The sequence below is a fragment of the Phocoena phocoena genome, chromosome 7 (assembly GCF_963924675.1).
Source record: "Phocoena phocoena chromosome 7, mPhoPho1.1, whole genome shotgun sequence".
Taxonomy (NCBI): Eukaryota; Metazoa; Chordata; class Mammalia; order Artiodactyla; family Phocoenidae; genus Phocoena; species Phocoena phocoena.
Window position 1 is genome coordinate 49,218,920 of NC_089225.1, and position 144,179 is coordinate 49,363,098.

A 144,179-nucleotide genomic window follows, 5' to 3' on the forward strand; every position below is an offset into this window, starting at 1 on the left:
GCTGTAAAGTGGGACTAATACCTCAGAAAGCTGTTAAGAAGATTAGAATTACCATATGACCCAGCAATCCCACTACTGGGCATATACCCTGAGAAAACCAAAATTCAAAAAGAGTCATGTACCAAAATGTTCATTGCAGCTCTATTTACAATAGCCCGGAGATGGAAACAACCTAAGCGCCCATCGTCGGATGAATGGATAAAGAAGATGTGGCACATATATACAATGGAATATTACTCAGCCTTAAAAAGAAATGAAATTGAGCTATTTGTAATGAGATGGATAGACCTAGAGTCTGTCATTCAGAGTGAAGTAAGTCAGAAAGAAAAAGACAAATACCGTATGCTAACACATATATATGGAATTTAAGGGAAAAAAATGTCATGAAGAACCTAGGGGTAAGACAGGAATAAAGACGCAGACCTACTGGAGAACGGACTTGAGGATATGGGGAGGGGGAAGGGTGAGCTGTGACAGGGCGAGAGAGAGTCATGGACATATACACACTAACAAACGTAGTAAGGTAGATAGCTGGGGGGAAGCAGCCGCAAGGCACAGGGATATTAGCTCGGTGCTTTGTGACAGCCTGGAGGGGTGGGATGGGGAGAGTGGGAGGGAGGGAGACGCAAGAGGGAAGACATATAGGAACATATGTATATGTATAACTGATTCATTTTGTTATAAAGCAGAAACTAACACACCATTGTAAAACAATTATACCCCAATAAAGATGTTTTAAAAAAAAAAAAAAGAAGATTAAATGAGTCACTGTGTTCATTTAATGAACACAGCAGTGTTAGATATATGGTAGGCATTGAATAACTTTAACCTATAATTATTTGTACTCCCAACTACTCTGAACACAGAGCACAGTATTGATTCCATCAGCATTTAGTAAATCTTATAGGACTGTTGAAGCCCTTCAGTTGTGCCTCTGTTTGGCTTTCTTCCCCCCAATTCTTACACCGATTCACTTGTATATATATTATTTTATCATTTATTCGAGAAGTTAAAAGAAACCCTTAAGAAAAATAGGTGGCTCTGGTGAACACAAAAGTAAAAGTAAGTACACAGAAAATAAAACAGAGATAAATCTATGACCTCATTAAATTTGAGAGCTGGGAAGAACTTTAGAAACGATTGTCCAGTCTCTTTATTTTACAAATGAAGCTCAAAGATATGAAATAATCTACCCAAGGTCTCACAGTTTTCTACTCCCAATCTAGCCTTCAAAGCAGTTATGAATAATAAAGAGATGAGGTGTTTGTCTTTTCTTCTTAAGGCTATTTTACTATAAAGTTGAAGCAGTAAATGAGAGTAAATATGTATGAAATCCAAATAAATTGGCACAGAGTTTAGTCTCACAGGTGATACCATGGAAAAGTTAGAAGTTAACTGAAGTCAAAATTGCTGAATCTAAGTTAAGGCTCTATCCCTTAATAACTTTGCAACTTTGGGCAAAGTTGTTAACTTTTCTCTGCTTTAGTTTATACATTTACAGTGGGCAGTTGGGACTAGGATTGTAATATTTGTTTTGTTAGTGTATAGACTAAATGAGATTATGTGAAAATATTTCAAAAATTGAAAACCACCTCATAAAAGTTCATACCACAGTTATAGGAAAGCTTCTTACCTAAATGAGCTGACTATGGGGCAAGACATCTTACCTCCCTGACATTATCATCCAGCCTTCCATATGCTATCTAGTGCTCTTTTCTTCTCCAAATAGCACAGCACAAACGTACCATTCTTTTGAATTGTGCATGAAGCATGGTGTCTGCTGATGCAAAAAATAAAATGGTTGTCATAACTCATCCCTTTAAAATTCTCCAATTTTATTCATTTAAGTAAATTAGGGAGACGATGATAATGGTCAGTCACTTACCTTTCACATTTTTTTTTTGCTAAATGATACTATGGAGAAAGTTGAGGAAGTGATCAGGGTTCTAACCATGTGTTACTTAATCATTCATTTAGTCACCAAACGTTTAATGAGTGCTGATGGTAGAGAATAAAATTCTTGTCTTCTCCTCCCAGAATTTAAAGTCTAGTAAAAGGAGACAGACATTGAAGAGATATTCACAAAAGGAAATGAATAAATGACAAGTAGTGACAGCTTTAATAGCTGTTTTAGTAAGTGTAATAAACAGACTAAACTGTGTGGCCTTTGCCCAGTTTTAAGGAGTAATATATCAATAATGAAGTGAAACTCACATTAACTTGTTGCAGTCCAGGGAATCCTTCCACTCAATTCCTACAATTAACGTCTTTTAGACCTCCGAATGATACTTTGTTTTTCTTTAAAAATACCTGAACAGCTCAGGTATCTGATGGCTAAGAACTTCTGATAACAGGAAATTTGCTTTTTGCTTACCTGAACTAGCAGATGTAACAAATGTTTCTACTTAAACACCATGACAGAGACTTACCAGGAGTTATTTTTTTCTTGATGTTCTTGACTATATCTTGACATTTCATCTATGCAAAAGTAGGAGACAGAAAACACAGAAAAATAGATTTCAAAAAGAGTCTGGTATTTTGAAATGGAAACAATGAATTATTTAAATGTTTACAACTGTGATATACTGAATATCTTGTCAAGATGCCATCTGTCTTTCCTTCTACTCCTTTAAAGAATCTTTTTCTGGTCGATAGAGTAAGAACAAAGAATAATGATCACTCCCCCTCTGCCTGGTGTGACATTGAGGTAGACAGTATATTGCTTTAGATTTTACTCACTTAGGTCCAAGCTCACATCTGAAAAATCTTCCCTGACATCAAATTCACACTGCACATCTTCCTAGACACTGTTATTTCTGGATGTGAGATAACCAGAGCTCTGTTCTAATTTTTATCTTAAGGTTGAGAAGAATCAGGCCTTAGCTTTCTAGGTGTCTGATTCTGGAAACTTGGTTTATGGCAGTGCTTCCAAGCAGTCACAACGTTCCTTGGAGTCAATACACGCTAATGACAAGTGCTCAGTCTGTTAAAAGAAAGGAACCAACAGCGACTTCGCGCCTGCCCGGGAGGCTCGGTTGCGCTGGATGTTATGCTCTATAGCAGGATCTTCTTTGGGTACCTCAAATGCAATTCTTCTCACTCATCTTCCTTTCTCTCCTTTTTCCCTTCGTCTCTCCCCTCCCTGCATCCGTTTCAGCATCTCTGTGTTAACAGCCGCTGTGTAGATGCCTCTACTCCACCAGGTTGCCTCTTCCTAGCTTCTGGTTCCGACTTGCTTGCCCTAAATACCTCTCACTCCGCCAGCCTGACTTCTTTTTTTTTGCGGTACGCGGGCCTCTCACTGTTGTGGCCTCTTCCGTTGCGGAGCACAGGCTCCGGACGCGCAGGCTCAGTGGCCATGGCTAACGGGCCCAGCCGTTCCGCGTCATGTGGGATCTTCCCGGACCGGGGCACGAACCCGTGTCCCTTGCATCGGCAGGTGGACTCTCAACCACTGCGCCACCAGGGAAGCCCAGCCTGGCTTATCTGTAACAAATTAGGCCAGAAGCTCACCAGAGCACCACCCCACACTGACTCACTGACGGCCTCTCCACCCAGAAGGCACCGCCTCCGTCTCGCTTGGGAAGAGAAGCCTCCCATTCGGAGGAGAGCCTGGAGCTTCTGCTTCGGCTGAGATTTTCTTGTTGTTCTCACGTCAAAGTACCCAGGTTTTCTCCGTCTTCACATCCATCTCCTGATTTCTCAGGCACTGGGCCCTCCTCATCAGTCCTACCACTTGTCTGAATCGGCTGAATTAAAAACAGCTGGAGCTCATCCCTTAAGATCCCTGCACATAATCCATTTGTAACTGGGCTTTACAAACGGGCTTTTACGGCAGGATATTTTTTTCCATAAATTTTTATTTTGAGAATTTTCAAACATGCAGCAAATTTGAACAGCGCAACGAACACCCCTCTTACTCACCACCAGAGAACTTTCTTGAGATGCTGTATCGTATTGCTCTCCATATTTTCCATTGTCCAGATTCATGAGGATGGCTAGGCCATTAGTATTTTTGCCGCAGGGTGGAAGCAAAAGCCTTTAGAAAGGTGGCGCTAGCCACATGAGGCTGTTTACATTACGGTTAATTAAAATTAAAAATTAGATACATCAGTTGCAATAGCCACATTTCAAATGCTCAGGGGCCACCGTGGCTAGTGGTTCCTGGATTGGACAGGACAGATGACATTTGCATCATTTCAGGAAATTCTATTTTAAAGCAGTTTAAGCTTTGGGGTCTTTTGTAAAGGACTAAGTTTACTAAAGAAATGAGTTGGTTTCTTGGCCGGTAGAAGGAGTCAGAGAAGTGCCTCTGAGGAGGAGCCCTTTTCAGAAACTGAGACAGGGACCAAGTGCAATAGGATCCTGTGATTTCTAGGGCTCCACCCCCTAATCTGTGACAGTGCACCCAGAAGGAGACAAAACTTCAGGAAAATGGTTGCAGGGTGTGCCCAGCAGAGCTGAATCTGGAATCCTGGCCTCAGGGATCCACAGTAGTTTGGAAAATGAGGATGCCATCAGAGGCTATGATGGACTTCCTATTTTCTGAACACCACATAAGCCTCTTGGGTTCTGGTTGAGTCCTGGGAGAGAAGGTTGTAATACTGAGTGAGATTTAATTTCCTGGCAATCCAGTGAGACTTGTGCTCAGTTTTGGATTTTATTAGATTTAAAAGAAGAAGAGGTAGAAATGTGTTGCATATGTGAATTTTGGGATTGAGTTCCAAGCCCACTTAAAAAAGAGCGAAAATTGTGAAAAAATATAGTATATGTATTACATATAGTATATATATATATATATATACATATATACACAAAATATATATATAATTTTTAAGAAATAGTGTATATGTTTTTGGCCACTGGGGAACATTGTTGCCCTATGCATAAGACAAGGAATGCTTTGGAGCAGTGGTTCTTGAACTTGAGCACATGTCAGAATCACCCGGGGGACTTGTTAAAGCACAGATTCCTAGGCTGCCACCTGCAGAGGTTCGAGTTCAATAAGGACGGGGAGGCAAAAATATGAATTTCCAACACATTCCCAAGTGATACTGATGCTGTTGGTCTGGGGACCATGCTTTGAAAACCACTGCTTTAATAACAATTTTAAAATATGATATTAAAACTGTTTATTGACCAAACTTCCTTCATCATTAGGATATTATAATGGACACAGAGAAAAATCTGCATGCTGTACTAATAGTTGGCCTTAGTCTAGCATAGAAAAAGGTTATATGTGATTTTAAGGTGTCAATAGTAACAGCACTTCAGAAAGTCATAGTTTCTATTTAGTTGACGTTCATCCTTCTATATATATATGGCGGAAGGGGATCAGCAATGAAGTTTAAGACCAAAAAACTAAATGGCTTCTGAGACACAGCTTAGGTCCAGGCAGAGCTTGACCCCTAAACTATTGATTTAGGAGATGCTCTCAAAAACTGTACCTGGCTATAAAAGGACCTAAAATTCAGTAATTCATTTCCAAATTGTAGTTCAGGTAATACCAAGGAGACTAGATTTGTCGGGGTAATTCAGAGTTAGGTTTTATTTTAGAGTTGCGTTACAGGCTGGGACGTGGGCTGCCGGATGAAATACAGCCTCACAGAGCAGAAAGAAAATCATCTTCCACAGATTCCTAAGAACCAGGTGACCTTCTGTAATGTGGACATGTTTTCTCCCAGACAGTTGTTATACCAAAATCAATGTGTAGACAGCAGCTATCCCTCCTTATGAGAAATCCTCTGTATATTGTCTTAAAAGCCTAGAAAACTAATGTGAGGTTTACTAGATTCACCATGTTAATTATGATAGTTTATTGTTTTATGCCACCAGAAATTGGTTTTATTCTCAGAAAAATAGTGTTTTGATACTAGAATGAAATTCATGTCTTGAAAATTCATGAAAATTTGAAAATTCATGTCTTCCAAACACTCCATTATGTCAATAAGAATCCAGTGTTCAGGAAAGTTAAACACTGAGCTTCAGGTATTATAGTTTTTATAACAATAGTATTTCTGGTCTTCTGGAAGATCAATTAAGAAACAGCAGCTTAGGAAGTTTGAAAGGTTAAGTAAATGTTTTTGCTCTAATGTTACATGTAGTAATAACTCATGAAAAAATATAAATCAAGTTTTAGCAACAGTTGTCTTTGGACTTCTTATTTTCTACTGTGTAAATTTTGTAGTCTTGACTTTATTAGGATAACCATGTTTTGCTACTGTAATAAAAAATGTAGATCATTCCTATCTTAGAAATAAATGTTCCAGTCTCCTTCAGTATTTTCAAATAAAAACTTTATTGCTGAATGAGATAGTTTCTTTTAAGTATAATTGTTCAAAGATAATTTAAATTACATTCTTTATTTCTCATTCATAGGATGCGTATCAGTTGAACACCATCAGATGTGCTGATAGTATTTGCTATACCTCCTCATTTTCATTCTCCAGTAGTCATTGTTTTTGAATACTAATATGATGCCATGCAGCTCCCACCATTTGAAATATGACATTGCTGTACATACTGATTGTGTTGGGATCACTGCAAAAAAAAAAAAAAAAAAAAAGCATTATTGGCTTTATGTGGTTGGTCCTAAATTTCAGGATATTGTGAAGGATGTTTTCAGTGCAGTTTGCAATCTCTCTTCAAGTTGGTAGGTTATTCATTTATTCAACTTTTTAAAAAGTGCAATGCAGGCTCTGTTCTATACCATGCAGGATGGTCGTGGTTCCTCTCCTTACAGTTGTTATGGTTGTAGAATTATTTGGCCTAGAAGATATGTTGGGAGATGAAAAATTAAAGAGGATCGTATGATGGCCCCTACTTCAAGGAGAAGCACCTACACTTAATCCAGCTGTCTAAAATAAACGTGGAAAATGTAAATACTTTAAACCTAGAAAATCCAGTTTCAAGAATTTATCCAACAGAAATATTCATAGATTTCACAAAAATACTGGAAGAAAGATATTCATTACAGCCTTGCTAGCTATAGAGCAAAACTAGAAAAATCTAAGTGTCCATCAATAAGTGTTTAATAAATCTATAGAATGGAATGCTACACATTATTTTCAAAGAATGAAGTAGATTTATATGTGCCAAATGGAAATATATCTAAGCTATATTAATTGTAAGGTCAAGTGTAGAATGATGTAAAAACATTTCATTATTTATAATAACAAACAATATGTTTGCATATGTATAAAACAATGCCTGGAAACTTCCCTGGTGGTGCAGTAGTTAAGAATCCACCTGCCAATTCAAGGGACAAGGTTCAAGCCCTGGTCTGGAAAGATCCCACATGACGCAGAGCAACTAAGCCCGTGTGCCACAACTACTGAGCCTGTGCTCTAGAGCCGGCAAGCCACAACCACTGAGCCTGCGCGCCACAACTACTGAAGCCCGCACACCTAGAGCCCATACTCCGCAACAAGAGAAGCCACCACAATGAGAAGCCTGCACACCACAAGGGAGAGTAGTCCCCACTCTCCGCAACTAGAGAAAGCTCTCGCGCAGCAGTGAAGACCCAACGCAGCCATAAATAAATAAATAAACAATAAATTTTTAAAAACAGAAGCAAAAGAAACAATGCCTGGACAGTTATTCAGGAAATTGTTCTGAGAGGAGAGTGGGATAATAGTATTTTATACCTTTCTGTACTATGTTAGTTTTTTCTCCTTAAATAATAGGTAATATTTTTACAGTCTAACCAAAAAGCAACAGCAAACTTCAATGAAGTTTGCAAAGACCTATGAGTACTTGTCCCATTCCCTATCATAACTTCTTAATCCTCATGTGAATCATAATATGCCATTGGGGTGGATAAAAGCATTCCACAGCCTTGAACTATTAGAATGGCTTTTGGCCTAGAAGTTAATCTTTTCCTCTGTGATCTCTCTTGGTGTTGGTAGTTTAGATCAATAATGACAACCAGTTGTTCAGGTTGTTCTGCACAAAAGTGCCAATTGAAATCCATTTACTGTATCCTTGGTCCCAGCACAGAGCTGTTTTCCCCAGAGGAGAAAAGGGGACTTTTCCCTAATTTTTACAAAGGTCTATATGAGCTAATTAAGTCCCTGATGTTAGAACTCGTTTTCTTTTAGTATATCTAAATCACGTAGGCTGAAGGATAAGCTGTTTTATTCTCTTTATTCAGCCCATATTGCTGGGAAGTCTTTGGTTACATAACAGTATCATACTGAATCAAACTCTGTAACTCAGGGATGATACTTCGTGATGTGTCCATTCTGACTTTTGAGTATTTTATTAATTATTATAATCAACTAATGATTAGTTCCTGAAGGCCTTGAACCTTACCAGGCTACCAACCACTAAGCCAGGCTTTCCCAGACTTGCTGATCATAAGACCCTCCTAGGGAGCTTGCTATAACTTTCTTCTACCTCATTCTAACAATACAACTCATTAGACATTTTAGGTCCTTTTATGGTGATTCTGATTTAATTTGAGATGAGACTTGGAACTGTATTTATAACTATTGCCCTTGTAGGCTTTTAGAATTAGATGAATTTTTGTGATCGCTGTTGTTTTGTTTTTAATGCTCTAAGATTGGAAGGTAAGAGAGGTTATCTAATAAGCCCAGAGACTTGGAGCTCACCACATTGAAGTTATCTTTGGTTTGAGTTGGACATTTAAGGCATAGTCCAGAGAGAATGCCATGGAAATGCCAAGATTTTGGGGTGGGGAAAGAGGAATGGTATCATAAAATTCTCATAAAATTCTAAGACATACCTGGCTAGTTTCAGACTAAATTTCATGCAGTTAACTGCCTGATGAGTTTTATTTTAGCAAATCATATTACAAATTGGAAACCTCTGCTGCATTTGAATGAAGTCCTTCCTCCTATCCTTGTCTCTGAAAGAAACATGTCTACATACTTCAACCATTCTCCATAAATCCTATTATCCACCTCCTTGCATATTTATAAGATCACAATCTTATAGTTACTATATTTTGCTCTAGTGTTGCACCTACTGACAATATCCGTCAGCATAACTCAATAGACATTTTTCCTGAGGTAGGGAGAATGGCTGCACTTATGACTAAAGTTGACCAAAGGCACAATCTGTTTGCCTTTAGAAATGTGTGTTTTCTGTGACTGCAAGAAATACTGCTGAACAAAACGTTTCTTTACCAACCTTGATGAACGATGGACATTAATAATGCAGATGAGAATCAGGCCAAGTGATATTGAAGAGGAAACAAGGTCCAGAATCCCTAATTCCTTTCAGAGGAATAAATTTTAAATGGCAAGCTCAGTAGTTCCATCACAGCAAAGAACGAGGTGAGTATTATATAATCTTCAAGTTCTAAAGAGTCAAAAATCTATTTATGGACCTTATACCTTGGAAATATTTATGTATATACATAATTATACATATACCCACACTTATATCTATGTCTCTTTATAGGTAACAGAGAGGTAGTATGTTTGCTCTTATGGATGTAATATATGTCCATTTAAATATTTATTACATATATCCAATATTACTATAATAAACCAAGGTCAATTTTCATTTGTAACTTTTCTGATGTTTTATTCTTTTATATATCTTGCATATAATGACAGCCCTCTGTTAGAGTATATAAGCAAAGGGCAAAATATCTTAGAGGGATAAATGACTCTTAAAAATAGAACTATTTAGAGCAATGCTAAAAATTAACTAATTTGACCTTTTACTAAGTACCTAGAAAACACTTTCTCTGTACAAAGTACTATAGAGGATACAGAAGTATTTAAGGCCAGTTTCTGCCAATCATACACTTTCTGGTGTGTGTGTTCTTGTGGCAAAAACTGGAGGAGGAGGGTGATGAGAGGAAGAAAACTGTATTTTAAACCACTGCTTCATGGCTAAGTGCCATACAAATGGAATACAGTGGTGATCCTATGCCCTGCTTTGCCTAGGAGAGTCCTCATTTATGCCTATTGCTTTATTATAATTATTAATAGTCTCCTCCTTCACTCTCAAAACTGTCTGGGTGTGAACATATACATCAAAGTCCCATAGAGGTTCACAGGAGAGAAAATTCTCTTCCAGTAATAAGACGTAAGAAAAATGTCACTGAATCCTGAAGGATGGGTTTGATTTCAGAGGTAGAAAGATAGATGAGGAAGTAGTCAAGGCTTATGTCTCATCATTGCTTGCCTGTATTCTTCCAGTAACTTCTCAAATTATGACCCTGCTTTCTGTTTCCTTTTCCTTAAAGTCAGAATCTACTCTAGCATCTTCACTTCTACCTTTACTTCTTTTACAAATGTCTTAATGGTTCTTCGTCACCATTACGTTGTTATGTCATATGTTAAAGCCAAAGCGCCAACATGCACTTAGGGCCCTTTATTATCTGGCCCCTGCTTGCCTCTCCGTCAGTATCAATACCCATTTTTCACTGTAGCCATACTGAACTATTGTGAATGCTCTAAACATGCCATCCTGTTTCTGATTTTCATGTGTGTCTTTGGTCTTAATCATCAGCAGGGCAAATACTTATATAGTAATTACCATAGGCTTGGAACTGTTGATCTAAAAGCTCTACTTGTATTAACTCATTTAATCCTCATACAAATTATTATTACCATTTTACAGATGACAAAATTGAGGCAAAGAGGGCTAAGAAACTTTTCAAACTTTCAAAGTTGTTCAGCTAGTAAGCAGTATAGTTGATGTTTGAATCCAGGCAATCTGGCTGCAGAATCTATACTTTTGACCACTTCTCTGTAATACTTCTGCTGTTTGGACTGCCCTATCCCTCTCATTCTTCAAACCCGGATCAGAGTTTACAGTTATAATTGTCCCTGAATCCGCCTGTAGAGTTACTCATTCGTTCCTCTATATATTCTGTAATTTGTACTTACTTTTTTGCTGAGAAAGTCAACCTGGAGGAGCATGAAAAGTGGTTCTGGAGGAGCAAACAAAATACCCGACTCACACATTGCAACTTTTACTATTTTAATGCAGTTCTGAGGGATTCTCTTTGTACCTCAAGTGGCCATCCACCATAGCTCTGGTTCCCATATCCTTCTTTTCCTTCTGAAGCCACCAGCTTATGCTCTAGCTTCAGTCCTTTCTCCTAACAGAGACCACATCCTACTGCTTGTAGCCCCTGGTACGTCACTTCCCCCAGCCCCATTCCTACCCCAGGTTTCCTTGCTGTCAGCCCGGGTATACCTGTGTGTGTGTGTGTGTGTGTGTGTGTGTGTGTGTTTAGCTCCCCTTCTCCCCCAATTTGTACAATAAAAACATCTTCATCTTGTTACACAACACCGTTAACTAAAAGTAACTGGGCAAACAATGAAATAAAAAATGTAATCTTTATTCGTTTTGCACATTTTTAATGTTGGTTAGCATCACTTAGGGTAATAGTAGCATTTTCCAGCATGCAGTTCACGAATACAGTTTAAGTAGTTTTAAGAAAAAGTGCCTATAGTTTGCTTCTGTAAGAAACACAAAATGTCCTGACATAACTGACTACGTAAGTTCACTACTCTCTGTTCTTCCAGGAAAAGAAAAAGTTGTGAAACCCGCATTATATTTAGAGCAATCTAGAGCGGCATGACTCCAAAGAAATGAAAACATAAACAGAAGTTAGAAAAAAAGGACAAAAATGAAAAATAAGCACTATCTTCAATCAGTTAGTGTAGGAACTACCAAAAATGTAAGTAAAAATTTATACCTTTTTCCAATTGCAAAGCATAATTTGGATGTGAGTTGTGAACCTATTTTTGCCCTTTAAAATTATGAACTAATCTAAAAGTAGCAAATGTAATAAAAAAGCAGAAATCTACAACTACCCCGTCTTGTTTTCATCTCTTATTTAGCAAATTTCTTCCCTGAAAAAGTACGGTGGACAGAAAGTAAGAAAGTGATTGTGATATCAACCTTAAGATAATTTCCTCTTCATATTTATGTACATAATGCTGAAAAATAAAATAAAATGACTTTTTACAGTACTTATATTTGCTTATAAAACTCTAAACACATTTTAACAGGTTAAGCAGTGCTTTTTTTTTAAAACATGTCTGTACAGTCAGGCTATACAACATATGGGATCCACTTAAAATTTAAAAATAACCAAAAAGCTGTTAAAGTGCTGCAAACTATTGCTTAATGACTTAAAGAAATGAGATCTGTTGAGCAATTTCTTTGACTTTACCAGTGACATATGGTTTCTCATAAATGAGATTCTGAGCAGTGCGAGAAACCAGATACAGCAGCATGGTAATTAGAAACATGCATTCATAGCATCCAAGCTATCTATAATGGTACAGAATACATTATGTTACCTGTGTAAAGCTTGCACTCTACATTTCTTGTGGTACATATTTGATGCAATAAATACTGTGCTTAGGTCATTATTTCTTTGCTCAAACGTGCACCACCGGGTAAAATGACTATTTACATAATAAATAGCATTTCATTAACATATACATTGTCAACCTTGCTGCGCTGAAGATGGCTAAACAAAGTGCAGGATTAAGCAGAAATTTATAAAGCGTTCTTTTTGTCAATTCCGTCTTCAGGGGGGAAGCAATACTTATTCAGGTTTTTAAATACAAGAAACAGAAACGTAACACTTATGACTCCAGACATTTGAGTGAAGTTTTCACCTGCTTAGATTTCATGGTCTATCCCCCGCAAAATGATATAGTTGGTCTAGGGGCTGGATTTGACAAGGTCAGCAAAGCACCTCCAATTTTCACCTAATTACCCCTCCCAGAAACATGGATGGAATTTAAGAACTCATTGTTTTCCTCGTGACTTTTTTCATGCATGATCTCTGAGTGTAGCATGCCCTCATGCAAACCACATCTCTGTGCAGATGGGAGGCCATGCAATTACCATAACCCCTGGTGGCATACCTGTTAGAGAGGTCCTTTAGTCTATTTCCCAACAGAAACCCCGTTTACAAAAATAGTCACATATAATAAACAACATATGGACTAAAAAAAAGATGAATCCACTAACAGATTTTGTAAAAATGTGACAAATGTGGCAGTCGAAATGCAAAGAGTGGATACAATTACTACACTAAAGTGTTTCATGTTAAACAACCCCCGAATTATAGGTTTGCACCCCTTTGAACTGGTCCCTACAGTCTGAGTAGCCATTTTGTCTCTTGTCTTCAGCAGTGTCAGCTGGTAGTGAGAACAGTAACCTCCTGTCGAGGTCATCTTCCCTTTTCAGAGTCACAGTTTTCCGACAAGGGGTCACTGTCTGATTGTAGGCACTGACCTTAAGTAGATTTGTGTAAAAACAGTCAGTTTGGCATTGACCTCCTAAAGGAGTCCTGTTGACCAGAATACATCACCTTCACAGGCTGTAAACAATTTGTCACCCAGTGATTTTGATTTATTTTTGTTTATTTCCCTTTGGCTTTCTCATCTTTGCCTTCTTGCTCGTGTTTTTCCACGATTGGCTTTGTTACCCGATCGTAGGAGGGTGGACAAGCTGCTGTGGACATGGTCAGATCAGTCTTTTCTGTAATTGAGTTTTCATTTATTCTGTCAATTACCATGTCTTCTTTTATAAGATTAGCCCCACCTTTGATTTTATTTTTGTTATATGTAAATGAAGCTTGCTTTACAGTTCGCTTTAAAAGGTGGCGCCTGTATGCACGCTGAATAATAACAGCAGACACCTCCTCTTGTTTTCGTCTTAAAGTTGTAGTTATTGGCTGATAGGAGACCTTTGATGGGTTGGAAGCCATGAATCGCTCTTCCATCTGTATTCGGAGAGCATCCATCTCTCCACTCTCCCCCAGAACCCGCTTTGTAAAAGCAAATAAGATGTCAAGACAGTGGATCCGGTCCCCACTGACCATGGGCAGATCCATGGCAATGAGCTGGACTTTGTTCGGTTGTGGCAAATTGAGTGGAGGTTCAAGAGCAGCTGCAAACTGAGAGAGTTTTTCAAATTCCATGAACTGGGTGGCATTGGGATCAAACTTCTCCCAAACCTCGTAGAACATCTCAAAGTCATCCTCGCTCAGGGGCTCTGCACTTTCTTCAGTAGCAACACTGAAGTTCTCCAGGATGACAGCGATGTACATGTTCACCACGACCAGAAATGATATGATGATGTAACTGACAAAAAAGAAGATCCCCACAGATGGGTTCCCACAATCTCCCTTAACTGAGCTGCCAGGGTTAACTTTATTAGGGTCACAATCGGGTGGTTTACTGTTGAGAATAGGTGCTAGCAATCCATCCCAGCCAGCAGAGGTGGTAATCTGGAACAGGCAGATCATGCTGTTGCCAAAGGTCTCGAAGTTGAACATGTCATCAATTCCAACCTCCCTCTTAACATAGGCGAAGTTGGACATCCCAAAGATGGCATAGATGAACATGACCAGGAAGAGCAGGAGGCCGATGTTAAACAACGCAGGAAGGGACATCATCAAAGCAAAGAGCAGCGTGCGGATCCCCTTGGCCCCTTTGATCAGACGCAGGATTCGGCCAATCCTGGCAAGACGGATCACTCGGAACAGGGTAGGCGACACAAAATATTTCTCTATCAGCTCAGCCAGAAACATACCTACGGATAAAAGATCAGAGTATCAACCAGTGAAGAAGTTATCCAGTAAAATAATACTTAAATTTCTGTTAAGGCTCCCAGGTAAAGTTCAGAGTACTGAAATTCAGTTACTTAATCTTCAATGTTATATACAGACAATACATACATATATTATAGATAAACCTTAATTTCGGCATTCAGCATTAAATTCAACTCAGTATTTGCTGTGGACTAAATTCTCTCCACCCCCGCCCCCCACCCACCCTACCACCAAATTCATACATTACAGCCTTAACTCCCCAAGGTGGTAGTATTTGGAGATAGGGCCTTTGGGAGATAATTAAATTTAGATGAGGTCATGAGGTTGGAGCCCTCATGATAGGATTAGTGCCCTTATGAGAAAAGACAATAGAGAGCTTGCTCTCTCTTTCTCCCTGCCACCTGAGGACACAGTGAGAAGACAGCCATCTACCAACCTAGAAGAGAGCTCTCACCAGAAACCCATCATGTTGGCACCTTGACTTGGACTTCTGGCCTCCAGAACTCTGAGAAAATAAGTTTCTCTTGTTTAAGCCACCCAGTCTGTGGTAATTATTATGGCAGTCCAAGGTGACTATGACAATATTCAATTCATTAAGGATTTTATAGTACCTTTTGTCTTTGAGGGATATCTATAGACTAGTTTTAGCTTATACAAAATCCCAAGACTGAATCTAAAAAAACAAATTAAAAATTCTTAAGTCCATCTTAAGAGCAGTAGCCAACAGTATACATACACGTGTATAAAAATTCAATGAAAAATGCCAAATCATATATACCCTCTATTCAGTCTTTCCCCATCTAAAAGTATCTGCAGTTTTTAATGCTGTTTTCATCTCTCCATGAACTTGATGCTTCCCTAAGCTTCTACTATAATATTCAAATATATATACATATATATATATATATATATATATATATATATATATATATATATAAAATACATATATATGTATATATATGGTCTGGTGCATTTCTAAAAGGGTTTAAGCTGATGCTCTTTCTGGTTTCCTGTGTCTGACACTGGTCTCTCAGCTCTTTTCCTTAAAGCTTCTTTCTCCATTTGCCTTTAAAATAATGAAATAGTGATTGAGCTGAAAAGGATCTCAAGAAATTAAGTACCTTTGAGTTACACTACCTCACTCTGTAAAGAGTAAGTAAGCATGTGTGTGTGTGTGTGTGTGTGTGTGTGTGTGAGACAGAGAGAAAGAGAGAGAGAAAGAGAGGTGAATACAACTAAGTACCCTATCCACAATTAATTACACCACAGATTACTGTGGGAATCAAAGGCTACATACAACATATGAGTTGGATAGAAAATCAACTTCTTCAGAGGGGGGAATGGCATAAAAATCTGCCTAACGGAGGCACCCCCTATTGGATGGTAAAATATTGACCCAATCATATTATTATCTGGTTTAGGAAAGAATGAATACTTCAGGCCCACAGGCAGACTTCTTCACTTCACTGGAGCTAGAGTTGTATCTTGAATGAGATGAGCTATGGGTCACGTGATCTGTTTAACATTCCAGGCTTTGAAGTGTATGACTGATGAAATGATGTTCCATGCCACCTCACTTCTTTTGTGCATCATTACTAGAAATTTCAAGGTAATCTACAAAATATCCCATACCCTGCATTAAAGAACTTACCATCTGCAATTGCTGACATGTTGTTCTTAGCTTTATTCTCTTTTCACTCTATGCTCTTCCTTATTTGCCACCAGCTTCCACTCCTGTATACATGCTAATGACTCTGTGTCTATGTCTTTGATGCACTGTCTCTCCTGAGTACCGGACTAAATTTCTAGTCCTCCCTTCAACACAGCTATTTAGATATTGTATAGACTATTCAATCTCAACAAGTCAAAAACATTTCAATCTTAGTTAACAGCACATTTCTAGTTCAAATGAATGAGACTTTGGTATATTGACAAATAATATACCTAGTCTAAAATGCACAGAATAGGATACAATACTCTATGCATAGCAGGAGCCTCATTTTGTAAGAAAGAGAAACACACCAGTATGAAATACATCAAAATTTTCACAGTGGTTTTCTCTGAGTGGTCAGATAACCTCTAATTTAAACTTGATTAGTCTAACTTTTACTCTTATTGAGCTGAACTTAAGAGACCTGAAATAATTCTTACCTACAATGGAGAGAATGACAACCACAAAATCAAAAATATTCCAGCCTATGGTAAAATAATAATGGCGGAGGGAGATGAGCTTCAGCACACATTCTCCAGTGAACAGCACAATGAACACCAGGTTGATACGTGACAAAATGCTAGTCACATATTCACTCTGATCGTCAGTTTCCACCATCATTGTGACCATGTTGAGACAGATGAGAATCATGATGCTTATGTCAAAAACTTGTCTGGTTACGAAGTCAAAGACCATTCCTTGAAATTTGTTCTGTAGAGAATCAGAAATGCTTTTAGCAACAGAGGTGTTTCCCTGTGCACATTAGCTTCTACATAAGTATTTTCTGCACTAACTGACTGTCTAGTATTATACCTAGGAAACACTGGCCCTGAATTTTGTAAAAGATGGTTGATAGCACATTGTTCTTTAATTTAGTTACCTAAATTGCTATTTACCAAAATGTATTCCACAGAATAACAATCCCTTGTCAAAAGGGGATTTCTGATAAGAAACACTGCATACTATACGCTTCTCTGAGAGGCACAAAATGCATATTGATGTATTAAAATTATGAGAAGTTAAGAAACCTGCTTAATTTTGTTATACCAGAATTTCCCATGATCAGTTGGACCATGAAGCAGTTTCAAAATATAGTATCTAATAACATTCCACTTGCCTTATTCTCAAAGAATTGTTAGAGGGAACTTGTCATTTTCATGACACACCTATAACATTATGCATTTAAAATCCATGTGTGGCAATACTGATGCTCTTCCACCAACCAGTCTTTGCTGACATTGTCACACACAGAATGCTGAGGCTACACAGGGATAATCAGGCCAGAATGACATTCCTTATGCTTTGATGTCACAAATTCATGTCCCTTGTCACTGATCTGTGGTTCTGCTCCCTGGTTCTGCCACTGTCATTCACTACAGGCCATTGTCTGGCCCATGTCCCTAGGCCACTGAGGAACTTTGAGGACATCGTCTATCTTACATTTTTACTACACATAGCTGACTCATTTTTACTTCCAGTGTTAAGGCTTAACAGAGGACAGTATATGTTTTTCATCATTCTCAAGAAGGCAGGTGTTGGCTAGCACAATATGAATATGAATGTTCACTAGCATTTTATTCCCTAAAGCACCCCAGGAGTTGTTTTAACCTCATAGATCATCATCATAAAAATCAGTACAATGTGGGATAAGGCTCCTCCGTTTCACGGCAGTCGTCTCATTGGTTCATCATGGAAACATGACATTTGGTTATTTATCATCATGAATTGTACTTATTGACTCTGACTTCTGTAGACATTAGTAATTTCTAACGTTATAGCCTTATATATGAATATTAGATACTAGCAGTCTTTCCTTCTCCAAAACAACTGGTACCTCTAATGAAAAATAAATGGAAGTAAGGTGTTCTTTCACTCAACAATTCATCAACTTGTTAATCTATCAGAAAACTGCATGTTTTTAAACCCCATCCAAGATTACTCTTCTCTCTAACATTATTTGGCAATTATTCTTGAGTTATATGATCAAATTCCTTGTGCATATCACACTGCCTATGTGTCCTTGGCCATTTTTTTTTTTTCCTTTTCCATTTTGTTTGGATTCTAGTTGTGTAATTCTAAACGGCTTGAAGATAAGGGTGCATTTTCTGTTTCTTCTTTTTCCTTTTGGTCTCTCTCTTTAAAAAATAATTTTTACCATTACCATAAAAGATATGAATTAATGATGCTCTAAAAGTGGGAGAAATCTTTGCTGCTGGAAACGTTAGCTACTATCTCTTCTGTGAGAAAACCCATGCTAGTTTTGTTTTTATATTTTTTTCCCCCATATCATTTGATATTTCTTACCCCTGGTCGAGGTATAGGCTTTTGAGGCTTTTTTGATCCTAATTTTTTCATTGCATTATAGTATTTCTTCTGTTCTTCTGTCATAAAGATGTCTTGACCTCCAAAGTATAGAAAAGAAAAATCAAAACTGGTTAAAACTGTGTCCCTTTGTACATAGTTTTTTAATATTAAACTTAAAATAGGAAAGGGACAACTAAAAAAGGCAATGCAAAATTCAACCAATTAGCATAATTATACCTGGGATTTTAAATTTGAAAAATTAAAACATTTTTAGATACTATAATCCTATTTACTTCCCACAATCATCCAAAATTGACTTTATTGTTTTCACTATTATTTTATGGAGGAAAAATTCCCAGAATCTGAGAGGTTAAGTATTTTACCCAAGACCGTAAACTCAGGAAGTAGTACAATTTGATTCACTGAGACACTAAATACATGGTTCCTTTCACTACACACACTGCCTTTCAGAAGGTAAAGACAATGATTTTCTTATTCATATGTAGCAAAGAGTTACAGTAGGTATATTGCATGATGGTTTAGAGTTACTCATAAAAAGCCACTTTCACTCTGCCAAGAATTGGAGCAAAAGGATGGAAAGGAAACTGGCCAAGTCAGTAGATGACTTAGGGGAAAAGTCAGAGGTCATATGTATGGCAGGTATGTGAAATGATAGGCCAGTAGGTACAGAGGATTAGACCTCAGGTTAATAAGTGAAACGAAATAGCTTGATAATGACAACAGAGTAATATCAGTAATAATAAAGGGGGCTAAGGGACAGAAATGATCCATAAGTGAGAGTCTCATCCAATGAAAGCACTCGTATAATAAGAAAACAGACTGAGCAAGTGAGATGAAGGATCAGTACACAAAGGAAGAAAAATAAATGGCAAAAATAAAGCCCTCAAAGACATATTCAAACCTATTAGTCATAAAAGACATGAAAATTAAATACAATTTTCATTTTTCAAATATCAAGTACCAAAAAACAGAGAGAATGTTTGATGCCAGTGGAACAGCAGTGACCTGAGCACATCTATACGCTTTTTCTTTTTTTTTAACATCTATATTGGAGTATAATTGCTTTACAATGATGTGTTAATTTCTGCTTTATAACAAAGTGAATCAGTTATACATATACATATGTTCCCATATCTCTTCCCTCTTGCGTCTCCCTCTCACCCTCCCTATCCCACCCCTCTAGGTGGTCACAAAGCACCGAGCTGATCTCCCTGTGCTATGCGCCTGCTTCCCACTAGCTATCTATTTTACGTTGGGTAGTGTACATATGTCCATGCCACTCTCTCACTTTGTCACAGATTACCCTTCCCACTCCCCATATCCTCAAGTCCACTCTCTAGTAGGTGTGTGTCTTTATTCCTGTCTTACCCCTAGATTCTTCATGACCCTTTTTTTTCCTTAGATTCCATATATATGTGTTAGCATACTGTATTTGTCTCTCTCTTTCTGACTTACTTCACTCTGTACAACAGACTCTAGGTCCACCCACCTCACTACAAATAACTCAATTTCGTTTCTTTTTATGGCTGAGTAATATTCCATTGTATATATGTGCCACATCTTCTTTATCCATTCCTCCGATGATGGACACTTAGGTTGATTCCATGTCCTGGCTATTGTAAATAATGCTGCAGTGAACATTGTGGTACATGACTCTTTTGGAATTATGGTTTTCTCAGGGTATATGCCCAGTAGTGGGATGGCTGGGTCGTATGGTAGTTCTATTTGTAGTTTTTTAAGGAACCTCCATACTGTTCTCCATAGTGGCTGTATCAATTTACATTCCCACCAACACTGCGAGAGTGTTCCCTTTTTTTCAACACCCTCTCTAGCATTTATTGTTTCTAGATTTTTTGATGATGGCCATTCTGACCAGTGTGAGATGATATCTCATTGTAGTTTGGATTTGCATTTCTCTAATGATTAATGATGTTGAGCATTCTTTCATGTTCTCGTTGGCAATCTGTATATCTTCTTTGGAGAAATGTCTATTTAGGTCTTCTGCCCATTTTTGGATTGGGTTGTTTGTTTTTTTTGATATTGAGCTGCATGAGCTGTTTGTAAATTTTGGAGATTAATCCTTTGTCAGTTGCTTCATTTGCAAATATTTTCTCTCATTCTGAGGGTTGTCTTTTGGTCTTGTTTATGGTTTCCTTTGCTGTGCAAAAGCTTTGAAGTTTCATTAGGTCCCCTTTGTTTATTTTTGTTTTTATTTCCATTTCTCTAGGAGGTGGGTCAAGAAGGATCTTGCTATGATTTCTGTCGTAGTGTTCTGCCTATGTTTTCCTCTAAGAGTTTGACAGTTTCTGGCCTTACATTTAGGTCTTTAATCCATTTTGAGTTTATTTTTGTGTATGGTGTTAGGGAGGACTCTAATTTCATACTTTTACATGTACCTGTCCAGTTTTCCCAGCACCACTTATTGGGAGTATGAGTGGGCATGTTACCTGGGGAAAGCAAAACACTTTACTCTTGGAATTTATCTTAAAGAAATCATTAAAGGCTCAAATTTTTTTGGCACAAAGACTTTTGACCAGGCACTATTTAAATTATTAAAGATTAGAAACAACCTAAATCATCAATCTATTGGAAAATGGTTAAGAAAATTATGATAATATGAAGACTTAACAAAATGGGAAAATACTTATGTTAACTCAAAAAAATTTATAATTATAGACCAAATAATTTCAATAACAAGGATATGTGTAGAAAAAGTTTGAACAGAAAAACATAAAATGTGAATAGTAGTTACTCCTGAGTAATGATATTTCTTCACTTTCTGTGTTTTTGATAATATGCATATATAACTGGGGTGATAAAATGGGCTTCATAAGTGATAATAATTAATAAAGAACTGTTCAATTCAAGTCTGGAACTGATAGTTTGTAATTAACATCAGGGAGAATGAAGTGGGAATACATAAAACAAACCAAAAAAGAATTTAAAAATGTGAAAAGAAACACTAGAAGAAGCTTACCTCTCATGCCTAATTTACTGCAAAGATTTTAAACGTTTTTGCTGGAAAATATATTTCAAGGAGGTAAGTTGTAAAGATAAAACAACAGGTTGACTCTGGGAAACAGGTGTATGCCTGGGTTCTCTTCTAGTTCTTTTTTTAATAATTCTTTTTCAAAAGAGAAAATGTGGTACCTGAGTATTTTTTCTTTAAAAAGGAGAGAGATTTTGTGAACCTATGCACAGGAGAATGGAATACACTCATTCTTGGCTTTTTATACCATGAAAGACATGGGCAGTGAATGGCAGAGGGGGAGGATGCAGAAATAGATTTTAATATATAATCCCATTTGGTTTCTGAGTTAAAGTACTCATTTGGTGTTGAAAACCCTTCAAATAATTTATTATCTCAGTGGGAGAGAAAATATTAGAAATACTTATCTTCTTCTTTTGCTGGTTGAAATTATCTATGATGACACCAATAAACAGGTTCAAGGTGAAGAAGGACCCAAAGATGATGAAAATAACAAAGTAAAGATACATGTATAGACTTTCCTCATACTTAGGCTGGAGTTCCACCTACAAAAGGAGAATATTTTGTAAGATATTACAATACATTTGATGCTGGTAGTCACTGGTGTTTTTCATGAGAATAGAAAAGAAAATTTCTAGTAACACTTAAGCAGTACTTTATTTCCTCTAAATCAGCTACCTCTAAAAAATAAATCTCTGAAATTAGCCTTTAGGATAATTTTTTATGTGAAAAACAGAGTGTTCTCATGTGAAAAATACAGTATGATGATTTTGAAATGTATTTTTTTCTAACTATAAATACAACTAATACCTTGCCATTTGGACAGTAGTGTACTAAATTTGGAAATTTTTAAGGTATTGCATTTTAATAATTTAAAAATTAATAGTGAAAAAAATTTTACATCAGTAAATATGCATAGACTATTTCAATGATTATTTTAGAAATAATCATTCCTGATGCATGAATTTATTTAGCAAAGAAGAATTGAGTTACTTATTTCGATGTTTGGCATCCTGCCTATAACATTATGACATTCATTGAATTTTTCAGATTGAGGAGACATAATTGGACATGCTATCTGCTAAATCCTCAACTGATAATTTAATCTCTAGATTGTACTCATCATAAATAAGCATTTGAGCTTTTACTTAGCACTTAGTAAAGAGGTAAAGGAGTCACTATAGATAGTGCCCTAATAGATTCATGTCCTCCTAAAGATAACAGAGTTAAAAACCAACCAAACGCACAAAACAAACACAATAAGTAACAAAGTGAAATAACTCATCTCTGGAGGATATCAAGAAAGTACTCAACATAAAACTAAAGCCACATATGGGAAATGCACATCAAGGAAGATAAAAGTGTGCTTATCAGATCAGTTTAAAGATTCCAGGGGTAAAGTTCATTCTTCATGATTATAGAAGATGGCACTTCAGAATGGAAAGATAAAGAGAAAATACTAAATTTTACAAATTTTGAAGAGCAGAGTTGGAATGAGCATGGATTTCAGTTCTCTTCTTGAAGCCTGAAAAAGACTATTGTAGGATAAATCAAAAAAGTAGGTCTTAGGTGATAGAAACTTAAAGGAAACTGTTGATCACAGAAATGATAACAGTCTCTGTAAAGGCTCCAGTAAATTTAAGGATGCTATAATCATATAAAAGAATGGATTTTAAAGTGACTATTACAGAAATCTAATTCTGCCTAGACAACATCCCTAACTTGTCTAATGTGGAGGGTAAACTACTGATGGTAACCATGTATTTCTTCACATTTGCTCCAGCATGCCAATATTATTATTGATTATATAATTGGTAGATAAAAAGGAAACAAAATAGAAAAATAGTTAATAGACGGATATTTGTTAGTTATTAAATATACTCATGTGTTACATTAGTTTGACTTCCATTTTGATATATCTTACTAAGATCTTTCTGATAAATACTTGAGTATCAACTTGAGTCATACTTTTCCCTTTTTAAAAATTCATTGTAGAATCATTCCATTTAGCTGCTATGTTCTGTTAATTTTAGTGCCTAACCAATATTGTGAAAAGACTTAGGATGTAAAGAATACTTACATTTCTGGAATCAACTGCTGCGTACATTATATCCATCCATCCCTTAAATGTGGCCTATTAAAAAGGACATGCATGTTTTACTTTGGAGTAAAAATAATTCAGATCTGATGTTTAATAAATATTCTTCCTGATATATTTCTTTAAAAGGAACATTTTTAAAAGACATCTCAAAACAAATTTTACATGGATTTTGGACCAACAATATCTCAGTAAGTCTCTTCATTTCTAGACCATATAATAAACAGAATGGTCATTTGATATATCTTCCTGCTTGATAACCAACTCACAAATACTTCTCAGTTCTTTTTATTTATTATTTTTAACATCTTTATTGGAGTATAATTGCTTTACAATGGTGTGTTAGTTTCTGCTTTATAACAAAGTGAATAAGTTATACATATACATATGTTCCCATATCTCTTCCCTCTTGCGTCTCCCTCCTTCCCAATCATGCAATATAAAGTGCTATCAAGATTTGGCGGAATACTTTTAGAAAGCTTTACAAATGCCAACACATTTGGCAATGTTTGTAGCAGCAAAACAACTACAACTTAGACCTGATGATCATCCACTAAAATCTATCTACAAGGTGACAAAGCGACTGAAAGGTTATGATTTCTCTTTATTGTAACACTCTAAGGATCATACAGGTATGCAAAAAGTCAGTTGCAACTAACATTTTAAGAATTTTAAAGCATAACATCTAGAAATAATCCTATATTCCACTTTCTTCTCTGTAATTTTTTAAAATAATACTCCTTTTTTTTTTTCTGTTCATTTGTTTTGTTTTGTTTTTGGGGGTTTTTTTTGGCCATGCCACATGGCATGTGGGATATTAGTTCCCCAACCAGGGATTGAACCCTCACCACCTGCGTTGGAAGCACGGAGTCTTAACCACTGGACCGCCAGGGAGTCCCTCTTTGTAATTTTTGATGAGAGTGAGTTAATTTGGGTAAGAAAAGTGAAAAATAGTACACTTGGTATTCCAAGTGTAATAACTTACAGTAATTTGTTACTTGCCCTAGGACATGAATTTTGAGCCCTACGGGCCTGAGAGGATTATTCCTTAGTGAGCAAATCTAGCAAAAAGCTTTCAGCATCTGTATCTCAACACATCTTTGTTTTTATAACACTAACACTTGTGAAGTGGTAGATGTCATGGGAAGAAAGCCAAGTAAGAGTGGTTGTGATGGCAGTGAAGAGAAAGTAAAGTTTCTTAGCTAGAAAATAGAACTTATTTGTCTATCAAAGAGGGAAATGTTGAATGTGTCAATGGCTGAGGTCAATGATAGAACAAGTTCATCACACACTAGGTACAGGAACAGAAAAACAGTGATTCAAGGAATCATTTCAATGAATTGCTAATCAACAGAGATGATTCTGTATAAAGCCAAGAATAAATCAGTACTTCAGTAGCAGAATTTATTTAATGGCTTCATACAGGATCTTTACCCCTTGTTTAGCATTTTAAGGGACTGCTTGAAATTTTCAATGTTTCTTTCTCAATTTTATGGAGGAAGTGATATAAATTAGTGATATTTACAAGTGTGGTTATTAGTTAAGCGTTAGGATAAGGGCCCAAGGAAATATCATCATGTGTCTATGCTAATATTTAAAGAAATCATACTTGCCAGATTATAAAAATCTCTATTTTAATTGCATAAGCGTTCAGAGTAAGTCAGAAACATCTACAAGAGAAATAAGAATTTCTAACAAGAAGGTGGAAAGAACTTGTAAAATAATCACAGTACTGACACCTCTGAAAGAGATGCAGGAGGATTTTGACCAGTCCAGGATTGTTTGCTTAATCTCCTGGCTGAACAACTGAAAACACAACCCTGGTGAAACAAAATAGATTTCTTCCCTAAAGACTCTGCAGAACCACAGGAAAGAACTTATGCAGCTTTTTTTTTTTTTAAGATGAGTTTTCAGTGGCCAAAATAGAACAGTATTTTTACAATGTTTTTCAAACGACCTAGACTCTGTTTTTACCCACTGCTCTCTTGTGATGCAGCTGCAGTCAGAAGCAGCATCAAATGAAAATGTTTAAGAGGCCACCATCTTTTTACATTTTTATAAATTGTGAACTATGTTTCAGTCTTAAAGACCCAGTAGTGAAAACATCAATAGTTAGAGAAAAAAAAAAAGACTTAAGTAATTGTGCTGAAGGACATTTGGGGTGAGACAACAGCTGCTTGTGTTTGATTTCTGTGTCTGAGTGTTACCTGGTATTATTTCATTTTGCTATGAGGATCTAAACCTAAAACCTAAATATCATTTCCCAATCTTCAATCCAAATGATACAACTCAGTAGCAGTTAATTTAATTCCCACCAATTTGTTACAATCCAATCAGGTGTGTTAAGGGTGTATGTTTGCGGGGAGGGGGTGATCCATCAGTGAAACAAGCTTTCCAATCGCAATAGGAAAAATAATAGCAAATTTATTGATTTATTAATTAACTTGTTCACATGGGAAGAGAGAGTAATATGAGAAGAAAAAAAGACCTTTGGAAAGAACTAAAATACCTGGCCACTATCAACTAAAATACCTGGCCACTATCAACTATGTCTGCACTGTTTAAATATACTGACATTTCCACCCATCTGGGCTCATGAACTTGTACTAACAAATCAAAATTAGAAAAAAGGAAATATGTTATAAAATTTCTTCTTAGTAACTAAATAATAGCTGTATATCATTACTTTGTTATTATTCCAAACAATAAACACATTTCAGAGAAAAGAGTGTTCACTTACAACTTGAAGCAAAGAGAGATACCCAAATCCTACATTATCAAAGTTTACTTTCACATTTTTCCATCGGGCAGTCTCATTTCTTTCTATTAGTATTAGGCAATCAGAATGATTATTCACTTCGCTGATGTCAAACATGTCACCAGTTGTGGTGTTAACACAGTGGTAGAATTTGCCAGCAAACAAATTTACGCCCATGATGCTGAAAATTAGCCAGAATATAAGACAAACCAGAAGCACATTCATGATGGATGGAATTGCTCCTAAAAGGGCATTCACAACCACCTAATACACAAATGGAAAAAAAGAAAAGTCAGAATTCTTGTTGGTTAAAAGAAAAGACATTCCCCTAGTAATCTTTAGTCATTCTTTTTTTTTTTTTTTACTATCAAGATTATTCTAAGATATTTAAAAGCAAAGTAAAAATGTCTTAAAATGAAATACATTCTTTCATAAGCAATACATTTAGGGAAATGAATTTAGATAGTATATCAAAGATAAAGTTTTTAAAAAGAGAGGAGAAAGTACTGAAAAGTTAAAGGGAAAACAAAATCAGAGGAATTTGCTGTCAGATGAAGTCAGAAAAGTTTTTATTAGAAAAAGTAAGAATTCCTAACAGAGAAAATTAACTCATTAAAAAAGGCAGTATATTAAAGAATGAAACTAAAATGTTGGGACAAGAGTTGATTTGATTGATATATTTTACTAAACTAAAAATTCAGATGTATAAATATAAAAAATTATTAAATACCTAATATAATTTTGTCCTTAATTATTCATGCATTGCTATGACTAATAATAATTTTTGCATAAGAAGCAAGACAATTTAGCATTATGTATTTCATTAGATCATCACATCGTTTATTTCAAGCTCCAGTCATATCAGTTGTTTCATTTACTGAGTTTAATTTGATAAACTTATTTTAAATGAAACATAGTAGAAATCAGTTTCTTAGGAAAATAAGAAAAGGAGGGATGCCATTTTTGGGATGATAGCTCCTAAATCTGATGTGATTATATCAAGTTCTGTGCTAAATAATTAGCTTTTTTTTTTTTTTTTAATGGAAGCATTTTTGCCCCTCTTATCTTTATTCCTGGACCACAAATTAAAACTCTGAGTTTTTATATTCAGCAACACTGTAGGGAGGACTGTCCTTGCTTCCTTCTCTACAGTGCCCATTAGAGATGCACATGAGTAGCTAAGAGAGAGATAAACACAGGCCCTAAAATGCTCCTAAGTGGCGGATGATGCCTCAGACTTGAACATTCATAGCTAAGTTGAACTCTACCTGTGTACCTCTAAGATTCTTGTCAATCTGAAAGTGGGCCAAAGGCAATAATAAAACCATTAATGACAAAGAGGGGAATGAGAATGAAAAAGTGAAGTCAGTTGAATTATCTAGGCAGATCCAGATGATGTGAGCTATGCAGCCTACCAAGCTGACACATGGCACCTCACCTTTATCTCATGTGGCCGTCTGCATTAATACAACTGAATGAATAAGTCTTTATTTTATACTTCACTTTAAATGTGTGGATACACTTAGATTTCTTTGGATTCAAGATATGAAAGCTGAAATCAAGTTATTATTTATTTCCCTCCTTTTCCAAACATTTTGCCTACCAGCCAGATTAAAAAGCTTTTTCTACTGTGTATACACAAAGCACATGTTAAAATGCATTTTTTTTTTTTTTTTTACCTACAACACCCAATTTAGCCCATGAACAGAACACTGGCTACCTACACCTATTTCTTGAATTCTTTTCACATCAATCTGTAGGTCTCACACTTTTTTCTTCCAAACCTTTCTCACCCCTATCACTTCTCCATTTTCATGATCGCCACCCTAGTTCTGACATCTGTTAGTACATACTTGTACCATTTTCAGAGTCTTCCAATTTCCTCCTTCCTTTCATTCATATAAGATGAATTAATCTCCAACTCTCATTTAAAATTATTTAATGGCTTCCCACTGATTATCAAACATTTTCCTTACCTTGATGTTCAAATCACTTCTCAATCTGCATTTCTAGTTTTAACTTCCCTAGCCGCCTAGCCTTCATGCCAATCCAACTAATGTAATTACCATGTGCTAATAACATTACCAGAGAATTGAGATGCCCTTTCCTTTGAAATTCCGTGTCCACTACCTACCCTTCTGAAACATTCTCTCTTCTCACAAGCTGTAGTTTAAGCAGCACTTCTGTCATGGAGCCTCACTTCACCTCTCAGTTTAGCCTCCAGAAGAGAGATGAGTGTTTCCTCTTTTGAATTCAAAAATCAGAATTCCAGCACTGGACAGGACTATAGAGATACTTTACTACTGCATTCTCATTTGGCAAATGAGAAGAATGAGCTAAGCTAGGTTAAGTTCAGAATGTAGACTAGAAATGGCATCTAGTGCTTCTTCTACTCGACCTCACTAATTTTCCTTAGAGTCACTCGTACTTATCCGGTACCCAGATTGCTCTGTGTTAGAGTTAATGAATGGCATTCCTGTAATCTTGACAGACGGTAGGCTTTTTTTTTTTTTAATTTAAGATGAAAAAATATATTTGTGAATTCTCCAAGCCTTTGAGTGCCTTGAATACAGGAATATAGCAGGTGCTTTGAATACAGGACTACAAAAATGGTGATTGAATGAATGAATGAAGTAAAGGTTAGCTTAGCATTTATTGATCAAAACATAATCTTTAAATGCTATTTCTGGATATGGGATGAGAATAAAGAGCTGAACACAAAATAATTTGAGGTTAGCTAATAAGTCCGAGGGGTTTCTTTTGAAACTGGGGATTGGATTTGCACTAAAATTAACTCTATGTAATTCATGATATAAGCAGCAGTGCCTTTCAAGGTACATTTACAATGGTTGGCATACATTTGGCCCAGAGAAAACGTTTATTTTTATGAAGATAAAAGGATTTACTATACAAAGGTCCATTCATATTTAAAATCTCATTAAATTAGGCAATGAAGGATGAGAGAAAGGACTGTCTTTTCCCAAGAGCCCCAAGCCCCTCCTTGGTTCAGCACAGAGGGAGGGGTATTAACTCCTTTCTGGCTCTAGGGAACTGCAGTAATTGGTTCCCAGGTGGTGAAGGCACTAGACAGAACTGGACTAAACAAGTTGGAAAGAACAAATTGAAGTTTCAGGCTGCATAAAAGGAGGTTCTAAGAAAGGAACTATCTTAATGAATTAATACTAGAGGTTGCTTCTCACAAATGTTTTGCAAAACATCATCAAAATAGAATTTCTGTATTCTACCACACAACTCACTCCTACAGAAACTCTTTCTGTCTCTGGTTCATTATCTGCTTTTTAAGTAAATCAACATGAAATGAGGGATTGACAATTAAATATGCAAATTAATGTTGGGAATTTTGATACATGCAGAAATGTCCTCTTGTCTGAATTAATTGTCTTTGAACTTCAAATCAATACTACTCATGGATTGCAATGTTTCTTTAATCAAAATACTGAAAAACTATGTGAATAAAAATCAAAAGTAGGCAAAGTAGAAATCACACATTTTAAAGTATGAAGAAGAGTAATAGAATCTTTTTTAAATCTAATGTCTGCATTTGTGTTGTGGGATTTAATTATGGTAATTATTTTTGAAAGATATGATACATTAATTATCCAAACAAAAATTCCAACTTTTTCTCTCCCTCAAAAATAAAAACTGTCCTCCTTGCACATTATTCCCAAACTTTATGAATAAACAAAATGTAGATTCATTTTTATTTATGTTTTCACTATGATATTTTCTAAGATACTAAAAGGTTAGTTGGGAGTGATGTAGTCTACGAAGGAAGTTTATGCATTAAATTCTATCTTAATACACATAATAAGATGTTTTATTTCTAGGTGGATGTTCTAGTCTGTATAATTCAAATAAGTGGGTCCTTTCATATTTACTTTATTTAAAACACAAATCACATGTGCTTACTCAGCTCTATCTTAATATATTTTTGCTTTGTTATATTTGAAAAATAACCCCTATAAACTTACACTTAATAAAGCATGAGAATGATCACACAATCAATACCAGTTTTATGAAACCTGGAATACTGCACCCTAGCATCTGCTCACACATGTCAACAGGCAAGGAAGCCACTGCCGGTATCTTGATGTCAATTTTCAGGCCCCGGACCAAAGTAGAAAATAGCAAGTGTTCTTTTAAATGCCTCAAACAGCATCATCATCTTGATAAGTTAAAAACTTCACGCAACCATTCTAAACCAGGGTCCCCCACCCTCACCAATCAGATAATCTCCCCATAAATGGATAACTCAGTATACACATATCTAAATCATATTGAGTGAAACTTAATAAAGATATCAGCAGTTGAGGTTCAAATCCACAGAGTGTAAATTCACAAAAGGTATTTTTCTCAAAAGAAAATTTAAGACAATTGAAAATAGGGGATTAGAATGTAAATACTGTATTTTCCTTACTGTGGTGTGATAGTACCCTTCCCAAGCCCTCCCTCATCCCACTAACACAAAGTCACAGTGAAAGGATGAAAGGAAGCAAAAGGGGTAATACAGTACCCATAATAAAGGGCTGAGGGGCGGAACCAGCGCTCCACCCCATCCAAGTTGGAGCAAGATTATCCTATATAAAATAGAAATATATAGTTTATTATTAGTTAGAAATCTGATATGACAGAACATTTGGTGTTACTTTTTGTATATGATGCTCTCTGTCTGTTTACCTATCAATCAAGGCTTGAGTTCTTTTGAAAAAGAAGGTATTTAAGATTTCCTAGACAAGGAAATTAAAAATACAAAATTTATTTTACTTAAGTTATCCATGACATCAATTCACTCAGTTCAATTTTACAAGTTGAAAATTTGGACTGGAAATTTGAAATACAATAAATGTTTCAAAGCTGTCAGCCAGAAATGTGCATAGAACATGCAAAACATAAAGGGCAGAGTGATGATAATTTATTTCTTACTCTCTAACTTCTTATCAAGCACTGTACAACATGCTTTTTTTGGTAATGTTGCACTAAAGCACATGCTTTGAAGAAGTGACAAAACAAAAATAAAATGAGCCTGATTTACGCTTTCACACAGCTATTGTGATTTTATGCTGCTAGGGAAAAGAATAAAATGAGAGTTTCTGAATATATTCAAAGCTAACTTCCCAATTATAATCATCATTATTATTTCCATCCTCACCATCATCCATGATTATATTGTTTACAAAGTCAAAAATTCCAAATACCAGAAACAAAGAAACAAAAATAGAATCAATAATCAGGTTATTTTGTCTCTACAATGCCAAATACATGTTGAAATCATCAGCCATTTTAGGGTTGTATATATGCTGTCATTAAGAGGCAAGGACCATATTCATAAATCTGACAATTTAAACGATTAGTTCATCTCCTATCAGCATCTATAAGGATTTTGTTTTTAAAACTCCAAGTTTCAAAAATTAGCCTCTCCTTATAATATAAAAAGCATTATTGATCAAAATTATAGATAAGGTTATTTCTGTAAAAATTAAAGGCCCACAGGGTCAATACTGTTATGGAAATAAGGTGTTAAATATGAAAATATTTGGCCATTTGACTCATGGATTTAATAAACTTCCAAAAGGTCAAATTTGAAATAATTACAACAGCTCCAAATGTTTAGCATTGTTCAGATTTCGAAAACTTTTCGAACGTATTACTTTGATTCAGCAGAATCAATCAAATGTTTTCAAAAAAAATCAAAAAATGTTTAAGTAGAATGTATAAAAATTATATTTTTCTCCAGAACTGCAACTACCAGTCTAAGACAAAAGTGACATTTTAATTGGGAAATAAACTTAATTTTCACATATCCTGAAGAGAATTTCCAATAACATTTTAGTAAGCTTTGAGGATCTCTGTGAGAAATAAAATAAGACCGTATTATATTGTGTTAAATTGTTTCTAGTGAGGAAACATTTTTTATATATGTTAGGGAAATTGCAGAAGTCTTCAATTGAAGATTTCATAAGATAGTCTTATGTTCTTAAAAGGTGACATTTATAATAAATTTTATTTTAGAAGAACACATAAGGCTATCAACAAACTAGAAAATGCAAATGCAAGCCTACAATACAGCTTTGCTTCTATAAACATAACGAAATCTTAGGCAGCAAAAGAGCAATGATTTTTCTGTTGGAATCACACTTAGTTCAGCAGCTTTGTTTTAGTAAAAGGAAATTTGATTAATACAAAGAAACTAAATTTTTGTGTTATACATCTTATAGATTAATGCTTCATATTTTTAAAAAGGCATGGAAAATAACAAGTCAATAATGACAAATTTTTTAACCTGTTATGAATCATAGGGAATGCTGTAATATTTCCTTAAAAGGAGTAATATAAAATTTTTTGTGACTCATATAAATGATAGTTAAGTTATGGTTAATTTATGAATCATCTATGGTAATGAGTCAAAATTATATTTTCTATTCATTATGTTATAAAAGTTTAAATTCATGAAAAATTGTGTAGAGTTATATATAATCTTTAAGGTGATACTGCTATTTATATAAATTAAGAAGATTAAAGTAGTTATAAATTGAAGCTATATTAACATAACAAAAAAATTTTTTAATTCAGTTAGTATTTAATATCTACCCTTGAATACATTCAAATAACACAAACTTTGGCATTGTACAGACACAATTTTGACAATTAAAAATTTTTTTCCTTTACACTTACATTTAGGCACATGTATGATTCATATTGTTTTCAATAAAACTCATTAAGTACAGCTTAGACCACCACAAATGAGAAGCACATGATGTAGAATTCACTTTAGTTGATTATTATCATCATCATTACACATAGTACTTTAATAGTGCATCTGTTTTTTTTGTGTACAGGTTTGTAAGGAAACTCCCAGAATGGATTAGGAAATAAAGTCATTTTAATGAGCATGGCAGATAAATGATATTATATCATTTCAAGGGAGGCCTAAGTTCTCTTGCATATCACCTAGAAGTAAATATGCAACAGATAAAAGGAAAAAGTAGCAATTTGCAAGGATTTGCCATTCCTTTTGCATGCATGAGTTTTCCTTTTTTAAAATTTACTTTAATAATTTTGGCTCTATACAATACTTCAGGTTCTTTCATTTTCCTTACCCTCATCCCTTCAAAACGTGATAAGGCTCTTAGAGGTCTCAGAGCTCTTAGTGTCCTGAGAGATTTGATGGCGCCAAGTTCTGAGTAACCCAAGGCATTTGCTGTTAAACTGACCAATGAAACCTGCACACACACAAAAGTAAATAAATAGAATCATTGTCATTCAATTTGTAGTTACTATGTAATACAATAATTACAATTAAAAATAATTTATTTTATTGAAGTATAGTTATTTACAACATTGTGGTAATTACAATTTTTGTTTATAATTCCTCAGAAGATGAGTGGCTACATATTTTCAGTAAACCTTTTAAAATTTTAAGGAAATATTTTTAGTTGCATACAAAGAAAGTAGCTTTCATGATGTTAATTAAAAACTAGTTGAATAAAAAAATTAAATGTCATGTGATTTAGTAATTACTCAGTTAGTTAGAAAACCTAAGTAAAAATTGATTTTAAAAAGGAAGAAGTCCAGGTATAGGAAAATGTCATTGATTATTCTTCCTTTATTTTATTAAGTTGCTGCTGAATTTAGGGCTTTGCCAATGGTTAGTAATAAAATATAAAAACTGCTATTGTACCAGAAAAAGCAAGAAATATCTATCCTGTGTTGGTATTTTCAACTAATTATAATTGATACCCACAGAAATTAATGTGCTGTCATATTAATTTTGAGGTTGATTTTTTGAAGATGAATTTTTGTTGTCTTGCTAATACTTTGTGTTTTCACTTATCTAAAGTTTATTCCTATGTAAATAATGTAACTTAAAAGTAATTCCATCATGAAACTTACTCAAAATTTTTATACTAATCTAGAGCTTCTGCCATGGACTTGGCCCAAAATCGCCAGTCAATAAATGTTTACCAAATAAAGAAATAAATAAACTAACTTCATCTGCATGAAATATGCAACTAAAACTAAGAAATAAAAATTTTAGATGTGTAATTCTCTAAATAAAGACCAAAACTCTGTATCCAGAGTTAGAATTTCTTTGGTTTGAGAATAGCTGGTATTGGATAGTTCCAAATACACTGGATACTATTTTTGCAAAATTTTCTATGTTTAAGTGTATTAAGTTGGCTTATGTTTAATATGCTTTTTAGTTTACTTGAGATGTGCTATAATTCCTTTTGTCTTTTTTTAGAGTGTTATGCTGATCCTTATGAAGTAATAAAATAGAACCGTGAAAATTAAAGTATTATTATTGCAAAACTATAAAATTCCCTTCAGAATTATTTTCCTAAAATATTTCGGAAATGGCTATTAAAAACCAACTCGTAATAATAAATAAAATCATCATTCTTCCACTAAAAAATTCAGACATGGAATAAGCATAAAAGAGAAAAGCAAAGCTCAGAAATTTTCAAAAGGATTAAATTATATTTAGATTTAAAGCCTAGTGTGAAAAATTATGAGCAGTTGAAATATGATATAACTTCTAATGCTTGAAATCTCAAATATTAGAAACTTTCTCTTTGTGACATGCTGAAGCAATTATTCTTTTGAGGTTTCTTTCTTTTTTTTATTGAGGTATGTTTGATTTACAATGTTATATTAGTTTTAGCTGTACAACATAGTAGTTCAAAATTTTTATAGATTATACTCCATTTAAAGTTATTATAAATATTGGCTATATTCCCTGTGCTGTATAATACATCCCTGTAGCTTACTTATTTCATACATAGTAGTTTGTACCTTTTAATCCCCTATCCCTATTGTGCCCCTCCCCCATTCCCTCTCCCCGCTGATAACCACTAGTTTGTTCTCTATATCTGTGAGTCTGTTTCTGTTTTGTTATATTGACTAGTTTGCTTTACTCTTAGATTCCACATATAAGTTATAACATACAGTATTTATCTTTTCCTGTCTGACCTATTTCAGGTCCATCTGTGTTGTTGCATATGGGAAAACTTCTTTTCTATGGCTGAGTAGCATTCTATTGTGTATATATATATATATATATATATATATATATACACACACACATATCTATCATATCTTCTTTACCCATTCATCTGTTGTTTTTTTTTTTTTTTACAGAAGCTGTTGTGGGTAGGAGTTTATTAATTAATTAATTAATTAATTTTTTTTGCTGTGTTGCGTCTTCCTTTCTGTGTGAGGGCTTTCGCTAGTTGTGGCAAGCGGGGGCCACACTTCATCGCGGTGCGCAGGCCTCTCACTATCGCAGCCTCTCTTGTTGCGGAGCACAACCTCCAGACGTGCAGGCTCAGTATTTGTGGCTCACCGGCCTAGTTGCTCTGCGGCATGTGGGATCCTCCCAGACCAGGGCTCGAACCCGTGTCCCCTGCATTAGCAGGCAGATTCTCAACCACTGTGCCACCAGGGAAGCCCCTATTCATCTGTTGATGGACACTTAGGTTGCTTCCATATCTTTATATTATTATAAATAATACTGCTGTGAACATTGGGGTGCATGTACCTTTTCAAGTTAGTGTTTTCATTTTCTCCGGATATATACCCAGGAGTGGAATTTCTGGATCATATGATAATTCTATTTTTAGCTTTCTTAGAAACCTCCATACTGTTTTTCATAGTGGCTGTACCAATTTATATTCCCAGCAACAGTGTACAAGGGTTCCCTTTTCTCTACATCCTCGGCAACATTTGTTATTTGTGGTCTTTTTGAAGATAGTCATTCTGAAAGGTGTGAGGTGATACCTCATTGTGGTTTTGATTTGCATTTCCCTGATGATTAGCAATGTTGAGCATATTTTCATGTGCCTCTTGGCCATCTGCATTTTCTCCTTGGAACAATTTCTATTCAGTTCTGCCCATTTTTAATTTAGCTGCTTGTTTGGTTTGATGCTGAGTTGTATGAGCTGTTTGTATATGTTGGATGTGAACCCCTTATCACTCTTTTTCAATTCACTCATTTCATAGTAACACTGTTAAGCTTTTCAAATAGCTCTGGGTTTGCCTTTTTTCAGAATTAAAGAGATATGATGTATATGCATGACCCTTAGTTCTAGAAATACTTTCCATAAGAAATCTGCATAGTTCTGCTGGATTATCATCTTTGGGTAATAAAACTGTTGCCTATGAAGTTTGTAATATTTCGAACACACTTTTCTAAAACTGAAATTATGCCAAACTTAAAACATATTACATGATGTTTACCTTTAACATATCTCAAAGGCAGCCACTTGTTTTGGGTAGATGAAATATTAATCATTAGGTTTACAAACTCTGTGAAGGGCTGTTGGTACATTATGGGCTTGCTGCAAATCTACAGTTACACTGTAGAAACTCCCCATCACAGAATGAAGTAGTTTTTCACTACACCCCGTACATCTTACTTCCTATAATGGAGTTATAATCTATATAATCTACTCTTTAAACATATCCTTTAAAAACTTTGAGAAGATGAAAAAGAATTTTTAAAAATTGACATTAGCTTCCACCATCATCACTGTTTATTGAATGTCTTTAACTCTGTATGTACTAATATCATCATTTTACAGAGTCAAAAGCCAAGTAAGTTACTCAGTGGCACACAACCAATCAGTGGTGGGGCTGGGATTCAAGCTCGATTCTGTCTGATTCACAACGTAAGTAATTTAAACAACATACCCTATTTCACCACTCTCCCTACAAAGTTCTGATACGTTTTTTCCCAGCTTTTTATTCTAGATAACCACCACAAATCCCATCCCCCCATGCTAAATCAGTATTAAATTAGCTTATTTCTTACAAAAACTACACTATTATTCAGTGAATTAATTTAGTGTCTACTAAGTAGCATATCCTGTCAGCATAACAGAGTGATCAAAGATTCACTATTTTAGAATTAGTTTATAGATAAAACAAATTACCTTGAATGGAAGATAAAGATAGGAGGATACTTACATCAACAATTAAGAAGTCTAGCCAACACCAGGCATTGGTGAAATATGTCTGATAGCCATATGCCACCCATTTTAGAAGCATTTCCAGAATGAAAATGTAAGTGAAAACCTTATCAGCATATTCCAACATTGTCTTGATCGTCTTTCGCTGATCAATATATATATCCTCAAATGCCTATAAAGAAAAGTTTGCATTTTAGCTTTCTGAAACTATTATACTATTACAACTATTATGAGCTATTTTTTCTGACCACATATAAATATCTTTTCCTGATTTTATATATATGACACTTCATTGGAATAGGAGGGTAGAGGAAGAGTAGCTATCGCTGTCTTTTCTTTATCTCAAAGATCTTTTAATGAATCAGGAGAAAAGTTATGCTCTCTATTGATATAACTGGAAGGAAGAAGTAAAAGCATAACTCTAATGAATTAGTTTGACTTGTTCAGGAAATAGTTCTTGATGTCACATCTTGATGCTGCTACCCTAACTTGAAGTTATTTATTCCTTTTGTTTCATATCTTTTGCTTCCTCCTGTTGGCTTTTTTAATTTTTATTTTTTGCCATAGAAAGGAGGTTGAAGAAATAAAAAGTGAAGGCTTATATTTTTCATAAAGCAGAAATTGTAATTGATCATCACATTGCCTAATTTTACTATACAGTTGAGTTCATTTGTTCCCTTTGTCCCCTTCATTTTGTTGATAGTTTATATTTCTCAGCAAAGATATGGTGTGACAAGGATGGTAAGATGAATTTACTTCTCATTTAGACTCTAATATGTATTCTTCTTCTAATATGAACCTCACTTGATATTTTTTTTTTTTTTTTTTTTTTTTTTTTTTGCGGTATGGGGGCCTCTCACTGTTGCGGCCTCTCCCGTTGCGGAGCACAGGCTCCGGACACGCAGGCCCAGCGGCCACGGCTCACGGGCCCAGCCGCTCCGCAGCATGTGGGATCCTCCCAGACCGGGGCACGAACCCGTATACCCTGCATCGGCAGGCGGACTCTCAACCACTGCGCCACCAGGAAAGCCCACTTGATATTTTATATCTAAGTATATATTCATTTAAATGGTGAAAAACTATTTCTTGTCTAAAGTGCCATGTAGATAAAATTTATTTCATCAGAGAGATATGCAGAAAAATATAGGCCTGTGTTAGAATTATACACTTTTAAGTTAAAGAAACCTAAGTAATTGCATTTCAATCAGGCAAGTTTTACCATCTTTCCATCCTTTATCTATCTATCTACCTATCTATCTATCTATCTACATCTATCTTATGGCTTAAGTAGTCTATTTGTGTCAGCATTTTCCTAAAATGCTATCTATATGCTATACTTTATATTTTTGTAAATGATTTTCATATAAATAGAAATTGATTCTGATGAACACTTTTATATAGAGAGAAACCAGTCCTTAAATAATCCCTTAGGCACGCTGCCCAATATTTATTTTTACTAATATCCATTGTTCTCTGAGTAGTATAAGAACAGTGGACCCAATTCAAAACGGACAGAGAAGTGGTTCCTAAGGACTTTTTGACTGTCCCTAAAGAGATAATAATAATATCATTCATAAACAAAATTCATCAGAACTTAGAAATTATATATACCCAATCACAGGACTTTACTGTGGTTGCCATGCTTACTTTCTTGTTAAAATATGAGTAATTAAATACTCATGTTCTTTGGTTGTAATGAATAAACTAGAGGGACAAATTTGGGGGGTTACTTAATAATAAGCAAAAATTAATAAATAGCTTGTTAGAAGTATATGTATACATAATAAAAGTAAATCCAGAACTGCATAGTTATACATTGTATATAGTCTGTAAGAATGAAGTTGGGTAATTAAAGATGCACTGGAGATGGGTAGAAGGGTGGGTGGGTGGGTATATGGGTGGATGGGTGTATGTATGGATGGATATAGCAATGCACATATGTTTAAGGAAGAAGTCATAAATGGAGATAACAGTTTGGGGGCTATCAAACAGAGGTGATGGCTGATTCCACAGAAATGGATGTAGAATGAGGGTTCAGGAAAAATAATGCATTGGATAATAAAACAATGCTACTGAAAGGATTAATAAGTCATTAGTATTAGGTGATTCTAAGACTTGGCATTATAGCACGTTTGCTTAATATTTACTCACCAGAGCACCACTACTAAGGAGAATCATGAAAACAATGAAGGTCTCAAACCAGTTATGTTCAACTATTCGGAAACACGTTCTTCTCAGGTTCCACCATTGTTTTCCTCTCCCTTCCTCCACACTAATTTGACAACATTTGAATCTTTGTACACAGCCTGCAAGTATAATGTTCAAACAGGAGTAGGTAAATAACTTCTGCTGCTTCAATGATACCCTTTGGTGTGTCCTGGATTCATCTTCTCATTGCTACTGCCATCTCTATCTTGCTAGGATAACTCTCTAAGCCTGGAGTAGTCAGAGCACATCTATTAGCAGAGTGAAGTTGTGAAAATGATTCAGCCTCTTTAAACGGTTCCCTGGATAATACCTGTTTTTTCTGACCCAACTGCTATTGTCCAAGAAAGAACGTTGTAAAGTACAAGTACATGTTAAGTAGCTTTGCCTTGTACTATATCATGCTATTGCACTTTGTTGAAGTCACTCTAGGAAAGGACTTCAAAGTGAAATTAATAATAAGCAGAAAACGTCCCTTTTAAAGAGGATGCAGAGTAATAATATAGTTCTTACCCAACAATGCTGTTTATTACTGTTTAGGTTCTCTTGTGGTGCTCCTAGAAGAGCTTATATAATTTTCAAGATTAATTTAGTCCACTAAAATGTGATTTGCCTAGTCCTGCTTTGATTTGGTGTTGCCTTCCCTATACTGCTTTCACTCACTCTAACAAGAATTAAATCAACAGGAACCATAATGGAAAAGAATATAAAAAAGAATGTATACATATAAAGCTGAATCACTTTGTTGTACAGCAGAAATTAACACATTGTAAATCAACTATACTCCAATAAAAAAATAAAATTAAAAAAATAATTAAATCAAGAGAAATTTGTGAGCACCTTTGTAATCACCACAGAGGATATTAAAAAAAAAGAAAAAGAGAAAAAATGTAAAAAGGTACAGAATGTGGACTTGCCCCCAGGAAACCTACAATCTGGTTTTTAAGAACAGATATAAACAAAAGAACCCTGCCTCAAGTCAAAAAAAAAAATCAGGTATGCTTGAAGAAAAGGGAGAAAGGAGGGGAAGGGAAAGAAGGGAAGGAAGGAAGAAAGCCAATAAAGATATATATAACAGTTCAAATGAGAAAGAGAAGAACCCTCATCAGATAATACATGATTAGTTATCAGGTGAATTAAAGAATATCTTTATTTATAGCTGTTCAGAGGAATAAGAAGTTTTTTCCACCATGAAGGTAGTTCTGAGGACTTTGAGTGATGTGTAAAATTTATACAGGAAAAGAGGGAGAATATATGTATCAGGCCTATGAGGAAAAAAAATCACAAAATAGAGAATATGCAAATATATTCATACCTTCAAAACTCAAATTCCCAAGAAACTCAGACCATGGGAAATACTAATCATGGAGAAAACAAAGCTCTTAGACTTATTGTCCATATTGTCCCAGGCTAAACTAGATACTGTGCAGGGATCAGGTATTGGGCAGTGCTTATTTCCTGTTTCACCCAGCAAGCATTGGAAAATGATTTTGTTAAAAAAATACATTTGAGCATTTGCAACTCATTTGACTTTAATAGCTAAAAATTTACTTCTAAAGTAACTTTTGTGTATGAGAATTTTGACTAGTGTTTAAGATGCCAACTTATTGGGAAATCACCATTTTATTTGAAATATTATAAATTAGTCATTAGTTTTGATTACATTAAAATATCTTTTCTCCATGTTCATGGTCCCTTACACATAATGGGCAGATATAACCAAAACATAACATGAGATTTTAAATCTGTTGGCATATAAGAGGTAATTGAAACAGATTGACTACAAAGTTCTATTCTGAGTGGTCCATTTTGGGTGATCAACAGCTAAAAAAAACTGCACTCTATAAAGGGAAGATTAACATGAAGATCATGTTCTTTACCTTCAGTGAAACAGGCTTCAGGTTCAAGGGTTTCCTCAGGTTCCACTACAGGCTGTTCCTCGGCAGGTGCTCCAATGTCTACAGTGCTGCCTTCGGATGAGCTACTGCTTTCATTAAGTTTCTGAGCATGAGATGGACATAAAAAGTAAATCACTTTTATTTTGGTACCTAAGAAATAGCCTAGCAAGAAAGGATTAGTACAATGAACTGATTCTGGATTCTCCTTGAAATGAAGAGATTTTAAGATTAAAAAGAATGAATGAATAAGAAGGGGAAATAAGGAAATCATCTATGGTAACTCCTTTACCATAATTTGCAATGTATGAAGTCAGACTGCTATGTTATGAAGGTACAAACGGCCATCAAAAACATGTACTAAGCAAACCACTGTCCTATGAATTAGAGAAGCCCCAGAGGGAGGGGTGGGGGAGGGGAAGTTAGTGATAATCATTATCACTTTACAAATGATAAAATTAAGGTTTAGACAGGTTAAGTAACTTGTCTAATGTCATATAACCAACAAGTGAGAAAGCCAAGATTTGAGAGAATTATTGCTGGGCCCAAAGCCCATGCTCTGACTTCTGTGCAACCACCCTGTTTCTAAAATAAAAGGAACAGTGTATTCACATGCTTATAATTCTTCCATCAATTTAAAAGTGGAAATAATCCATAGAAAAACTATCAAGATGAGTCTAACAGATGAAGAGAATCTACCATTCAATCTTGAAGTGAAACACAAAAACAAAGGCACCTTGTTTATAACATAAACCAATAATGGAATTTTACATAATACATATATTCAGTGTCTTCATGAAAATTAATTCATCAGATGCAAAAAACTAACTTTTGGATATGTGTAGACATGAGTTCTATTTAATCTTTGTTTACAGTAATTATGCCAAACGAATTATATACTTGTTATAAAGCAAATGTCATAATAGTAACTTAAGCACAAGCAATAATAAAATATTTTGGTATAATATTACTTTAACTCACAGAGAAATTTTTTTTAAAATACTGCTTGAAAAGTCTTTAAAATTTCTGAACAAATCCAGCTTTTGCTTATCACAGTTCTTCACACATAGTGCTAAATATCAGGCTCCATATCAAACTTTGTATCCATTACTAAATATTATTGATAACCCAGATTTCAGTTTTCAATTAGCAACTGTGAGTACTGATGTGAACCTAAAATAATATAAAATTAATTTATGTCTACTTATTGCCTCCCTAAATATCCTCCCCTGATGTGGCTTGCCTAGATGATGATAAAATAAATTGATACCTTTTTTTATGTATAGTTACTCCAGGTCTTACTGGGTCAGACTTTCTCCAGATGAGAGCTGTCGCCAATATATCCAACTTTATTCTTAAGAATATTCTTTAAAATTATCTATTCTTGTCTTATAACCCAACTTTGTAATATGTTACCAGTTACTCTACTTCTAAGCATATTTTCCCTTTAATGCATACAGTTGGGAATCAATCTACATTTTAGAAATTTTAAAAGGATATAAAAGATGATTAAATGCCCATTATTAGTACTCAGTTGGAAGATGTGCTCCTGGAAAGTTCCCAGGTATAGACAAGTGATCTCTAGATGTTTACAAATTAATTTCCAAGCACATCTTAAGCAATGTAATTATATTCCATGATCTGCCTGGACTATGGCAGGAAAGTAGAAGTGTGCCTAGTGTCACTTAAATTCAGCATGCTCTTAATTAAATATGTCTTTTTTTTCTTTTTTCTATCCTAAACCTACTTTTTAAACCAAGTTCCTGATTCCGATTCTTTGCAATATCATTCTTTCAGCACCTAGACTCAAACCTCCTTGTCTTACTCATTTCAAATATTGACAGTAAAGTCATTTAATTCTACCTTTGAAATAACTCTTCTCTCAGTTTCATTTTCCAAATTCTTATGAACTCTCTGTTGACTACTGTCACTTTTTTTTGGACAGCTATAAATAATAAGTTCATCCTTATTCTCGCCTCACCTAATTCTAGACCTTTGTGGAACACAAAGCCTGAATTATGCTACATGCCCAATAAATATTTGGTGACTGAATGAATACCTCTGTTTCAGATATTACTACCAAATGAAATTTCTGTCTCCAAATTAGCTTTCTAACCAAATTCCCCAAATATATATCTTTCACAGAAGCTGTCCTTTAGTCAAGGTGAACTTCTTAATGTTCTCTGGCTTTTGCTTATAGTGGCTTTTGCCCATCATTGTGGAAGAAGAATAATTACTCTCTCATCTTCAACACTTTATCGGCACAATTCTTTCGGCACGTACTTCTTTTTATTTAGCCCACCTCCATACTAACTGACTTACCAAGCTAACGATGCTTGGCATTTTCTCTGTAGAACACAATGACTGATGCCAGTGGTGTGCTGATATTTTCTCAGGAGGTGGGCTACACTGTAGTACACCTGTACATCTCTTCTTCCACCTGGTGAGTTGTGTACTTATCAAAAATAAGTTATGTTTGTGTTCAAATCAACCTGTACTATTGTAAATTAATGTAATTACAGAATTTACTCTTGCATAATTTGATAAAATGAGTTTGAAAACAAAGTTAGTTATTGTATTCATAAAAACTAAGTTGAAATCATTGCATAAACTTAATAAAGACAAATCTCTCATACATATACAAACACATAAAAAAACTTATTGTAAAATTAGGCGTGAATAATTATTTTTAAAAAGGGGTATCTAGGGACTTCCCTGGTGGTCTAGTGGGGGGCACAGGTTCAATCCCTGGTTGGGGAGCTAAGATCCCGCATGCCATGGGTGTGGCCAAAAAATGGGGGCGGGGTATCTGGGATATAAATTTCTGGAAGGATGCTAAATTCAGGTTGCCTTATAAGGTTCTTTAAAATCTTTGTCCTCTTTGAAAAACCTAAACTGGACTCATAGATGATGAATTACAGGTGTGGCTCATGCTAAAGTGATGATGCAGAACCGCAAACAATGAACCCAGACTGGAACAAGAGGCCCAAAGGCACATTTTAATGTAAGTATGTATCAATTTTCAAAATGAAGCAGTTTAATGTTTGGGATTGGAAGGAGTTTGTATACATTTCAGGAATGGGACATGATTACAGGTTCGAGTTTTAAAGTTAGTATTCATATCTGGTTTAAATAACTCCCTAAAGCAACATTTTGCAAAAGAAGCCTGGTAAACCACATCCTTGCTGACCCCCTTGATAGACCCTGATTCTCACACTAGCGAGGGAAACTTGCCCCACCTTTGTCATACTGACATCAGATAAAATGACAAGTGAATGCTAGAAAGACCAAACCACAGGCAAGTAGGCTCAGGCCAGTTAATATACTCTAGATAAATTATGCTAACCAGAGAAAAAAGTTAGTGTTTTTTCTATAAGTCCATACATAATGTAAATAAATAGCATTAGTATGAAAAAGAAAAGAAAAACACACAAAATGAAACAGATACAGAAGTGACTGAACTGAAGTGTGCCTAGGCAATGCACGGGAGGCAACAAGGGTTTTGACTGATGAGCTAAATAAAGAACATTAATAAGTAAAATTAAATAATAAATGTATTAAATAGATTAAAATACATAAAAAATTAACAAACTGAACTCTAGCTTATTGAGTCATTGGCATCATCTTAGGATTCTGCTGACAACACTAAAGTTTGTGCGTTTTATTGATTTTTTTTCCCTAAGAACCACGTGCTATACTAATATCATCTGCTACATTGATAATTCATTAATTTCTCTTTATGTTCCCTTTGTTTTGTTGTTCCTTTTCTAATTTCTCAAACTAAGTTCTTTGTCATGTTCTTTCATCCTTTCTTGATCATCCTTGTTAATAGTAAGACATTCAGTGACTGCTTGGTCCAATTTCATAGATTTTGGAAGGAAAAGTTCTTACTGTTTGGGAGGACATTTAAAATTTTTCAAGTGGTTATATTGTTTCTATCATTTTATTATTAATTTCTCATTTAACTGCATTGTGATTAGCTAATAACCCTATATGATGTCTTCTATCTTGAGTTTATTGGTATAATAGCCCTACAATGTCTGTTTGTTTGAATTTATTGAGACTTACTTTGAAATTTGTATAAATATATCACTACCATGGGCCACTGAAAATAAGGATTCTGTGTACATATAATTTTTGAGATAACATACATTTATAACATTTTTGCTATTTATATTATTCAAATTATCAATGTCCTTATTTAATTTTTCTTTGATTCATCACAGACTAAAAGAATGGTATTAAAACTCTCACAACCAATATACTTTTATCAGTATATTCTTATATTTCTCATTGTTGAAATCAAAGATGATGCGGTTCTGAGTTCTTTATTTGGTTGGAGTAATAACACTATTACTCAAAAAGGGAAGAATTTTTAGATGTATGGAAAGAGTCCATCTCTATATTAGCACATGAGATAAGAATTCAGATAAAATACTAAATAAATTGGATAACAGCAAAACTAAAACATTCTCAAAAAGGTACTTGTATTGATGTAAAAACCAGTAAGGACAATTTTTCCTTTTTTTGTTCTTACATTGAAATTTAATTTTATTTTGAAATTCACCATTCACATAATAAAGCAACTGGTTCTCATGGTCTTTGAGATTAATAGACTATTTAAATATCCATTTTAATGTTTATTAAGCCATTAATCAACCTTTAATTTACTAATTTCCAAATGAGCTAGTTCATTTAAAAATATGTATATTTTCACATGTAACTCTCAATAGCTCAATTTCTGTAAGGACTTATATTGTCCATGTATTTTTGGCAGGCTGACAATAAGTGAGCAGAGAGAATGCGGGAACCACAGCGTATCTGAAGCATCCACTTTGCCTTGTACATCAGGGCATTCAATAACCACTTAATAACTAACTACAACCCTGATGGGAAGAGCATTTTTCCTCCTCAATGGATTTATGCAACATTTCATGCTTTTTAAAAATGTTCTGTACTATAGTAAATGATTTTGACCTTGAGGGTGAAGCAAAACAAAGGAAAGCAAATAGTACACTCCACAATATTTCTTTGAGTAAGTGATTAAATGGGTTTTGTTGTTGTTGTTCTCTGACTTGATCGTAGGATGTTTATGCTTTTATTTTAGACTTGGTTTGTTACAATGAGCTTATTTATAGGGTTTACTAGAAGTTCAATTTATAATGTGATAAAAATATGTTAAAAATAAATCTGGGGCTTCCCTGGTGGCGCAGTGGTTGAGAGTCCGTCTGCCGATGCAGGGGACACGGGTTCATGCCCTGGTCCCAGAAGATCCCACATGCCGCGGAGCGGCTAGGCCCGTGAGCCATGGCCGCTGAGCCTGCGCGTCCGGAGCCTGTGCTCCGCAACGGGAGAGGCCACAGTAGTGAGAGGCCCGTGTACCGCTTAAAAAAAAAAAAAAAAAAGTCTGGAATTTAAGGGTCAAAAGGATACAGAATATGTGTGTATATATATATGTATACACATATATATTTTTTATTTCTGAAAAAATACATATTTTAAAAGCTAGGCATATACTATATTAAAGGTGGAAATTTTACTGTTATATATATATTAACATATATATTTAAGATATATATCTTAAATCATACATAGTTGAGATGCCAACAACCTTAAAAATATTAGTATTAATATTTCATTGTATACACTGTGCATTAGTAAATATTTCTAGTGTACACTAAGCATATTAAAAATTAAAATGACTTCTATTAAAAACGCTCAGCAAGGCAACAATATAATATCAAAGGAACAGACTCTGTACTGAGATTTAGCATTTCCGCAGAGCAGTTAGAAAAGTCAAATATTAACTCATTAATTCCCATATCATCCCTACAACTCAGATGATTTCTTCATCGAGCTTTACATTGGAATGACAATCTTTGGTGGATTATTCATATTTAATAAATATAAAATTTTCTTATTAATTGTGAAATCTGTTATTCAAACACTTGCCTAAGGTAGGAGTAAAGGTGAAGAAATACAGCTCTGATATACTCTGAATTCTGCTTTAAAGTATGTCAAAAGTGAATTTTTATATAGATGATTAGCTATAAAGGAACAAAGGAGGTATTATAACCTCTCATCACATAATGGACCAAGAGAAAATTATTGTGATTGCAAATGAATTAGAAGCAAAAAATTGCAAAATTGCATTTATAATTCCCAAGCTAGAAAGCAAAATTGTAAACCAAATAATTTCCATTGTTAAATTTATTTTGCTGAATGAGTGCAGAATCTTTAATATTCTTTTGACATTAATTTTTAATGTTAAATGATAACATATTTAACAAATATTTTTAAAGTGTCTACTGGATAGGGGAACTGTATAACTACAGTGAAAGGGTGAAGAGTTCTCTTTTGAGTCAGACAAGCTTGGGTTTGAATCACAACGACTGGTTTTATGGACTTTAGGCAGTTATCTTGACCTCCATAAGCTGAAGTTTCTAATTTGTAGAATGATCCCTACTTTACATGGTTGTCATAAGGATTGAACAAGATAACACGTGGAATATGTCATTTGCTTACTGGATACATGGCAACAATTTCCGTAACAGTTATAGTTTGTAATATGTGTAATTGCTGATATTTGATCTTTTCGGCTAAAAAATATTAGTATATGCTAAACATCAAAATTAGGACCTGAAAAAATAAAATAGTGAATATAATAGGCCCAGTACCTAATGGGCTCAAAATAAGACAAGACAAGCAACAATTGCTACACACTATGATAAGGTAAGTATAGGGTATTTTGAGAGCACCACCTAACGCAGTCTAAGAAGAACAGGGTAGAAAAAAGTGACATTTGGGGCCAGAAGGATGAGTTGGGGTGGGAGTGAGTCAGGTGAAGAAATATGGGGTAAGAGAATATCCCAGATAGAGGGAACAAGAATGAAGATCAGAACCTGATAAAGCATGAGGAGTTTTAGGAAACGAAAGATCAGTGTAGTTGGCTGGGGAGGGGTGGGAAGTACTATTAATTGCGGCTGGAAAGGTCAGTAATGGTCACTTTTGCAGGGACTTGTAGGCCATGTTAAGAAGTATAGACTGGGAGCAATGGGAAGCTCCTGAAAGGTTAGAAAGCTGAGAGAGCTATGGCCAGATTTACCTTTTAGAAAGACCACTTATCATTATGTGGGAACTGGACTAGTGAGGAGAATATGAATGTGGGAGCCCTTTTCGGAGGCTGTAGCAGTAAAACTGAGAGATGATGGAGGTCTGACTTTGGGTGGAGGTGGTGGGGATGCAGAGTAGACAAAGACAAGGTAGCACTGGTTGTATCTGGTGATCAATTAGGTGTAATAAGGGAGAGGGAGTTTGGGTATCCGTTGGCTAGATGGTAGTACTCTTCATGGAGAGTAGTTGCCATCTCACAGGAATCATGGTCCTGAGGGACTATATAGCTCAAGACAAGGAAATAGGCAAGGGCTGAAGGGACACCCCCAGTCAATACCCGGATGGGACTCTACAAAGTGTTCCCTGAGCATCTGTCAGGCAATGATACGAAAATTCTGACTGTTTTCTTTTCTCCTCCATCTTCCTTCCTCCCTGCCCTCTCCCCAGGGAGGAGAAGCTTCATTAAAGATTAAGCTGCTAACTTAATTTGACTTAGGAATAGGCTTGCTTAGTTTATTCTATCTGTACACTTTCAAAAAATATAACTGATAAAAATGTATTCAGGAAAAGTGAGATTAACTTACATGATGCCAATTAACATTGATCAAGCACCTCATTTGTGCCAGGTACAGTGCTAGTTACTAGAAGTACAAAGGTGTATATGACCACAGTTCTTGTTCTCAAGTTGCTCACAAGATTAGTAAGTAGGATAGACAGATACACAACAGAGAAATAGAGTGCAATATAGACATTTCATGTTATGCAGGTAGTAATTCTACTTAGGGGAGTCTCAGAGCCTTGCCCAGAATAAGAATTGCTAGGTATCGTGAGCAACAAACAATATGTTTGAGTGAATAAACTGACAGTGTCTTGAAAGACAACTCAAAGTTCCTTTTTTTGTTTTGCTAGATTTTGCAGAGAATGACAGGGATAAGAAGAGAATTTCTAATAAGAAATTATGGAGTCAAAAGGTATAAACTTCATGGAACTATGTGATTAGAACTGAAATAAGCCATGAGATATTAGACTGGTGAAATAGATCTTCTCAAGACCATCAAGTTGCTCATGATAAAGACTGCCCTTCTCCCCGCCATGGAAATGTGTTTCAGATGGTAATTCTATTGATACTGGTGAAATAATAGGATGAGGAGTCGGGGGATGGTCAAGATTGGAGACAGATTTAGGAGATAAAGTCTACAGGATTTGGCAGTAAATTTGATGAAGGGCTTCCAATTAGAGAAGTTGAGAAGGACTTCAGGCTTCTTGTAAGCTATTTGAGAAGGAGATCATATGGTTGGGAGGAAAGTAGCTTGGACTTTTGTAAGCCAGGGAATGACGACTCTTAAAGAATTAGGAAATGATGCAGATATCAAGTAAAATAGGGCCACTGAACTTGGCAATTAAGAGAACACTGGTGATTTTTGAGAGAGAAAAGTAAAGGTGGAAACCAGAGATGATGCTTTAAGATGACTGAGCAGTGGAAATGGGAGACAGTGAGCACGTTATCTTTTAAAGAAGATCAGCAATGAATTCAAGGAAGAAATTACAAAAGAAACTTAAGAAAAGGATAAAATCAAAGGAATAACTTTTAAAATTTACATGATTTTATTTTATTTTAGAATGAGAGAGTCTTGACCATTTAAACAAGCTTGTGGTAAGGGCTTAGAGAGAAGAAGAAACTGTAATACAAGATGGAGGCAAAACCTGCTGTATCAGAGACCATGAGGTAAAGAGACAGTATAGATAAAAAAGTGTGGAGGCATATATACCTATCTCCCAGTAGATTCTTAATAACCCCAGATATGTTGTCTGACATTTTTCTACAGGGAAAATTGTTATCATGATGTTCGTAAACTTGGATATTTGTAAAAGTCTTGGTATATATCCATTTGATTCAAGATTAATCAGACTTCCTATTCTTATTTCTTTATTTAACACACATTTACTTACTCTATGCTAGGCACTGTGATGAATGTGGGCCATACTGTGTGATATGAAATAAGCTTAATTCCTGTTCTTATGCACATTTTAAAACTATTATTCACATAAGGCATTCACTGTAGACCTTTATGTGGTAGCACAAATTTAATTTGCTGATATTCAGCAATGTACAACAGGTTGAAAATTATCATGTGTTCTTCAATCTATACCATGTACAGTAAAGATAAAAGTATTAAATAAGAAAATATCGGCAAAGCAGTAAGTAAATATTATTTTAACACAGGTAATATCATTGGGAGGACAAATGGGATCTAGAATTAACTGTTCATTATGCATTTATTCATTCATTTAATAAACATTTTTTATGTGTTGTGGACTTAAGGTGAGTAAGACATGGTTGGTGTTTTCCCTGTTCTCAAAGGCTTCATAAGCTAATGATGTAACCATAGAAGTGTTTCCTAATTATCTGGAAGATTCTTATAGGTAGAATTAAACTCAGAAGGGTATCTTCCTAAAGCACAACTTTGAGTAACCATAGTTTCTAAGAATAAGCGCTCTGTAATTAGGAGAACTCCACAGGTCAGAAGCAGATCAGTGCAAATTATAGGCCAGCAGAGGAGGGAAAGGTCCCTCCAGGACTGAGGGAGACTGAGATTCTCCTGGCTATACCATTAACCTGTGCCCAGTGATGAGGGCTTGGTAGTCAACACCAACTGTACAGTGGACACCTATTCTTAGGTCTTCAATAAAGTATTCATTTCAAATAGAGGTCAAAGATAGTACCTTTTTAGACATTGTTAAGGAAATTTAATGTAATGGTTCAGAACATAGACTGTAACTGACAGCATGGATTCTAGGTCAGGATCAATCCTTACTATTTGTGTGATTTTGGCAAGCTACTTAAACTCTTTGAGTTCAATTTCCTTATCTGTAAGTTTGGAATAATAGTATCTGTCTCATGGTGTGAAGACTGAATGACATAACACTACATGTAAAGCCCTATCAACAGTGCTTTGTCCATGGTGAGCATCCAACAAATGATACCTGTTACTAACATGAACTGTATACAAAGACTCGAATGACATTTTTACTCACTCTGGAGTTCACTCATTGCAAAAACAAGCGTACTTTTTCGTAACTACTTTAATAATATGATATTTTTATTCCAAAGAGGCCTAAGTTTAATAATTCATTTTAAAAGTATTTATTTAAACAGATTAGAGTAGTAATTTCGCTATCAGTAGCTATCACTACCTTATGTTTTTTGAGTCCTTTTAACTTCTAAACAGCTTTTAGATCCTCACAACATTCTTATAAGCACCACAGAACAGATGTATTCCTATTATAAATTAGGAAACTGGACAATATAGAGTGAGTGATTGCCCATAATAGAGTTAAGACCACCAGACTCTTAGTCTAGTATTTATAAAAATCAGCCCAAACGCAAAAAGATATTGAGTCCTTATTATGCACCCAACATTACAGTAGGTGCGTCAGAGGATTAAAATTATATAAAACACAATTCATTGCAAAAACAACTTACTTTCTAATTGGGGAGATATGACTTTATTTGTCTTTTGCATAGTCTCAGCGATTTTGCCCAGCTTTCAAAACTCCTCAAAATCTGTCCAAGCCTCCATTCTTTACTATTATTTTTCAGTAGAAACCCATATTTCTAGCTATTTATTTCCATGAGTCAAGAAACTTTCTGAGGTTTTAAAAACAATACTTTAGGGCTTCCCTGGTGACGCAGTGGTTGAGAGTCCACCTGCCGATGCAGGGGACACTGGTTCATGCCCCGGTCTGGAAAGAACCCACATGCCCGCAGAGCAGCTGGTCCCGTGAGCCGGCCACTGAGCCTGTGCGTCTGGAGCCTGTGCTCTGCAACGCGAGAGGCCACAACAGTGAGAGGCCCGCGTACCGCAAAAAATAAAAAATAAAAACAATACTTTAGATTATCTGAATGTTCTTTGAAGGTTGAGGTCCATTGTGAGCTAAAAAGGCGAGGAAATGTGACCCATGCTATGCCTTTTCTGCTTTGGGGGACCAAAAGGGGGAAAGTATAGAAAACATAGCTCTCAAGTTTGTCCTGGAATGGGGGACAGTGATGCATGAGTATGTACCTTATGGAGGAAGTAAAACAAGTACCGGCCTCCATTCTACAGTGTTTCTTCATATCAGTCTATTCTTGGTTTCCTGGAAACAGACTATCTGCTTCTTGCTTATGCCTCTACTTTCATCTAGATTTTATGTCCCAGCAACAGCAAACTGCTAATTATTTCTAAACACACTCTATGCTTCATAGCTCTAGGTTTTTGTTCATTTATTCCCTCTTACTGGAATGCCCTTCAGAAAAATAGTTTTTTAAAATATTTTAAATGTTAACCATTATCAAGAATTTAATGAAAACAGTTTAAAAATTAGACAGAAAATACAAAATTTATCACTCTCTCCAGATAAACGTAAAACAGTTTATGACAGAGGGCAGAAGGCAAACAGCAAAAAAGGACAAATAGTAGAATATGTTACTAGTAGTTCTTAAGAGAAAACTTACCAGGAACAGAGTGTTGGGAATGCTACTAGAAATAATAATAATAACAATTTATTGAATACTTACAATTTGCTAGACACTGTGCTAAGTCCTTTACATTTACTATTTCATTTAATAATATTCCCCCAAAAGTAGGTGATTTTATCCCCATTTTTGAGATGAGGAAATTGAGGATTGGATAGTCAAGTAAGGTCACACAGTATGTGGCTAAAATAGAATTATATAACCCAGTATTTGACTTCAGAGAATACTCCATTACCAACAACTTTATAATTATAGCCTCACATGTCTAAAAACAAATGCTTCAAAAATGGATAATAAACTATGAGCACTGGTAATTTTAACCCAAGGCACTAATATAATTTCAATAATGCCCATTGTAGATAAGACTCATTATTGAAATTCAGGAATGGAAACATTAATATATTAAAATGGAATAGGTCAAACAGAGGTCATGACAGGTAATATTTTTAGTCAATAAGGTATGTTCCAGTATGGAAATGCATATTTAAAGGTTGAAAGTTATCTTTCTAAAATGCAAATGTATGTATGTGTGTGGATACATGTATATGTGTATTTGTATACATATATAAGTATGAAGAGAGTCATCTTTCTAAATGCATATATGTATATATATAAGCAGAATCATGGCTCATTTGTATCCTTCATTATCTAATACATTTCTTAGCACATGGTAACTGTTGAATAAATTAAGGTAGGCAAAAGAGTAAAGGCCAAAACAGAAAAATCAAAGTGGCAAAGCTACTTTAACATATTATAGGCTGCATTCCTAATGTAGAATAAAGAATCTTCATCTTCTGGGGTATCTATTTTCAGTTTAATTCCACTAAAAGCAGAGCATCTTATGATTTGCGCCTTGCTTTGATGAAGCGAGTACTATATAAGACTAGGGGAGCAATGAAGAGAAACAATTTTGTATGGGTTTATTTCTAACCAAAAAGGAAGACATGGTAAAGAAAAGTGCATGGTAAAAGAAAATTGGGACAATAATCTATAAAAGAATATTTATAGAAAGCCAGATTCAAAAATGAATGAAAGAAATTGAAATGTAATGGGGATGAATAGAAGTTTCAGTATTTAATATAAAAATACCAACTGGATGAGAAACAACTGTATTTCAACAGCAATTCATGGGAAAAAGATAAGGGATTATTACTTTCCTTGAAGCCCAATATAAATTGACAAGGTGAAATGTTTAACAAAGATAAAAACAACAAAGTTCAATATTGGATTGAATCAAGAGAAAAATGGAGTCTGGATGATGGGAAATAAAACTTTATTTTCAAGAATGCTCTCATCAGAGTAACTGTGGTGAATGCCTTCAAACTGCTTCTATTAAAAAGAGTTAAGTGAGCTGGAAAAGTTTGATTTGAGTGCCTACTTTTTACCAAGAATGCACACGTATATACGTTGCAATATAAAAGGAGAGACATACATGCATATCAGTGGTTATAATAATATGATAACTTTGTAAGATGCGTGAGCCTAGAGCGTGAGTTGCTTATTACCCACACTTTGTGCCTTATATCTCTGAGAACCAAAAAAGAAGCCACACATTCTGCCTAGGTCAGGAAGACTCCATGATCACTACCTTTAAAGAGCTGAAACAGCATTTCTTACACTTAAGAACTCCTGAACTTCAGGCCCTACACCCGTGGACCTAGTGGTTGTACTCTATTAGAAAAGCAGTGCATTATAGTTCAGCACAGGCAACAAGAGCGTCACTCACTAGTTCTTCCTAAATGTGCAATGTGCTCTGATATCATTATTTTATTAAATTAAAAAAATGTTTAAATTAGTGGTACAATAAATTGGTTTATCAACTCTTACAGGGTTGTGACTCATAATTTGAGAAATAGTGCATTAAATTATCTCTAAAGTTTCTACTAAACATTTAAATTTTCAATTAATGCAGTGTTTGAAGATATAAAATGACAGAGTATGAAGAAATAGAACTTTCTCCAGTGGTTCAGTGGATGATCACTGCTTAATAAAGAAATCAGTGTTCCTGTTAGCCCTGCTCAAGACAAATAAAAATGTATGAGTATAAATTATGTCAAATTTTTGCAGAAAAGTATTCATTATGGATGGTTTTTGTAATAAAATAGTTTTAAGTAATGAAAATCTCGCAACAAACAAAAGTCCAGGACCAGATAACTTCATAGGTGAATTCTATCAAACATTTAGAGGATAGTTTACATCTATCCTTCTCAAGCTATTCCAAAATATTGCAGAAGAAGGAACACTTCCAAACTCGTTCTATGAGGACAGCATCACCCTGCTACCAAAACCAGACAAAGATATCACTGATGAACATAGATATAAAAATCCTCAACAAAATACTAGCAAACCAAATCTAACAATACATTAAAAGGATCACACACCATGATCAAGTGGGATTTATCCCAGGGTTGCAAGGATTTTTCAATATCTGCAAATCAATCAATGTGATAAACTACATTAACAAATTGAAGAGTAAAAACCGTATTACCAACTCAGTAGATGCAGAAAAAGCTTTTGATAAAATTCAACATCTATTTATGAAAAACCCAATTTGTAGAGAGTTAACACATCTCAACATAATAAAGGCCATATATGACAAACCCACCGCTAACATCATACTTAATGGTGAAAAGCTGAAAGCATTTCTTTTAAGATCAGGAACAAGACAACAATGTCCACTCTTGCCACTTTTATTTAACACAGTTTTGGAAGTCCTAACCATGGCAATCAAAGAAGAAAGAGAAATAAAAAGAATACAAATTGGAAAGAAGTGAAACTGTCATTGTTTGCAGATGACATGATACAATACATAGAAAATCCTAAAGACACCACCAGAAAACTACTAGAGCTCATCAATGAATTTGGCACAGTTGCAGGATACAAAATTAATATACAGAAATATGTTGCATTCCTATCCACTAACAACAAACTATTAGGAAGAGAAATTAAGAAAACAATCCCATTTACCATTGCATCAAAAAGTATAAAATACTTAGGAATAAATCTACCTAAGGAGGCAAAAGAACTGTACTTGGAAAAAGAAATTGAAGAAATTGAAGATAACACAAACAAATGGAAATATATACCATGTTCTTGGATTGGAAGAATCGATATTATTAAAATGATCATCTTACACAAGGCAACCTACAGATTCAGTGCAATCCCTATCAAAATACCAATGGCATTTTTCACAGAACTAGAACAAATAATTTTAAAATTTGTATGGAAACCCAAAAGATCCCAAATAGACAAAACAATCTTGAGAAAGAAAAATGGAGCTGGAGGAATCATGCTCCCTGACTTCAGATTATACTACAAAGCTACAGTAATCAAAAAGTATGGTACTGGCACAAAAACAGACACATAGATCAATGGATAGGGAGCCCAGATATAAACCCACACACTTATGGTCAATTAATCTATGACAAAGGAGGCAAGAATATACAATGGGGAAAAGACAGTCTCTTCAATAAATGATGCTGTGAAAACTGGACAGCTACATGTAAAGAATGAAATTAGAAGATTCTCTAACACCATATACAAAAACAAACTCAAAATGGATTAAAGAGCTGAATGTAAGACCGGATACTATAAAACTCCTAGAGGAAAGCATAGGCAGAACACTCTTTGACATAAATTATAGCAATATTTTTTTGGATCTGTCTCCTAAAGCAAAGGAAATAAAAGCAAAAGTGAACAAATGGGACCTAATTAAACTTAAAAGCCTTTGCACAGCAAAGGAGACCGTCAACAAAATAAAAAGACAACCTACTGAATGGGAGAAAATATTTGCAAATGATATGACCAATAAGGGGTTACTATCTAACATATATAAACAGGTCATGTAACTCAACATCAAAAAATACAAAAAGAAAAAACCAACCAGATTAAAATATGGGCAGAAGAGCTGAATAGACATTTTTCCAAAGAGGAGATGCATATGGCCAATAGGAACATGAAAAGATGCTCAACATCACTAAATCATCAGCGAAATGCAAATCAAAACTACAATGAGATATTACCTCACATCTGTCAGAATGGCTATCATCAAAAAGAATACACATAACAAATGTTGGTGAGGATGTGGAGAAAAGGGAACCCTTGTACACTGTTGGTGGGTATATAAATTGGTGCAGCCATGTCGTATGGAGGTACGGAGGTTCCTCAAAAAACTAACATTAGAACTACCATATGACCCAGCAATTCCATTCCCAGGAATATATCTGAAAACAACAACAACAACAAAAACTAATTTGAAAAGATACATGCACCCCAATGTTCATAGCAGCATTATTTACAATTGCCAAGATATGGAAGCAACCTAAGTGTCTGTCAACAGATGAATGGATAAAGAAGATATGGCATATACATACAATGGAGTACAACTCAGTCATAAAAAAGAATGAAATTTTGCCATTTGCAGCAACATGGATGGACTTGGAGGGCATCATGCTAAGTGAAATAAGTCAGACAGAGAAAGACAAATACTGTGTTATATCACTTATATGTGGTATCTAAAAAATGCAAAAAAACTAGTGAATAAATGAAAAAGAAGCAGACTCACAGATATAAAGAACAAACTAGTGGTTACCAGTGAGGAGAGGGAAGAGGGGAGGGGCAATATAGGGGTAAGGCAGTAAGAAGTACAAACTATTAGTCAGAAAATAAGCTATAAGGAAATATTGGACAACACAGGAAATACAGCCAATATTTTATAATAACTATAAATGTAGTATAACCATTAACAATTGTGAATCACTATTATATTGTACACCTGTAACATATAATATTGTCCATCAACCATACTTCAGTAGAAAAAGAAAAACATGTTTTAATGCAACAGATAGCATGGAGTAGTTATTAGTCTTCATCAAATATTAAATAAAGGTATTAAGATTCAAGACAAAGAAAATCAGACTAGGAAGAATACTGCCAAGTTTAACAGAACTTCAGAACCAATTTTTAAAATATAAAGATAACAACTAAAAAAATCAGCCTCCATCAGATTCTTTAGCAAAACTCAAGTTTTTAATGAACAAAGTTTGAACTGAAATAATATTCAAATTAAAAATCCTGAAAAAATTTTACAATGCTTTGCAAAAATGATGTGTAATTTTTATCTCCCAAATCCATTTCCATAGACATGCGAAATGTAATGAGGATCTACCCACAATTACATCTCTACATGCTTTCTCTCCCCCTATCATTACACAAATCTGATTTACCTAAGGAAGCCCACAGGCTGAGGTCAAGGTGGCAGCTTCCAGCTCTGATATTAGCTCTACTCTGAAGAGTAGTGGACGACTTAGCCTATTCGGAGACTTATAAAAGCTCGAAACATCTTTAAAGGGACATAAGCAATAATTCACATGCTTATGATATCTTACTTGATCAACTGTCAAAATGCATTATCTTGGACATGGTAATATCCCTAGTAGAACTTTATCCCTAATAAAATATCGTTGATAGTATTTGATCCTCTGAATATTTTAAATATTTAGTATTTAAAGTATTTAAAAATATTTAGACTACATGAACTAATGTAATCCATCACATCAATAATCTAAAGAAGAAACATCACACGATGATATCAGTGGATGCAGAGGAAACATTTGACAACAAATAGCACCCATTCATGATAAAAATCTCTCAGTAAACTAGGAATAGAGAGAAACTTTCTTAACTTGATAAAGACCATCTACAAAAAACCTATAGCTAACATTGTACTTAATTATGAGAAACTAAAAGCTTTCCTACTAAGATCAGGAACAAGACAAGTATATCCCTTCTCACCACTCCTTTTCAACACTGTACTGGAAGTCATAACTAATGCAATTAGACAAGAAAAGGAAACAAAACGTAACTGATTAGGAAGCAAGAAGTAAAACTGTCTTTGTTGGCAGATGACATTATTGTTTATGTAGAAAATCCGAAGAATCTACAAAACATAAAAAAACAAAAACAAAAACCTCCTGGAACTAATAAGTGATTATAACAAAGTTGCAGATTACAAAGTTAATACACAAAAGTTCATCACTTTCCTATGGACTAACATTTAACAAGTGGGGTTTGAAATTTTAAAATGCCATTATGTTAGCACTACATAAATAAAATACTTAGGTATAAATCTAATGTGTATAAGGTCTATATGAGGAAAACTATAAAATTCTAATGAAAGAAACAAAGAACTAAATAAAGTGGGAGATATTCTATGTTCATGAATAGGAAGACTCAATATTGTCAAGATGTCAGTTTTTCCCAACTTGATCTATATTGATCTATTGATCAATGCAATCTCAATCAAACTCCCAACAAGTTATTTTGTCAATATCTACAAACTGATTCTAAAGTGTATATGAAGAGGCAAAAGACCTAGAATAGCTAACACAATACCAAAGGAAAAGGAAAAAGTCAGGACTGCCACTACCTGACTTAAAGACATACTATAAAGCTATAGTAATCAAGACAGTGTGGTATGGATGAAAGAATAGACAAACAGATAAACAGAATAGAACAGAAACCCCAGAAATATACCCACATGAATCTAGTCAACAGATCTTTGGTAAAGGAGCAAAGGCAATATTATGGAGCAAAGATAGTCCTTTCCAACAAATGGTACTGGAACTACTGGACATCTACAGGCAAAAAATGAATCTAGACACAGACCTTATACCCTTCACAGACATTAACTCAAAATGGATCACAGACCTAAATGTAAACATGCAAAGCTATAAATCTCCTAGAAGATAACAGGAGAAAATATAATGATCTTGGACAAGGTGATGACTTTTTAGATATGATACCAAAAGCACAATACGTGACAGAAAGAGTTAATAAACTGGATTTAATTAAAATTTAAAATATCTGCTCTGTGAAAGACACTGTCAAGAGAGTAAGAAGACAAGCCACATTAGGAGAAAATATTTGCAAAAACAAAGCTGATAAAGGACTGTTATTCAAAATGTACAAAGAATTCTCAAAACTTAACAATAAGAAAACAAACAACTTGATCAGAAAACAGGTCAAAGCTCTTAAAAGATACCTCATCAAAGAAGACATACAGATGATAAAGAAGCATATAAAAAGATGCTCCACATCATATGTCATCATAAAATGTAAATTAAAAAACAATGGGGTTCCACTACACATCTATTAGAACGGCCAAAATCCAGAACACTGAAAACACCAAATGCTGTGGGGCAACAGGAGCTCTCATTCATTGCTAGTGGCTGTGCAAAACTATACAGCCACTTTGGAACACAGTTTGGCAATTTCTTACAAAACAAAACACTTAGCATACCATCCAGAAATTGCCATCCCTGGTATTTAACCAAATGAGCTGAAAACTTATATCCACACAGAAACCTGCACATGGATGTTTATAGCAGCTTTATTCACATTTGCCAAAACTTGGAAGCAACCAAGATGTCCTTCAGTGGGTGAATGGACAACTAAACATCCAGACTACAAAATATTACTTAGCACTGAAAGAAATGAACTATCAAGCCATAAAAAGACACAGAAGAAACTTAAATGTGTATTACTAAATAAAGGAAGCCAGTGTGAAAAGGCTACATATTATATGACTCCAACTATATAACACTCTGGAAAGGCAAAAACAGTTACAGATCAGTGACTGCCAGGGGTTAGCGTAGAGGGAAGGATGAATAGGCATAGCACAGAGTATTTTTAGATCCATGAAACTGCTCTGTGTGATACTATAAGGATGGATAAATGTCTTTATACGTTTGTCCAAACTCATAAAATGGACAATACCAAGAGTGAACCCAAATGTAAACTATGGACTTCGGGTGATAATGACACATCAATGTAGATTCCGCAATTGTAACAAATATACCACTCTGGTAGGGGATGGTGATCATGGGGGAGGTTATATATGTGGGGGGGGGCAGGGAGTATGTGGAAATTTTTCTGCCTTCAATTTTTATGTAAACCTAAAACTGTTCTAAAAAATAGTCTTTAAATAAATATTTAAAAATTTGGACTGTGTAACCTAAGGCACCTTACCATTTTTGGGACTTCCACACAATAAGTGGGAAATGAAGGTGGTTTGTTCTAGACTTCTTCGGAATTATCTTTTATATCCATTAGAGTTTTAGCTTAATATTTCTAAGTCAGTTACTGTGGACTGAATTGTGTTCCCTCAAAATTAATATTTTGAAGCCCTAACTCCCAATGTGACTCTATTTGGAGATATGTCCTGTGAAGTAGTGATAAAGGTTAAGTGAGGTCATAAGGGTGCAATCTTAATCCAGCAGCACTGGTGCTCTTATAAGAAGAAGAGAGACCAGAGCTATTTATCCATATGCCCATGCATTGAGGAACGGCTAAATGAGGACACAGAAGGCAGCTATCCACACCCAAAGGTGAGAGCTCTCCCCAGGCACTGACCCTCCTAGCACCTTGACCTTGGACTTTCCAGTCTCCAGAAATGTGAGAAAATACATTTTGATTGTTTCAGCCACCCAGTGTGTGGTACATTGTTATGGCAGCCTGGAATATTAATATGCAGATCAGTGTAATTTTAATCAGAGGATAGACTATTTCTTGTTGCTCAGTTCTCTTCCATGTAAGTGAGCTAATGAGTATGGTGTCAGATATACAGAACGCATAAACAAAGATTATGAATTCAATTCTCAGCTATACCCCCTCATTAGCTACATGATCTTAAACTTCCTAAGCTAGTTTTCTTATCTGAAAAGTTAGAAAAATAACACATCCTTTTGAGGTTATTACAAAGATTAAATCTGATGATGCTTGTTCATTTCTTGGATCATTCATTCATTCATTCATTATCTAACAAATATCCATTACTTAGGATGAGAAAGCTTACACATATACTATATTATTCTTCAATTTATTAATCACCTCACTGAGCTTAAATCTTTGGTTCTTCAATGAAAAAATATTTTATATGATGGCAAAAATATTCTACATGGAGAATATATAATCATAAATACAGGCAATATAATACAAGTATACACATATACATTTATACCCACCCACATCTATAAAATCTTACCTCTTTGCTTTCTTCCAGATCTGATTCACTACTAAAGTCCTCTGTGTTTAAATTTTCAAAGTCAGACTCTCCTACAGCAATCGGTACAGTCACAGTAAGACTGGGATTGTTTATGAACGACATGTAATCACTTTCATCGATAATGTATTTTTCAACACTGCTGCCAGTTCCTATTCCACTTGTGGTTCCATTTACATCTTTAAGATAGTCAAGATCTTTCCCAATTTCTGTTGTATGATTGGACATACAACTGTCTTTCTTGTTGTTTAGATCATCAAGTGGTTTAATTTCATCTAAAATCTTTTGTTTTCTAATGAAGGACTGTTGAATAAATTCATATATTTTTCTCTTCACATAAGCTATTCCCTTGTGCATCCTATCCACAGCAATTTGGAGATTGTTCATTTCATTATCATCATCAGTGGCTGCAAGGTTGTCTGCACTAAATGAGCTCAGGAGCAAGGCCAAAAAGAGGTTCAGGACCTTAAAAATAATACAAACATCATTATAATCTCACCCCAATGTGAAGAAGAGCAGATTGAGATCACTTATTTCTTGAAGTGTGGAGGAAACTATAAGTTCTAACAACTAGACAAGAAACACCACAGCACAGTGATCAGAAGTTGGGTGATCTAGGGACTTCCCTGGTGGCACAGTGGTTAAGAATCCGTCTGCCAATGCAGGGGACATGGGTTCGATCCCTGGTTCGGGAAGATCCCACATGCCGTGGAGCAACTAAGCCCGTGCGCCACAACTACTGAAGCCCGTGTGCCTAGAGCCCATGCTCCGCAGCAAGAGAAGCCACTGCAAGGAGAAGCTCACACACTGCAACAAAGAGTAGCCCCCGCTAGCTGCAACTATAGAAAGCCCGCACACAGAAATGAAGACCCAACACAGCCAAAATAAATAATTAATTTAAAAAAAAAAAAAGAAATTGGGTGATCTGAATTTGTGGTCTGGTTCAATAGCTACTTCACTGTTCATCCATGGGCAAAGACATGATTTCTGTTGGTCTCAAGTTCCCCTACTTATAAAATGAAGATGCTGAATGAGCTGACCTATGGCTTTACTAAATTTAAAATTGTATGAATATAAGAAACAAGATTTATACATGTTCTATATAAGAGTTCCAAACCTAAAATTCATTAGTGTTTAAAATTATGCATTTAAATGCATTTTAGTTTCTTTTTTGAAGAGAGATATTAAATTGGATATTAATTGAAAAATAACCATTATGACCCAGAACGAGAATTATGAGCTTAACATAGGCATCAACACATGTTTTCTTGATCTACTGCATTTCTCATACTCCACTGTTCACTAATTAGGCAACTGTTCATAATCAGTCGCTAATATTTCCATGAGACTGTAATATTAATGTACATATCCTTTGGAGTATATTATATATTTCTATAACAGTAATGTTCCAAACTTAAGAGAAAGGATTGATCAGTTACTCCATTTGGGTAATCTCAGGCATCATTAGCCAACCTTTGTTTGGTTAATAGAGCCACTAAAGGATTGGTTAATCCAGGTTGGTTCACGCATCTGCCATATGACATAGAGTGACTGAATGCTAACTAACATGAAGGGGCAAGGAAAAGGTGAAATAACTAGGAGCATTTAAAGGCACCACTTTTTAGTACTATACTGTCAAGTAAGACTGGGCTTTCTCTAAGTTTATTCTTCAGACTTCTCCCTTCCTTGGATCTGAATTTATGAAATGTTCCCAACATTTCCTACTAGACCTGTCTTCAATATGATACTCTATTGGAATTCATATAATAAATATGATGAAATGATTGACAAAATGGAGTTGAGTATAAATATTGTATGGTCACTGCTATATGGTTGTATTGTCAAAGTGAGACTGTAAGTGTATCAAAGGTAATAGACTTTTAAAATTAATAATCATAGTCTTTGTTTTGGACAAAATGGTCATCATTTCATTATGCTCTTAATGTATTTCTGAAACACATTTCTTAATGGGTACCTACCACCAGGTTTCCAATGACCATGACCATCATGAAGACAGTAAGGCACATGGCTTGACCGGCGACCTCCATGCAGTCCCACATGGTCTCTATCCACTCTCCACACAGCACTCGGAACACAATCAGGAAGGAGTGGAAGAAGTCATTCATGTGCCAACGTGGGAGCTTACACTCACTGTTGATCTTACAGACACAATCTTTGTAGCTTTTACCAAAGAGTTGCATGCCGACCACAGCAAAAATGAAGACGATGATGGCCAACACCAAGGTTAGATTTCCCAGAGCCCCCACTGAATTGCCGATGATCTTTATTAGCATATTTAATGTTGGCCAAGATTTTGCCAACTTGAAAACTCGGAGCTGAAAAATTAAAAAAATAATGTATATTATTATGATCAATCTTTAAAAGCATTACATATATTGAGCTTTACTAAGAAGTGATTAAAATTGAATTTCTTACAACATCTGCTATGCAGATGTTATAACTAAGCATGGTGACGGATGTTAACTGGACTTACTGTAGTGATCATTTTGCAATATATACAAATATTGGATCATATGTTGTATACCTGAAACTAATATATTGGTATATCAATTATACCTCAATAAGAAAGATATATCTATAACAAAAGACATTAAAAAAAAAAAAGCTAGTGGATATCCTGGACCAATACTGATTGCAGAACTTACAATCTACCCACTACTGACTGAAGAACTTACAATCTACCAATCTTCACTGGGGAAATATGCAAGAGCCACCTTGCATTCTTGTACTTTGCTTTCCAAACTTTTAAATCCATCCACCTCTGGACCTTAACCAATTAGAAATGACCTGGCGCCACTGCACCGTCATAGCACCACTCTCCTAAGCAAAAGGCATGGAGAGCAGGCTGTCTGGATGTCTTTGTGTCAGTGCTTGTCTTTACTCCAAGACACATTTCCTAATCTATCAAGGACAGAGAGCTGTGAGCAAATGTTGCACTTTACCAAATAAGAAGTAAAGGTCTTCCCATCGGGAGCTTCTTATCTAAAAACAAAACAAAACAAACAAAAAAACCAAAACAAAAAGACTCTCTTACATCTGCCCTGCCCTTGATCACTTTCAGGTGCATGGCTAATTTTTGGACTCCTCCTAGGAAGAATCTGATTCTTCCATATTTTAACCCTGAGATCAATTTCCCTGAGAGTGAATTTTTAATGATTACTTGGGGACCAACTGTCCTTAATTTGTTTTGTGAAGGTGGTTGTAAGGCATACCAGGCCTGACACTGATATTAACATGTGATCTCAATGATCTCTGCTCAAAGATACTCATTTGTCAATAGCATGCAAAGTACCATCACATTGAGCCCTGCTGTAAGTAGAGAAAAGTGTTTATTATTCATAATGCTCCTTTGGAGCACTGACATAGCTAGATGTACCTGCATTTAAAAACCTGGAATACTTCCCATGACTTTATAATTCTTTCCCTGATTTGCAAGGACATATATGTGAAGCAGTGGACATAGCAAGTAATCCTACAGATTTCTCTTGTCTGATTTTGGGAAGGAGCATATTTTCCAGAGGTAGAATTAGGAAGAGTTTCTACATACACATCTTATATCTGATTGTCATCCACCACTATAAAAGGGTGTTTATATTTTCAAAGCACTATTAAAATGTGAAACATTTTCATTAAAATATTTTCTTAGATCCAGAAATATTAACTATAGTCATATCTAGAAACAATAATTAGTCAGAATGGTAACTGAGGAATATATGAAACTTTATGTGACTAGGATTTTTGCAATAAAGGTTTTTCTAAATAAGTGGGAACAATTTTTTTTCCATTTAGGGACTGTTTTTGACAATGCACATGTCACACAAAAACTTAAAATGTTAATGGTGTGTGGTAAAACCTATGATGTAAAACCTATGATGCTTGTTGGAAAGGTTTTTGTCTTTGTGCTGTTTTGTTTTGTTTTGTTTTACCAATCGGAATGAACGGAGAACTGATAATCCTTCCACGTTGGCCAGGCCAAGTTCTACCAGGCTAAGCGTTACAATAAAACCATCAAAGATATTCCAGCCTTCTTGGAAATAATAGTAAGGATCCATGGCAATAATTTTCAGAAACATTTCTGCTGTAAAGATCCCAGTGAAAACCTAAGATCAAAACAAAGTTACTCTAATTCCATCAGATAATGATAAAGTAGAATGACATAATATTTGCTCTTAGAACAAAATGTTTATACTAGTAATGATTATATTACTAGCTTACATTTGCATAGTAATTTATAGTTGATGAAAAGCTCTCATATAAGTTATTTCATTTCATCCTCAATAGAAACGCTATTAAACACATAATGCAGGTATTATAACCATGACTTTACAGATGAGGAAACAGGTCTTCAGATGGGTGCAATGATTTGCCGAATATCAACTAGAAAACGGCAAAACTAGGATTGAGAGCAAATCTATTTTTAACCAGTGTTCTTTCCATCACATCAAACTGCATTTTCTTTCAGACTTCATACAGCACAGCTACTGACAAGATTTTCCCATAAACAGTTTTATGTATCTATAAGCTTATTCACATTTCCCTCTAATCAGATAGTTGTCATTATACATATGTATCTATATTATAATATGTGCATTACTATTATCAGTATTTGTTATGCACATGAAAAAAATTAATTTACTTCCATAGTATTGGGTTGGCCAATCCTCTTATGTAACATCTTACAGAAAAATCCAAACAAACTTTTTGGTTAAACTTATATAAATACTAAAGCTTTAAAAATAGAAATACTATAATTCAGGATGCTTTACATGCTTTGCTTTCCACCATCAAAAACCTTAAACCCTAAAACAAATACTATGGAAAATGCATACATTATTTTAGAGACCATTCTTTCAGCAAATAAAAGCTAATATTCCTATGTTGAGTCAACAGACGAACACTTTAATAATTTATGTTTTTTAAGCACAGAAGAGAAAGAATTTAGTGGCAACCTTCACCAAAAGTGGCACTGCTAATCCTATAATACACAAAATGTACTGGACGTTTTCAATATTTTATGGATTTGATTTAAAATAGACGAGTTAAACAATACATGGTCTACCTAGATCCTGGAAGCGGAAAAGCTGGAGACATTTTTGAGTTGTTAAACTATTGCTTATAATGATGATGACTAAGCAGGATAAAAAGATCTGCAATTTTATTTTAGCCTTCTACAGGTAGGGAAACTGTGATAACATCATTTCAAAAAGTGTGTCCTTAAACTATGGACTGCTTCTGTAGCTTGAAATAGTTGTAAATATCAATATTGACTTTTCAAGTGGTACTGTAGGCCTGTGCCTATTGCTCTCTTTCTCAGTTTCTGCTTTGATCTTAAGGGCTGTTATTTTTGGCAAAAGTAGGATATATCCAGCTAGATATAATTCCCATCTTTTGGGAGCCAGGAGGTAGAAAGGGTGGTGGAAAGACTGCTGTTAAGTTATTAAATGTAAAGAGTTTCTCAAACAGAAAGTTTGAAGACTGAACACATTTACCTTCCAATATGCTTACCAAGTTTCCTACTGTAAGCACATTATTGAAATGGTCCGTCATGGGATAGTGTTCCATGGCCATGAACAGAGTATTTAAGACAATACAGATGGTGATGGCCAGGTCAACAAATGGGTCCATCACAACCAGGTTGACAATATGCTTCACTTTTAACCAATGTGGCGAGCAGTCCCAGATTAAGAACATGTTGGAAAATTTATACCAACAGGGTGGGCATTTCTGCCTGGATTCTTCAAGTTCTAGATTTAAAAATAAATAAATAAAAACAACCACCAAAAGATATTGTTACACACATATATTCCTTTCAAATCGACTAGACTTCTTTTTAGTAACCAACACATTTCCCTTTGCAACAGTCAACCTCTTTTATACTTGATTTAAAAAAACTATACAATTTAATCTTTAGACGGCCCAAAATATTTCTTCACACATAAACATAGAACAGAGGTAGCAAAGAATGGTTTTCTTCTCTTATGCATTGATCCTGTGGTTCCATACTTTGCCTTAAGTTAAGTGAATGGTCTTTTAAATGAAGTCTCAATAAGAATATGGGTTGGAGTAGTGTAGACTGTGTGTAATCCTATGTTAATGTCTGGCTATGGTGTCATCCTCAGGCTATAAGAGATAGGACAGAGAGATAGGGTAGAGCCAAGAATCATCTTTTCAATTTGTTTTTATTTTGTGAGAATGACCCACTCCTCCCCTCCAATCTTGAGAGTATTTAGGAAGTCCTACGCTAAGTGGAACAGAAGAGAGGAACACCATGATTAATGGGATTAGAAACCCCTAACAGAAATGCTTTATTCTGCATTTTCAAGGAGTTGCCACACACAGGATACATTCTTTAGTTTCAATATCACAGAATTTAAGTAACTTTTTTTAAAGCTTCCAGAATACAGGAGTAGTTATAACAAATAACTCTTAAATAAGACCTGTTATGTTCTCTTTAGAATACACTGCTTCCAACTCACAGAGACATTCGCTTCGAACGAGACAATATAAGCTCAGTGAAAACAACTGAAACGGAAATGGAACTTGTTACAAACCTTCTACTGTATTTGTTAAAATGCTGGCTATGCTCATTGCTCTTTGCCTTTGAGAAGGATCTTCTAGAAAGTCCATGGAAACATGAAAAGAACTTGACCTTCTCTTTCTCATTTCAGTTTCAGTGGTTGTTCCCTGTAAAGAAAATGCTAATGTATTAAATGATTAACTTGAGCAATATGATAAGTGAACAACCAATGTGACGCTGTGAAATTCATGAAACACATGCGACATGCACGTTCATAGTTAATTGGTGATGGCAGATATTGCTGACTTATTGTATCATTAGCCTGGAATGTCCAAACTGTTACCCATTTACTCATACAGCAAAAACTGAGGGTTTTTTTTTTTACCCTCTGATTTCATAATTTTATGAGACATAACGTAATTTGGATATGATTGATAAATTTGTGAGAGACATATTTAACAATTTCCTTATTTCTGAACTAATAGTAAAAAGTAGTAACTTGAAACGACATCTAAATGATCAAGGCATTTTATGTTGAGAAGGTAGCCCTTTATTTTTAAGGAAATACAAATAATTACAACACTCGTAGCTGCCATCTCATTTTCTGGACACAAGACATAGATGATCATTGACAACACAAACTGTATGTTAAAAAAATAACAACACATGCTGCATGGACAACAGTTTCATCCAGGGTACCAAAGCAATAAGTCATCTAATTCTGACTTAGTCATGCCTCACCATGCTGATATATTTCCAAGTCTAATAAGAGGCAGCATGTGTTTAGAAATTCCTCATCTGGGTATACATTCACAAACACATAACATATCTTTGTACACAGACAATTCTTTTATCTGCCTGTATTAATATTTTTATTTGTGTCTCTTCATTCAGATTAGTTTTGAGAAGACCTATATCAGCATTTTTTTTTTAGTAAGACAAATATGCGTACTAGAAATTTTAAGATAATGTTGAAGCTATCTATTTAGGCACAGTGTTCTTGAAAATCTTCTAAACTAAAGCAGAGCTATATTGAAGAATCCGTTGGAAAGATTTATTATACACCCTTTACAGTTAAACATAAGAATCGTTCATTTACTCTTACACCAGAGCTTTAGAGGATGTCCTGCTGTCTAAGTTCAGCATGGGTATATAGCAAATCCTCCAACTGGAAGCAGTCATTTACTATTGTGTTTAATTTATCCTTAGCACGTTTAATAAGTAAATGCATTCAGGTGTTATGCAAGAAGGTGCCGAAGCCTTAAGTTTTAGTTGGATACTCTCTTAAAGATATTAAAAGATGCAGGTGCATTCACAGCTTGACCAACCAGGTATCATTCTCAAGGGGTTCCATTCTGTAGAAACACTGGCTGGTGCAGCAATAATGAGCCAGCCATGCCTGAACTATTTAAAACTTCCTTACATTGTCATCAGTAGCTGGCTTATCTATTATCACCTCTGGTAGAAGCTGTCCAACAGGCGATGTAGGAACTGAAGGTCCACCAACCAAGGAAACCACACCATTGCAATCCACAGTGCTGTGCATCTTCCCATTGGCTGGAAACACGGCCAGCATCCGGGACGACCTACTGGTCTGACTCAGGTTACTGTTGCGTCGCTCTCCATGTCGTTGGGGCACAAATAAGGAGTCTCTGCGGCTTTCATTATCCTCGAAGGTGCTGTGTTCATCATCAGCAAAGTCATTCTCTGATCCCACATCCTTTGCTCGCCCTCTGAAGCTGAAAAGGCTTGTTCTGCTATTTCGCCTTGGAGAAAATAAGGAGCCACGGATGCTCAACAAAGACTAAAAGTTTGAAACCAAAAACAAATAATAATAAAATCATATTAATATGGCCATTTGGAATGTGCTTTTATTTTGCAAGATTAAGTTGAAGGGGACTTCAGCATTCAAAACAGAATGTGACTCATCCTTTTTTGATTAACATTCTCGTTTTATGTGCATTTGGATTAAATTAAATTACTTTTCTAAGAGACGATTTCTAGCCCTTGAGATTAATGACTGGGGAGATAGATCGCAACTTAAAGATATTGAAAAACAAAACCCTGAACCACCATATTTCATATTCAAAAGCAAGCATCTTTAGTATCTTACTATGGACATTGTAAACACTCAATAAATATCAGTAGCATGACCTTAACAGGGGCACATTTGTTTCCGTTGCTCTTTCCCTTCAAGAAATTCTAACACTTTTCACGAATTGTTTTAGTCTATCTTTCTAAAATCACTTTAAATTAATTATTGTTCTTGTTTCAGCTAAAAGGCACAGTGTTGTTGGAACTTGAAGACTTCTGAAATTCAGAGTGATGTGCTTTTTGATAAAGTATACCATGACGAATATTTTCAGAAGCATGCATGATAGTTTATAAAGTAGTCAGGGATGAAAAAACAATATAAAATAACCAAAGAGTTGTAGATTACTGATCAGTTATCTACAATTTTTTTTCTCATTAAAAAGGCTGCAGACCAGAAAGATGAAATGTCATTAGTTACAACAAGTACCAGCAGACAGGTTCAGGTGAGAATCTGGGTCCCCTGACTTTCAATGCAGTGTTATCTCAACTACACCCCACTGTAGATTTACCTGTGCAAACTAAGATTTTCTCATAACTATGTACAGAAAGGATAGGTTTAAATATAATAAACACAGCAGTCAATTCAGTTGATAAAAATTCATAAGTTGAGTAAGGCCCGCGGAATTGGCAAACTGTGTGGAAGGAGCGGGATCTGTAGAGCTCAGCAGCGGCAAGGTACAAAACAAAGAATCGCTTTGCACAAAGCCAGAAGGAATACACTGAAAGAATTATCAGAAAAGAATAATACATAGATTGCTTTGGCTGGGCTTCCGGGAAGATGGCGGAAGAGTAAGACGCGGAGATCACCTTCCTCCCCACAGATATACCAGAAATACATCTACACATGGAACAACTCCTACAGAACACCTACTGAACGCTGGCAGACCTCAGACCTCCCAAAAGGCAAGAAACCCCCACGTACCTGGGTAGGACAAAAGAAAAAAGAATAAACAGAGACAAAAGGATAGGGACGGGACCTGCACCAGTGGGAGGGAGATGTGAAGGAGGAAAGGTTTCCACACACTAGGAAGCCCCTTCGCGGGCGAAGACTGCGGGTGGCAGAGGGGGGAAGCTTTGAAGCTGTGGAGGAGAGCACAGCAACAGGGGTGCAGAGGGCAAAGCGGGGAGATTCTCGCACAGAGGATCAGGGCCGACCGGCACTCACCAGCCCGAGAGGTTTGTCTGCTCACCTGCCGGGGCAGGCGGGGCTGCGAGCTGAGGCTTGGGCTTCGGTCGGAGCGCCGGAAGAGGGCTGGGGTTGGCTGCGTGAACACAGCCTGCAGGGGGTTAGTGCACCACGGCTAGCCGCTGGGAGGGAGTCTGGGGAAAAGTCTGGACCTGCCGAAGAAGCAAGAGACTTTTTCTTCCCTCTTTGTTTCCTGGTGCGCGAGGAGAGGGGATTAAGAGCGCTGCTTAAAGGAGCTCCAGAGACAGGCGCGAGCCGCGGCTAAAAGCGCGGACCCCAAAGATGGGCATGAGACGCTAAGGCTGCTGCTGCTGCCACCAAGAAGCCTGTGTGCGAGCTCAGGTCACTATTCACACCTCCCCTCCCGAGAGCCTGTGCAGCCCGCCACTGCCAGGGTCCCGGGATCCAAGGACAACTTCCCGGGGAAAACGCACAGCGCGCCTCAGGCTGGTGCAACGTCACGCTGGCGCAACGTCACGCTGGCCTCTGCCGCTGCAGGCTTGCGCCGCACTCCATGCCCCTCCCTCCCCCCCCGGCCTGTGTGAGCCAGAGCCCGCAAAACAGCGGCACCTTTAACCCCGTTCTGTCTGAGCGAAGAACAGACGTCCTCCAGCGACCTACACGCAGAGGCGGGGCCAAATCCAAAGCTGAGCCCCTGGGAGCTGTGAGAACAAAGAAGAGAAAGGGAAATCTCTCCCAGCAGCCTCAGAAGCAGCGGATTAAAGCTCCACAATCAACTTGATGTACTCTGCATCTGTGCAATACATGAATAGACAACGAATCATCCCAAATTGAGGAGGTGGACTTTGAGAGCAAGATTTATGATTGTTTCCCCTTTTCCTCTTTTTGTGAGTGTGTATGTGTATGCTTCTGTGTGAGATTTTGTCTGAATAGCTTTGCTTCCACCACTTGTCCTAGGGCTCTATCCTTCCTTTTATTTTTTTTTAATAATTATTTTTTATTTTAATAACTTTATTATATTTTATCTTACTTTATTTTATTTTACTTTATCTTCTTTCTTTCTTTCTTTCCTTCCTTCCCTCCTTCCTCCCTCCCTCCTTTCTTTCTCTTTCTTTTCTTTCTTTCTTTCTTTCTTTCTTTCTTTCTTTCTTTCTTTCTTTCTTTCTTTCTTTCTTTCTTTCTTTCTTTCTTCTACTAATTCTTTCTTAATACTTTTTCTCCCTTTTATTCTTAGCCGTGTGGATGAAAGGCTCTTGGTGCTCCAGCCAGGAGTCAGTGCTGTGCCTCTGAGGTGGGAGAGCCAACTTCAGGACACTGGTCCACAAGAGACCTCCCAGCTCCACATAATATCAAATGGCAAAAATCTCCCAGAGATCTCCATCTCAACACCAGCACCCAGCTTCACTCAACGACCAGCAAGCTACAGTGCTGGACATCCTATGCCAAACAACTAGCAAGACAGGAACACAGCCCCACCCATTAGCAGAGAGGCTGCCTAAAATCATAATAAGGACACAGACACCCCAAAACACACCACCAGATGTGGACCTGCCCATCAGAAAGACAAGATCCAGCCTCATCCACCAGAACAGAGGCACTACTCCCCTCCACCAGGAAGCCTACACAACCCACTGAACCAACCTTAGCCACTGGGGACAGACACCAAAAACAACGGGAACTACGAACCTGCAGCCTGCAAAAAGGAGACCCCTAAGACAGTAAGATAAGCAAAATGAGAAGACAGAAAAACACACAGCAGATGAAGGAGCAAGATAAAAACCCACCAGACCTAACAAGAGGAAATAGGCAGTTTACCTGAAAAAGAATTCAGAATAATGATAGTAAAGATGATCCAAAATCTTGGTAATAGAATGGACAAAATGCAAGAAACATTTAACAAGGACCTAGAAGAACTAAAGATGAAACAAACAACGATGAACAACACAATAAATGAAATTAAAAGTACTCTAGATGGGATCAATAGCAGAATAACTGAGGCAGAAGAACGGATAAGTGACCAGGAAGATAAAATAGTGGAAATAACTACTGCAGAGCAGAATAAAGAAAAAAGAATGAAAAGAATTGAGGACAGTCTCAGAGACCTCTGGGACAACGTTAAACGTACCAACATTCGAATTATTGGGGTTCCAGAAGACGAAGAGAAAAAGAAAGGGACTGAGAAAATATTTGAAGAGATTATAGTTGAAAACTTCCCTAATATGGGAAAGGAAATAGTTAATCAAGTCCAGGAAGCACAGAGAGTCCCGTACAGGATAAATCCAAGGAGAAATATGCCAAGACACATATTAATCAAAGTGTCAAAAATTAAATACAAAGAAAACATATTAAAAGCAGCAAGGGAAAAACAACAAATAACACACAAGGGAATCCCCATAAGGTTAACAGCTGATCTTTCAGCAGAAACTCTGCAAGCCAGAATGGACTGTAAGGACATATTTAAAGTGATGAAGGAGAAAAACCTGCAACCAAGATTACTCTACCCAGCAAGGATCTCATTCAGATTTGATGGAGAAATTAAAACCTTTACAGACAAGCAAAAGCTGAGAGAGTTCAGCACCACCAAACCAGCTTTCCAACAACTGCTAAAGGAACTTCTCTAGGCAAGAAACACAAGAGAAGGAAAAGACCTACAATAATGAACCCAAAACAAGATAATGGTAATAGGGACATACATATCAATAATTACCTTAAATGTAAATGGACTAAATGCTCCCACCAAGAGACACAGATTGGTTGAATGGATACAAAAACAAGACCCATATATTTGCTGTCTACAAGAGACCCACTTCAGAGCTAGAGACACATACAGACTGAAAGTAAGGGGATGGTAAAAGATATTTCATGCAAATGGAAACCAAAAGAAAGCTGGAGTAGCAATTCTCATATCAGACAAAATAGACTTTAAAATAAAGACTGTTAGAAGAGACAAAGAAGGACACTACATAATGATCAAGGGATCGATCCAAGAAGATATAACAATCGTAAATATTTATGCACCCAACATAGGAGCACCTCAATACATAAGGCAAATACTAACAGCCATAATAGGGGAAATCTACAGTAACACATTTATAGTAGGCGACTTTAACACCCCACTTTCACCAATGGATGGATCATCTAAAATGAAAATAAATAAGGAAACACAAGCTTTAAATGATACATTAAACAAGATGGACTTAATTGATATTTATAGGACATTCCATCCAAAAACAACAGAATACACATTATTCTCAAGTGCTCATGGAACATTCTCCAGGATAGATCACATCTTGGGTCACAGGTCAAGCCTTGGTAAATTTAAGAAAATTGAAATTGTTTCAACTATCTTTTCTGACCACAACGCTATGAAACTAAATATCAATTACAGGAAAAGATCTGTAAAAAATACAAACACATGGAGGCTAAACAATACATTACTTAATAACAAAGTGATCAGTGAAGTAATCAAAGAGGAAATTAAAAAATACCTAGAAACAAATGACAATGGAGACACGACGACCCAAAATCTATGGGATGCAGCAAAAGCAGTTCTAAGAGGGAAGTTTATAGCAATACAATCCTACCTTAAGAAACAGGAAACATCTCAAATAAACAACCTAACCTTGCACCTAAAGCAATTAGAGAAAGAAGAACAAAAAAACCCGAAAATTAGCAGAAGAAAAGAAATCATAAAAATCAGATCAGAAATAAATGGAAAAGAAATGAAGGAAACGATAGCAAAGACCAATAAAACTAAAAGCTGGTTCTTTGAGAAGATAAACAAAATTGATAAACCATTAGCCAGACTCATCAAGAAAAAAAGGGAGAAGACTCAACACAACAGAATTAGAAATGAAAAAGGAGAAGTAACAACTGTCACTGCAGAAATACAAAAGATCATGAGAGATTACTACAAGCAACTCTATGCCAATAAAATGGACAACCTGGAAGAAATGGACAAATTCTTAGAAATGCACAAACTGCCAAGACTGAATCAGGAAGAAATAGAAAATACGAACAGACCAATCACAAGCACTGAAATTGAAACTGTGATTAAAAATCTTCCAACAAACAAAAGCCCAGGACCAGATGGCTTCACAGGTAAATTCTATCAAACATTTAGAGAAGAGCTAACACCTATCCTTCGCAAACACTTCCAAAATATAGCAGAGGGAGGAACACTCCCAAACTCATTCTACGAGGCCACCATCACCTTGATACCAAAACCAGACAAGGATGTCACAAAGAAAGAAAACTACAGGCCAATATCACTGATGAACATAGATGCAAAAATCCTCAACAAAATACTAGCAAACAGAATCCAACAGCACATTAAGAGGATCATACACCATGATCAAGTGGGGTTTATTCCAGGAATGCAAGGATTCTTCAATATACGCAAATCAAACAATGTGATAAACCATATTAACAAATTGAAGGAGAAAAACCATATGATCATCTCAATAGATACAGAGAAAGCTTTTGACAAAATTCAACACCGATTTATGATAAAAAACCATGCAGAAAGTAGGCATAGAGGGAACTTTCCTCAACATAATAAAGGCCATATATGACAAACCCACAGCCAACATCATCCTCAATGGTGAAAAACTGAAAGCATTTCCACTAAGATCAGGAACAAGACAAGGTTGCCCAGTCTCACCACTCTTACTCAACATAGTTTTGGAAGTTTTAGCCACAGCAATCAGAGAAGAAAAGGAAATAAAAGTAATCCAAATAGGAAAAGAAGAAGTAAAGCTGTCACTGTTTGCAGTGACAGCTCTATACATAGAGAATCCTATACATAGAGAATCCTATACATAGAGAATCCTATACATAGAGAATCCTATACATAGAGAATCTCTATACATAGAGAATCCTAAAGATGCTACCAGAAAACTACTAGAGCTAATCAATGAATTTGGTAAAGTAGCAGGATACAAAATTAATGCCCAGAAAGCTCTGGCATTGCTACACACTAATGATGAAAAATCTGAAAGTGAAATCAAGAAAACACTCCCATTTACCACTGCAACAAAAAGAATAAAATATCTAGCAATAAACCTACCTAAGGAGACAAAAGACCTGTATGCAGAAAATTATAAGACACTGATGAAAGAAATTAAAGATGATACAAACAGATGGAGAGATATACCATGTTCTTGGATTGGACGAATCAACATTGTGAAAATGACTCTACTACCTAAAGCAATCTACAGATTCAATGCAATCCCTATCAAACTACCAATGGCAATTTTCACAGAACTAGAACCAAAAATTTCACAATTTGTATGGAAACACAAAAGACCCCGAATAGCCAAAGCAATCTTGAGAAAGAAAAACGGAGCTGGAAGGATCAGGCTCCCTGACTTCAGACTATACTACAAAGCTAAAATAATCAAGACAGTATGGTACTGGCACAAAAACAGAAAGATCAATGGAACAGGATAGAAAGCCCGGAGATAAACCCACGCACATATGGTCACCTTATCTTTGATAAAGGAGGCAGAAATGTACAGTGGAGAAAGGACAGCCTCTTCAATAAGTGGTGCTGGGAAAACTGGACAGCTACATGTAAAAGTATGAGATTACATCACTCCCTAACACCATACACAAAAATAAGCTCAAAATGGATTAAAGACCTAAATTTAAGGCCAGAAACTGTCAAACTCTTAGAGGAACACAGAGGCAGAACACTCTATGACATAAATCACAACAAGATCCTTTTTGACCCACCTCCTAGAGAAATGGAAATAAAAACAAAAAGAAACAAATGGGACCTAATGAAACTTCAAAGCTTTTGCACAGCAAAAGAAACCATAAACAAGACCAAAAGACAACCCTCAGAACGGGAGAAAATATTTGCAAATGAAACAACTGACAAAGGATTAATCTCCAAAATTTACAAGCAGCTCATGCAGCTCAATAACAAAAAAACAAAAAACCCAATCCAAAAATGGGCAGAAGACCTAAATAGACATTTCTCCAAAGAAGATATAGAGACTGCCAACAAACACATGAAAGAATGCTCAACATCATTAATCATTAGAGAAATGCAAATCAAAACTACCATGAGATATCATCTCACACCGGTCAGAATGGGCATCATCAAAAAATCTAGAAACAATAAATGCTGGAGAGGGTGTGGAGAAAAGGGAACCCTCTTGCACCGTTGGTGAGAATGTAAATTGATACAGCCACTGTGGAGTACAGTATGGAGGTTCCTTAAAAAACTACAAATAGAACTACCATATGACCCAGCAATCCCACTACTGGGCATATATCCTGAGAAAACCATAATTCAAAAAGAGTCATGTACCAAAATGTTCATTGCAGCTCTATTTACAACAGCCCGGAGATGGAGTCAACCTAAGTGTCCATCATTGGATGAATGAATAAAGAAGATGTGGCACATATATACAATGGAATATTACTCAGCCATAAAAAGAAAGGAAATTGAGCTATTTGTAATGAGGTGGATAGACCTAGAGTCTGTCATACAGAGTGAAGTAAGTCAGAAAGAGAGAGACAAATACCGTATGCTAACACATATATATGGAATTTAAGAAAAAAAAATGTCATGAAGAACCTAGGGGTAAGATAGGAATAAAGACACAGACCTACTAGAGAATGGACTTGAGGATATGGGGAGGGGGTAGGGTAAGCTGTGACAAAGCAAGATAGAGGCATGGACATATATTCACTACCAAACATAAGGTAGATAGCTAGTGGGAAGCAGCTGCATAGCACAGGGAGATCTGCTCGGTGCTTTGTGACCGCCTGGAGGGGTGGGATAGGGAGGGCGGGAGGGAGGGAGACGCAAGAGGGAAGGGATATGGGAACATATGTATATATATAACTGATTCACTTTGTTATAAAGCAGAAACTAACACACAATTGTAAAGCAATTATACTCCAATAAAGATTTAAAAAATTCATAAGTTGTATTTAATTCCTACCCCTCTCTTCAGTATTCTAATTTCCATCCATGCATCATTTAACTCAGCAGTGCCATACCTGGTGTGGGGAGGAGTACCTCTTTTCATATGTCAACCGATTCCCTTCTATGGAGAAGCGAAACCCTTTCCTCCTGATGCTGTCTTCAGATTCAGATTTATGGAATTCATCGTCATCTTTCTCTTCTCCACCAGACTGCTCTTTCTGTTTTCTTTTCTTTCTCCGATTTCTTCTTTCCTTTGCACTCTTGGAACTCAACTTGGAGGCTTCAGATGAGCTGTCTGAGAGCCCGCCTGCTGCACTAGGTTCTCTGGAATGCACTGAGGCAGTTACAGCCGCTGCCTGCTACATTGAGGAGAAATGGTCTTAGCATGGAACTAGAGAAGACTTTACCTTTAAAAAAATAGCTAAAGTATTTGCAAAGCATTTTAAAAATAATTTAGCTGACTCCAGCTAATCTTACATCGAAGAAACTCTGCAAGTATAAAAGAAAAATTTTTTCTTTCCATCTAATAAAGGATTTTAGAGTTAATTTGGTTTTCTTTGTGCTAACATTGATTACATTTGTATGATGTTTTACAGACTGCATATTCAAAAGGATCAATCAGACAAGAACATAAATTCATATTACTTTTGGGATTTGATTTACTCTAAAAATTGGTATGTAATTAGCACTGTCTTTTTTTTTTTTTTTTTTTCCCAACTGAAAAAAAACTGGAGCATGGAAGAAAAGCTGATCAGTAACTTGGGGTCTAATCCAAAGATAGGAGGAATGAGATAAAGAGCTGAGATCCTCTTTCCAGTTATTGAAACAGGGTTGTCCAATACTCTCACAATATTATCAATAAAATTTATGGAAGGTGATAAAATCCCTTCCTTACCCCTCCACAATACTCTATTCAGAAGACTGGAGAAGGAAGGGTCAGAAGTTTCGGCTAAGCAAGACAAGATGTTCAGTTCTCCCAAGACCATCCCCAGCTTCTTTAATTTGGCACTGGTTCTTGCTGGCCACATGGTCATGGGATGAAAACAATGTTTTTTGATCACAACTTGTACTAGCCCTAGGTTGGCACTTTTTGATTATTATCATTTTTCCAAGAGTACTCTGAATACAAGGCCTCTTGCAAATAAATTAATACTCCCCAAATAACTTTCTTCTTTAGTAAAGACAGTGAGTTTCGATGCTGAACGGAAAGAGTAAGGAAAGATGGAAGGGATAAGAAGGGCATTTTATTGTACTGTGAGTACTGACACCTCACTATAAGAACAAGTAATTCTTAGGTTCCCCGATCTCCATAAAAATTGATGACTTTCATATGCTTATTGGATACTGCTGTATCAGAGAACATTACAATAGTCAATCACTTTCTTATTTATGTAAGAAAGGCAATTAAGCAACCACATTAAAAGACAACATAGTTTTGGTTAAAGAAAGTAATAGACAATCTTCTAAGAACCACATGAACATTGTTTTATATAATAACCAATAAACTTTTTTCTAAGAAAAGATGATTTCTTAGGATTTTCTTCTAATGCCAGTATACTCATTCAGTAAGTTTCTCACCTGACAAGACCCCAAAATCACATTTTCCCTTGTATTCTAAAAATTTTAAGATGATTAAAATAGCATGAGAGAGTTCTATTGTGGTCCATATCGTAAACATCTTAGAATAATTAAACTAAATGACTTATAGATGATGAAAACAATGTAGAAATCCTTACTAATCCCCTATACTACCAGCTTCTCTTAAGTACAAACAATTATCTGTCTCTCACTTTCTCTCCAGTATTTTTGTAACAACCAAAACAATAAAGAAGGTTTGTACCATGAGACAGGACATATTTGATTTGGTGAATTTACCTGAGTTGATTTGGTGAATTTACCTGAGCTGCTTCCTGTTGCTTTTTAAGCTGTTCAAGCATCTGCTGAAATTCAGCCTCTTTCTGTTCTGCCTCTTCTAAGGTGGCCTGATTCTGCTCCTCATAGGCCATGGCTACCACAGCCAGGATCAAATTTATTAGATAGAATGAGCCCAAGAAAATGACCAGCACAAAAAATATCATGTATGTTTTTCCAGCAGCACGTAATGTCTGAAAATAAGAACACCAGAATTATTTTTTTCAATATTATTTCACAAACGGGTGGCTTTACCTGTCTCCAACTTACTGTGTGTCTTATAGGACTCTGATATAAATAATAATTATGACGTTCACAGCCCCTCCTACCTCGTTGACTGTCTGTTTCTTTAACATCATCCTCTTCCTTCTCCCCTAACTCATGCATTCAACATTCTGATGTGTAGGAGGGAATTCTTGGATTTATCAGGAATAAAGAAGAGTCAAATAAAGTACCATGGAGATCTCCATCAAAGAGCTGAGGCTTTGAATAAAGTTAAGGAAGAGACCAAAGTTATCCTTCTACATCTGCTTATTCATTTTCATCACCTGCCACCTGAAGGATGATACCTGAGTGGGTAAACAGAGTTAAGGGGAATATATGCCTTCTGTTTAGGAGGATCTGTGTCTGGGAAGGGTGGGAAATAGGTTTTGAGCCAAGGGGAAATGAGAGAGAATTGCTGCTCTTGGCATTGCTATGCTTAATATGTGTTATAATCAATAGGATAATTGATTTGGATTTCATAACTAAGCTGGTTTTCTTATATACTTCCAATTAAACACAATATGTGTCTCTTCAGGTTCTCACCAGTTGGTAAAGATTTTCCCAGAAGTCCTGAGTCATCAGTCGAAACAGGGACAAAAAAGCCCAACTGAAGGTATCGAAGCTTGTGTAGCCATAATTGGGATTTCTACCAGCTTTCACACACATGTATCCTTCTGGACATTGGCTGTAAACGTGGCAAAAGAAAGTATTATAAGAAATTCTGCTGTCTTTTTATTCTGGTAGCGTGCTATACTTATGATATTGTCTAGCCAGGAAGATTTGCTACTTCAAGGGATAAAAGTATGATAATAAGCAATTAATACATTTCCCAACTTTTGACTTAACATAATTTTACTATCCACTTGACGTCATCATTAAAATATTGCATAGCATTTCTAGTTATATTTTACAAAACTATTTTCTGTTGGTAATTAGTGTGTTAACATATGTGTAGTTCATTTTCCTACCATGGATAATCCAGAGTCGTCTCATAGCTCACATATACTCATCTAAGGGAAACAGCATTAAAGCTAAAGTATAACTTCTTGTTTTATGAAACATGAAAGCTTGTCTAATATTTAAATAATCCTTCACCTTATAAATAAGCTTAATTATAGCAAATTAGTATGAATAAAGTTACTTGGCTGTTATCTGTCAGTTTGTATAAAAAAAGAGAAAATATATATACACACACACACACACACACGCAGGCACACACAAATGATTGTCTTACCCAGCATCTGAGCTATTTCCACACAGTAGTGCATCTGAAAAACCCTCCAGAAAATAATGATATCCTGTTTAGGAAAAAAAGTCACATGATGAATATTTGCATGACACTGCAAAATGAGAATAGGATGCTCTTTTAAAGTTCATAATTTTAAGTACATTATTATAATTTTAAATATATTATTATAGTTTTAAATACATTATATAATTTATTCAAAGGCACAAGTGTTATTCCCTCTAAATATTAGATATTATATTAAGGAGATTGGATACTTAGTTAATAGTACAAAGCATTTTTTCTTTATGAATGTAAAATTAGTGATAATCACAGGTACTAACATAGTATTTTAAAAGGTATCAGTGTTTTTTTACCCTCCTCATGAAAAATAAAAACTTCATTCTGGGGGCTTCCCTAGTGGCGCAGTGGTTGAGAGTCCGCCTGCCGATGCAGGGGACACAAGTTCGTTCCCTGGTCCGGGAAGATCTCACATGACGCGGAGGGGCTAGGCCCGTGAGCCATGGCCGCTGAGCCTGCGCGTCCGGAGCCTGTGCTCCGCAACGGGAGAGGCCACAACAGTGAGAGGTCCGCGTACCACACAAAACAAAACAAACAAAACTTCATTCTGTAAAAGTAAATAAGAATGACAGGGATTTCTTTGCTTTCTCAAAACAGCTACATATTTCAAAATAAAGGGATTTTAACTTTTCTGAACCGTCTTCTGTATTTTTTAACACTTTATAAATGACTAATAATTATAATTTACATTCTACCAACTTATAGAATATATCATAGGCAGCTTAGTAAAAGATGCATAAATCATGTCAACTGCTAAAACAAGTGAAATAAAAAATAATTTTAAATATTGTACTAAAGCTAAAATAACTATTATAGGTGAATATTTCATTATCTCAAAGTTTTCTGTCTCTGGCAAATTCGCTAGATTCTTTCAACGTCCTGTTGAAGTGTCACTTCCTCTGTGAATTATTCCTTGATAGCTTCTACTTTCTTCCCACTTAAGGATTGGCAAAATTAAGAAATCCTCTCACTGTGCTACCAGTAACATGTATAGCCATTATTATACATTCACTGTCTTATATTGTGATTATTTGCTTACAAATACTGTTCCTTCTTGAAAAAAATGTCTAATCATTAATTATTTCCATATTACTAGTGTTTGGGACCTAGTAGCCTTTCAATAAAGTTTATTGAATTAATAAGTAAAGGGATGACAAAAAGAGAAACACATGGAATTAAAGAGTCATTTTGTAAAAAGGACAATTTTGGATTTTGTAGGAAAAATATTTTCTAGATGCTAAATTTTCTGAGAAATTTACTCTACCTATAGTTCTGTAAGAGATACAAAAATACATAACGGAACTATTTTAATTTTCAATGTCTTTACTTCTCTGAACATAAGAAATTAAGATACAATTTCTTAACTTTTAAATGAAATTAAACAATGTGAAAGGAATATGACAGCTTATGGATACATCTTTTTTTAGTTTATTTAATTTTGGCTGTGCTGGGTCTTGGTTGCTGCGCACAGGCTTTCTCTAGTTGCAGCTAGCGGGGGCTACACTTTGTTGAGGTGCACAGGCTTCTCATTGCCGTGGCTTCTCTTGTTGCGGAACACGGGCTCTAGGTGTGTGGGCTTCAGTAGTTGTGGCTCGGGGGCTCTAGAGCGCAGGCTCAGTAGTTGTGGCACATGGGCTTAGTTGCTCCGTGGCATGTGGGATCTTCCCGGACCAGGGCTTGAACCCGTGTCCCCTGCATTGGCAGGCGGATTTTTAACCACTACACCACCAGGGAAGCCTTGGACAAAGTTTTGATACCAGATATTTATAAGTGAAGTTTTATCCATTAAACTCACTGATATAGAAGTTTAACTTGAAGAAAATATAACTTTCAGTCATAATGTTTATCTTTAATTTTAATAAATTTAATTTTCTATTACTTTCAAAAATAAACCATTTTATTTATATTTGCATTTAGTTTAAAATAATCTTTGCTCAACAAATGGAATATTATTAGAGAAAATGACAAGAAACAGATTTTTAGGGCTGAAAATAGCCTCAGATATTCTTGACTTCTTTTATTTTGAATGTAACAAAAATGGAGTATAATAAATTTTCCCTAGAGTGAATAAATCCTAAGTGACATCCTCATAATCAGTTCCTTGATCTTAGATTAAAACAACAACAACAAAAAAAGATTTCAGGGAGTTGGTGACAGCAGTGGCCTTATAAGGATCATGTGAAGTAAAAAAGGGACATTTCATGTATTCCTCTGACATGTATTTTTCTTAAGGCATTTTTCTTAATCCAGCAATTTACAATTATTTGCAAATTATTTGTTGGCATGTCACTAACATCATGGAAGTGTACATCTGTATCAACCAAGGTATTTTCCAGATCTATAACTATAAAAAGACACTGATTAGTTTTTTTTTTATTATGCTATCATTACTTTAAGAATTATCACTTTCTGGTACATAAAACACATTCTGCAATTAGTGTTTAATGGGTTACATTTACATAATACTTTGGAGTTTACAAAGGGTTTTCAAATACTTTATGTCATTTGATTGTCTCAAATGAGACAATATACAGCATTGTACACTATGATGAGAAGAATGTACAGCAACCCAATATCCTAAGAAAATTTCTTTCAAGCTGAATTTTTCAGCCTCCCATAGGGTTATCAATAAAATAGTTATTATAGTTATCAATTAAATAATTAAATGTATGTGCAAACCATTAGAAGGTGATTAAGAGATCACAACCTGTTATGCAATCATTTAAAAAATTTTCCATGCCTAGATGGAAAGACGATCAACAGTGAAAAAATAAACCTACATGACAGTAATTCTTACTTGAATCTTGAACATATGATTTCCAGTCAAACTCAATGAGAGTTTCGTTTACAAGTGTGCCATTGTAATTCACAGTTATATTCTTCTCTACACTATGTTCCTCCAGGGAAGCATTGGTGGGAGGCCATTGTACACATTTATTCCGCAGGTTGCCCATAAAGAGCTGCAGCCCAATCAGTGCAAACACGCTCAGACAGAACACAGTCAGGATCATGACATCTGAGAGCTTCTTCACAGACTGGATCAGGGCCCCTACGATGGTCTTCAGGCCTGAAAGAAAGAAGGTTATTACTATGAAGACTGAGAATGTCTGAAAATACCAAAAGCGTCACACAATTTTCTTGAAAACATACACTCCATGAATAAGTGTGCAAATGATTGCAGTGCTAGTGGGAGAGCAACACTTCATGGAAGGCTGAAGTGCTTATGGAAATAGACTCTGGAAATGTAAAAAAATCTAAACCATGAAATGAAGATCCATATCCCATTCGGTTGGGAGAAAATAGCTGGAAGTTCATGGTCTTCACAAAGCCTATATTAAGGTCTTATATTTCTCCGTTTTGCTGATGAAACTTGCCCCATACTTTCTTTCATTGGGGCCAGTTTTCAGTTCTATAACAAATTACGTGAAGAAAAATATTTTAAAATTCCTATTCATAAGTAGGAAAGGTTTTGCTATAAAACTGGAAGTGGTTTGGAGTATAATTGCACTTTAGGATAATAACTCCTTGGGGAGTTCCCTGGCTGTCCAGTGGTTAGGACTTGGCGCTTTCACTGCTGTGGCCCGAGTTCAATCCTTGGTTGGAGAACTAAGATCCCGCAAGCTGCACGGCATGGCCAAAACAAAAATGATAATAATAATAATAATCCTCCATGCAGACCCGTGCTACTCTTTATTATCTTATTCCCTTCTCTTTTTAAGCAATATTAAGATTTACATTGTATATACATTGTCATCAATGCCTAAAATGAACAAGAAATTACAGATTGGTACATTTGATATGGAACAAATCCTTGTTATGACTGATGTGGAGAAAAAAACCCAGGACATCTCTAAGTGCAAATCACATAGACTGTATATTACAGTGTCTCATGCAAGAAATTGTTAAGCTCCTAGGCTGATGAAAAATGTGAAAACATAAAATTTTATGATCAAATAACAAGTCATTTTCTGAGTAACACCCAATTTTTATAATTATGATTTTGATGATTTTAATGATTATGACCCCTGATTTTCTGTAATGCTGAATGTCAAGAAAAGAGATGGCTGCTGAAAAAAACATGACGGGTGAGCCTCAGTGTTTAACCCTCACCTGGAATGACTGAAATTGTTTTCAGTGCTCGGAGAACTCTGAATGTTCTCAATGCGGAGACATTGCCCAGGTCCACAAACTCTGTCACATATCTGTAATAGGGAGTTCACACACAAACACAATAACAGAATACAAAGAAAGAGCTGTAGGTGCAAGGATCCTTATGCTTTACACTGATCACTTCTTACCTGGAATTACAGAAATAGCTTTCAAAGCTCTCAAGACTCTGAAAGTCCAAAGAGCTGAAAAATTGCCTAGGCTTACAAATTCTGTTACATACCTGTAGAATTAAATCAGAGTTATTCAAGATTTAAGCAGGATTTATATTATTTGCTTGGGTCTTTTATAAAGACCTTCTTGGTGATTTTGAATGATAATATTGTAAGTAACAATTTAGAAATTAGGGTCTATCACTATGGTTTTCTTTACTCAGATAATTTAAGGCCGTTAACTAGATGTAAACTTCATAACGTACACAATCCTGTTGCCATTTCAAAAAGCAATACAATTGATATCATGTATAATTTAGGAGAATTAAGTAAAAAGAAAATAATTCTTGGCTATAGTTTCATGGAATTAGTTTTTAAAAAATACATGAAAATCATGAAATCATCCAAGAGAAATTTAGACAGATTGACTTATTGCCTATCTGTATGTGATCAGGATTTCCTAGTGTAACTCTTAAGTGAAAGCTAGGCAAATTAAGAACAATATTTTATGGGGGCCCAATGGTTACTCCTGCCATTACTGCTATTTTATTCTCAAGAAACAGTAGCCCCAATATGCCTTCTTCTGAGCTGTGGCCAGAGGGAATGGTGAAGAATCATCCTGACTAGATATGGAATTTAGATGAGATAGGCAGCATCCGTAGCCCTGAGAATATCAGCACCATTTCTCCTCTGCCCATCCATCCACCTCCTTACACCTGTAAGAGGCCAAGAATGCCAGCTCCTGAAGGATGAGAGTGAACTGTATTGGTCCACCTTCCTCCACACTCTAATTTTACCTACTGCTGAGTGGCTTTCTGTTACTTTTCTGAGCGTCTTCTTCCTCGGGGAAGTATATTACTAGACAAAGAAAAAAAATAAGCAGGACTGCAGAAATTGTGCATAATACTGAGTGTATCTGGATGGGAAATAAGGATAAGAAGGTTAATATAAAGAAAAAGATGAAGAAAATTATAAAGGGAAAGAAGAGAGGAAGAAAGGAAAAGGATCAGGTAAGATATAGGAAGAGGCAGAGAGAGTGTGTTTGTTTATATGTCTTAATATCAATTGACTGATGAAATAACAATTTAGTATTAAATACATAATATATTAACTACCTTATTTTTTCTATTAGTTTGATTTGTCAGAATGTTTTGATGTTTATTTTCTATTCTTCTACCAAAGAAGCTGGGGAGAGTGTGTGATGTGGGTAAGGTCAACTGAAATCTGGAGGGTCAGCAGAATTGTTTTTGGCTGTAATTTTAAAAAGCCGTTTTCACAGATGTATTATGAATACATTTATGCTTTCATATTAGGGTGTGTGTGTGTGCATCTGTTGAAAAAGCAGCATGTATGAAATTTGCTGACAGATGTTTGTTACATGTGAAAATTGTAATTTCAATTACTGCAAAGCCTTTATGCCAAAGTGTAATGCCACTTTGACCTCTGTTGCGCTAAATTAAAATCCAGAGCTTAAATATATAAATCACACTGAAATATTCTACAGTTAAAGCAAGCTTATTCTTTAAAAGCATGAGCACTTATAGAAGCCAAAATATAGTCTCTTTTGAAGCTTCCAAGAAAGGCACTTACGCAAATGTAATGACAGTGAAGTCGAGCCAGTTCCATGGGTCCCGAAGGAAGGTAAAATCTTCTAAACAGAAGCCCCTTGCAATAATTTTTATAAGTGATTCAAAAGTATATATTCCTGTGAAAGTGTACCTGGAGACAAGTATCCAAAAAGAATGGATAAACTAATCATTATCTTTCACAGCAATTTCAATTACTTGTCACTCCATTAGGGGAATAGATGAATATTATAAAACGAATCTAAGCAAGTTAATATTATTTTCAGGGAAATAAAACATAGCCGTAAATTTAAAGTCAACTCCCTAACACATGAAGAGTTGGCTTTAAATTGTCCTAAGAGTAGGGTGAGAACCACACTGTATAGAGTGCATCTGAAATGTCTTAGTATTGACATACGTGAAGAGAGCCTCTGAGAATTACCCAGTACATTCACATGATGGAGTAGCTGATCAACAATATCGCAGAAGCATAACATGATCTTCCTTTAGAAAGTAAAAAAACTCAATTTCAGCCAGGTTTTATGAATGAGGGAACATTGACAAATTAGTTTCAAGTTTTTCTCTTTCTTTAAGATAAGCTAGGTTAATTTACTTGGAAAAAAAGAATTTTGTTAACCTCAAAAGTGGGTAAGTTTAATTAAGGTCATAAGAGGTGAAAATTTAGTTTAGAATAAAATACTGAGGCTTAGACTGGAAACTTAGATGTTTCCAAAATTTAAATCTTCTACTCAGTTTAAATGAGCAGAAATTTAGATATTTCCGAGTAGAGACTTAGATGTTTCCAAAGTTTTAATCTTCGACTCAGAAGTTGGAGAATGAAATCATGGCAACTAGGGCAACTTGAGACCTGTAGGCCTCACATGGTACCTTTAATACTTTAGAAATCCTTTGTTTATAAATTTTTTATTTTCTTCAGAATTTTTATCCCTTTTTTGATTGGGTCCAACCTGGAAGTTTCCAGGAAGGGAAAAAGCCCTTGGAAACACCCCCGTGGTGGTTGTTTTAAGGGGCAGCAGGCACAGAGCAATACTGGCTACCACTTCGGCCACGCAAGCAGACTCAGCAGCACTTATCACACATCTGGCCTCTCTGTCCTCAAAAGTATCCCAGAACAGAGCCCATCAATACAGTTAGTAATGCATCTGGTTTCTGAAAATCCTACCCTTTCACTTCAGTTAGCTTAGCCCTCAATTAAATTTTCAAGTTTGAAAATCCCAAATTTTGTGGGCTTTTTTTTTCCAGCAAAGTTTTTGGTGACCACATTTGAAACTGATATAGGCCTGTCATGGAGTGGATGTGTCTGATGGAAGTGAAAACTTTGTGAGGCTCAATATTATCCTTTTAGGGCAAGTGTAAGACTCACTGAATTCATCTGGAAATGAACTGGAACCAAGGTCTACCATATTGGTTCCTTTCTGTGAGTACTTTCATAACATTTGCTTTGGTCACTGTAGATCCTACAGGAAAAGTGGCGAGTGTCCAAGAATGATGGGCTTCTGGTAACCACCAAGTACACGTGAAGGAGAGAGATTAAATACTAAATACACACATATAGATATAGATATAGATATATATGTCTGTATGTCTATTTATCTATACACACACACATATACATATTCATGTAGGCCGCTTAAAACGTAAGTTGAACTTACTCTACATTCTTTGTCCAGTCGGGAGGGTTACTCATTGTCATAAACACACAGTTCGTCAAAATAGTGCACATAATTAGCATGCTGAATAATGTAGGTCATTGTTAAGGAACACACAAAAGAAAACCCAAATCCATGTATCATATTACATAAAACTAACATTGAAAAGCTCAACCTGCAGTTTGGCCAGGACTCAGGGACAAATACCCTATGCGCAAGTCATCTAATCTCTTTAAATTTCATTTTTATCATCCATAAAATTTGGATAATAATATCACCCTCACAGAGTAATTGTATAGATTAAGTGAGATAATGTATGAGAAAGCTTTATAAAAAGTATGAAGTGCGGCTTTTGCTACTATTATTAAATCAATCTATTTACCTCCCAGAAGACTTCAGGGGGAAACCTGTGGGCACTTTGGAGTGGTACAGCTTTTGAGCAGAGAGCACTGACTTGAACTAATTTAGTTGATTAAAATAGTAAATTGTTGAGAAAGGCACATCCTTGCAGAATTGTAACTTCTTAAATACATGTGATACAATATAGTTGAATACATTAAAATTTATGTAGTTAAAGTACAGCATGGTGTTAAGGGTCGGGTTGCTCTATTTCAGCTGAGTTTGTAAACGTGTAGCAGCACTGGATAAGATTGAAAGTGAATATTCTTCAAGGCATGACTTAACATGATGTGAATGTAATTAAAATTCAACATAAAGGTGATCTTAGCAACATAAAAGTGACTTGGGCGAGTCACTCAGCCTCTCTGTGCCATGGAAGCTTCTTGTATCTCTACTGAATTTTATGCAGTGGAGCTAATCAGGTATGGAACTCATAGTTTGAGGTACAGATTAAATGGGTTAATATGTGTGAAGTACTTGGAACAGGTCTGTATATTAGTAGACATGATCTAAGTGTTAGCTAAAACCAATGACTAACTATGACATAACAGAATTATGGAGCTGAAAAGGACCTTAAAAAACAACTGTTTAATCCCTATATTTTAGAAATCAGAGAAATAATGCGTAAGCTCTAAAGAAATTAGATAACTTGGCCACAGACTAAAACACAGGTTTATTACTTTCACATCCAATATTCTTTCCACTACAGTTTACTGCCAAAGCAAACATTTTCCGTGTGTGAAAAAGAAAGTTTTCATCAAATGACCACATGATGGCACTAGGAACACAAACTAGGATGATGAAACCTCCATAAATGTAAAAACCCCGAACATATAAATTTTGCGTTTCAAATCTTTGATTTTTAATAATATCGTATTTATACCATAAGAAATCTCTTGCTATCAGTTTAGAAATAGAACAGATTTTTAGGTTTTAAAGTCTTTTTTTCAAAAAATCAGGTAGTGTAAGTTTATGATAATTATAATAGTATTTCTATATTTATTATTGCCAAAGCCATCAAATGAGACATAATCAGAAGTGAAGGTTTTTGCCAATGAATATGAACAGACGAATTTAGTTGCAGAATCCTTTTTTAACACCAACGAGAATCTCAAAGCCAAATCCCTAAAGACCACTTGGAAATACAATCTTAGCGTCTTTCATTAACTTCCAAAGCCTTTACTAAGCAATCAGTTTTGCACAGCAGAGTCATAATTCAATGACTTAAATTTGAAATTAAGCCAATATTCCAGTACTTCCTCACAGATTTCATTAGGAAAGTTCAAAAACTAGCTAAATATTGGCCAAAGCCCCCTGATCTTCTCCCATGGAAAATATGCTTAAAGGTTAATTCTAAGGCACACTAAAATGTTTTGTATTATAGATAGCTCTACATTGGCTCTGGATGGAATTTTTTTGCTATTATATCATTATCCACTGCAAATTCTAGAAAATCAGAAACTTTGTACCATATCTTAAAAATAAATATGGCTATTTACACTAGATTTGTAGGACTTGATACGTATGTTTTTAGAAAGATATATATAATGTTAAAGACTTTGATGTATAATATATATTTGAAAGATATATATATAGTACATATATAATATCAAAGACTATGTAAGTTTCAGTGACATCTATGTAATAAACTTTAAGAATAAGGCTTATATGACCAAAGAAAATACAAAATGAGGGTGATAAAACCACAGAATATGGACATTTCCCAAGTTAATTTTATATTTAGCTACAAAGCATTTATAGATTATGTACTAATAGCTAATATTGATCGCATGAAAAGGATATGAATGTACCAAAATCTTAATAGCTATTTTCCTAAGAGGATTGAAGGGAGTTAAAATGTACAGGGCAGAAGTGGCACTGAACCGGAAGATGGCCTTCCCTTTATTCAATACTATAAAAGTCTGTAAGATAGGAACACATAGAAGTATAAAAGTATAGACCATTTAAACTCTATTACCCACCTTCTATCATTTGTCAAAATGAATTATTCCAGTGTTGCAACTTCCGACGTGCACCATGAAGACAAACTGTTACTGGATCTCTTCTTAACTAGAGACAACATCCAATGGTATAACTCACCTTTGACTTGATACTTACCTGCAATTTTATCGTATATAAGACAGTTAGCCAAGATAATTTATTTATTTTCTTAATATTTTAAATATCTGAGTTAAAGGAAAAAGTCTCAAATGGGTGCACGTATCATTTCATTCTACAGATCTTAGGACACTACATTCCTTTTACAGTGATTTCAGCTTTTCCATTTCAAATATCTTGAAAACTAATGCTCTGGAATGCGAAATCATTCAGTAAAACAAATAATATTTTTGAAATAAATATTCTTTTACCATTTCTGCTTATAAAATAAACATTATCACTCTATTTATAATAGGAAATAAAAACAGCCACCATCAAACCCAGTCTTGGGTTAAATGGCTGTAATCCAATAATTGATTTCTGGAGGCCAAGCTCCCTGGAGAGTATCTGTTGACCAGGAGTGCTAAACTCTGTATTGGGATTTCTGAGTTAGCTGACACACTGAATTCTAGTCCCAACTGGCTGCCTATTTCATGTAGTGCTTTCTTAGAGGAAAAGCTCAAAGCCCCTGCAGAATCTAGGATCCATGGATGTGAATGGAACTGGCATTCTAAAAATTAGACGTATCTGAGCACAATTAGCAGTGTGTGGACAAAAACAAACAAACAAACAACAACAAAAAACAAAGCAGCAACATACAATCGTGTATCAAGGATTCTGACTCAGTGTTTCCTAAGACCTTTGTGTACATTCAGATTGGGGGGAGTGGAACCTATTTCTCTATGAAGAACATATCTTGAGAAGGGAACTCCAAATCTGTTAAATTTAAACCCCATTCTCCAAAAGTACTGTTTTTCTGACTGAGGACACACATCTGTGTAGATCACATTATGACATAGCAAGCATTAACCTTATGTTTACTTTCTACTAAAAATCTTTGACAAGGGTTTATTCTCTACATTTAGTCTTCAGGTCATTTATAGATTTCTCATTTCTTTTCTCCTCTACCTTCAGGGTTTTCTAAATTGAAATAGAGTAATTACTCCAAAACATTTACTGAGTTGCTGTTTGAAAATAGCACTTCCTCGCTGGTATATGTCAGAGTGCCCTAAATCAGGGCTGTGAAAATGGTCCCCCTACCAGTGCTGGTCTCCAAGTTGTTCCTGATCTGTGACAAGATTTGAGAGTAAGTATTTAGAAACGTGTAAGACAATTTGACAGACTAATTTTACATCTGTTGAATGTAATAATGAAAAGACAGGGTGTATTTTCCAGGTCTGTTTTTCATTTCAACTTTCTGGAAATTAATTTTATTGTATTTTATAGAATAGCAACCACACCTTCACAACAGAGAGTTTGAGATGCATTGCTCTACATCTAACTTTGACTCCATATTTCCACTTTCATCTTTGATGGACTGTGGGTCCAGAGTACAAAGAAAACTGTGTCACAACGTCCATTTATAGGGGGGGAGAGTTTCACCTGTGCTTATTGGAGGAGCAATCACCCGTGCCTACTTAGTGCTCTTTTTCTCTAATTCATTCAGTGCCCCTGTCCCTAAATGGCATTGTGAGATCATCATAAAATGTGCACAGACTTCTGCAATGCAAATGCCTTTGCCCTAGGGAGTACACACATGCACGGACACAGAAAGGCTCTGAGTGAGCTAAATCAGGACCAAATATGGTCCACCTTGCAAACCAATTGCCTATGCTTCCTTTCCCCAAAATTATGCTGAGTAAAACCTGATGGAAATATTGTGATCTGGGAGTGGGAGAGCCAGTAAAAACATAATGTAGAATATATTTTTTTTAAATAAGAATTCCCTCATTTCAAATAATATTACAAGCCTAATTTTGGAAAAGAAGTTACAGTCCATACGGGACCTAAATCATGGGCTAGAGGAAGAGGGGAATGAAGATGGTACTGATTGTCACTCAGTGGATAAGAATAATAATCCAGCTCATTGTGAGGAGATGAGACCATGTGCAGAAGAGATGACCTGTGTCTTTGGCTCTGTGGCCACCCTCCAGCCCAAACCATGAGCAGACCTAACAAAAAAAGAAGTAGAAGAGATGGAGGAAGAAGGTAATGAAACCAAAGGCAAAGCTGCAGAGGCCAAAAGAAAGGGTTGGAGAGAGAAAGAAATTCTGCCCTAAGGACCAAGAAGAAAAAGAAGCAAGACTCAGAAGCTGAACCAAGAGGAACCCAAAAAGGCAGGGCAAAGGGTCAGAACTCAGCAGGGTAAAGCTAACGAAAGCCACGGCACCCTGATGCTGATAAATACTTCTCAATCTAAAAGTCCTTTCACATAGAGGAATTAATATTTTGACACAAAAGTGAAAGGCAAAAGGACAAAATTCCCAATTGTTCAAGGCTTAGATGGAAACTTTTACTGCTTTTAGGGTATATTCTCTTTATTTATTTAAAAAATTCAAAGAATGTATTTTAACTTCATATTTATAAGAAGTATGTGTACAGTGTGTAAGTGCTTACAATTAGAATGTATAATGGAATTAATGAGATTTTCCTGTACAGCAATATTTGTTCTCCTTTAATTTTTCACAAGCCGTATAGATAGATAAGACATCCTTGATAGAGCTCCTGGGAAGCTGATGATAACACCGGCACTAAGGGACTATTTCAGAGGGTTTCTTCTGTGAGGACTTTGCTGTTCCCAGGTTGAAACATATATTTACATACAAACTACACAAATGTGGCTTTAAAGTGTTTATGGATTCATTTTAAACAGCTGAATTATAGAGCAGTCCAATATTAGAATCTTGACTCTGTTACCATTTTTATGTCAATAAGTTCCATTTAGAACTTCAAATTTGCTATTTGTAACTGATCTTCTATCTATTTCCTCATCTACCTGTATCCATCCTCCTTATATTTACTTGCACAGAGAAGAAGCCAAACATTTAGTTTCTAAGTGTTGAGGATTAATGAAAGGATACTTGCCCCTAAAGACTCTCAAATACATGTTTCCCCAAATAATGGTATTGATAGTATTGAAGGGAGAAGAGAGTCAGAAGGGAACGCTGTTTACTTACAACTGGTCAAGTAACTCTAGAATTTTCAAACATACAGATATTTGCCTTCCTCATTTCACAGATAAGAAAGGGATCAAAAAGGAAAGAATTAAAAGACTAGCCAAGATGTTACTATTACCCCCACCCCATTTTTTTTTATTGTGGTAGAATACACATAACATAAAATTTACCATCTTGTCTATTCTAAGTGTACAAGTTCAGTGTTGACTTTTTCAAAGAATGTACTGAATGGCTTATTAGAGGAAAGTATTTTAGCATCCTTTAAATCTAATTAGTTTAATACAAATTTCATTAACATAACTACTCAGGACAATTTTTATTGCATTACGTCACTTCAGTAGAAAAGAAAAACTTCAAAATTGATGGTGGAGGAGAAACGGCTGGTATAGTAGTATCCAGCTTGAAACAGGCTTTCTATTTTTTTTACAGCCCAAGGCTGTAGGAAACTCATGAAATCATTTTAACCTGAGAATAACACTGTGCCTCAGAACCAATTTCAAAACAGCATTTTGACTGAATTAGAGATGAGATTCTATATATAAAAATATCACACATTTGTAGGAATGTAACTCTCTTCACATACTAGATACTGATCAGGCTTGTCACTTATCTCTTCATGTATAGCTACCAAACTCAAGTAGCATTTATAATGTCCCTATATGATAAGCTGTTAATATGTATGAGCGTGGTGGACACCTGGAAAGCAGCCTGGATCTAATTCTCAGCTCAATTGTTAATTCAATTGACTTCAATGCAGAAGATTTGTGTTAATTGTTTAGCACAATATTTGCAAAGCTCTGTGCTAAAGTTTATAGGGAAAACAAAGACCCCCAAGTAGTTTGGGGTAAATAGTAAGTTATGACCCCAAGAAGCTTGAAAACTAGTAAATGTTCAACTATCTATACTATCGGAAGAAAATCTAGAAGGGTAAGTGAAGGTGTACTTAGACTGGAGCTGCCCAATAGAAATATTACATGAACTACAAATTTAAGCCACATACGTGATTTTAAATATTCTAGTGGCCATGTTTAGAAAAAGAAAAAGAAGCAGATGATATTAATTTGAATAATGTTTTCTTTAACCCAATATATCCAATAAATTATCATTTGGGGATGAAGTCAGTATTAAAAATTATTGAGATAGTTTACATCCTCTTGTCATACCAACTGTATGTCTTCAGAGACTGAACCACATTTCAAGTACATTTCAAGTACAATAGCCATACATGACTAACGTCCACTGAATTGGGCAGTGCAGACCTAGGTGTAAACCATTCATCGTACTGCCAGTTCATACTCTCTTCAGCAAGCCTTGCCAGGTAAAAGTCAATCCTAGCTTTAAAGAAAACAACAACAACGAAAACCCAAACAGGTAAACACCCCTGATAATCAAAGCTTAATAGTCTGGAAAGCAAATTAGAAAAACATAAGTAGGATTTGTTTTAACTTACGTATTTATTCAGTGCAGACTCTGGAGTTGGATGCCTGGCTCAAAATCTGGTGGTGCTGCCTTCCAGCACTGAGATCCTGGACAAGTTACTAACTTTTCTGTGACTTATTTGCCTCTTTTGAAAAATGGGAATAAGTACACTAAGTTCACAGAGGTGTTGTGATTCCAATTCAGTAGGTCAGATTCTGATGCCTAGTATTCTGTACTTTTAATAAATAACTCAGGTGAGCCTGCAATAGGAGAGCTGTGAATCTGGTTTTATTAACAGTTCTCATGTTGTGTACCTGGAGTAAAATCCTTCCCCTTTATCTAACTGCATAGTCAATAAGGAAACACATAGGTTATAATAATTTGGTAGGATTGCTATTTATGAATCTGTACCCATTACTATTTAGTAGTCTTTTTTTGTCTCTGGGTTTTTAGAAAGTGTTTGCTTATTTTTTTTTTCACTCAGGATGGACACTGGATTTAACAAGCCATAGTTTTCCAGTTCCCTTTTAAAAATATGTCCATTATCTTAACTTTTCTTTCATTCTAGGGGTCTTGTTCCTTAAATAGTTTAAACCTAATGCTCAGCTTTGTGTTTATCTAAACATTATTGAAAAATTGCCAAATCACAGGATTGACTCCAAATTTACTGCAATTTCACTGCTCTAAAAGTAAATGAACTGGCAAAAGCAAGAAATAACAGAGGAAGGTGAGCAACGATCATGAACAATAGAAAAATGCAGAATATACTATTGGTTGATTCCACTTATGCCTTAGCCTCAAAATTTAAAGAGGCAATTTTCAACTTGTACTTACACTGTGATCCAAAAATGTGTTTGGAGGTCAATTGTTTGCAACTTTGAACATATTTTCCCAAAGAAAGGAGATACATATATATATATATATATATATATATATATATATATTTTTTTTTTTACACAGAGATTCAAAAACCTATGTAATTCCTAATTAAATAGAATTCTGTATAATGACAATGTGAAACTTTATCCCTGTGTATAAGCAAGTGTGACTCTGAAAATGGTAACAGACTTCTAAGCTGGGTTGCAAGGTATACCTCTCTCCCCTTGATGTTGCCTTGGCATTCAAACTAGGGAAATTCCCTGGCTCTATCTTCTGCCAGAAGTGGGGGTCAACTTTGTCTAGCTCTAAGCTGCTGGCTCGAGAAGAGGTTCCATCGGGAAAAGGCAGAATGAGACCACATGGCAGGAGGAGGGATGCTGCAGAGCTTTGGGTGTAAAGAATTGCATAGACAAGAGATTCCGATTAGTATACATCTCTGGGGACATCTCTTGTTCTGGGCCAATTCCAAGGCATCTAATTCTTTTTTTCTTTTTTTTTCCTGTGAGCTCTCTAAATGGTCTCACCTACTTCCTTGCCTATCTTTTTCTTAATAACCTGTGGATTCAGGCCAAGATTTTCCTCCTTTTCTGGCTCACTGAGAGATGGAAAGCTTTCTCACAGGTTCTCTACCTGACTCTGAAGTTAGTGTGCAATATGTTAAAAAATGTTTTCCCTCCCAATCTCATTCTGTCTTACCCCTTAGATGTGGGATAATAAGCCTAAAGAACAACTTGTGGACTTGTGCCTCCCGTGGACCACCAAGCATTAATATCCATCCCTCATCTAATTGCACAGGGGTCTTGTAGCCAGGGATCACAAACCAAAACGCCCCACAGAGGCTAGGCAGTGTGAGAGACCTGCCAATTTTGGGCATGCAAATCAGTGATGCCAGATCTGATATAGTATGAGAAATCCTAAATATGCACGATTATACATGTGTGTGTGCAATCTTCTGATTTATAAATCTCAGACACTAATTCAAAATTGTAAACAATATTGCATGAGGCACAAACAAAAATGTGTCTGGGGGCTCAAGGCTTTAGAGTTTTTTTTATCTTTGCTTTAAGTTCATGCAAAAGAGAAAAAGTTGTACCCAGAAAAGAGTCTGTAAAATTGCTGGTCCCTAGGCTTTAGCTGGGTAGAACAGATGCAGTGGGGCCGGTGCTGGAGAGTTCCCCAGCTGGGCTCCTATCAGCCAGGGTTACAGATGCTTCTGCCTCTATCTCAGACAGAGAGAAAAAATTATAGCCAGAGGGTGAAACGATAAAATCTGGGGGTCAAATATGTCTCATCCCTGTTATCTTCAGCCCATAGCATGGGTATGGTACACTATTATATGCTCAGCAAACTTTTCATTGACAGAAAAGGACTAACTGGCCCAGTTTTATTGAAGACTTTTCTGTGTGACAACTTTGGGCAAACTCTTCCATGTCTATTTCTACATCTGAATGAAGATTATAACAATACTAACCTCAGGGTTGTTTAAAGGATGAAATGAAACAAAATGAAATAAAACATGAGAATCTCCTTAATGAATTCAAAGAGCCATATACACTCAAGGATTAAGGGATTAAAAATGTGTGTCTCTCTGGTTCTCAAATATATACACATACAAACACTTGTGTATTTGAAAGCAACGCCAATTCTCACATTGGAACTTTGCCGTTCAGTTTCCTTCCTCCCAAATTTCATATTCAGAAAACAATGCCATCCATTTGTTCCCATCTGATAAGCATTACACCTCCAAAATAGATTCTGATCCCATCCATTATTGTCTTCATTGTCAAAAATCTAGACCAAGCCTCCATAAAGACTCCCAATTTGATCTTTAAAAATGTGAAGTGGGGACTTCCCTGGTGGTGCAGTGGTTAAGAATCTGCCTGCCAACACAGGGGACACGGCTTCAAGCCCTGGCTCAGGAAGATCCCACATGCCGCGGAGCAACTAAGCCCGTGTGCCACAACTACTGAGCCCGCGTGCCACAACTACTGAGCCTGCGTGCCACAACTACTGAGCCCGCGTGCCACAACTACTGAAGCCCGTGCACCTAGAGCCCGTGCTCCGCAACAAGAGAAGTCACTGCAATGAGAAGTCCACACACCTCAATGAAGAGTAGCCCCCGCTCGCTGCAACTAGAGAAAGCGTGGGCGCAGCAACGAAGACCCAACACAGCCAAAAATAAATAAATTTATTAAAAAAAAAAAAAGTGAAATGAACATTGTCACTTCTCTACTCAAAGTGTTCAGAGAATTCATTTTGCCCTTAGACTTCGAACTCCTTAAGATGTCCTAAAAGGAGCCTTGATCTAGCCCCAGGGCCACCTCCCCAATCACATCTTACTCGCCTTTTACTTACTACAGTCCTGCTATATTACATGTCTTCTTATGGGCTATTCCCTTTCCCTGGAAGGTTTCTCTCCCTTCTTCTTTCTACCCTTGAGATCCCAATATAAATGCCATTTCTTTACAGAGGCAAATAATTTAAGTTTCCTGAATCTGTCCTCTTTGAAAAACAGGTGCTTATCACCCTATTAGAATCCGGTGGGAAATGTACTTCTCTAATTATTTTAGAAGCTGATCCAGACCCCCTGAGTCTCAAAGATTTTAGTTTTTATAAAGGCGGGGGATGCCCCTGATTGAGCAGAAGTAGTAAAGCAACAAGTCAGGTTTGGGAAATACCGCCAGCCTAAGAGATGAGTACAGATGGCAAAGTGGCATGAGTGGAGGGGCAGGAAAGCAGTGACAGGCTTATTTAGAGTCTATCACTGACTTCTCTTCTCCACTGGTATCATTAGTGTGACAACTGCAAACCCAGAGTAGCATGGTGATGAGCCATGGAAGCTGACGGATCTGGTTTTAAATCTAGTCTCTGTTACTTAGTAACTTTATGATCTTAGGAAAATTAACTTTATCTCAGTTTCATTATTTTATTTTATTTTATTTTATTTTTTTAGTCATCAATTTTATACACATCAGTGTATACATGTCAATCCCAATCGCCCAATTCATCACACCACCATCCCCACCCCCCTGCGGCTTTCCCCCCTTGGCATCCATACGTTTGTTCTCTATATCTGTGTCTCAATTTCTGCCCTGCAAACCAGTTCATCTGTACCATTTTTCTAGGTTCCACATATATGCATTAATATATAATATTTGTTTTTCTCTTTCTGACTTACTTCACTCTGTATGACAGTCTCTAGATGCATCTACATCTCTACAAATGACCCAATTTCGTTTCTTTTTATGGCTGAGTAATATTCCATTGTATATATGTACCACATCTTCTTTCATCATTTTAAAACAAAGAGAAGAATTATCTTGGAAGGACATGTCGGTTAAATAAGAACTGTAAATTTCCTAATGCACAGTGCATAGGGCAGAGCTACTGTTTCTGCTTGCCTAGCTGACCTTCTTCAAAGTCTCCATCTCTTCTTTTTAGAGAAAACCTCTGCCTCATTGTCTGGCCATGTGGCTTGGATGGAGCTGACCTACCCCTTGGCAACACTGGTTAACATGTGATGCTGATCTGGCCAATGAGAGCATCACAAACCCTTGGTTACAGTGATTGGTTCAGAAGAGGCCATGTGACCTAATTAGACTGAATTTCAGGACTTGTGCAAGAAATTTTGAAGAAAAAGAGAGCTCTTTTTCTTGGGGTTACTAGGCTGTAGGATGTTAGTTTCATGCTACTGGTAGCTATTTCTATCATCTCGTGGGAAGAGCCAGCCTGTGAATGCAGCCAGTATAGGTGAAAGTAGAACCAAAAATGGAAAAGGACTGTGTCCTGATGATGTTGTTTTAGGTACTGGATCCTTTGATGTTAAGACCAGATTTACCCCACACATACATTTACTTGTTTGTTGCTTAGTTTGTTTTCAAAAACTACTTTCTGTTGGTTTTTGGTCACTTTCACTTGAAGGGAAACTTATTAATATGACAGGTACTTAATAAATGCAATCATTATTTTACTACCATCCTCATCATTTTGGGATTGTTTCTGAGGCAGAGACAGGGAGGTGACAAAGAAGGAAGGGACATAAGGAAGAAATAATGAATGGGTAAGAGAAAGATTTGGAAGTGAACTGTAGTGCCTTGCAAGTAAGGGAGAGCCTGGGTGACTGGTAATTCTAGAAGAGCTAATGATATACAAATAAATATGACAATTCATGGAATCCTGAGCTTTTACCATCTACTTTTCTGATTTTCTTTTAAACTCCTTTTTTTTTTTTTTTTTTTTTTTTTTGCGGTATGTGGGCCTCTCACTGTTGTGTCCTCTCCCGTTGCGGAGCACAGGCTCCGGACGCGTAGGCTCAGCGGCCACGGCTCACGAGCCCAGCTGCTCCGCGGCATAGTGGGATCCTCCCGGACCGGGACACGAACCCGTGTCCCCTGCATCGGCAGGCGGACTCTCAACCACTGCGCCACCAGGGAAGCCCTAAACTCCTTTTTCAAGAAAAACTCCCTAATCCCAATTAAAAAGAAAACAAACAACTCTCCCTACCCCATGTAACAATTAAAAACTCCTGTGGAATGACAAACCAGGCATGAATTTAAAATCACAAGTTCCTATATGATTCTTCGTGCGGCCCCAGTAAAGAGGGAGCATGCATCTCTTTAGAAGAGCTGATAAAAAGGGAGAATAAATTGTCTTTAAACATCGAAGAGACAATCAAGGAAAGAGCACATTTTTAAATGGATACATTTCTACATTCCAGAATTAACAAACATGCATTTTCACTACAGATCTAACATACCTCATTCTATTTCCAGTACCCTGTCACACTGTCAAAAGGATATTTTCTTCCATGGTACTAATGAGTCATCTGTAATTTTAAGAGAACATGAGAAGGAAGAAGTTTTCTGTAATAAAGAGTGGGTGAAGAATTTGAATGTATAGCCAAATGGTGCAAAATCAGCCGAAGCTATGAAACGAAACTGTGAAAAAAAAAAAATCCCATGAGGAAATAAAGGTGTGTTCACGAGCTAAAATGTGCCTTGTCACACTGCTAAAGTAAATAAACAAACAAAAGGAACCCAACCTGGAATCATGTTCTGAAGACCACGGGACCAGAGCTAACATGGTATGGAAAATTCTGTGACTCTCCTCTGATAGCACTGTTATTTTATTCCTTAGTTCTTACCTCGGACTTCTGAAGGCTTAAAACATCTGAGGGTCTGGAAGTGCTTCCATGCACCGTGAGTGTTCATGAGACAGTTGCTACTATTTCTCGAGTTACTACCACAATATCACTGACCATGGATTAAACTATTTTAACAATTTCAACAGAAAATTTGAATATTATATAATTTGTACATTTTAAGCTAGGGCAAAGAAGATAAAAATATGTGGGCATATGCCATCTGAAAATACACCATCAGCAGTGACATTTTCATAAGCTCACTGACACTGTAGAAGATCACAGAGTGCTTCACTGGGGTTTGTGTCCTTTCTATTCCTTACATGTAGATTCTTTATATATACACACCCTTGTACTTTAACCTAAAACTTAACATAGATTCTGCAACCATTTTTTGTAATAGGCTTGCTTTGTTTATTCTATATATTTTTAAGAAAGAAACCAGAGACTTGGGATATACATACAAAGGACACATTAAGTATTGTACTTGAGTTTAAACTTAGGGGAGTCACTAGCCTGATTAATATTTGCATATTACAATCCACTCAGGCAATAAAATGCACATCCCCAATATCAGTGATGGTGGGAAATTTCATCCTAAGAAGCATTTTCCCCAGTAACATTTCCATCATTAGACCCTTTATCTATGCTGGGAGTACTGTGCATGTCTACTGCATTGTTTAAAGAAGATCACCCTGCCATCCTCAGATACTCAAGTCACTAAAGTGAAATTGGTCATCAAGTGGAAAAAGGAAATATTCATCATTTTTAAAAGGTTATTATTTTTCTAAGGATTCCAGCTTCAATCAGAGGAAGCTAATTCAGAATTTAAGACTATTCCTCCATACTGAAATAATCCAATTATGAACAAAAATTTAAGACTAGAAAGAGTGTACACACAACCACAGAAAGTTATAAAACATGTAAATGCAAAAGAAGGAAATTTCCAACACATAGCTCAATCATGTCTTAAGCATGCCATGTTAGTTTTAAAAACTAATTTTCAGTACTGCAAAAAGTTTCACTTGTATTTCTGTTGAATGACTTACATTTGGAGACTTGCTGGATGTCAGCTCAATGTGAAAGCAATGCATGTGCCTCACCTTGGGGAAACCTCCTTCCTGATAACAATATTTCTCTTACCAGGTTGTGCTACTTGCACTCTGTGATTTGTTCCAAAATACCAAAATATTTTTCCTTCCTCACACAATGTACATTTGAAGATAAGGACAGAAGATGCTAAAGGCAAGTTTGAATGTGAACCTAACAAAGTTTATAAGGGTTACTTCACCACAAGAATCTGACTGAATAGTCATTCCTTCAGGATTGGTCTTTTACCCTCAGTTTTAAGACCTTTCTTTTAACTATTTGGATGGGTTTGCATCATTTTGCTTTCCATCTGCCTTTATATCCTTTGTTATATCTCATTCATTATAAACCAATTGTGGATGGCTTTGTTTGGGGACATTCCCTCAAGATGACAAATTTTATCAGTCTAAAAACTCTTTAATTTAAAGGAAAAGATTAATTGGATGATCTCATTTCTACTTGAAGAATAGCTGCCCTTGTCAACACGCATTAGTTTGGTCTTTCTCAATGTATGCATTTATTGTTTTATAGATAAGGACACAGCACAGGAGATGGGATGCTAGATTTCAGCCCTGTTTGATGAAGTGGTAGACTCTGGGTGGCTTTAATAATTTTTAGATGGTGGTTACTACTGGAGAGGTGGGAGCTGGATGTCTGGGAGTAGCAAAATGCCTGCTGAGCATGGAGCCCACTAACCCACTGTAATAGCAGCTCTGAATAGATTGGCTATGTCCAATGGCTATAAATAAAGTAACATACTTTAGTGTTAATGAATTTCTGGCTAGAACACATCAGAGTCATTATTTCAATAATAGAGTAAATTTAAATAAGTTAATATGTATGAATAGTTGGATTATCCACATTTTTACTTTTTTTATACAAATAAACCCCTCGTATGTAGTCTGCTTAATTTGGGTTTTAGCTTTTCAGATATCATATTAAATTAATTTCCAAAGGAGTGATTTAATGACAAAATTCAATTTTTCTCATAATTTAAATGGAAGTTATGAAACAGATCATGGCTTACCTACTAAGATTTAATAATACAATGTTAAAAAGCAAAGTTAAATAAATGATAATGAATCTACGGAAAATTATTAATCTCTTCCTTCACAGTAAAATGGTCAAATCAGTTTTTAAAAAGGAAAAGTGTGTTATACTTAAGCTGGCTATATCCTGAAAAGTGTTTTTAAAAATCTGAACATTGAGGTTTTTACCTCTGAAAGTTGTAGTAGTCAATGAGAATGTATTTACAAAACTGTCTCAAATCCAAATACTAAAATTCCAAACTTATGCACTTGATAAAAACTAACATGATAACTGTGCCAGCAACCAAAAGCATCCCTAAACGTTTTGGGGGTATTTTTAAGGCCCATGTTTAACTAAAAGATCTCATTTGCTTAATTACAGTATTTGTGCTGTACCTTTCCACCAAGAGTTCACAAATATATTATTCTAGGTGATAAGGATAATAAAATATTGCAAATTAACTAGTCATAAATTTAATCTAAAATCAATACAATAATCTTTTTTGATTTTTATCTTTTTCTACACTTTTCTTCTTGGTTTGGTGAAATCATGGTCATAATGAAAGGCTGGGTGCTTACTATTTTCATTTCAAGCATGGATATTCAAATATCATTTATATGTTCTTCAGAATACTATATTTTTGGTCATCCTTACCAATATCAATATATTTCCACCAAAAGATTAAATAATTTTTTAAACTATAGTTTGTATAGGAATGTTTTTTCCCAATGAAAAAAAGTTTCTTCAGGAAGTTAACTGATATATTATATATAACATAATATTTATATATAATATAGAAACTGAAAACCCTTGTGGCATCAAATTTTGTTCCATGAGAAATGAATACCAATATTTTTGAGGTCTTTATAATTTGTGATAATTTCAAGATTTTCAAGTACAGAAAACCCATAAATAGTAAATACAATCTTTGGGGAGATGTTTTTAATTTGTTAACTTAGCTGCCTACAACTTACATTTATTTTTAGGTATCTATTGTGCATTTGGAACAGCTCCATCTGTTATGATATAATCAATTTATTTGTCATGTATATGCATAAAACATGTGCAAATGTGTTTTATTTCCTAAACAGAAGGATACTTAGACTTTGTGCTAACTTAGCTTGTGTTGGTGCTATAACAGTCCAAGGTATACTGTAAGGCAATTAGCAGCAAAATATGCCTGATAAAACACACTCACTTTTTTATTGATATAGTACGGGTCCAGGTCCTCCAGCGGCTCTGACACCATCCCTGGAGGGATGTCTCCATAAATAAAAGGAAGGTTCTTTCCAGCTTCCAAGTCACTATTTGGCTTTGGGCCACGTTCGTCATCATCTTTCTTGTCTGGTTTGGGATTCTTAGCCTTTTCTTCTGCAATGCGTCTTTCAATAGCTGCAAGAGATTCTCTGGTGAAGAAGCTGAAGCTGTCAGGTCCTGGTGGTACAAGCACTGTTTGCTCCATTTTGTCATCCTGCACATTTTAATCACCATTTACTCTGCATATGAAAGTCCTAAAAAAAAAAGAATACAGATATTTTAAGGAGATTAAGAGATCTTAATATCTACAAACTCCTGTCATGAAATAAGAGCTAGAGGATTGAAATGTTCGTTTCCAATTAAATCCAAATGGAATTACTAAATATAAATTCTTTTTCTGTAGTAAGAACATTTAACTTGAGATCTTTAACATTACCCTTTTAACAAATTTTTAAGTATGCAAGACAGTATTGTCAACTATAGTCACGAAGTCGTACAGCAGCTCTCTAGAATTTATTCATCTTACATAACTGAAACTTTATGCCCAGTAAATAGCAACTCTCCATTTCCCCCTTCCCCAGCTTCTGGCAAACACCATTCTACTTTCTGCCTCTATGAGTTTGGCTTAACAAACAAGTTTTCTATCTCGGGTTTGTTAAATGTCCCATGTTTATTAATTCTTGTGCTTTGCCGAGACAGGAACTGTGCCATAACTTAAGAAAGTAGTTCAAGTATAGCCTTAATTAAAGTACATTAGCTAAATACCACCCTGTCCCAAATGGGCTGTTCACTCTGTGAGCCACCCAGAAGATGAGGATGTAGCCCCATAGAGACCATGGTTAGCTCATCAACAGGCTGAAGTGGAAAGGGAGTTGTTTCTGAGAGGATATAAAATCCAACCCTCTAATCTGCACAAATGGCTCCTGGCCAAGCTGGTCAGAACAGTTTGCTGCAGCCAGACTTAATGACCAGTCAAATAGCCACTGCTGTCCTGATTGAGCCTTCATCTATTCTGAGATACAGACAATTGGAACTGTGACCTGTCACATCACCAGCCATGCTAGGGTTGGCTTACTTAAACACGTACAGAAAGAGATGGTCCAAGGTTAGACAGATGCCATTTAGATGACTAAGAATGAGAGAAAGGTGAGGCTGGGAAGAAATTACTAGATTGGGCTGCAGGTGGGAGAAGATAGCTGTATGTGCAGGAGATAGCAGGATTCTCTAATTTCAGGAAAATAAAATAATCGGAAAGAAGATGGTTCCATAAATTAAATAGGAACTGAGGTGTTTTCCTTCACTAAAGCAATAATGATATTCTTGCTGATTCTATAGTCCTATAGTGAGAAACATATGAGGACCTGAGGCAAAACACTCGACTCTGTGTAGCAGTCAGACTTGATCTGATGCCCGAGGCCAAATCCCAAATGTATTGTTTTAAGGCATATTTAATATCAGCTCAAATTTCACAGATATTACTGAGCCAAAACTTCTCAGAGCCTAAGCTATCATTTGGCCACATGTTTTATTTGGACACTGCATTAACTCATTAAAGTCAGGAGGCTGGGACTTCCCTGGTGGCACAGTGGTTAAGAACCCGCCTGCCAATGCAGGGGACACGGGTTCGTATGCCAGGTCTGGGAAGATCCCACGTGCTGTGGAGCAACTAAGCCTGCATGCCACAATTACTGAGCCTGTGCACCTAGAGGCCGTGCTCTGCAACAAGAGAAGCCACTGCAGTGAGAAGCCACTGCATTGAGAAGCCCGTGCACTGCAACGAAGAGTAGTCCCCACTCACCACAACTAGAGAAAGCTGCGTAGCAATGAAGACCCAAAGCAGCCAATTAATAATAATAATAATAATAATAAAGTCAGCAAGCTATGATACAGTTAATTGCAGCTTTGGTGTATATGAACTGCAATAATAAAACTGCTGCCATAGCTATCTTTTGAGAGGTCTTATAGGGATCTCAAATTTCACTGAAGGAGATTCCCATTGCTGTGAGGTTTATGACCATATTTTTTAGGGGGTGACCAGAAACAAGGAGGGATGGAAGTCTAAATTTGTACTCTCCATCCATTAAGTGAACTAACGAAACTTTCAGAGGTTATTACAATCTACCTGCAATTCAGCTTAGGGCCTGGAAGAATAGAAAAATTAAATCAGTAAATTTAAATCAATGGAAAAAGAATATTTTGCCTTAAAATTTTACTGCTCCCATAAGGCATCAGAAAAATACTGGCATTTATTTATTTGGAAGTAAAAGTTTAGGGATAACAAGCATAGTGCATTTTCTAAGGGAAGTTTTATAACATCAATGTATGTATGGTTTTATTTTTAACTAATTAGTTTTTTGATAAAAAACATGTGTAAATGATATAAATTCAAAACATTTTAAAAAAACAGTGTAAATTTTCCTTTCCATGTTGTTCTCCAACAATCAATTCCTGGTCCAGCGGTAACCACAGTTATCTGTCTACATATATTTTTCCAGATATGTAATAGGTATGTGCCAATCACATGGGTGTATGTATACTCACAAATTTTCTGTTTAAAAACACATACATAGAATATCTTGCTATACAAACTTTTCTGCACCCTGCATTTTTCACTTAAAATATATATTAGAGCTCATTCCTTATCAGTTTTTATAGATTCAATTCTTTTTATCAGCTGCATGGTTTTCTTTTTTTTTGTACATACTATAATTTTTGAATCAATTACCTAGTTATAGGTATTCAGGTTGTTTTCAGTCTTTTGTTATCATAAATAAAGCTGCAATTAATATATTTTAAACACATACTTTCATATATATGTGAATGTTTATGGTATCAATTTCTAAAGTTGGAATTTGTGCAAAAAGTGAATCTTTAATTTTGACATTATCACAAAATAACTCTCTGAAGGCTGAACCAATTGATTCTCCTGACAACGATGTAACACGGTGCCTGCTCATCTCCATCCTCACCACATAATGTGTTATCATACTTTCAATACGTTCAACCTGACCGAGGCAAAAATGGGGTCATATAATTGTTTTAATTTGCATTTGTCTTAAAATGAGAAAAGTTGAACTTATATGAGCATATGTTTAAGAGCTATATTTTCTTTTCTGTGACTGCCTAGTTAAATAACAGTCCATGTTTTCATTTTCTTTTCCTTTTTAATCTATAGCACCTTTTAAGTACAACATGAACCACTTAATTTTGGCATATGGGGGCTTTTAAAAAACATACACTGTATGTATTTTGACTTTATGGTGTTTTATGCTACAGATTAAAAACATTTTAATTAAAAAATGTTTAATGTTATGTGATGATCAAACTCTAATTCTTCTTTGGTTTCTAGATTTTGTGTCATGCTCAGGAAAGCATCCACGTCCCTCTGGAAGTGTGGAAGGACATATCATATACCATCTTTTCTTCTTGAATTTTTGTCATTTTTATGGCTTAGTTTTATAAATTTAAATCTTTGATCTATTTGGAATTTGTTTTCTATCTGGAGTGAGGTAGAGATCCATTTTTTCTAGTTGTCCCAACATTAATTACTGAATAAGCTAACTTCTCCACTAATGCACTATTTATATATATATATATATATATATATATATATATATATATATATAAAACCCCCAAAGTCAACAACAAACTTTACAAGCCCTAGATATATTTTCATTAAAGTTAAGAAAAAAATCAACAGTATATAAACCAATCCAATTAGATGTGAGAAACAATTATACTATTTAATAAGGATGAAGGAAGTAAAATACAGTTATTTGCATATTATATGATTGTATGCCTAGAAAACTCAATAGAAACATATGAAAAATTCCTAAAAGTGGTGAAAGAATTGAGGTGTCTGAGTTCAAAGGTAACATAAAAAACTCAATAGATTTTCTTTATAGGAAGAACACAAGTTTAAAAATACAATGGAAGAAACTAGAAGCTTTCCCACTCAGATTAGAAACAAGGCAAGGATGTCCCCTCTCACCACTTTTCAACATCATACTGGAAGTCCTAGTTAATGCAATAGGCCAATAAAAGGAAGTAAAAGGTATACAGATTGAGAAGAGAGAAATAAAAATGTCTTTGTTTGATTATCACACAATTGTCTATATAGAAAAATCCAAAAGAATTAACAAAAGAACTCCTAGAACTAATAAGCAATTATAGCAAAGTTGCAGGATAGAAGGTTAATATACAAAAGTCAATCGCTTTCCTATATACCAGCAATGAACACGTGGAATTAGAAATTAAAAACACAAAACCATTCAGATTAGCACTCCCCTCAAAGAAATACTTAGGTATAAATTTAACAGATTACGTTCAAGGTCTAGATGAGCAAAATTACAAAACTGGTCAAAGAAATCAAAGTACTAACTAAATAAATGGAGATATTCCTGTTCATAAGTAGAAAGATTCAATATTATAAAGATGTCAATTCTTCCCAAATTGATCTCTATTTGTCCATTGATCTACAGATCAATGAAATCGCAATCAAATTATTTTGTGGATACTGACAAACTGTTTCGCAAATTTATATGGAGAAGCAAAAGACCCAAAACAGACAATAAAATAGTGAAGGAGAACAAAAATGTTGGATAATTGACAGTATGTGACTTCAAGAAGATACAGCAATCAAGAAAGTGTTGTATTGGTAAGAATAGACAAATAGATCAACAGAACAGAACAGAAAGCCCAGAAACAGACCAACATGAATACAGTCAACTGATCTTTGATAAAGGAGCAAAGGCAATACAATGGAGCAAAGATAATTATTTCCAACAAATGATGCTGGAACAACTGGACATCCACATACAAAAAAAAAATGAATCTAGACACAGACCATATACCTTTCACAAAAATTAGCCTAAAATGGATCACAGACCTAAATGTAAAATGCAAAACTATACAATGCCTAGAAGATAACATAGAAGAAAAAGTAGATAATCTTGGGCAAGGTAATGACTTTTTAAATAAACACAAAAAGCATGATCTATGAAAGAAATAATTGACAAGCTGTACTTCATTAGAATTAAAAACTTCTTCTCTATGAAAGACAATATCAAGAAAATGAGAAGACAAGCCACAGACTGGGAGAAAATATCTGCAAAAGACAAAAGCTGATAAAGGACTGTTATCCACAATATACAAAGAACTCTTAAAACTCAACAATAAGAAAACAAGCAACTTAATTAAAAAATAGGTCAAAGACCTTAACCAACACCTCACCAAAGAAGAAATACAGATGGCAAATAAGCATATGAAAAGATGCTCCATATCATGTATCATCAGAGAAGTGCAAATTAAAACAATGATGAGATACAACTACCTACCTATTAGAATGGCCAAAATCCAGAACACTGACAACACAAAATGCTGGCAAGGATGTGGAACAACAGGAACTCTCAGTCATTGCTATTTGGAATGTCAAATTGTACAGTTTGGAAGAAATTTTGTCAATTTATTACAAAAGAAAACTTACTCTTCGCATATGATCCAGCAGTTGTCTTCCTTGGTGTTTACCCAAATGAACTAAAATCTTATGTCTATACAAATACCTACACATGGCTGCTTATAGCAGCTCTATTCATAATTGCCAAAATATGGACACACCAAGATGTCCACAACCAGTAGGTGAACGAATAAATAAACTGTGGTACATCTAGACGATGGAATATCATTTAGCACTGAAAAGAAATGAGCATCAAGCCATGAAATAACATGGAAGAAACTTAAATGCATATATTACTAAGTGGAAGAAGCCAGTCTGAAAAGGTTACATACTGTATGATTCCAACTATATAGCAATTTGGAAAAGGCAAAACTATGAAGACAGTAAAAATCTCAGTGGTTGCCAGGGGTTAGAGGGAAAGGAAAGTTGAATAGGTAGAGCACAGAGGATTTTTAGGGTAGTGAAACTGTTCTGTATGATATTATAATGGTAGGTAAATGTCATTATACATTTGTCCAAACTCATAGAATTTTCAACACCAAGAGTGAAGCCTAATGTAAACTAGACTTTGGGTGATAATGATGTGTCAATGTAGGCTCATCAATTGTAACAATTGTACCACTCTGGTGTGGGATGTTGCTAGTGAACAGTGCTTGTGTGGGAGCTGGGCATATATAGGAACTCTACTTCCTGCTCAGTTCTGCTGGGGACCTAAAAAATAGTCTATTTAAAAGGAGGAAAATACAATTGATGAAAATTTCCTAAGTACGGTGTAAGAATTTCTTAAAAACTTTGAATAAACCTAGAAAGAAATATAAATGGATAGGAAAGCATATCCTATTCTTGGATAGGAATACTATATAATAAAGATACAAAAATTCCCTAAATTAATAAGGTAAATGCAACCCCCACAAAAATAACAAGAAAATTTTAGAATTATACAAATTTCTTTGAAAATTTATATGGAAAAATAAACACACAAAAATAACCAGAAATTTCTTAAAATGAACTTCAGTTTCAAGTTTCTCTTTACTGTGACAAGATCTGTGTAAGATAAAAGTGCTTAAAATTTCCAAATGATAGATTTTTTTCAGTAATTTGTTTATTTGTGTTTAGTTTAATTGCATTATTATTCAATAATGTAGCTTGTATCATTTCTGTCTGTTGGAATAGATGAGATTTCCTTTTTGTTGTAATAAAGTTTATTTTTTAAGTGACTTCACCAAGAACACAGAAAACAAGCTTATTCTTTGTTTTAAAGCTATAGAGTTCAACATATCTCAATTAAGTTTACCTTTATTCTTACTTATTTAGACTTTCTATATGCATATGTTTTTGTTCTAGTTGATCTATTATGAATTGTGAAAGGTGAATTAAAGTCTATTTTTCATGTCTTTCTATTCTGCTTGTAGTTCCTGTAATTTTTGTTCTATGAATTTTAATGCTATATTATTTGATGTGTAGACATTGCTTATAATCCAATCTTTGCAGTGGATTGAAGCCTTTATTACCTTAAATAGTCCTCATCTCACTTTAATTTCTTTCCCTCTGAAGACATCTTTGTCTGACATCATGTGGTATGTCTTTGCCCATACATTTGGTTTCATCCATTTTACTGCTTTAACACTTTCCTTAATGTGTATATGTTTAGGTTTATAAAGTATGCTTTTTTTTGCATTTCCTGTCCTGATGAATGTCACCATCACCTACCTATACACACAAGTGAGACTTGGAAGTCATAATTAATAATTCTTTTCTCACTGTTCTCCCTTAACCTGAAATCCAACTGGCTACTGAGTATGGTCAATTTGCCTCAGATCTCTCTCTCTTGAATATGTTCTTGATTTCCATTTCTACTGTCTTTAATTCAGTTTTCATTAAATCTTGCCTTAATTATTACACTAGCATCTTTTTTTTTTTTCTGGTATGCGGGCCTCTCACTGTTGTGGCCTCTCCCGTTGCGGAGCACAGGCTCCGGACGCGCAGGCTCAGCGGCCATGGCTCACAGGCCCAGCCACTCCGCGGCATGTGGGATCTTCCTGGACCGGGGCACGAACCCGTGTTCCCTGCATCGACAGGCGGACTCTCAACCACTGCGCCACCAAGGAAGCCCATACTAGCATCATTTTTTAATCTTCTGCCTCTATTCTCTCCTTTCTAAGCATCTTCCATATTGAAGCCATTAATACCTTTCTCACATACAAATCTGATCATGCCTAAAACCTTTCCTTGACCTCTTAGTAACTCAATCTCCTTGTAAAATGAGGCTAATAATAGCCTACATAAAAGGTTTATTGTGATAATTAAGTAAGTTAATGTATGTAAAGCATTCAGAACAGTGCCTGGTCCAGAGTAAGCATTATGCAGCTATTACCTTATATTATGGTTGTTGTTCAAGACCCTTTATAACATATGACCTCAACCTACCTTTCTAGTGAAACCAGTGTTCTATTTCTTACAATACACAAAGCATTTTATGGTTTATGCATGTTCCTTCATACTGTTTGCTCTGCCTGAAGTACGCTTACTTTATTTTTGTGCCTGGAAAAATCCTACTTCGAATTTTTTTGTTTGTTTTGCTTGAGTTGGTTCCTGGCACTCAAGGCTTCTTTTTGATGGCAAAAATGTACCTATATCCCATGCTTTTATATTGAAATACACCTGTGAACTGTAATTATCTAATGCTGGAAGCTTATATATTCCATTTGATAAATGTATGATGTCCAAATGGAATATGTGGCAACATTTCAGATTTTATTCCCATGAACTTTCCAACCAAAGTAACCAAAGCTCTCTCAGATGGTGAATTGAACAGCTAATTTTTGTAAACAGAACAGCAGGTGGTCTCGTAATTTATCCAAACTGAAAGGAAAAAGAGTTGTTTTGTGACCTTCAAACAGACACTGAGTAATTTAAAGAAAAATGATGTGGTCAGCCTGTTTATTTATAAAAATTTGAAGCACTATTACTTGGTGTTTTTCTCCTGTTTCATTTGAAAAAGGAATTACAGGCAAAACTTGCTTTACAAATTGTATCTATTCTAGAAGACATATAATTTAATGAAGTTACTTCAAATGAAATATTGTAATAATATCATTAAGCAAACTTGGAATTTAAAGGAACCTGTTAGTGAATCCTACCAGAATATCACCTCCTAACTTAATGTTTCCTGAAGTGTGGACTCTGACAACCTGCATCAGCCTCCCTTGCAGGTGCCTATTAAACTTCCAAATTCCTCAGTGATACCTCAGACCTATGAAGTAGAATCCCTAGAAGTGGATCCAAAAATCTTTATTTTTAACAAGCCATCCCCCAAGTAATGCAGATGCACATAAATGTTTGAGAACCACTGAGCTATGGCTTCGATTTGGTTCATCTGCATTTGTTGCTGGTCCCCGACAGGAACTTTCTACTGTAATTCATTTGGATTGCTATGGTGATTCTTTGAACATTCATTGCTCCTTTCTGCCTGCCTGTCTTTGCTTATGCTAGTTCTTCTGCCTTTGATCCATTCTTTATCTTGCCATTGTCTCTTTTTAAAAATCATTCACTATTTTATTTGTTTTTCAAATGTTCTCTTCATAAAAACGCTTTCTCTAGATTCTGATGTTGGGAACAATCTCTCTCTCCTGCTAAACACTTAGTGTGTACTACTCATGAAATCTTCCACGTACTGACTTGAGCTCATGGTATGTGAATTAGCATCGTAGTCTTATCTCTCCTGGGATGAACCTCAGTGTCTTATCTCCACTCAAATCCTGTGAGTACATAGGTGCTCACACACATACCATCCTTCACACAACAGAAACATACAACTACACTTGAAAATTAGTTTACTTAAAGAAAAAGTGAATCCATTTTCATATAGAGGTTTTCTTAAAGTGAAGTACTGGAATAATCCAGCAGAGTAAGTGGATGGCAGGGTGAATCCTTGAAACAAAGGTGTGACTTTCTGGGTCTCGGTATAGTAAAGCCTAATGATACAATATTCTCGACCTGAGAATGCCCAGGCTGCCCTTCTACTCAGATCCTCTATAGGTGTGTTTTAAATATATATGACCATTTTGGACAACCACTGCCTTTCAGAGGGAATGTCACGTTAGAGATCATTGTCCATGAAGTGTGTGGACAAAACAAAACAGTGACTAAAAGCCTTCCTCTTCTCCAGAAATAGTCCATTTGAGAAAAGCCCTCCAGGAAAATCTCCCTGATTACTGGCTGTTAGCGCTAAGTGGAGAAGTAAACAACCAGGAAGATAGAAGAAAAGCATTTTACACTGACAAATATGATCACTTCAAATGCATTACATAAAATGACAAATTAGTTTAGACACTGGAATTACATTTATATATGAGCAATTTAACCCATATTATAATGACATCATGCTGCGGTTAATGAAATTGTTTCTTCAACTCTAAGTAGACCTTATATTCAAATACTGTCTTAAAAATTTTATATTACATTAATTACAAGAATAAAAGACATTTAAAAAATTATAATCTATCCCATAAGTTTACTTGTGGAATATCTAAAAACTGCCAAATATAATTAAATATTAATATTTTATCAGTAACATTATAGAAAAAGTTCTAAATCATATTTGGAATCTGTACATACTTTACTAAAAAATAGAGAAATAAATCATGAGTTTTTCATTTACCCTTGAAAGGGAACTTCACTCTTCAGTGTAAACATTTATAACTGAATACTTCAAATGGCCCTAATTTATGAAATTATACCTCATGAGATATGGGCGTGGGAACTCACAAAATCTGTGGTTGTAGTTTTAGCTTACACCTTTCTCTTTACATGAGAACCAGCATTTAAATACATCTTTGGGTTGACAGAGGAGCCCTTTCTCCTTTCAAAAGAGACAAAACAATATAACTTTCTTGGTGAGAAAAGACTTTGAAGAGACATAAATATTTTCAATATGAATATGCATTTAGACAAAATGAAAAAGAGAACTAAAAAAGAGAGAGAAATAACTAAGTAAACACAGCTGGGAACAAAAAAAACAGGAAGTGTATTATAACAGATAGCAAATCTGAAAGAATTTTTTTAAAAGTTGGGAATAAGTAGTGTAGCAGGCGATAGAAAAATGGAAGAAGAAGAATTCTTTAGGAAGATAAGCAAAACAAAAGTAGAAGCCAATTAGATAAGAAATCCTAAAGAAGATAAGAAAAATCCAAAAGAAAATAAATGCAAGCCAGAGGCTGTGAAACAAAAAAGGTTGTAAAAAAGCAAAGTAGAATTTGTGAGTGGAAAGAAATAGTCAAGTAATAGCAATAGCATAAATGATATTAACTAATGTGGGTGAAAGAAGAATAAGGGGAAGATTTATTAGAATGTACAAATATAAATGAAAGAAATGATACATCCTGATGACTCCAAACTGATATAAAAAGGGGGAGCTAAATCAAAAGCATTAGAATGACATTTTAGTGAAATATTACACATTCTTGGAGGCCTTTGTAAGATTAGAGAGTTAATGATGATAATATTCTATACTAAGATTTTCTTAATTCATTACATATATTATTATAATAAGTTTTATTACTGGATGAGGTTTTGCTTCTTGATGCTTCATATCTCTCTTCCCCTTAGAAGATAACACATGCATTGCATATTGGACTTGAGTAAGCATTTATCACAGCCAACATATTTTCCTGAGGTAGCTTGGACTTGTGACCAATATGGTTTTGGTTAGCTGCATAGTACAGATAGAGGAGCTTCAACTGAAATAAACTTAACTCATGACATCTCACAGTTCAGACATCTTTGGGCATCTGAATTTTTCTACCCAAAGAGAAATATCTACAATAACTTAAATCAAGCATTTCATTTTCAGTGTGGCATTTCACATAAAAGTCTTAAACATGAAGGCAACCTTATCAATGCTTTGTACTTGAGGAAATTTGGCCTTTTATAAGTTAATTACTATGCTACTTCTTTTGGGGAGCACCTCTGTCCGTGACTACACAGGTCTGCCCTCCAAACAAACTTCTATGAAGCTATAAGGTGATACTTTATTACTTATCTTTCTTAGTCCTCTGCTAATTTTTCTCTTTGGTTCAGAATCTGGGTGAGAAAAAGAGATGTTATTTAATGTCCCCCTTAAAAGATTCCCAACTTCCACAGCTTTTCATTCTGATGCTATTGTGGATTTAGGTGAGGAATAATATAAATGAGGTAACTTCTCATGGAATTTTTTTGGTTCAACAACAGCCTTAAATTCCATGTTGTTTTTAAAGACTAAAAATAATTCGCCTCTCCACTCGCTGTGCCCCCTCGCCCCAACGTGGTAAGACAATTTTCTCACCTTTTCCTCCAAATTTCTACTGCTGCCATTATGATCTCTTAGAATAATTACTATTATTTTATGCCTTATCTGACCCTGGAAGAGATTTACAGGGGAAAAAAATCAATTGGCTAATTGATGAGTAAACTAAACATACAGTCTGATGTTTTCTCAGGTTGCTGCTTTTAAGTTTTTCCTGACAGACAAGTGTACATACTATATGTAATCCTTCATATAATCATGTTTTAATGTTGATGTGGAAGAGGTCCCTCGAGTTTACAGGACAGGTTTTCAGGCAGAGGAGAATTAGTTTGCCTCAACCCCTGAACTTTTCTGAAAGGTTAAGTAAGTTACTTTAAGACCATCAAAGATAAGTAAATCATAAAATCAAGAAATAGCAAACGTTGAAAGAAAAGTTAGAAATCATCTAATCCATCCCTCTCATTTAATAGAAAACAAACTGCAGCAAAGCAAAATTGACATTTCTTTGTTTAGATTTTGCGTGCTTCTTACTATCAAAATAAATATATGATTTGTCCAGGTCACAAGGTTATTAATGAACTGGATTCAGAAGTTTATTTCCTGATTCCCAAACCAGTGCCTGCCCATTTCTAATAGTTATGAGATAATTTTCAAGTATATACATGATTTTAAAATTAAGTAAAATGTATGCAAATATAATACAAGTAGCCATGTTAAATTAGTATTCATTCAATGAATTACATTTCTTGGAAAAACCCAAAACAAATCTAGTAAATGAAGTATTTTGGCAGAAATGGAAACTGTCTTTAAAAATGTGAAAAACACAAGACACCAAAAAAAGGCGATCATAATATTTAAATTTAGAAATTGCATTATGCAGGTTTGAAACTTGATGAATTATCTTTCCACAGTCAATTTATATTTTACTTCTGTAACATTTTTATGTTTTGCTAAACCTATTTCTATTTACCACTGAGCAGATCACTTTGTATAATTCATCAGCCCCAATCAAAGGTTTTCTAACCAAAATTATAACGTAAGTATCCAACATTACGTGCATAGTTGATGTGTCTTGACCACCTTATACTATATAATATGAAGTGGGGAAAATTCATATATTTGCAATTCTGTCTTTCAAATGGTTTGATTCTCGAACTGAGGAGAAACCAAACAGACGCTTGTCAAAATGACTGCCAGCTCCACACAGCGTCCCATTACTATTCTGGCGACATAATTCATCTGGACGTGGCAGTTCGTGAGGAAGTGTTTCAGTTGATTTTGTGGTGTTTCTGCCACTCACTTTACAAGAGAATGTTACTGCCAATAATAATAAAAATAACTAGGCAAAATGTTATTCTTACGGTTGTGATCTCACATCATTATTTCTTAACACCCAGGAAAGAAACTGCTTTTACATAGAATTTCACAAGCCTAGGAAATATTGTTTTATGAATTTATTTTCTAGAAATAATTGGGTTTGGTATGTTTATAATTAAAGTCTTTATTTCATGTGGTTTTTAATAAGACCCATTTTTAGTATTACAACTGGGATTAACTACACAACATATTTCATCTACATGTTTAAAACATTTACATTCTTTCAAAACTTTATTAAGCACCCCTAAATTTTCATGCTATATGCAGATTACATTTAAAACAAGGTCACATACCTAACATACGTCTACATGTACATTCATTCATTTCAAGAGTACTTTTCAGAGCATCCTAATAAAATGAACTACAAGCTACAAAATTCAGTAAATTCCCTAGTGCCTTTGTTGATTCAATATCAATAAACTTTGTTCAAACTGACAGCATCATTTCTTCCTGTGTTTAATATTTTCTATATTTCTATATTTACTTCAGATGCTAATGTAAAGTTAACACAAAGAGTGCAATTAACACGTGCTGTATGCAAAAAACACTGCATTCTAGGCATGTTTGGAATCAAGAAATATATAACCATCACTTTTTATTAATAAAATTGTGCAATTATTGGGCATCTTTTGCCTTGAATTAAAGTTGAATTAAACATTGTTTAATTAATGTTTAATTCTAAACATTTAATTAAATGTTTAGAAATACAAAAAACGAGACCTCATATCACATCAGTTGGAGTTAACTGAATGTAATACCAGTTTGGCAATATGTTTGAAGCAGTATTTGATAAATTTAAAAAAATACATAGACTCATTCGTGTCAGTTCCCGTAATGTGCTTGACCATGCATATACTCCTGTAGCCCACAGGCTTATACTCTTGCCCCACAGAGAACTCACCTACTCAAATTTAGCTCTAATAGACACCATCCTGTCTTTAATCCTATCTTTCTTTGCCCAGTGGAAAATTTTATTTGGCAAAATAATTTCTTGGGTCTAGTCTTATAAACAATTGCTATTTCTGGACTATGCCTTTATACCATTAATTTGTTTCCTAACTTCAGAAACCACTACCTAGTATAAGACATATCTTGCACTTAGTGCATTCCTGAGTAACAAGATGCTTTAATAGTATGAAGTGCTGAAATGTATGTGTCCTAGACTTGGGCTGAGAGACTTAGCCATTAGAAAACTCATTATGTGATGGCATAGTTTAGTGAAATATAAGTTTGTGTGTTCTGTTTATACATTTTTCTTTCTCTATCATTTCAAGCAAATTGAACTGTGAGGTCTTTATTACCTCAGGAACTTTAGTAGAGCAGTAAATAGGAGCTGCTTAAAGTCCATGCTCTTGGTAGAATCTTAAAGTCTCGTGGTAAAATCTTAAATGCATTGTAGACAAGAGGTTAGAAGTTCCAGAGCAGAGGAGACAGGGGAGAGAGTTGTACAGGTGAGTTGTGAGAGTCTCTAGACAGGGAAGGGGATGGCAGCGCCCCAGGAAGGTGATACAATCTGAGGGGACAGCTGGGAGGCTAGATCCTTGGCAGGGAGGCTCTTAGTCTTACCAAAAACTCCTGTACTAAACATGGCACAGAGTAGCAGATTTTGTGAACTTGAAGGGGTGATTTGGGCACCATGATGGTATTTAATTACGGTAAGGGGATTATACATCTCCATCAGCTGCCATGTTGCCTGCAGGCCCTTCCAGTAGGTGGGGCTCCTGGAATGTACTTCTTTGCCCCATTGTCCATTTGATCATGTGACTTGCTTTGGCCAAAGGAACATGAGACAAAAACATAGCCTTCAATCAAACAGAAGTTTTCACAGCAATGTTGTGGTCAACCCAGATTCTTATTCTTTTCCCTCTGCCCTGAGACTGACATGTCTCAAACAGGGGCTGCCCCTTCAGCCTGGGTCCTGGGATTGGAGGACACATCCCAGAACCACCAGAGCCAACCTGCAGCCACTAACAAGTTTGTAAATCACTGAGACTTCGGGGTTGTTTAACACAGCAAATTTAACTAACCTGTCTGTGAAAGCTGCTAATCAACGACCAGATTGCTAAACTGATTAAACAAATAATAAAGAAACATGGTATCTCTTAAACAACTTTTGACTGAGATTCAGCCTATCAGGCTCTACCTGCAGTTCTGTCATGAAGAACATAAGTATCATTAGGATGCTTTTTTTTTTTCTTCCTCTGAGAGATGCCAGTTATAAAAAGTCAGATGGCAGATAGCCAAGATTATAAACCTTGTGAAATTCAGGTTCTCTTTTTTTTTTTTTTTTTTTTTGTGGTACACGGGCCTCTCACTGTTGTCACCTCTCCCGTTGCTGAGCACAGGCTCCGGACGCGCAGGCTCAGCAGCCATGGCTCACGGGCCCAGCCGCTCCGCGGCATGTGGGATCTCCCCGGACTGGGGCACGAACCCGTGTCCCCTGCATCGGCAGGCGGACTCTCAACCACTGCGCCACCAGGGAAGCCCTAGGTTCTCTTTTTGATAATCCTACTCAGAATAACTGAAGGGAATTCTTTGGCACAGCTTTGATTCATTTGTATTAAGAATACAGTAACAGCCCTAATTATGAACAAATTATTTAAGTTAAAATTTCCATGTTAGAAGTAATCTTATTTTGGTGGGTGAGTGATCTGGTCACAGAGATTTGGGTGGATAGAGAGTAGAAGACTCATAGCTCACAGCTGTGTCTGTGGTTACAGATTTGGACAGACTGTGAGGTAAAGGGCACTAAGAGCCTAATGTGGGCCTCCCAGCCCCGCTTAGCTGGGAATGGTGGAGGCACACCTCAATCCAGGCTACACACAGCAGGTTTTGAACACAGAGGATTCGCTGGAGCGCAGAAGTGCAGACGCCAGTCCCGTTCCTCTGCTCACTCTTCCCTTTCTCGTTGCTCATCTTTTCCGTCCCAACTCTCCTTGATTCCCCACCCCCTTCCTTTTCCTCAGCCCCCATCTCACTTCTGTTGCTCATCTTCCCCACCCTCCCCCTCCTTTGCAGAAATGTCAGGAGTCCGCTCAATTTTTATTTGAAAACCACCACCAAAAAGTAATTTAATATAAACCCCACAAAGATACAGACAGAATGAATGTCATTATTCTTGTTGCTCTCTCAGGCAGTGCAAGCCATTTGTGCTGACAGCCCTCATCAAAGTGGGAGTTCTGTAGCTGTAAGTAGCAGCCAGGGGACATGGTGCTAGAGTCGGCATTTGTCCTTTTATGGCTATGGGACAATAATGGGAGGAAAAAAACATCAGGCTTACTTGGTATGATTCCCTTTGAAGGAAAGTAGAAGCTGGCTCTAGCGTTTTAACATAAGATGTCGGGGGTGGGGAGGGTGGGGGAATGGTTACATTCCCTCTTTGCAAATATCTACCTTGATCATTATTTCAGTGAAAGAATGCAATGTTTTCTTTCTTTTTTTTTTTAGTAGTAGAAATTTATTTCTATTTATTTTCTATTAAAATATAGTATGTTGTACTGATATTCATACAGGAACTACAGCAATGAATGGGTATAAACTATGAATATTACTTTATGGGGACGTATACAAATTTTTTTTAATAAGGATGTAAGATCAGAATAACCTGAAATCCACTGTTCCTGAAGACCATTCAAGCAATGACAATATTCTCTCTCAAAAGGTTTTTCTCTTAGGGATAAGACTGCTCTTTGTTTAGTGAAGTATCTTGATGAAATGTAACTATCAAGATAATATAGAAAAACAACATATCAGGTATTACTATCAGATACCTGATGAATGTATTTGTACAGACCATCTATTATTGCCCTTGTCAAACTGCCTTATAATTATTTGTCTGTATGTAATTATCTCTTATACTCTCTACACTTCAGACCATGAGATACTTGAGAGCAAGGAATGGGTCTTATCTGATTGTATATATTTAATCCTACCCTACAAATCAAACCACTCTTGAAGTTAGAAAAGGGTGGAATCAGATACTGAGTGGCAGCGCTACAGTTACTAGCCCTGGAATACCATTGTTTTTGGTTTCCCTGCAGTGTATCCACTTCTTTATAACCAGTTATCATCATTGAGTTATCCTTGAATTATCCTGATGTGTGGAACATCACTTCCTTGTGGGACCTTTACCGGATCAGCTCAGAGGAGTTGATCCAGCCGATAGCCCCTTTCCAAGAATGCAATGTTTTCAATCAGTATGTAAACACTTTCAGGACTCACAGCACACATGATTAGACTCTGTTCCTCAGAGAAATAGAGTCCATCTCTTCGGTCGCATCTGTACTGAATGTCTAGGTGTTCTTAAGAATTCATAGTTACGTTTATTTTTATTTTGGGAAGACTTCCACCCTTTACTCCCAGGAGTGTTGCCTGACAGCTCAGGGTATGAAATAGTTCAAGAGAAGTCCCAGAGCTGCTGCAGCCAGAAGGGTGTGGAAATGGTGTCACACAGGAAGTAGGCTGGAGGGTGGAATTCTGCCCAGGGGGCTCCTCTTTAGCATGAACTCAATTTGAAGTTACTCTTCCTGCTCAGAGAATTTGTATGGCACCATCTCTTCAGAAAGCAAAACTGTCAAGGGCAGAGTAGATATATTGAGAAATATAGCGCAGAACTGAGGGGCAGCTGGGTAGAGGCAGGATGGAACTACAGGGGGAAGAAAAAGAGAAAAAGATGGCGGAGGAGGGAGAGAAGAGTGTTGCACACAAATGAATGGCCCTGGGGAAGGAGGAGCTGCTGATGGACACTTTCACTTTTCCAAACGGCTTGAAGACAAAGGGAACCTCCCTGTGTTTTGAGGAACCGAGACCAGGAGTATCAGAGCTGCCGAAATTCAGTTGAAAGAGATTCTGTCTATATAAAATCTGAACATTGGACACTTACAGACAAAGTAATAACATTATGTGCAGTTATTACTATGGATTCTTTGTTCAAAGAAAAACCCTACCGGTAGAGGGTAAGCTGAAAGAATTTACAGAAAATAGATCTTGAAAGATGAAAGATGGGGATGATTTCCTGATTCAAGGATTCACTATATTAAATTTTCTTTATATGTTATTTCTCACCTGTGACATACAATTATGATTCACTTATTTTATATACAATTATACTTATGTTAGCTGCTTTACCTTTCAGTCTGTGGTGTGAGTTCAGTTTCTCACTACAATTCCTTCTGTAGTGTACTGGTCTGGGTTAAAGTGACCCTCTAGCTATTGCTAGAGTTTTGTCTAGATTGAGTGCCCACCAGCTGATGATTAGCACAGATTTGTATAGAGCGGATATGACCAGATGTCCGGAACATCTGTCACAGCAGAGCCTTAGCTGGGACTATTCCTGTCTCTCTGTGCAACACATGATATGTGCGATGAACTTTGTTCATTCTTCAAATGTTTATTGAATGCATACCAGGTAAAAGTCACTGAGCAGGGCTGTGAAGGATATAGGTTCGCAAGTGGAAAAGAACAATATTGGGAATACTGGAAGGTAAGTAAATTCCCTTTATATGCTACTTTATTAAATAGACTTTAGGCCACTTGGCCCTTGAATTGAGGATTAAGCATTTTTTTGACCTTAATGAATTCACTTTTTTAGTCCCAGAGTGGAGGGAAACAGATGTTGAACATTGAAGCAGTAAAAACTGGACATCTCTCCCAACCCCACAAGTCAAGAGACTCTGTGTGTGTGTGTGTGTGTCTGTGTGTGTGTGGGCAGTGAGCTGCAAAGCTGTTCTGAATTATTACCGATAAACCATGTTTTAATAATTGAACAACCATTGTGCCATCTGTATTCACAGTCTCACACAAAATTATCAGGCCAGAGTGATTTTTCTCTAATCTAGATGTTCATTTTAACACTCGTTTCATTTAAGGATATTTTTGGTACATCAAACTGAATGTTAATAAACCTGTGAGACAAGAAAACAAAGTTCAATGCATGTCCTGCACTCTTTCTACCTAACCATTTTCGTGGTGCCAATGCCTTTTATCCAGGTGTCAGTGAAGAGACAGTTAAAACAAAAATTCCTAAAGAAAAGAAAAAAGCATGCTTTTTGGATCCATTTCTGCTCTTGCATCTCAATATATTTTTTAACATTTAAGTGCTGAGAAAAATTTTCCTTTTTGTTATCATCCATAGCAGGTGGCAGCTGAAGTTGTTCAATTATATGCTTTGTTAAATAAAACCTTATAAATAATGTAAAGATTATTATTATATTCAACTAAAGCTTACACTCAAATTATTTTTCCTTCGGCTTCAATTCCCAAATACTTTTCACCTGCTACTCCACCCCCAGCCCCAGTAAAGTCCCAAAGCCCCTGGGCTAGGCACGGTATGATTGTTTTTTTAAAGTTATAGGGTTGGTCTAGATGAGTGCTTGACTTGTTGAGAAAATTGCTCACTTTTCTGGGTAGAGTGTTGGGTGGAGGAAACATAATGGTGTTCAAAGATCAACTCATCACTGGGGCTGGGCTGGCAGATGGGGGTAGGGAGAGCCAGGGCCAGCTTAAGCCATGGTGAATACTAGTAGCTGCCATGATGATTTAAGGAATCTGAATAGGGCTGACAGAAAGAATATGTGACACCCAGTTAAATCTGAACCTCAGATAAACAACAGATTCTCTTTTTTAGTATAAGCATACCCCATACAATATTTGGGGCATACTTCTACTAAAAAATTATCCATTGCTTATCTGAAATTCAAATGTAACTGGGTATCCCACATTTTTATTTGTTAAATCTGGCAACCCTAAATCCAAAGAAAGTCTTCTCTGCTAAAACTTCTTTTCACATTGCCTAACATTCAATTAATTAAAATTTTGGGGTCAGTTAACAAGCATTCTCTTTTAGAAGACCATTATCTCTGTGAAGTATATGAGTCGTTCATATGTCACTGTGAATTAAATTAAAGAGACTGCTTACTTCTCAATGTCTAGCTCATTTCTCTGAATCAAAATGGGTCAGTCAGTCAGACTGAGGGGCTGGGAATTCTTTTTTTGGTGGGAAGAGGTCAAGTGTGTGGTTGGGCAGATACTGTTACTTTCAGTGGGAGTATACTTATGGATGAACCAATTTTAGTGGGGATTTTCTGACGGAATTATCAAATGCCAGGGAGAGAATATATAAAAGGATGAAATGGGGCTAAGAGTATAAAGTAGTTGTACCAGAGAAAGCCCACTTATTCTAGAATTTTTCCTGAAAACAGTGCTTAACTCCTGAGAGGAATCAGTAGTGGGATTTATTTTTCAAAAGTGGATAATGGTTAACAATAATGTTATTTAATTAATAATAATGTTAAAACCAGTGGCAAGTAGATTTTCACAAATGGTGAAGAGATGGCAATAAAAATAAAATTGCAAGACAGATCAAGTTAACTAATTTCATTGTGGCCTCAATATGTGTAAATAATGATGGTTATATTAAAAACACTGGCTTCCATTTTAAGTGGACTTCTCAAATAGAAGGTTCTGAAAACCCAGCTTTTGGTGTGGATGATATCTGCTTCCTTACATCCTGTATAGTCAGATCACTAAGGATGAAACCAATAAACCTGAACAGCCATAATAACAAGGAGAAAAACGCTCTTACACATTTGCATGAGGCATAAACCTATAAACTTTTGAGAGATAAAGCAATTATATACTCCCTTCTACCTTAGATGTGGGACAATACATTCCTAGCAAAAATCAAAGGACAATATGAATTTGGCAACATTTAGCTCTTCTTAAAAAGAGTCTAGGCCATAAAGCCTTCCCCAGTCACCAGAGTCCACAGCCTGTAGTCTTTACCACCTACTGGGCACAAGACAGATATTTTCTTATAAAATGTAGCTAATATGCTATACTTTTAATTGTTACAAATCCCTTTCACTTCCCATAACACCCAGAAAAGTAATATGTACTTAACAGCCTTCCAAATTTTTTGATTAATTGAAAAATTGTTCATTAAGTTTCATATTTTAAAGTGAAATCCTCCATATTCTAAATTCCAATATCTAATATTTTATATTATCTATTGGTTTGTTCATACTGCTATTTGTTACTTGTAACCAAATAATCCAAGTTTAAATTTTCATTTCCCTAAGATTTGTGTTTTAAAATAATGCAATTTACCAAAACTAATTCAGACTACAATTACATTCTATTTCAATTACTAGCATGTTATTGTACCACAATCTGCATGAAACAGATGTTAGAACATAATGGTCTATCCTGCATTGGGGTTTTGTTTTTTGCCCCCTCTTGAACAATGACTTTTATGGGAAACACAGTGAACCAGCTGCCTGGCTGACAGGGAAAGGTATACAACGCACAGCTTTGCAACACTGCAGTAATGCAGTACAGAGATGCTGCAAAGAGGCTGGAAATAAAATCATTTCTTTCTGGAGCAGCACTGCTGGCTCTCAGCTGAGATGAAAAAGAGATTTGCTTTTCCTTTCTTTCTTTTTTAGAATTCACATAAATAATCTAACAGTAATTCCCTTAAACACTGCCGACAAGGAAAGAAAATTGTTTGACAATTTTTAGAAACTAGAGACACAGCAGTTTTAAATACTTTTATCTATCTGGTAACCAAAGCAGAGGGTCCTTACAAGAAGAACTTAGATGCTACTGATTTGAATAAAGGAAAAAAATGGATAAATTTATTGTACGCTTTATTTAGTTTCAGCTTCATTTCTAGCCTAGAAACAGGTTTATAAAAACATCAAGGATTCAACGGCACTGGTAGAGGACATTAACTGAGCTGTAGGGATGGAGTTGACAGGTCTGATATAAAGTGCAGGCTTTCCTCAGCACTCTGGGCATCTTTATAACCTGACAAATCTTGTTGGCTGCGTAGATAAGTCAAGACCCTTTTTGCTACTGCTCAATTGTTGTTTTTTCTTTTTTTCCACCAAAGAGAAAGGCAGAAAAGACAATTTCAGCATTAAGGAAAAAGGCATATTGCTCAAACATCCAATAAGAACTAAATCTCTTGGATCCTATGTTTTCTCCCAACTCTTCTAGAGGTATAAGCAAAATCATTCTATCTGATTTATGGGAGAACCAAAATGTGTGCCATTTACTGCATTCAGTAAATGTTTTCTTGAATGAATGAATAAATGAATGAATTCAGAATCAGAGGCTGACCTCAGGTCATCTGCTCAGTCATAGGTCATTAGAAGGGTAACGCTACTGTCCTTCTCCCACATCTCATTCTAACATATATGTCATCACCAAACTAAGGGAACTCAAACATAGAGCGATAATAAAAATTTTCAGAGCTTCATTCAGAGCTTCATTCATTCTCATTTCTACAAAATTTAAGAATGTAACATTAAAGTTTAATTAAGTAAATATTTTTTAATTTGTGGAGAACTAAAATAATATGGCATATTGCTTATGTATCAAATAGACACTGAACCTTGAGGATATATACGATTTTATTCATAAAAATCACCCGGGGAAGTTTTTTGAAAACACAAGTCCAAGGCCCACCCCAAGATTTTGTTTCAGAGGTCTGAAGTTGGGCCTGGAATCTGTTTTTAAACCACCCATCCAGGTGATTAAGATGGAGGGCTTATACTTAATCAATGGGCAAGTGTTGAGAAAAATTGGTATGGATGAATGGACTAGGTCAGGCATACTTTATAAATATCAAAAGCAAGCATTTGGAACCTAAGGAATTAAGTTAATTCATGCGAGTATCTGTTTATTGATTAGAGAGGAATCCATGATTCAATAATTTAAATGGAGGAAGGGTCGTTTATAACCTGGAGGTTTATTCTGTCAACCATGAAAGTTTTGTGGTGAGATCACAGGACCTAGAATGAGGATATCTCAGTTCAAATTTTGGTTCTAATCCTTAATACAATTGTGACATTAAAAATAGTTTCATGACCTCCTTCAGTTCAATTCCATCACTTATAAAATGTGAATAATTCTTATAATAACACAGTTGGGGTGCTTACTCAGCCCCATGTGTAACCTGGGCTGAAAGATGAACCTAGACGAACATGTTTGCACCACCTGACTTTCCCATTCCTTCCCCACGGCCATAGCCTAGTAAGTGAAATGATCCCCCACTGATCACAGGGGGATCAATCCATACGCTTAACTGAGCAGATAGGATTCTCTTTCTGGAGAATGATTAGATTGAAGTGGACTGAGTGAGTCAGAACATTATGGGAACCTGAACGGAGTGATAGAGAGTTGAGGCTGGGAAGTACTATCTGGCAACGAGCAAGCAGAGGACAGCAGCCAAAGCAGCAAAAGACAGAGAAGCAGAGACAAAAGTAAGCATGCAAACACTGAGGAAGAGGGAGCTGTTGTGATCTGGCTCCTGACTTCTCAGTTCAGTTTAGTCTCTTTATGGCTTGGCTGTATTTTGGTCTATGGGATTTTTAGTAAATAACCCATTTGACTTACCCTACCTTGAATATGTTTTTATTCCTTGAAAACAAGTGTTCCCTGACCCACCCCCCCCCACCAAAAAAAAAAGTAAAAACACTTTGCACATAACAGATTCTTAAAATTTTAACTATCTACCATATAGAAGAGAAAATGAAGGCTCAATGAAGTTAAGTATCACATATAATAGGGTGACTCGCCCCAGTCAGAGAGTTTGTAGGACATTTGAGATTTGAATCTGGGTCTACTGTTTCATAGTTCAATGTTCTTGTTATAAAACCAGAAATTTAGGCAACAGGGCTGATATTTGGTTAGAAACATTTATTGTCTCAACATGTTTTCTCAGTGAGAAATTGAGCCATCCTAACTTTTCTTAAAAGTAGACTAAAAGAATCCTTCCAGGCCAAATCTTCCTCAAAACATGGTCTAACATAATTTCAAGCACTTGGACAAATGCCTATTTGGGATATCAGATCTCTATGTTATAAAGAATGGATAAAAATCTTGACCAGAAAAAAAAAGGCTGCCGTTATTACTATACTTTAAACATTATAAAAGACAGAAAAGAATGCCACTTAGAGAATGACTGATTTTGAAGAGACATGTATTCTGATAGGTCTGTTAGAAGGGGTTACCTGCAAATGGCATCTCTGGGTCACTTAATGACTTGAGTGATTGAAAGTGTCCTTTTAAATGATCAATTTAGACTTTGTAGAATGAATATCTGTCAGAATAAGTTTTAGTGCAGGTGACACTGAGTTGTGCCCAGCATATTAAATTGAGCCAAATTTACTTTCCAAATAAAGTCACAGTTTTATATGTTATTATATAATCTTTTGGCAGAAATAAGGAACAACATCCAGAACGTTGCACTTCAAAATTCAAAGAATCCTAGTACAAAAATATCTAGTGTTTTAGATGTTTCAAACTAGGGCCAAATGCAGAAAATAAGTTGGAGATGATAAAAATACCAGAAATTTCTATTCAGTTGGCAGAGACATAGAGTTGCTAGGCATATAGTAGAATGTAATTCAACAACAACAAGAAAGATCACTAAATACCAATCGACCAATTAATCAAACACCAAAGAAACTATTAAACTACAACCATGCTCAGTTACATACTAGACATTGTAGGACTAGCAGAGATTTGCAGTGGGCTCCCTTTTATTAACTTTCCGGTGTAGACACGGGGGTTTATTTATGAACCCATTATAACGCTCCACCCCTCCCCTTTAACTATTAGAAGCACAAAGCTAAGTTGAGAACCAAGTAAAACTCATTAGAACACTTCAGCGTTTGGGAACATCTAATTCACCACTCCTTTTAGCTTGTTTAGTCTTTACTATTTTGATTTATATTGTATTAGATTTTGTAAGTCAGATCAAATTACTTTTGAAAGTAGAAAAGAAATAAACAGATGAAGTTCTCCCTTGCTACAGTTTATGCCCATTTCCAGTGATTTATCTTTCCACAGAGATGAAAAAATCCAATCACATCTCCTTGTGACAAAGTTACATATATTTGAAGACAGTTGTCATGTCTCCCTTTAGTTCTCTCTTTTCCAAACTGAAAAATTTTCAACCTTTTAAGCCCCTATCATGGATACTACATAATCATTGGCATTGCTCACTTGCTCCTTTCCAATTTCTGCCCAACTTCACTGATCTGCTTAGAGACTCTAAAGGAATAATAGTAATAAGAATAGCATAAAAATGATTCCTGACTTTTGCATACATTTTCTTTACAAATTACTGGGTCAAGTGTTTCAGTAATAGGGTATCTTTATTCACTTAACCTGTATCTCACACAAATCAATTTGACATTAAAAAAAAGGATTGAAAAAATAAAATTGATCTTTAGATATAAAAATATCGGGCTTCCCTGGTGGCGCAGTGGTTGAGAGTCCGCCTGCCGATGCAGGGGACACTGGTTCGTGTCCCGGTCCGGGAAGATCCCACATGCCGCGGAGCTGCTGGGCCCGTGCGCCATGGCCGCTGAGCCTGCGCGTCCAGAGCCTGTGCTCCGCAATGGGAGAGGCCACAGCAGTGAGAGGCCCGCATACCGCAAAAAAAAAAAAAAAAAAAAATATCCTATGATCCTCTTCCTGCTATTAATCAGCAAAAACAAATATTTACTGACTTCCTGTTAAACATAAGGGTCTTGATTCCACCAACTTCTGACTAGTTTTTCTACCATCTTTTGATTTGTATAGTTTGTTCTCGATTCACAATATATTACACCTTGGCTGAACTTTACACTAGAATCTGTCTTGCTTTAATGAACCAGTTTCTAAAAGTTTCAAGGTTATTCTGTGTCCTATTCCTGTATCCCTCAGAGCTATTAATATGATTTACTATATACCATTTAAACTTTTATTCCCAATTTCAACATTGAGGTCAGTGAAAAGTTATTAAACAGTAATGATCTCTGGATTGATTTCAACAGTGTAATTAATATATTTCTCCCTGATATCATGGAATCATTCTTAACCATCTTGAATCACTTGAACATTACCCTAACAATTAACTTTAAATTAAATTAGATTAATAAGGCAATAATTGCAGGAAAGCAGATTCAGAGTTATTCTAAAGATTCTAAGACTCTATGATTTTATTCCCCACCAGGGAAGCCCCACCCTGGCTTTTGATTCATGCTAAATACATGCCGTGTACACATTCATACCATAATCTCTTTTAATTGTGTATGGTAGTACTTAATAAAATATAAATTCTTTCATAGATGTCTTTTTTGACAGTCAAAGTGTATTGTTACCATCAACAGGCACTGAAAGTTCAACTCCTTTCATGTGGTGGTCCTTCATAATTCTTAAACGAAAGTTGGAAATTAATGATAAAAGATCATGTACAGATATACAAAAGTCTCCCTGAAGCACAGATAAGTGATATCTATTATTTTTGTCTTAATCAACATGACTTTTTACTTTGTCACAGAAAGAAATTAAATTGGTCTGACATAGTTTCTATTCACAAGGCATCAGTTGTTTTTATCTGTATTATTCTAGGTGACTATCAATTTTAATATATGTCTGATTTTTATTGTTCTGTTTTCTCATTTTTTAAGGCTATCTCAAGATATTGAATTAAGATGAAGGTCCTAAAGTTCATTAATCACTTTTCTCAAACACCCCCAAATTTGCCCTTTCATGGAATTTATGAAATACTCTACATATTCACCATTACTGATGGAAATCTTCTTAAAATATTATATACTTTTTCTCTTTTTATTTAAGAGTTTATAAATATATGGTAATTACACTTTGTTTCTACTTTTAACTTATTTCCCCTTCTTGCCTGGAAGAGAATGCCTAATTCTGGATATCTCCATCTCTACTTCATCCTCTAGTCCCTATTAATTTGTTCCTTCCAAATGCCAGGGTTTGAAAGAACTGTTTTAAATAAGTGTCTATTAAAAATTTTTATATGTGAGGCCATCTAGATTTCAATTTGAAGCAAAAGATATGAAAAGATATTTGGAATGTTCAAAAGCCTATATATATATATATATATATATATATATATATTATTTTTTTTTTTTTTTTTTTTTTTTGCGGTATGCGGGCCTCTCACTGTTGTGGCCTCTCCCGTTGCACAGCACAGGCTCTGGACAGGCAGGCTCAGCGGCTGTGGCTCACGGGCCCAGCCGCTCCGCGGCATGTGGGATCTTCCTGGACCCGGGCAAGAACCCATGTCCCCTGCATCGGCAGGCGGACTCTCAACCATTGCACCACCAGGGAAGCCCAAAAGCCTATATATTTAATTGGAGGTTGAGTTCTAGAGGTTTGGAGAATTAGAGAACTTATATCCAGATAAATGGAGTTAATTGTAGAAATATTTACGTGTAATCTGCATTGTTTAGATTGTTTTCTTCTCAAATGCATATAAACGATTCTCAAGAAATATATATGTATATATATATATCTGTGTATATGTTTGTATGTACACTGAAATTAAAATTAAAGTAGAGAATTACATCCTTTGAGTTAGTAATGTGGATGTGAGATTTGTAAGCCATTTACTCATTAAAGTTACATGAAAGAGAAATCTTATTTAACCTTTCTCATTTATAATTACAAGAGCCAGTAAGTAAATTTATATGTTGAATATTAAAACTATTTGCCAACCAGAACTTCCCTGGTGGTCCAGTGGTAAAGAATACACCTTCCAATGCAGGGGATGCTGGTTCGATCCCTGGTGGGAGAACTAAGATCCCACATGCTGCGGGGTAACTAAGCCCGCGCCACAACTATTGAGCTCAGGCGCCTCAAAGAGAGAGCCCGCGTGTTGCAAACTACAGAGCCCATGCGCTCTGGAGCCCACACGCCACAACTAGGGAAGAGAAAAAACCCTGCACTCCACAACTAGAAAGAGGCCCATGCGCCACAACAAAGAGCCCGCACGCCACAATGAAGAGCCCGCACACCACAATGAAGAGCTCGTGCGCCACAACGAAAGATCCCACATCCCTTAGTGAATATCCCGAGTGCCGCAACTAAGACCTGATGCAGTCAAATAAAAAATATTAAAAAAAAGAACTATTTGCCAACCAAACATCTTTTCCATTTCTATATTTTACAATACTGACATTTCAAAAGTTTTATATTGGCACATTACATAAAATAATAACAAAAATGTACCATATTAATATTCAAAATGAGAATGACTACATGCCTAAACAGCAATCTGGCTGGCCAATCCTTAACTTGGCATATATGTTAAAAGCTAAGATAATATTGTCTGAAATTTAAAACAGTGATATAAATAAGAAATATTTGAGTTTTAAAAAGTACAACAAGGGCTTCTCTGGTGGCAAAGTGGTTGAGAGTCCGCCTGCCAATGCAGGGGACGCGGGTTCGTGCCCCGGTTCGGGAAGATCCCACATGCCACGGAGCGGCTGGGCCCGTGAGCCATGGCCGCTGAGCCTGCACGTCTGGAGCCTGTGCTCTGCAACGGGAGAGGCCACAAGAGTGAGAGGCCCGCGTACCGCAAAAAAAAAAAATACTTTTGTATTACTTTGTTAATTTAAAGACAAAGTTTGAACATTTTAATGATAGTTATCTTTAAGAAAAGTATGTAAAACACTTATTCATAATGCAAAACATATATATTTGTATTCAGAAGACACAATTAAAAAACAAAATTTTTGCTAAATATATGCAGAATTATTTAGATAATGTAATAATTATAAATACATTAGACCTCGTTATTCAGATATATATTCAGGTAGAGAGAAAATATTCAACAAATAAAGCTTCAGTAATTTTTTAATGCTATTTTGTGTATAAAGCAAGACTTTTGAACCTTAAGGCATGGTTCAATTCTATTTAAGAATAATTAATTCTTGGGTTGCCTAACAAGTTCCAAGTCTGATTTCGAGTTTAGGATACACATATGAAAGAATGGCTTCTGTTCCAGAGGAGCACACAGTCTACCATGAGAAGTATAACAGGAAAGTTATGTAAGTTGTGTTAAGTATAATAGGAAATTATCTATGGGACACAGAGGAAGCACCAATGAGGCTTCTTTGATCAATTCTTTCAGGATAGGGGTAGGAGCAGAAACATTGCTAAGAGAAGTTTCCCAGGTAGGTGAGAGCTGAAATGAGTTTTCTAAAATAAGAGGAAATTTGCCAGGAAGACAAAGGAAAAGGGCTAAGAACATGTAAGGCATTTAAAATTAATATGGTCTTTTTGATCACTTAGAAAGAAGTACAAAGTAGAAGGCTAACAGTGATTTAAAGCATCTATTAAGTCATGCTATGTACTTGATAAACATGAACTTTAGACTTCAGGAGACAATTTGCAGATATGTATTAGTATCATACTTTATAAATGAGAAAAGTCAGTAAAATAAACCTTAATCAAATTGATACAATATACAACTAGAGCTCGGATATGAATAATGACTCATCTGAGTCCAGCCCCTCGGTTTCTTCCACAGTATCATATTTGCTGGAAATATATCTCTTTTCGTGGCATAGTGCCTAGCACTATGCTTATAAATATCTGCTGAGTGAAAGAATGAATGAATGATTTGATATCAAACTCAATTTAGTCAGTTAATTTTATCAGTGATACTTATGGGTAGTAGAGAGAAGAACTGAGCAGAAAGATGAGAGCCATAAACAGGTTTGTTGCAACTTTCTAAGGAAAATGATGAAACTAGATATTAGTAAAGCAGGAATGTTTTCATTCTTAAAATGCAACAGTTAATTTTTACAGAAAACAAAAGGAGTAATCCCCATTTTCTAGAAGAGGAAACCTGGGAAGAAAGTGTAAGAGACAGTGATCGACATTGTTTAACATTACAGCATAATCTAGTAAAATAAGAACAGAAAAAAGTTCATTGGATTATCAGCATGGTTGTCCTTAGGCACCTTAGTGAACATATAAAAGTTCTAGAGTGCTAGAAACATAAAAACGATTGTGGTGGTTTAAAAAGTAAATGGGCGGGCTTCCCTGGGGGCTCAGTGGTTGAGAGTCCGCCTGCCGATGCAGGGGACACGGGTTCGTGCCCCGGTCCGGGAAGATCCCACATGCCGCAGAGTGGCTGGGCCCGTGAGCCATGGCTGCTGAGCCTGCGCGTCCGGAGCCTGTGCTCCACAACGGTAGAGGCCACAACAGTGAGAGGCCCACGTAACGCCAAAAAAAAAAAAAAAAAAAAGTAAATGGGCAATGAGAAATGGAGACACTGACTGAGTCTCTCTTCAAGAAGCTCAACTATGAATAGGACAAGATGTTACTACAGCAACAGGGCAAAGGAGCATTTTGATAAGAAGGGAAATACATCTTATATGCTGGAGAAAAAGAGCTAAGTAGAGGATCAAGACCTCTGAGAACATAGGTATGGAGAAGACAGGGGAATTGGGAGGTTTATATAGAAGAAGAAGAGATGGTTCAAAATTCAGATCTTTATTTTGGAGAGCATAGATACATCATTTCACCTCTCCTAATTTCTTCTTCATCTATAAAATGTGGGGTTGGACTATATAGGACAAGAGGGTTTCACAAAATGAAGGGTTGGTTCAGATCATCTCTAAGACTCCATTTAACACCCATGTCCTTTTAACATTTTATATTTCTCCCCCTTAGGATAATCCCTTTTAAAAGTAAATTAAGGTGCATTTTATGTCTGGGATCTTTAACTGATGTTTCTTGGTCAAAAGCCCTTAACAGAAATGTTTCTTCATCTTTAAAGTGAATTGGTCACTTTGTCTTGCCAGCCTGCTCTTTATAAGAAAGCTCAGGGCTGCTTATGAGAAAGGAAACAATTAATATCATGGTCCTGAGAAAGTAATTCCTCTGAGATTAAAAATAACAGAAAATACTTTATCTTTGGTGAACACTTCTAAAAGGAAATGAAACGATTTCTTGCTTTATTTCTGACATGTTTCAAAGAACCTCAGTTAAGTCCTGAGTAGAATATCTTTTATCTTCTATCTTTTTTTTTAGGAGTTTTGCTATAGAGGAAAGAATATGAAGTTTTCTTAATTTAATGTTTTGTACATATTTGCTTGGTGTACCTCACCCCTAAGATAGTGGGCATTCTTCAGAAAATGGTAAATATTTTCACTTTTAAAAGATCCCAGAGTTAATGAAATTGTAGTCTGGCTATTATTGTTTTTGGTTGTTTTTAAAATCTTTGAGGTATGGCCATTTGTGAGTTAAAAGAAATCAATCATAAAAAATTTTTAATTGCTTTATCCAGGGTTTTCCCCTTTTGCCAAAGAATCATAAAGTTAAGAATGAGGGACTCCATTTAGTTGTTAGCATAGCTAACACCAGGCCTGAATGTAAACCAAGGCTCTGGCAATCAACAAATGATTTTGTGAACTACAGATATCATGTATTTTAAAACTTCTACATACATAGTTATGCATTATTGAAAGCCTTTACATGAAAATAATCGTCACATACATGACCATAGGAAAATAGTTTAAATCTATCTCTTTTGGTTTACTTTGGCCAAAATAATCAATCCCTACAAAATCTGTTATATGGATAACTCAATTTGAAACCAAGCACTTACTTGAACTGGAAATAGGATCAACAACACTTGATTTGGTCAATGAATGCCTAATATTTATTTATGAATGGGATGCTAGAACATATCCAATATTCACTAGTGAAAAAGCCATCTTCCGTGATGCCATGTGAGGAGATATGTCACACCTGTCTAACTCTTTTTCAGGGATAGTGGTATGAAATTAAGCTTTTATCACTCCTAAGGAACTGAGGAACTGTAAAATCAATAATATTAACTGAGCAAAAAATCTTATAGCAATAGGTAGCAGTTGGGGAGCCAATCAAGAGACAGAAACCACATACAAATTTAAACAGGAAAACTTTAATATGAAGGATTATTAAGTTATTATAGCAGAGTAACTATAAAGATGTAAGGAAAGTCTAAAGAGTATTCTAGGGACGAAAGAGAGCACTCAAAGGAAGATAAACAGAGAAGCGGTCCCCTTCTTAAGGTTGTGGGTCAGACCTCATTGGAAAAGGGGCAGCTGAAGCCCTCTTCTGTACGGCAGCACAGTTTGCTGAGGTGTTCAGGCCAGGGCTGGGCCATAGCTGTCAGGCAAGCAAGAAGAGCGCTCCAGAGCTCAGCCAAGTTTGGCAGATGGGCCCTCACAGCTGTAAGCGTGAGTCCTGGAGCAAGTGGCCTCTGTGTTGGGAGGGCTGGGGCTAGGTGGTCACTGAGCCCTCATAGAGGTTCTGAAGTCATCATGGACTGCCCCAGCTGGGCTGTGGCTGGGGAAGAGTATCACTACATGTCACCATACACGCACATCTCTAATAGGTCATGCACCAGGAGCAAGTAAAAACAAAATGTAGCAGGGAGAGCAGCCCCTCCCTCCTGCAGTGTTCCTTTTAGTGCCCTCTACTGACAAATCTGAACATCATGCTCGCTGTACAGGACAAATGCTTAAGGAGCCCAATGCACAATCACTGGCTAGGTTCCAAGGGGTGAACTTGGAGCTGAGAGACAACAAACAGGTAACTGGCATGTCATGTACAATGATTATTATTATTTGTAATTATTTCTATCACAGGCCATATTCCTTAATAGCTACATATGTTTCATTTATATTCATCGGTCAGATACTTACTGCTTATTCTTTGTGATCCCCTTAACTAATTTTTTTTTTTTTTTTTGCGGTACGCGGGCCTCTCACCGTTGCGGCCCCTCCCGTTGTGGAGCACAGGCTCCAGACGCGCAGGCTCAGCGGCCATGGCTCACGGGCCCAGCCGCTCTGCGGCATGTGGGATCCTCCCGGACCGGGGCACGAACCCGTGTCCCCTGCATCGGCAGGCGGGCTCGCAACCACTGCGCCACCAGGGAAGCCCCCCCTTAACTATTTTTATAGGCCACTGTAGAGCCAAATTTGCTGTCACATAGACTGTTAATCCCTTTATCCACCGGCACTTCTCCAAAATAAATAGCAAGTCATCTTTAAATTCCCATAAACATTTATCTGCAATTCTCACATTACTTGCCAACTTCGACTTCCTATTATATTTACTTGCAAATGTCTCATTTTCTGTCTTAATTCATAAACACCTTGAGAACAGCATCCATCTCTACATTCTTCACTATACTATGCAAAGTGCTTTACTTGTGAGAGGCACACAATAAATAGTTTCTGAATTAATCAGTAATTGGAATAATAATGCCATTTCCCAAGAGTGAGAGGTACAAGCACAATAGTTAAAAGCTCAAAACCTATAACAAAAATCAAAACCTAAAATCCAGACCATTTTATAGTAAAGAACACTGTACAGTGAAATTTATGATTTACTGGAAGGTCTCAAAAAGTGACCAAATAATTTTCTTAATATATAGACATCTGATATATATAAAGTAAGTAGCAATGGTTTTTATTCTGATTCACTCTTGAATAAATAAGAAGAGAACACAACTTTAATAAAAAATGTTATCAATTCAGCTTTTGATTAGCAACTAATAGGACATTGGCCAATTGATTTTTGAAAAAGACGCCACGACAATTTGATTGGAAAAGAATAATTTTTTCAACAGTTGGTGCTGGACAAACTAGATACCCACGTGCAAAAGGAAGAATTTGGAACCATGCATAGCACCATACAAAAATTAATTGAAAATGAATCATAGATATAAATGTTAGAGCTAAAACTGTAAAATTGTTTGACAAATACGAGTAATTCTTCATGACCTTAGATGAGGTAATGATTTCTTAGATATAACACCAAAAGTACAAGCGATCAAAGAAAAAAATTGATAAATTGTACTACATAAAAAATTATTTGTAGTTCAAAAGACAACATCAAGAAAGTAAAAATAAGCTAAAGAATGGGAGAAATCATTCACAAATTATATAGCAGATAAGGAATTATATGCAGAATATATTTTTTAAAACCTCTTACAAGTCAATAATAAAAAGACAAAAAACCCAATATAAAAATAAGCAGAGGATTTGGATAGACATTTGTTCAAAGAAGGTACATGAACCAATAAGCACATCAAAAGATGTTCCGCATCCTTAGCCATGAGGGAAATGCAAACCAAAACCACAGTGAGATACCACATCACACCCACTAGGATAGGTATAATCAAAAAGACAGATAATAACGAGTGTTGCTGAGGATGTAGAAAAACTGAATCCTCATATATTGCTGGTGGGAAAGTAAAATGGTACATTTTGGAAAACACTTTGGCAGTTTCTCACAATGCTAAACATAGATAAATTATATAACCCAGTAATTTCACCCCAAGGTATCTAAGCAAGGGAAATGGAAACAAACATGCATACGAAAACTTTTATGGGAACATTCATAGCAGCCTTATTATAATAGCCAAAAAGTATAAACCTCCCAAATGTCCATTAACTGGTGAATGAATAAACAAAGTATGGTATATGCATACGATGATACTGATACATGCTGCAACATGGGTGAACCTCAAAGACAGCATGTTAAGTGAAAGAAGCAAGACACATAAGATAATGGATTGCATTATTCCATTCATATCAAATGTCTAAAAAAGGCAAATGTACAGAGACAGAAAGTAAATGGTGGTTACCTAGGATTGAGAATGGAAGTGGGAAGTGACTACAAATGGACATTAGGTTTCTTTTCAGCTAAATGGAAATGTTATAAAATTAAGTTGTACTAATGATTGCACAACTCAGTAAATATACTGAAAACACTGAATTATGAAAGAAGCTCATACCACACTGATAATCATGTAAGCAGTGATAATTATTGATTCCCTTTCTTTTATGTTTACGAATCAGAAGGTCTCGATCATTTCTTTATCTTTTACTCCTCTAAAGGAGTTCAAGAAGAATTTTATAGAAGTAATAACTACAATATTTGAATGATAAACATATTTCTTTACATAAGTTTCTTTTCATCTAAAGTCAAAAATGATTGTTCCTCATAGAATGTCTATTAATTACCTTTGGTGTTATGTTGCTATTACAATAGAGAAAAATCTTTGTTCAAAATTTAAGCTGGGAATTCCCTGGTGGTGCAGTGGTTGAGAGTCTGCCTGTTGATGCAGGGGACATGGGTTCATGCCCCGGTCTGGGAAGATCCCACATGCTGCAGAGCGGCTGGGCCCATGAGCCATGGCCGCTGAGCCTGCACGTCCGGAGCCTGTGCTCCGCAATGGGAGAGGCCACAACAGTGAGAGGCCCGTGTATCACAAAAAAAAAAAAAAAAAAAAATTTAAGCTGAAATTTTGAATCCCATTATGACCAATCAAGGCAAATGTACAGAAAGTAAATGGTGGTACTGAATTTAATGAAAGTAAATGGTGGTACTGAACCAACAGAAAGTAAATGGTGGTACTGAATTTGCATTAAAAGAGTAGTACCTATAAATAAGAATATTGACTTTCTTAATATCAGTAGTATTGAGGTTTAGGGATGATATGCAATACGTTCAGAGTCTCAAAGAAGCAATGAATTCTATGTTTTTAAACTAATTTTTATATACCCAGTTTATGTTTCTTACTTAGAATCCAAAAACTTAAAAGACAGTATCTTGAAACCTAGGGTTATACATAGTAGGTCCTCAACACATATTTGTTAAGTGACTGAATAATAGGTGAGTCAATGAATGATTGAGAAAATTATTTCTTGCTCTGACCAACTTCCTGACTATTCTACTCCAAGGCCCAATAACTATGGATTCTAAAACATTTAGCATTTACAATGCTAAGACAGTGTTATTGGTCAGTTGCTCTCATTTGTCTATCAGATTGAGCAATCAGTATAGATGTTAATCATAAATATAAGATGGAATTGATTTACTATAATTTTAAATAACTTCAGACAGTACTATAAAACATTATATTTTATATGTCAACCAGTCCACTGTTTTGTGGATTTTTTGGGGGTGTTTTCTGGTTAGGGAGTTTTTGGCTTCAAGATGGCTTAAACTAAGGAAGTCCATAGGAAGAGAAGGCTTCAGGGTTGGTTCATTCAATAATTTCATCAAGGACCCAAGCTCTGTTCAAGCCTCTATTCCACCACCCTCAGTGATGGTTGAGTAAGGAGGTCTGCAGCAGCTAAGGGTGTCACATCTAGAGAGGCAACACCCAGAGGAAGAAGAAAGACCATCTTTTGTTGTGGCTTTTTCTTAGGTGAGAAGTGAGTTTTCTTAGAAGCCCATTGGTGGATGTCCCTTATGTCTCATTAGTATGAGATAATGAGCCCACTGCTAAACCAACTATTGTCAATGGCAATGGGATCACCCTTAGGCCAATCAGCCCACCCCTAGAATTGGGAGAGATCAGTTTCCCCTGACCCTTGAATGTCCTGGAGAGAGTGGCACCTGCACAGAATTAGAGTTGTGTTAAGAAGAAAGAAGTGTCTATTACCACTACCAAATTCAGGAGAAAAAATAAATTTTTCTCAGGTCATTTTGAGTGACCTTGAAAATAACAACTACTTTCAAATCTCTGACATGTAGATTATGCTCTGAGAACTAGATGCATACACTGAGGTTTATTGCTAGAGGATATAAATTACTAGACTTTAAGACAAAATGAGTTGTTTTTAACACTGTAATGTTACCCTGGTTTGGGGATATAATGTGATTCTTCCATATCATGGAAGATATTAATGATTCTTTCTTAGATAATACCAAACCTATAACTACATACATTTGAAGAAAAAATGAGAACTGTAAAACCATTACCATTTCCTTACCTCCCTTCTAAATCTCATATTATTCAATATGCTCGTTAAAGACATATTTTAAGGGACATTTTAAATCTCTTTAAAACTGTATCTGGATGTCTAAGAAGAGTGTTATTTGCTACTGGAAAGTGATAGAAAAATCAGAAACCAGTTAGACAATGCAATGGTTTTTGTATAGTTGTTCAATGTTAATATTTAATTTATTTTGTCTCTATTTCTAAAAGTAGGGAAAAGTTTGGGAAAATTAATAAACTAACGCAAAAGGATATATCTTGAACGAGTGGTGAGAGGAGGAGTGAATAAAAGTAGTGAGCCAAGCCCTATTTTCAACCTCTACTCTCAGTGGGGACCAGGAAGAACCAAAGGTGAAAGCTAAGGAGCCCACTGCACACAACCACGCACCTGAAATTCTTTGTCCCACATGTAAGTGTTAGTTGACTGTACCTTCTTCTTGTGTGCACTACGTGGACATTATGGGAGTTCTGTTTCCTAATCAAGAAAAGCATAAGCTTTTGGCTCTGTTTTATACAACAAAAGATCTAATGACTATTAATAGAAATGTAAAATGCTTGGTATTTTTAATGTTTTATTTAAGTTTACCTCAAAAATAATTATCCAATTAGAAAGAAACTAAATTTCTATGACCGTTGGAATAATGAAACAAATATAAAACACTATGATGGAATATTATGGAGCCATTAAAATTATCTTTTTCAATTATTTTTGACAGCATGAAAAAGATGTTTAAGATATAACATCTGATAGGTTAAAAATTGCAAACCACCATAGGAAGCCCAAGAAACAACAAAACAAAATCCCAAAAAACAACAAAAATAAAAATTATTTACAGGAAAATATTAAATATCAAAAGCAATACCTTATTATTCTTATGGGTAAAACATCACATAAAAGATTATAAGATTGCAAATATTATTTTCTTTATACTTTTAAAATATTCTAAGTTCTCTGTAATAACTATTACTAATTTTTATAACTATAAAAAGCTAATAATTGGATAATTTTTTTAAAAATTTGACTCAAGCAAAAACCAAAGTATGACTCCCAATGATTAAAAGAGAAGTAATAGAATTTCTCAGAATTGAATCATCATAAAATCTAAAGTTAAAAATAAGAAAATAAGAAAATAAAACATATTCAGAATTAC

At 35.8% G+C, this 144,179-nt stretch overlaps 1 protein-coding gene across 6 annotated transcripts; it reads right to left on the bottom strand.

Moving 5' to 3' along the window:
- Positions 1–13,372: 13,372 nt before the first annotated feature.
- On the bottom strand, positions 13,373–106,513 carry LOC136125958 (sodium channel protein type 1 subunit alpha). 6 transcript variants are annotated; one of them, XM_065880985.1, is made up of 26 exons: positions 106,250–106,513; positions 92,185–92,303; positions 89,986–90,075; positions 88,338–88,466; positions 86,539–86,630; positions 85,226–85,495; positions 82,357–82,420; positions 81,666–81,807; positions 80,846–81,052; positions 79,022–79,303; positions 70,363–70,567; positions 68,798–68,944; positions 67,752–67,990; positions 66,173–66,346; positions 64,205–64,561; positions 62,208–62,690; positions 41,521–41,641; positions 39,587–39,741; positions 37,434–37,607; positions 33,566–33,688; positions 26,430–26,711; positions 23,672–23,725; positions 21,999–22,136; positions 18,582–18,686; positions 16,718–16,988; positions 13,373–14,547 (listed from the first exon to the last, which is right to left on the bottom strand). In XM_065880985.1, the coding sequence occupies exons 1-26, from the start codon at positions 106,511–106,513 to the stop codon at positions 13,373–13,375; spliced, it is 5,862 nt and encodes a 1,953-aa protein (XP_065737057.1). The 6 variants fall into 6 exon arrangements, with proteins under 6 accessions (XP_065737057.1, XP_065737056.1, XP_065737054.1 ...); XM_065880984.1 differs by having other exon boundaries at positions 68,798–68,930; positions 70,271–70,567; XM_065880982.1 differs by having other exon boundaries at positions 68,798–68,930; positions 70,220–70,567.
- Between the last annotated feature and the right edge of the window lie 37,666 nt (positions 106,514–144,179).

Excerpts from the sequence above, each read along its gene's own strand:
- LOC136125958 (XM_065880979.1), bottom strand. The coding sequence starts at position 106,513 with ATGGAGCAAACAGTGCTTGTACCACCAGGACCTGACAGCTTCAGCTTC. Across the intron at positions 37,608-39,586 it reads TCCTTAGTAGTGGTGCTCTG|GCATTTGAGGATATATATAT; the intron begins GTGAGTAAATAT and ends TTTTCTTTATAG. Across the intron at positions 33,689-37,433 it reads TAGACTTCTTAATTGTTGAT|GTTTCATTGGTCAGTTTAAC; the intron begins GTAAGTATCCTC and ends GTGTGTGTGCAG.